This window comes from Tauraco erythrolophus, chromosome 5, assembly GCF_009769465.1.
Source record: "Tauraco erythrolophus isolate bTauEry1 chromosome 5, bTauEry1.pri, whole genome shotgun sequence".
NCBI classification, from domain to species: domain Eukaryota; kingdom Metazoa; phylum Chordata; class Aves; order Musophagiformes; family Musophagidae; genus Tauraco; species Tauraco erythrolophus.
The window spans coordinates 80,886,534-81,008,429 of NC_141469.1; the positions used below are offsets into that span (position 1 = coordinate 80,886,534).

A 121,896-nucleotide genomic window follows, 5' to 3' on the forward strand; every position below is an offset into this window, starting at 1 on the left:
ATTCAGCTCTGGAGTCCTCAGCATAAGAAGGACATGGACCTGTTGGAGCAAGTCCAGAGGAGGCCACGAAAATGATCCAAGGGCTGGAGCAAATCTCTCTCCGATGGAGACAGGCTAAAACTGTTGGGGCTGTTCAGCCTGGAGAAGAGAAGGCTCCGGGGTGATCTTATTGCAGCCTTCCAGTACTTAAAGGGGGCCTACAGGAAAGCTGGAGAGGGACTTTTTACAAGGGCATGGAGTGACAGGACATGGGGTAACAGCTTTTAACTGAAAGAGGGAAGATTTGGATTAGATCCAAGGAGGAAATTCTTTACTCAGGTGGTGATGAGGCACTGGAACAGGTTGCCCAGAGAAGTTGTAGATGCCCCATCCCTGGAAGTGTTCAAGGCCAGGTTGGATGAGGCTTTGAGCAGCCTGATCTAGCAGAAGGTGTCCCTGCCCATGGCAGGGGGATTGGAACTAGATGATCTTTAAGGTCACTCCTAATCAAAATCATTTCATGATTTTTATGAAACTGTCAGCATTACATTACAGCAATAATAAAATGACTTATTGCTGGTCTGTTATCTTTGAAGTTCCAGAATGATACAGAAGAGCTGAAAAACGGATGTTACATCCAATTCTCTTCTGTGAGAACAGATCAGGCTTCTATGAGTTACCAATTCTTTTTTTTTTTAAACAAACCAATCATCATCTAACTTATCTGCTTATAAATCAGTTCATGATTTTCATATTAGTATGCATATATGAGGAAAAACTCTATTAAGAGATAATAAGAAAAGTCATTTAAAATGTGCATCGCATAAGGCACAAAACCATTTAGCTGAAGAAGATATGTAGAAACTGGGTAGGAATAGAATAAAAAATAAACCCAGGAATTAATCTAAATATTCAAAAGGCAGAAAAACAGATTTCAGCTCCAGATCAAAATTACAAGTCTGTGTTATCTCTACGTTGATATAAACCTTGACTATTACATCTTAACTGTTTAAATGGCAGCTTAATACAAGGTAACTTCATCCATGCCTTGCTGCTGTTGGGAATGCACAGTTCCATCTGTGCAGCAGCATCATGAACACCACACAACTTCAGTTTGCAAGGGTTTCCCTAGGTGGCTAGTTACAGATCATCCATCTTTCGGGCATGTAATTCTTTGTAAGTTACCTGCAGTGCGTTTAAAAAAAAGTTAGGTGACATAGGTTCACATGGTTTAAAAACCTAAAGTTATAGTAGGAAAAGATCTAAATTAAAACACCGTTTTTTGTTTCATTTTTTCTGCTCTCTTGAGACCCCACCTGGAATACTGCATTCAGCTCTGGAGTCCCCAACACAAGAAGGACATGGAGCTGCTGGAGTGGGTCCAGAGGAGGCCACGAAGATGATCCGAGGGCTGGAGCACCTCTGCTATGGAGACAGGCTGAGAGAGTTGGGACTGTTCAGGCTGGAGAAGAGAAGGCTCTGGGGTGATCTCATTGCAGCCTTCCAGTACTTAAAGGGGGCCTACAGGAAAGCTGGAGAGGGACTTTTTACAAGGGCGTGGAGTGACAGGACAAGGGGCAATGGCTTTAAACAGAAAGAGGGCAGATTTAGATTAGGTACAAGGAAGAAATTTTTCACTCTGAGGGTGGTGAGGCACTGGCACAGGTTGCCCAGAGAAGTTGTAGATGCCCCATCCCTGGAAGTGTTCAAGGCCAGGTTGGATGAGCCTTTGGGCAACCTGGTGTAGTGGAGGATTTCCCTGCCCATGGCAGGGGGGTTGGAACAAGATGATTTTTGAGGTTTCTTTCAACCCTAACCATTGTATGATTCTGTGATTCTACGATTCAGTTTTCATACATGCATTCATCTGATAACTTTCCCAAATGCTCATTACGTAGCTCAAAGAAATTCCTTTTGTGTCTACTCTCATAAAGGGCTTCACTTCGCCAACTTTGCATATGACAGCAGGGTTCCCTGTATGATTATATTTGCCAGAATATTCATTTCCTGGTTACCAAGCTGGACATTTTGGATGGTAGAACTTTATGGTTTGCCCAAAGTTTTAATTACTGTGGCACTGCCAATTGAATTACTGGATCCCTAAGCATCCCACAAAACCAGGCTCAGTTTTCACCGCTGTATTCCAGTAACCCTCTAATAATCTCTTCCACCTGGATTATTATTTCCATTTTGCCATTCCCTCTGTTATCTTACTTTACCCTCACATTGCAGTAATTTTTCACCCTGTAATCAGTACTGGTACTACTACTCTAATTTATAAATACAACGGAAATAAAAATTACTCCTTAGTCTCCCACTGAGACCACTGTTTATTTTCCAGTGTTAATTACCAATATGGTATTTCAAAGACATCTTTAGGAGATGACAGTCATAATTAGGCCTTACTATAAAAATGAGTTGTCTAGAAATTTATCAGAACTGAATTTTGCAGTGTACGCAAGCATAATCAGTTGAAATGGATAATTAGCTCATCATACACAGAAACATGGTCAGCAAAGTTCAAGAGAAGGAAAAGCCAAGAAAGCAAGCCTCAGCTGCCACCACAAACCATGAAATGTAACATTATACATCATGCTTCTGACTTTTCTTGGCCGCTAAGTGAAGATTCCTTTTGTATACTATTATCCCATTCCTGTATTAATGAATTTCTGTTCTTTCTTTTGAATGGGCATCAGTATCCTATTACACTAGTGCTTCCAGGCTACCTATTACACTACTACTTTGAAGTAGCTCCTTCATTCTTTGAAAATGAAGGATTCCAACCCTTAAGCACCAGGTCAAATTGCAATATCACGCTGCATGAGTCTCCAAACTAAAGTTCGCATGGAACATAAGTTGTGCTTGAGTCTCTTGTCCACTTTCTTCTCCAGGGCAGTGTTCATGCTGATATTACATATAAAACTTGTGTTCTGACTTTTCTGTTAGAATAAAATTCACAAAAGATAATACCCTCTCTACCAAATAATTTGCAATTAGACCAAACACAATCAATGTCTCTGCTAAAAGATTATAACAAAATATACCAGATATTGCTTCATTGCATTTCATTAGAACATTATTTCCATTGAGATATTTACTTATACTCAACATGTGGAAATAAAAATAGGCCAAGCTTCTTGAAGATATCATTGACAGAATGATTGCTTCAATCATCAGTTTAGTTCACAGACCTCATATCTTCTGGCTAAAAGTTCCTTTTCACTACTTCTGTGTCCATAATTTAATTCAGTCAATATTTATTGCTCCACTTTCACGGGGGAAATTAGTTTCAACAAAATTTGTAGCAAGTAAGTTTATTAACATAGATTGGGACTGGAGTTAGTAAATTGTCTTGCAACATTTCCCACTGTGTTGGGTTTGTGTGGTGGGGTTTTGGTAGCTGATGGCTCCTGTGAGAAGCTGCTAGAAGCTTCCCCGGCTCCAAGTCAGACTTGCCTCTGGCCAAGGCCAAGGCAGTCAAGTACCTCTGTGATAACATATTTAAGAAGGGAAATCTTCCCATATTTAACTGCTGGGAAATCTGCAGCGGAAAGAGAAGGGGGAGGCGGGGGCCTCACCCCAGCCTCCTGTGTGGGCAGCTGCCTGCAGGGGCGGCCAGTCGCGCCCAGCACGGCTGCAGTGGAGACGAGCAGAATGTGAGAGAAACGACTCTGCAGACACTAAGGTTGGTGAAGAAGGAGGAGGAGATGTGTCAGAGGTGAGATTCCCCTGCAGCCTGCAGGTGAAGCGGCAGGCTGTCCCACTGCAGTCCATGGAGGTTAACAGTGGAACAGAGATTCATCTGCAGCCCATGGAGGATCCCACACCAGAGCAGGTGGCTGTGCCTGAAGCAAGCCGTGATTCCATGGGAAGCCTGCGCTGGAGCAGTCTGTTCCTGAAGGATTGCAGCCTGTGGAGGGGACCCACACTGGAGCAGCTCATGAAGAGCTGCAGCCTGTGGGAAGGACTCACGTTGGAGAAGTTCGTGGAGGACTGTCTCCCATGGGAGGGACCCCACGCCAGAGCAGGGGAAGAGTGTGAGGAGTCCTCACCCTGGGGAGGAAGGAGCAGCAGAAACAGCATGTGACACACTGACTGCAACCCCCATTCCCCATCCCCCTGCGCTGCTGTGGGAGGAGGAGGTAGAGAAATTGGGACGAAAGATGAGCCCAGGAAGAAGAGAGAGGTGGGGGAAAGGTGTTTTTAAGATTTGGTTTTATTTCTTCTCCTACTCTGATTTGATTGGTAACAAATTAAATTGATTTTTTCCCCAAGTTGAGTCTGGTTTGCCCATGACCATAAATGCTGGGTGATCCCTCCCTGTCCTTGTCTCAACACACAAGCCTGTTGTTATATTTTCTCCTCCTCATCCCACCAATGGTGAAAAAGTGAGCAAGCAGCCATATGGTGCTCTTTTGCCAGCTGGGCCTAACCACAACACCTACAAAATAATATTCTGCAACGCAGCAGAAAAATGTTCTTAATTTTTAATTACTAGTTCATGGGTTTAATTGCTACCTGCTTTTTCTGTAGGCCTATCCATGGAAAAAAAAAACAGAAAAAAGAGACAAAAAAACACCTTCTTCGCTTAAACGAAGTCACACAACGTATCTGTCATCATATGGAGTGCTGTGTTCAACTCTAGGGCCCCCAACATAAGAAGGACATGGACCTGTTGAAGTGGGTCCAGAGGAGGGCCACAAAGATGATGAAAGGACTGGAGCATCACTCTCTCCTATGGAGACAGACAGAGTTGGGGCTGTTCAGCCTGGAGAAGAGAAGGCTCCAGGGAGACCTTACAGCAACCTTCCAGCCCTTAAAAGGGGCCTACAAGAAAGTTTCAGAGGGAGATTTTATAAGGGCATGTACATGGTTTATGTAAATGATTTACTGGAAGGTGTCCCTGGCCATGGCAGGGGGATTGGAACTAGATGATCTTTAGAGTCACTTCCAACCCAAACCATTTATGACTGATTCACAACACTGCCATATAGTTAGTGTGCAGCAGCAGCCCATTATGCTTCAGAATAATTTCTCATAAGCATTTGGGAAGTCTTCAAGGAACATGAACATGTTGGCACTTCAGAAACTGATATGTTTGAGCTTTCTCACTACATACAGCTTTACACATATTGACACCAAGTATCCATTCCCTTTAACGCAGGACAAGACCATTGCAATATAGCTATCATCTGTCAACTTTGGCAACCAACTGACAACACTTCGTATAAATTCAGTTTTATCCTTTCCAGTGTGTTGGTCAGTGAAGGAAAAACTAATTACCTGAACTGTGATTTAAAAGTTTCACCTATACTTTTCAGTTGAACTCTGACTATTCATCTTCAATTGCTGCTTCATGTTATGGCTGGTTTTCAACTGAATGTTTTCATACTGGTAATTTGTGAGGCACATACAAAGAGCTGACAACACTAAGTGCTGAAGAAACAGCAAGCCTTCCCCTCTAAAGCCAGGCACCATGCTTCATCTGTAAGATCATACGCATGATCTTTAGCAACAGAATTTGAGAAGGGACACTCAACCCACCGCACAAAAGCAGAGGATAGAAATAGTTTCGTTTAAAGGAAGCAGGGCTTGTGGGAACTAGTCTATCCCTTTATCTTCCCAACAAATAGTCAAGGGGTGAAAGGGAGGTTAGGGAAAAAGATTAATTCTCCTTTTGCTCACTTGGTCTTCTGCAGCCCTGCAGCCTACTGGCCAGCTTTTGTGTACTCTTCACAAAGAGCTTGCATCTACTAAAGGTCAAAAGAGACTAAAAACATATGATGTGAACACAAATCAGATTATTTCATGCAGATCCAACCAAAGGAAAAGAAAAATTAAAAGCCTTGGAACATTCTGATAATTATCTAATAAGCACTTAGCTTCGGTTTTAATAATTTAGTGTATCTGCATCAAGACAGGCTGTCATCTACACAGAAGCTAACAGGACCTTGAGAAAAGTGAATTGATTGGCTAGGTGGGATCCAAGCCTGTGACTTAAACTTCTACTACTTCATATTATTTTCTGTCTTTGAGCAAGTCACTTCAGATTTTACCCAGGATTCACTGCAATATTTAAAAGCTAAAATTCAAACATAAAATTGAAATGCTTCATAGGACTAAAGATAGCTGAGACAAATAGAAATCATTCCATACAGACTTTTGTCACATTGACATTAATTCACCCCATGCACGGTAAGCAGAAGATCTTACTCTGCAACAAAAGACAGCTTCATGTGATCAGTCAGGTTTACATTAAAGAAACCCGTTCTCCTTCTCCTCAGCCTTGTCACACACTCAGGAATCCTGAATGACCCTTATCCAAGAGAGGAAGAGTCTCCCTCTTGTCTTTCAGAATCTAGTTCAAACATGCCTCAAGGAATAGTTTATTAGCACTAATATAGTTGTCCATAGAGAACACACAATAATTTAAAACCTACCCTCATGCATGTGCATTCTCAAAAATAGGTCAGTATCATACAGTAATTCCTCCTTCTCTTGCAGCTTATTCCAGTATCAAATTCTCTTGGGCAACCATGAGATTTGCAAACCTCTTGTTAACTGTGAATATTTGTGAGCCTCTCTCCTTTCTACCTCACTTTACAATGATTTTAACTAAGATTAAACTTTTAGGGGCTGCAAAAGTTACTCTCTCTTGAAGAATAATAAGCATCTAGATGGCATGGGGTGTCTGGCTAGGTTCAGGGAAATTATCAGACTTTAGAGTTCAGAGAAGTGCGGCAACATAACTGGAGCAGGGCTCTAAAAGGACTGCAAAGGGGCTGCCAAGTACTGACAAGTCAGTAACCCTCAGGGTTAGAATTACAAATAAAGAGTACTCAGCTAGATTTAGAAGGTTGCTGGAAAAGTGCTGTCAAAGGAAACTGCAGCTGGAAAGTTTTCCTCTGTGGATTACTGGCTCAGTAAATGGAGTGGGGTCCCTAGTCTATGGATTCCAGCTCAGTTTAGGGCTGAAACAAAGTGCAGAATTACCAGCTGAAGGTAACTCTGAAAGAAGATTAAAAGATACTTCTTTGACCTTAGTGGATTATTTCAATAAAAACAGTAAAAATATGTAATGTCTTCTCGATCTCTTCTTGGAGAACCAGGATTGTACAGAGAGCACAATTTCAATTTGCTAAAACTAATGGGCTAATACAGTTGATACAACATATTATGGCAGGGTCAGAGGAAGCAAGGAAGGAATATTGGAAGACGACTAATACCTTCCACTTCTAAATAAAATGGCTGTAACAAGAGAATATACAACTAAAAAATATTACAAGGAATTTAAAATATTACTCTTTTGGGCCTGTAAAATAACACCTGCCCAGCCTCACTAGCTAGCGTGCTTGCTAACCACACTTCTCAGCCAATGCTCAAATGACAATGTTGTCTTTGCCATTTGTGAACAGAGAAGCACAGAATTTGCCTACTGTGTGACTCAAATGTCATGTCAGGTCTTCTTCCAGCACTACATGGCTTGGTGCAATCTCTTCAGAGCACTCAGTTTTGGGTTAGATAAGAAAAAACAACGACTGAGAATTAAAAGACTGAATCTTATTCTGTGTTCCCTAACTGTACTAAGAAAGATCCTCATCTGTCATTATTATAGGGAGTATATATCTAAATTTCCTGTACATTATTGTAAAAGAAATAATTTCTTCAAGAAAAAGAAAAAAACAAACACTTTGGGGAGGAAGAGAAGCTACAGGTGCTATATAGAAAATCATGAAGCAGTTTTTCTTTAAGACTTCTAAAATTCTACATTTATATATGTGCAAGTTTGGAAATGATAGCATTCAACAGAACACAATTAATTTAGGAAATGACTTCTTTAAATAAGTGTGCAGAAATAAGATTGTTGCAGCTATTTGGAGGAATAGTCATCTAAATACTAGCGTGCCTTCGGACTCAGGAGATCTTGGTACAATTCCCTCTTCAGTTAGGGGCTTTCTGTATCCAGATACACAAAATTATTAGGTAATCAAAATTAATGGAAGAAAGATATTTTGAAGAGAATGAGAGTCTGCGCTTCAGTGTCTCATTTCCTCAGCAATTTGTCTGTTATATAAGCATTCTCCTACATCACCAGTGCTGGGAGAGAATAAATACATCAGGGAGCAAAAAGCGTTAATGTATAAATGGAGAATGCATATGATTTTTATTTTTATTTAGAATAAAAAGCATAATAAACATAGAATTCTGAGTCTTAGATGCATTCTAGCACAAACATGGGAAATAGCGATTAGAGCCTTACTGTGAAAAACCAACTGTCGTGGTTTTATAATAAAAGGGCTGAGGGTAGAGACAAAACCAGAGGGAGCACCCACCAACCATGGTCCCGGGCAAAACATGACTCAGTTTTTTTTTTCCCTTAAAACAAAACAATTTATTAACAGTTGTTTAAACAAGGACAAAAGGAAACAAAACCAGTTACTTAAGAGGATAAAGAGTAAACAAGGCCAGATCTTAAAACACCTCCCCACCCCGTTTTTTCCTTTCATTCCTGGCTCTACCTCCCCCCCAGCGGCAGGGGGACAGGGAATGGGGGAGTGCAGGTCAGTTCATCCATGTTGTTCCTGCTGCTCCTTTCTTAAAGGAGGAGGAGTCCTTACACCATTTTTCCCTTGCTCCAGTGGATCCCCTACTCACGAGAAAAATCCACAAACTTCTCTCAGGTTGAGTCCTACCCGCAGGACGCAATCCTTCCCCATCGGATTGCTCCAGTGCGGGCTTCACTACAGTCTCGGATTCTCAGGGAGCTGCTGCCACTCGCTTCGGCATGGATCGTCCCATGGACTCCAGATGCCTCACGACCTCGTCGTGCATCCCATGCCCCATTATTAACAGTACCTCGTCGTGCATCCCCTGCTCCACAACCTCTCCCGGGCTCAGGCATCTCTTTCCCCGACGTGGCTTCTCCACGGGCCACGAGTGGGTCTCTGCTCCGCCGAGTCTATCTTGGCTGCAGGGGGCCGCCTGCCGGCTCACCACGGATTGCAAGGGAAACCTCAGCTCCAGCACACCTCCTCCCGCTCCATCTTCACTGCCCTGGTGTCGGTGTGGCCGTTTCTCTTAGATATTAGTTCTCTCTGGGTGAACTCGGCCCAGCAGGCACCCCGGGAGCGAGGTGCTTCCCAAATTCCCCATGCAGCTCTGCCAGCGCCATCTTGAGCACGTGGCGCCAGCGCAACCCGTGCAGCCGCCCGGCCGGGAGACGGGAGGAGGGCAGCGCCCTCCTGCCCTCTCCTCCTCCTGGGCAAAAGCCCTTTCCCGCCCCTTTGTCCCAACTTAAATAGGGCAATTCGCAGAGGCGCCGATTTGGCTCAACCCCCCAAGGGGGATGGGACTCAGATCTGGTGGCACAGGGAGCAAATCCCCTCTCCTGCCACCAGAACACCCCCCCCCCCGATCAAACTATCACACCGACGAACAACAACATGGTTCTGTATTAAAGAATTAACAACGCTAGGTGCTGATCCTGCAATTATTTATGCACAACAAGAACTCTAAGAACATAAATAGTCCACTGACTGAATTACGATTCCAACAAGTGTTTCCACAATCAAACCCAAATTACTTGATGACAGACAACAAGTGGATGCACCACCCAGACAGGGAAAAATAATGTCTGACTCATTTCTGAACCGACGTGTACTAATAAAATCCTCTTTAAAACACATTCATGATTACTTCCCAAGAGTCTACAAAGTATTTATGCACTCAGAGTTTGATTTAAAAGGATTCAACTAGCTAACACTCTTCCAAATGCAATCACAGAATTCTCTAGCATAGAAGATAATTATCCGAAATACTGCTAATTGCAACTCTTCCTTATGCTACTGCTAGTCAAAAGGAGTTCTGCTTAATTCTTGTTTCACTGGAACCTGTCTGCACACAAGCAATGAAGGAACAAAGAAGACTTGTTGCATCAATGAGTATGAAAGGAAAACCAGAGCACCCTGTTATTCCTCTGAAGACAAGCTCTGCTTTCCAGGACATGCTTCATGAGTATGTCATATATGCAAGGTCCTACATCTGGGTCGTGGCAATCCCAGGCATAAATACAGACTGGGTGGTGAATGGATCGACAGCAGCCCTGAGGAGAAGGACTTGGGAGTACTGGTGGACGAGAAGCTCAATATGAGCCGGCAATGTGCTCTTGCGGCCCAGAAGGCCAACCGCGTCCTGGGCTGCATCAAGAGGAGCGTGGCCAGCAGGCCGAGGGAGGTGATTCTCCCCCTCTACTCTGCCCTCGTGAGACCTCACTTGGAGTACTGCGTCCAGTTCTGGAGTCCCCAACATAAGAAGGACATGGACCAGTTGGAGAGGGTCCAGAGGAGGGCCACGAAGATGATAAGAGGGCTGGAGCACCTTTCCTATGAGGACAGGCTGAAAGAGTTGGGGCTGTTCAGCCTGGAGAAGAGGAGGCTCCGGGGTGACCTTATAGCGGTCTTCCAGTACCTCAAGGGGGCCTACAGGAAAGATGGGGAGAGGCTGTTCAGGAGGGCCAGTTATGATAGGACAAGGGGTAACGGTTTTAAAATAGAGGGAGGTAGGTTCAGGTTGGATATTAGGAAAAAATTTTTTACCATGAGAGTGGTAGAACACTGGAACAGGTTGCCCAGAGAGGTGGTGGATGCTCCATCCCTGGAGACGTTCAAGGCCAGGTTGGACAAGGCCCTGAGCAACCTGATCTAGTTGGAGATATCCCTGTTCCTTGCAGGGGGGTTGGACTAGATGACCTTTGAAGGTCCCTTCCAGCCCTAACCATTCTATGATTCTATGATTCTATGAGTATTTGTCTGCTGACGCTTTGTTGACACCAGTCAAGTCCTTCCACTACTATAACCTTTATGCTCCACAACTGACATTCTGATGTCAAAGCCTACCAAATCTCATAATGAAGAGACTTTCCAGAGGTAATCTTTTTGGTTTTCATTTTTTGTATGCATTCTTTGATTTGTCAACTTCTTTGGCCAGATGTCTATGATAACACTATAATTAACTCAGTAGTATAAGTTCTTACCAGGAAGAAAAGAATTATTCACTGTGTGATCTCTCTTGATTAAATGAACCACCTAAAGAGAAAGATTCTCCTTTTCTCTAGTGACTTCCATTAAGAAATTCCAGCCTTGTAATGACATACAAGATTTGTGTCATAACATAAAGATTCTCTGCAGCTGCTGGACTTCAGCAACTTCAAAAAGGAGCTTCATTAATAAGACTATTGCTCTATTTATAGAGCATCACAAAACAATGTAATCATTAATTTGCAGAGCAGGCTTTTTCAGTAAGGCTATTTTAACACTAAGATAGGTTCACATCATCCAAACTATGGTCAGTCAATTTTCGTAACTTTTAAACGCACACTTGCCTTAGCACTTGTCATGGGGAATTCTATTAGTGGATTAGTTCTATGCCTGATGCTCAAGAAATTCTATAGTATGCAAATATCTGGTAGCATGCACGAACACAAACTGCATGCTTATTTCTGTCCTACAGGTTGGTTTATATCATTAGGCACAAGGTTTTGAATTTAAGCTAATTCACCTGTTCTTCCTCCAGCCTTTCATCACCTACATCATACCCTCACCTCTTCTCTACCCTTTCAAAATACAGTTTACACAACACCCTAACTCAACCTATCTCTTTCAGGCATTTCCTTACTTTTCTTCCTCCCTCTCTTCCACGTCAGGATCCTCAATTGTGCAAATTGCTTTGCTATGATTTTATCCTAATTCGAAACACTTTTTTTTTTGGTCCCAGTGAACACATAACAACAGAACTACCCAAAAAAATAAGACTTCCAGACTTCCATCTTCAAGGGTGATACTTTTGAAATACAAGCTAACTCAACTTCTGTTGCAAGATGAAGCTGGTTTGTGTATACGAGGACCCATTGAAGATTTTTTTCCTTTATCTTTTTTATACTGTTGCTGCTTTTTCTGTACATAATAAATCATTAGTCTGCTACTCTTATTTACTGTCCAAAGTACATAAAAAAATTGAAAGAAAGATATGGAATCAGGGATGAAGCACTATCATACATCTGAAGACACTATTTTAAGGGCACATTTTGGTACAAAACAAGAGAACAATTAAACACGAATAGCTTACTTTAGAGTTGTTAAGTGCCTTAACAACACAAACACACCAGGTCTTACCCTTGCTACTTTCTCCAGCCGCCTGCTTAGCAACACTAATCTACAGACTGCTACAGAAACACATCAATGTGCAGTGTGGTCACTGTAGTGGCTGCTTAGGTCAGCAGAGAGGACTCCAGATCCATGACTTTGACTCTGGGACACTTCTGAACTCCAGGGACCTTCCTCCTTTCTCATGGCTTCTCCTGTGCCACGATTTACAGCTGAGCGAATCCAGTCTATGCATTACTGGGAAGCCAATTAAGCACAACTCTATGCTTATCTAAACCTTGCTGAGACTGGTAGGCTTGTCTTCTTATATACCTCAGACACAGGGCTGAGATCTTTGAGTGCCTGTGGCTAACAGCCTCCAAATCTATTAGCAGCATTGCCATGTACAGAACATGGAGTTCTAGGACTCTCAGTGTAGCAGAGGGACTGTAGTTAGGATTGGGCTCTACAGATCTGAAAGAAATGTAGTGTGGAAAACTGCAGCTGACTAAGGATCTGTTGATAAAAGACTAGAAAGTCATGGAGAGACCATTCTCATACATTTTTCAACCTCAAGTTAAAAAAAAAATCTTTGTGTATTTAAGTAGCAACAATGTCTTTATCTCAACATGCCAAAATACACTGAGGAGAAAGGAAAGAAAAACCAGAATATGATCTATGTTAAAGTAATTACAAAAGAGCATCAATAGTGTCTTGATAATACAGCAAAAGTTTATCACATCAAAAAATATTGCAGTTTTTCCAAGGAATATTCTTGAAAGCTTTATGAATTCAATATGTTTACAGACAACAAGCATCAGAAAGCAAAACAGAGCAGAAAGGTTATAAAAGACCAGCAAAGTAAAGCTATATATATATATGCCACAGCATAAAGTTTTACCAAGTACAACTAATGGAATCTCATTAATTTATTTCACAATTTTTATCACATTTCTGAGCTTTCTAGTAGGGAAACATAAACCACTACTAGATCTGGTTGTTTCAGAGAGCTCCTTGTTTAGTTCAGAACAGATTTCTACTCCTAGTAACTCCTCCATCCAAAAATCTCAGTAAGATGTACATTTTCTGAAAATGTTCAATCCTCAAGATACCTCCCTCTCTTCCAGGCAGACACAAAAGCAAGAGCTGAGGTAATTAGTTATCTTTTATGATCTTGCTGCACTTAAAATTAAATCCTTGCAACTCTTCTTAAAATACCTTACCTACCAGTAAAATCAAACCATAGTCAGCTCCAATTTTTGCCTGCTATCCAGCCTCTCCTAGAGTGAGCATACGGGAACATTTAGAATTCTATACTTTCTCACTAACCTAGTGAGAAAGAGACCATACAAAGCCACAAAAACTCTAGCTGAAAAATACTTAAGTACTAACATTGCTACTTAATCACTGACAAAGACCTACATAAACATTTCACATTGTTTCGTCCATGGACAAATACAAATAAATACAACAAATATATAGCCATATAGCTGCCTGCTGGTACACCACAGTCCCTAATATACCACTACGCACAACATTCAACACACACTCTGGAACAATCAACACAAAGTTCCAACCAAGTATCTGGCAAAATCTGATCGCTGTATCCATCAGGCTAAATTGAGGCTTGAAAACGGGAGGGAAAAGCCTAACTGCTAGTTTTCAAACACTTCAGGTTCTTTGCATATTTATTGAAGTCAAGATGCGTTAGGTAGTCACTGAAACATGAAATGAAATATGCAAAAAACCTGAGCAGCAGAGTAGGTGCACCCTGCTTTGACATGCCAAGAGTCAAGCAGCTGGCTCTGGCTTAGGAGCCATCCTGTTGAGCAATACGTTTTGCTTTTATCTAGTTCAAAGCCTGATAAGTCTGATAAACAGATGATGCAATTTCCATCTCTAACACAAAAGTAAAACTAGATTGGAAAAATCAGCAGCCAAATTTGTGTATTAACTTTATGTCCATGCTCCAAAGCATAACACAATCTGAAGCTGACAGCGCTTATCTGACATACTTTTAATGCGTTGAGGGGATCACAGAAAGATAAAAAACAGTATATTGATTTTCCAAAATGTGTTAGATATGTGTCTGCTCTTAATAACTTAGTTTTATATGGCATTTTAGCTGCTGGAAAAGTGTTCTGCTCTCCTATCCATCTGTACCCTAGAGAACCTCACAAAGACAACATGCAGTAAAAGATTACTAACTTTCATGAGTCAGGATCAAAGCTTACAAAACTTCCACAATATCTTGACACAGACTCCACAGAGATAACTCTAGAAAGCCAAGAAACAGCAGTAGAAGAGTTTTCCTAGGTCCCTGATAGCCAAGCACAGCAGTGCACGAGGAACAGAGACAGCAGTAAATGAGGCTCAGTAGGTGAGGAGAAACACCTGAGTGAGTTTAACACAGGTACTGGCAGCCCCTGCTCTTTGCTTTCAGTGGTGTGCAACAACATCCAGAACCAGAGCTAGGGATGATGGCAAAATGCTGTCATGCCAATCAGATTTTGGCAAAAGGCGTTCATAGCTCTTTTCTTTACAGGCTTAGCCCAAGCTTCTTGAGACCCTTTCTCACAGGCTCTTTTACATATGCTTTCCAGTTTACCTACTCATCATAGCTACATGCTCCAGCTGAAGCTCTCATTGAGATCCATATGCTTAACACCATCATTGGACATGAAGACATTGATAGCAGGGATGAGAAAGCAGCTAGTATGTGATCACCAGCACTGTGTCTTGCGACATGACCGTGTTTCAAGGCGACCCAACACCACTAACACAACTTAGTAACACTTTTTGCCTTGTGCAGAGTCCAAAAACCACACAGCTGTGTGAAAGCAGCAAGCAATGGAATACAGCTTTTTGCTCAGCTGTACAGATAAACAGGAGTAATACAAAGTACTAACAAATTAAAAAGGCTCTAGTCTATAGACAAAAGACACCTTTTGGGTTTGTATCTGCTCTTTTGCTAAATTACATATCTATATTTGCAGATTTGTGATCAAACACCCTGCCAGCTTTACACAAGGTGATTTGGCAAGTACAGAACTTGAAAGCTGACAGCAGATAAAAGTACATTAGCATTATTTGGCATTTTACTGCTTTAGTGAGAAAACTCATTTATATCTTCCTTGCCTCTCAGTAACATCCCAATTTATCCTGTGCCTGCAAACTACCAAAAACCATCAGGTCACTTCAGGAGACTCATCCTGGAAAACAAAACATTTCAGAGTATTTTTAAGAGGGTATGGAGCAGAGAAACCGGATAATAGGCATGTTACTTATCAAGGTTTTATGTTTACACTCCTACCTAAGGTCCAGTCAAAATCAGATCTCAAGTTATTAGCGATTAGGAAATCAAGGATACCTTTTCCTTCTCTTGCTCCTTCCCAGGATGCTATGTGGTTAATCTTCCTGCTTCCAGTTCTTCAACCAAGTGGCTATTCTACACTAAGTAAACTGCACACATGCATCGTATGCAACTCAAGAGCAGGAAGGTGACGTATCTTTCCTGATCTGTAGGAAAAGATGAAGTATAATGTATAATGTATAGTGTATAATGGATCACAAGTACAATTTCCCTACAGCATTTCTAACAACATAAGAAACACAAAAACAATGATCAAGGACTGAGCAAGATTCCTGGCAACACAGGAAATACGGGGCTTTATTTGGATATGAAGACTAGCAATCAAGTATTGATAAAATTTTTACCTCACCTGTCCTTTTGATGAATAACCACTTTCTGCAAAAAGTCTAACTGGTTTATTTACAAAAGGGAAGGAAGGAGGGAGCAAAACCCAGGCAAACAAAATGAGGCAGTCACTGGAGAACGACCCTATTGGGTTCGGTGTTCTTGATGACCACTCTAGCAAAACACAAAACCTATATTCATGGTGGTGCATTATGCATTCATTGCAGTACGCTGCTTCAGAGGAATTATTGTTATGCTTAAATTTAAGTGAGTGAGGGGGTGTCTAACTGATCTCTCACAGGCTGCCATTCTACCTGCTCTCTGGGTAGTTCTGCTTACGTGCAGCCAATTGCAATATATGTAGCTGCGTGGGTGCAGCTTTTAACTATAGGCAGCATACTCCTGAACGAGGGTTATTGGTTCAGGCTCAGAGGCACAATCATTGAAGTATATTGTTTTGGACAGCTTGAAGTGCATGTGGGGTGAGATTATACCTCAAGGCAAATGATGCCATGGACAGAGTATAGTATTAGATTAAGACCAAAACATTTAGCATCTTGCAGATCTGAACTTTAGCTTTCATACATCTTGCTCCACAGCCAGAATCGTACATACATCTAGACCTTACAGATGCAAAGCCTTCATTAAAAGTCTTGAAGAGTTATCTGTCTGTCACTCCTGGGGCAGAATTCACGATGCTCTTAGCTTTCTTGCTAGAAGTACTAATCATTCATTTGGCTATAAACTACATTTTTCAAATTGCTACCTATCAAAAACGTTCAATGCTCTTCTGTGTTACTAGAAATTACATGCTGCACTGCCCTATAAGGAGCATTAAAACAGTATATCTCTCATATTCAAGGAAAGCAGTCAGAGGGTTGAAAAGATTATCTATCAGCTGTTTGTCTGAAGAGTCACCATGATCTACCATCACTAAAAATCTGCTTGTGTAGTTTAGGGTAAATTTGAACTGTGGAAAAATCCATTACTACAATAATTTCCCTAAACTAAGGGGACAACATTAACAGACACAAGGTAAGATTCCAGCATTTAAAAAAACAAAAAAAATCAATATATTTAAATTATTAAAAACTTTGAAGCCACACAACAAGTAATCAAAAGAATAAGGAACCTGAAAGATTGCATTAGTGAATCCCAGGAAAATTTAAGAACTGGTTTCTTCCAGTCAGCATTCTAACAAATTTAGCATGTTTGTGAAAGACATCAGGACCCATAACACCAAAAGAAGATATCTTAAAGGGCTCAGAACTAATGTGTGCACAGAAAGAATTTAAACTACAGGTGAAAAAATTCACAGCAGACACCCAACACTGCTAGTGCCATTTCTCAGTGTGACTTTCAGATTACTGCCCCATACCTGCAGAGAACTGAGCAAAGCAGTTCAAAGTGTACCTTATACCAAGCCCAACCAAAAACCGTACTTTTTCCCTCCCTCCACTGAAGTCCTCCATGAGGTCTCACTGGGAAAAGTACAAAAGAAAAAGGAACATATATACAATGGATTTTATTTTTTAAAAAAATTCTAAGAGGGTTCTTTCTTCAATATTCATCTTCTGTCAGTGTTCTTGTATTCCACACCAATTCAGAATCAGAATCTGTTCTTAGCTATGCCAGAGTTGACTATAATAGAGTTATATTAAACTCATTGCCAAAATTCACAGGCAAGTCTCTTCAAGCACAAAGGCTCAAGGACAGGCTTAGACTTCAGTCTGCACCCCAAACAGTCATAAAAGATAAAGAAAAACTCTGGGGAAGTACTTTTAATCCTAACTTCATGTGCATGTTAGAATATGGATTTAACTTTGTCATGAATTAACTTGATATGTGGCCAGAATCTTGATTTCTGAATGAAATGAGCCAATTGCTAAGAGACTTCTGAGTGAACTTCAAATCCTCTATCACTGAAAAAAAAAAAAAAAAAGGAAAAACATGGACAAATCTTATCCAGTATTTGACAGAAGGGGAAAAAAATGCTCCTTTGAAGTATCTGGAAAAAGAATAACAGGTTACATCCCCAGAGAAAGAATTAGAAGATACAGTTCCAGCCATATATGGGTTAACTTTGCAGTGGAAACACAGCTTGCATTCCTAGACAACTCTCAGGGTAAAGAACTGCCCTCCACTGTAGTGCACTGATGCAAGAGGAAAGGTAGTATGATGTCTAACAGATAGCCAGTTCTCTTCTTTCTTGCCCCACTTTCATACTTGCACCACTCCAGTGACTAGACTTTATTCAGCAGAATTACTCCAGGTTAATGTCTGGGCAGATGAGAGTAAAATTGGACTTTAATTTCAGGATCACCATATGGCTGACAACAGCTACTTTCAACTCATCCTCAGGTACATGAATATTAAGTTATTAAATTAGGTGGGGGGTTCAGTAATTTCTTAACTACTTAGTTGGCCTCCTGAATCCGTTTAGGGGCTTTGTTCTTGTGTCACAATTTTAGCTAACAAACCTTAAAGTTTTCCCATTATTTCTTCTAACATAAGCAGAGCAGAGAAGCAGAGTTTGCGTTAGGATAAAAACGTGAAAACATTTTTCCCACGAGTTGATCTTTCAACCTCAACAAAATTTCTCTCCTTGTCCTTCTTCTCTCCTCTCTCAGCCTCAGCTCCTGTGCAGAATTAGGGCTCTAAATTACGTTGAAACAAACAAAATGGGTAAGAACAGGAAATAATTAGATCATTCAAACTCAAAACTCTAATGAATTGTAAATGTTAGAAGACAGATGTTATCTAACCAGAGGACAACTGTGGGCCAAAAAAAGGAAGACTAGGATGGAATCATCAAATAAATTCTCATACCATAATGATACAAATAAATACCATCTGGCAACTCACACCTCTAATTTTTGTGGAAAAAAATGTTTCTTTCCCAATCTCCTCAGAAAGAACAGTGCTCATATCTCTTTTAATGCTGAACTGCTTCTTTTATGTTCTTGGACAGTACTCAATATTTGTACAAACCCAGGATCCTTAATATTGGATTAAGGGATTATGTGCAGTGAGTTTTGCAGCCTTTTTCATTTTCTCACTCCTATCACACCAGTATTTACTGAGTTGAAGTGTGCTGGAGGCAAGTTCAATTTCCATCTCTGCCCAGGGGAGTGATTAAGTTTAGCTGATGCCGAGAAAAAGAAATTCAGTGTGATGAACATAGCAAGACTTGACTGCCAAGCCTACGAGAAAGGATTAGTACCACAAGCAAAGCAGAGCTACTAAAACACCTGCAAAAAAACCCCTTACATATAGAAAAATAAAAAGTCAGAAGGGAATGGAAATTTAATCCTTTTGTAAAAACCCCAAACCAAAACACCATAAGCCCAGAACTTAAGCACATTAAACTCAATTGTATATTTCAATACCAAAGAGCATTCTAATTGTACAGTTTCAGCTGCATTAGAATAATCCTTAATTTTGAGAGAACTTGGAACATAATTTGAGATTTGGATTTTGTGGCTACTATGCATCTTTTAACAGAACTGAAATGAAATCCTAAATGTGAGTTTCACTGAAGTCTGGAGTTGATTCAAATTTTGCAACATTTACTTATTCCTTACAATAAGACATGGAATGGCTCCCTCTGTTAGGGAGACCTACTCAAACACTTGCTTCTGGCAAACTGGAGTAACCTTTCCTATAACCTGAAACTTTCCCACAAACTGAAACAGTAGTCATCTCTTCACTCAAGGAGATCAATGAACACTTCAAAATTAACCCTTACATGTAAAGGACAACTTCTACTCATACAGCAGATCGAATACCTTATTTTGGAGTTACGACTTAGTCCAATTCTTTTTTCTGTGACATAATTAGGTTTAACTGACAGCACTGCCTTTTCAAGACCTGGAAAGAAACGTATGGACCCAGCACAACCACGTTCCAGAATTTTCTACATTTTTACCATTTAGAAAGAGCACAGTGTCATCTCAAAGGCATAGTGTCATCACTTTTCTCAGTATGAAGGATTAGAATGTGTTTTCCAAGACTGAGGGAAACATATGACAAGAAGGGACTTTTTTTAAAACTCTGCTTTTCCTCAAGAAGGAAAACACAAAGGTGTTTGGGTGTTTTGGTTTTGTTTGGCTTTTCTGTTTTGGTTTGGTTTTTTTTAAGCAAGCAAGGAGCCTCTCTAGAAGTGACATCTGCTAACCTTAGTAAAACTTCAGGAATAAAACAGGCTCAAGATTATCTAATCTAATTTTCGTTACATGGTGATTTTGAAAGCACTTCCATCTTGAATTAGTAAAAAAAAATATCTTCTAATTAAGTTGAATTACTTGTAACAACTACATCAGATCCAAGCATACCAATGGCAACAAAAAAACCCTATCCATCACAAATTGCACAGAACCATTTTTAGTTAAAAGCAGCTCAGTTTGATAAATTACCACCCACAATATGTATGTGATTTAATGTCTGGTGCAAAGAATAATTGCATACACAATTAATTTACCAAGAACACCCTGCTAGAGGAAATCAGTGCAGCTCTTGCCTGACATTTATGCAAGCTTTTCTATACATATGAAGTAATTATCAACAAGAGTTTTTACTAGTAAAACTACTATTGCCTGACTCATCTGCCTAAAGCAGTACCATGGTTTGTCTTTATTTGTTCATTTAAGTAAATTCATATGGTATGGGAAAAAAACAGTTAGCAGAGAGTAAAGTCTAGTTGTCCCTTCCAGAGGGTCAATGCTAATATCAGCATATGAATACAAAGATCTAAGAGGCCTCCAAATATTGTAGCACTTCATTTTTCTCCATTAATATTCCCTTCAGTTAATCTGCGTACACTATCATGACCCCAATAGCATTGCCACATCACTGTTTTAATACGTTTAAGCATCTTTGTATTAGTATAGCTGTGCAGGTAACTGCTTAAATAGTTCCACTGATCCAAAATAGTTCCCAGTATTGGAAGTCAATGATTCAGTTTTATTATCCCTTGGATGATTGCCACGAGTAAGACTTCATGCTTACTTTGTGAGTTTTAAAAGACAAAAAAGTTTTAAAGTTGGAAAGAAAAGTCTTGACTCTTTCCCTTAAAAAAAGAGTCGGGGACATGCTTGGACACTGTTAGGGAATGCTGCTATTACATCCTTGGCAGGAAGACTAAGAATCCAGGATCTGACAACCAAAAGACACTTCCTTCACCTGTGAAAGCCCAGCATGAGATCTACGCTCTTTATTACCACGTAAGAAGTGAAGAGTGGGAGATGTACTCCTCCTCCTTCCTGGCATGAGTCCCTCCTAAAAGACCAATCCCTGGAGCCAGTGGAACAGCTTTCAATGCAGAACTAGCTTTTGCAATCTTTGATCCAGTTCAATAGGAATTATAATGCAGCTTGCTTTGGTAAAATAAACAAAAAATATTTTAAAAGCTTCTAATTTCAGAAGTTCAGCATGTCAATGAATGGAAATTTGTGCCTAGCAGATGAGTAACAATCTACTCTTCACATTAGGCTACAGCACCTCTCAACAATTAAACTTGAAGACACTTGAAATACTGGCCATCAAACTTATAAGTCAATTCTTGCTCCTCTTGTGATAATATTCCACTCTCAAGATTGAAGTCATTTCACTTGAAGTATTCAGACAAGTGACAAATTATATATTTAAAATAAAAAAATCTCTTCTGCACAGAAGTTGAGTTTATGATAATATTTATGCTCTAAGCCATATAAAACTTTTCCTGCCATAACCACTCAACTCGGTTACTTGTAATGCAAGAAAACCCCACAAACTAACAAAGATGCCAGTCACCACAGCAGGATGATGTTGTAAGGATGAACTTCTGCCCTCTACAAGACAGACATGGGCTGGTGTTCCCATTTGCTTGCGCATTAGCATCAAAAAATACATCAAATATACCTGTAACTGCAAGACACGATTACCTAATGACAGAACAGAAAGAGCTCCTTGATTTTGCACAGTCATCTGAGAAAGCATGTTTGTTCTTGTAGCTCCCCAAGAGCTAGAGAGTTTTTCTACCTGCTCTCTATATGAAGTTCAGAAGTACATCTTTAAAGAAATGTTACTAACTTCTGCAACTCAGCTTGTTGGAAAAAAACAAAATATTTAAAAAGTGAATTCTTCAATTACAAACACCACCACTCCAATCCTCTCCTCATTTTGTTTCTCACCTGTGTCTTATCAGACAGGATATAGATTATATGCCATAAATATGTAACCATCAAGCCATTTGAGGAAATCTTATCTACTCTTTTTAGGAGGTTAATTGAACTGTCCACTGATGAGGCTTCTACGGCATCAACGTTTGTGACATACAATCAGCTAGTGAGCAAATGCTGCCACTAATGTATGTTATTTACAAGTTGGTGACAGATAGAGCTTACAACATTCATTTAGTTTTAGATTTGTTTTCAAGTTACAGAACTCATTCAGACATAGCAGAATCAGCCCACATTTTTAAATCTAGAACTAGAGTTAACCATAAAAATCACAGAATCATAGAATGGTTTGAGTTGGAAGGGACTTCAAAGATTGCAACCCCCCTGCCGCAGGCAGGGACACCTCCCACTAGATCAGGTTGCTCAAAGCCTCATCCAACCTGGCCTTGAACAATTCCAGGGATGGGGCATCCATAACTTCACTGGGAAACCTCTTTCAGTGTTTCACCCTTCTCATTGTAAAAAAATTTCCTCCTTATCTCTAATCTAAATCTCCCCTCTTTCACTTTAAAGCCGTTGCCCCTTATCCTATCCCTACACACTCTTGCAAAAAGTCCCTCTCCAGCTTCCCTGTAGGCCCCCTTTAGATAACTGGAGGGCTCCAGGGCTCCACCATGCTTAGGGATTAAAATCTCCCGTGTAAATAAAGCATGAGAGTTGCTACCCTAGATACAACTCCTTCATAAAAAGCCAACGAGCAGTGCCCAATGCTGGAGAACACAAAATAGTGAATACAATGAAGTCATGGACAGACAGTGTGGGCAAACACTCTAATTGGCTAAAAAGCTAGACTTAATTAAAACAGTGTATAAAAACTAAAATAAAGGCTGCTATATAATCCATAACAAGCTAAGCATTCTCTCATGGAACTAATTCCTGTTATATTTATTGTTGAGTATATTAACTGAAAATTGAATACTTCTGACAAGTTGATTTTTGGGATTTGAATTTTGGGAGTCATATGATTTATTTACTATGCATTTGTTAAAGTATTTTTTATTCTATCCCCTAAAGGTATTAGCAGAAAAATCTTTCAAGAAAAAAATTAAAAGGCCTTTATAGATGAAATGAAAAAGCTCCATCAACACAAGTATTTGATAAATAGAAACTAATGAACTATTATTTAACTGCATCACAAGTGTCAGAGGCCTAAAACAACAATGCTTAATTAAGATGATGTGTGCCCCGAGACTTCTCCTAGGAAACTAGTGAATCACAGCAAATTCCCTTCATTGCCAAATATATTCACAGAATTATCTGAACACAGCTGTTAAAAATATATGAATGGCATGAAGCCTCCTGCTGTTAATTCAGATTGATTACTTGTTAAACATAATTAAATGAGGCAGGAGGGAGATTAACTGATGTTTACATTAGGATATATAAAACAATGGAGAAAAAGTTGTGGCATTTAAAGAGAGGTTGAGGTACTGTTTGAACAGCAAAGTTTATACATTTCAGATAAAACACATGAAATAACTGTAAGAAAACTGACTTTTCTTTTTCATTTTTTACTCTTGTGCACCTACTGATTTAACAGACCTCAGTGCCTGAATAATATAAACCCGGCATAGTGGACTCTGTATTATTTCTGACAACAGATAAATTATATTCCCCCATCATCAAGCAGTGACTGCATCTAAACCCTATTACTTCCCTTCACTGCCTGTTTAGAGAAGCAAGTGCATTACTAGACAAAGCTCACACTCCTGAAAGTACATTGCATCTAACTAGAAAAATGTTTTCTACAAATTCTGCCTCCTGTATACATTGCCTTTCCTTTGAATCCGAGCCCCAGAAGGAATTTAGCCAGCTGAAATCAAAAGAGTGCAAACCTGAAACAATAAAGTCAGACCAGGTCTTTTTCAATTTTTTAAACTCACCACGATTTTGCCTGTTAAACGACTGTACATCTTTCTGGGCTACATCTCAGAAGCCTACCAGGAAAATCTCAGCTTCCTCTCTTGTAATTGCTGTTTATCCAGAAAACTCTGATTCAGGAAATCCATTTTAGGAACATACCTATTGTTACTGCACCTCCAACCTCTTTCAAGAGTGGTATCTCCACAAATGAAATAATTATTATTATCTTTAACTGTTGAATTTTAGGCATGGTGTTTTCCTGTATTCTGGCATGTTATTAGCCAAACCCATTTGCCTTTCCTGAGAGTTAATCAACTTGTTGATTAGTAAAGGGTCTATTAGGTTGACACTGTAATCTTATCTGCTCATCTCAAAACACCCTTGTTCCTTCACTTCGGAATTTAAACAGGTAGGGGAAGTCACAAGGGAAGAAGATAGCAAGATAGCATCAAGAAATATCAAGAGACAGACACCATAAGATAGATTCTCAGCTAGCAAAAGCATGCAGTTTCATGGATTTCAATAGAACTGTTCTGTCTAAAACCCGTTGAGAATAATTACAATAGTATCCATAGAAAGTCAGTATTATGACTATTTTTCTTCCTCTCACCATTTTTGTCCAAAATAAAAAATAAACATTCTTTACAGTTACAAATGGGGTTCACTTAAACACAGTATCTTCAGTGACACATTTAGAAATGTTTTTGGCTAAAACGTGCTCTTCTCTTTGTCCCGTAATTCACACGGTATCTTTTGAATAATTAAACTAGGATGAAAACTGGCAAGCTATCAGAATGACTTTTCTGTCAACACTGGACCAAACCATCAAAAATCTCAAATCAAGGCAAAAGCTAATTTGTGACCTTGTTGTACTTGTTGCAGGAAGGAAAAAGAGAGGAGAGACTCAAAAACTCAGTAACTGAGCTCTCCCTAGCAGGAAATTTATTAATCTTTCATTCCTCTCCCCACCCAACCCCAGTGAATGCGTTAATTTACTCAGAGCTCATAGACTTTAAGTTATGAAACTCTCCGAGGCACTGAAGGACAAGTTCCACGTTCAGGAAGAAGTGGAATGAAAGATAGATGGTAAGTAAATTAATTTATAGCACATGCTTAGAGGAAATGAACAGTATATCTGTTGCATATGCAAGATACACCTATGTCAACAGTGACAACTTTCAAAAAAAAAACTACCACTGCAATTGAAAAAAAGGGAACAGATACGGCTTAGGGAAGAAACGCAACTTCTGGAAGAGATCCAAAGTTTCGAGAACTACACCATTTCCCAAAAGTAACTCAAACATCTGCATTTTTTTAGTACTTGGCAAGTTTTACCATTATTGTTTCTTGATTCATATTATATTCGGATTTCTGTGTTTTCATAATACAGACTGAAACCCTGTAAAAATTCTAAGATTAAGAGATTTAAAACTCAAAGAATTCATACTACAATCTAGAAACCTTTTCTTCCCCTCCATTTTTGTTGTACTTCAGTATTAAGCAAATGAAGAGAAAGGCAACAAACTATATGATTTAAATCTGGACGTGATTTTTTTGAGAGCAAGCTCACAATAATCCAGTAGTTTGAATAATTAAATCCAGTAATAAAACTTAACTTTCTGAGCACAAAACTATTGAATAAATATGCACAGTGAAACGTTGATTAAGAATACACGGCAAGAATTGTTCAATTAGTCATTACAGATCAATACAAGGTCTACAGAAAGTTCAAAATCTGGGTTATGTATTTGAAGTTTTGAGTCAGAGCTACTCTAAGATCTCAGGCTGAGGAAGTGCCTCTTTTTTAACAGGTACAGCATTCACAGACCTGGAAAGTAAACCAACTGGATGATATTTTAATCTCCACAGAAAGAAGAATGCTAACAAGACTTGTTTTCGGGCTCAGGGGAAGAAAATCCGAAGTCAAAAGGTACATAAATTAAACCTGTTAGCTCAGAATTCCACATGTGGGATATTCTGAATATCAATAACCAAATAACTAAACTTACTCACTCAAGTCTTTGATCTTTGTTTCAAAGCAATAGTTAAAGCAGTAACTTGCAACACTGAGTAGTAATTATTAAATCTCAACATAAAATACCAATTACCATGACTTTTCAAGGAGTGTGGAGATACAACACAGGTAGGCATATTAAGCCTGCTGAAATTTTTCCTGTTACAATTTATTTTCGATCTGTAAATACACCACCTTGTAAGTAAAAGACTTAAGTGGGTTTTTTTTGTTCTTTAAAAATTGAAGCATTATTTTTATGGCTTCACATTTATTTAGATCTGTGCAAAAAGATGTACACTTAATGTGCAATTATGTCCTCCTGTGGAATATCATTAATGAAAAATCAGACAGGAGTTTGAGCCATAACTCTCTCACTGAAGTACAGGGAATTTCTCTAATTAACTCCACAGTGGAATTTGGCCCTCTGAATAAAGTCATGGTCACTTCAGGAAGCAAGCCACTACCTAATTAACAGATGGTGTTTGGACCTAGATTCTTTAAAGAGAAGTCTCAAGCTCTATTGTGAATTATTTAATATTTTGGCCTTTTGCTCCCCATGTTTTCTTCTTACAGTTATTACTGTATCCTGGAAAACTACTGTTGGCTATGAAGTATTAGCTCCAGTTGTTTTACTGACTGTACTGGAGCTCTTAAGAAATCACTCATGATTGTGCTTCAAGATCATGGTTTTGCTTTATAAAAGATGAAAAAAATATCTGAATATTAAGCTAGGAAAAGGATAGTAGAATTTTGTAGGGTACCTAAGTCTCCCCAGACACAGTTCTCTTATTCAAGATACAGGGAATATGATTGGAGTCTTAGCCCAAAGGGAACTGAATTCAGGTCTCTCCTCCTGAGCTCTACCTATGCTGCTCTAAAGGGTGTATGCTCCCAGCAGCTGCTTTTTAGAAAACAAGTCCTACTTATTTCTTTGGGCAGTGAAGGAAAAGGGAGAAAGTTACTTTTGCCTTCAGTGGAAGATCTACAAACTGGGAGTCTGAAATAGATAATTGTGATCCCTTTCAGTTCTGAGAAGGATGACTAAAGCCTGAAGAGATGCATAATTTATAGCACATCACGACAGAATTTCCACATCACTCAGTTAAGCAATCCCTGCTTAATGCATAGATTGTTGTGTCTTTTTAACTTCCAAACATTTTACCCTATGTATATTAACTCAAAGTATCAAAGACTTCTCAATCTCACTCCAAAGAGCTAAAAGTAAAATGTTATAGCCCCTAAGTCTTACATACTTAAAGATACCTTTTAAGATGCTCTTACAGCTTCTTACATGGACACGATATTTTTTCATGTTTTGACAAAAGAATACAAATAAATTTACAGGTTTATATGGATGCTTTGAACACTTACTGATGGCTAAAGAAGCAGTTTTCATCAACAAAAGAGGGAAGCAAGTTTCAAATGCAGGTGAGCAAGACTGTTTACAATGGTCATATAAATATTTTGCAAGAAAAACAAACTAATAGAATCTATTCTACTATTTAAATTCATAGTATATTTTCTATGGAAAACTTATTTATATGTAAAATAGGATGGAAATTGTTGCACCGAAAATCTAGTGATATTGCTAAGTTACTAATATAAAATACAGGGAAACGTATCTCAGAGACAATTCATAGATACTCCTGTTACTTCACCTAAACACAGCTTTTTGATTGCTGATGCAAATTTTTGCCTTGTTTTTGTCATGCTTTTCATAGATAGAGAAAAGACGTGGAGAATAAACGAAAACAGAAGCCCTATCCAAAATAATAAAGGGGAAAACAAAGAAGAAAAAAATTAATTTTCAAATGAAAATTAATTTTTTGGTGCTAGAATAAGATTGTTTACAGGAAGTTCTACATCTCTGGAAAGAGAAAATGGGATGGTTATCTTCAACAATGGAGACTGAATCTATGTGCCCAATTTAGAATGAAGAGTATTTGAATTTACAGAAATTATTTCCAGATAAAATGGTTGCTCTAATGATATTTCATGAAATAACAATGATAGAGATGGATTTCTTTTTATTGGAAATCATCACAAAGTGAACTTCATAGGCTTGCTTCCCCATTACGCTTTGAGTATTGTTTCAAATGAAGAATGCAATTGCATTATGAACTCAGTAGAAACAAATGAAACACACTGTTTCTGAGCATACTGCTATCCTCAAACAAGTCAATTATTACATACTACACAGTCAAAATAGCATAATATAGGACAACTTACTTGGACATTCTTGAAAAATCATGGCTTGAAAAGTTGTATGTTTTAAAAGTGATATTCAGTAGCGTGACTTTTCTGGCAGGACTGCAACATAAAGACAGATTTTGGAGCAGAATCTCGTATTTATTGAGTCTAACATGGCAAGCTCCTCCTGTAAAGAATTTAAGTGTGAACTTACATGTATGACTAACCCTAGTGAAATACTGAAACTTCTTCTGTATATCCTTAAGTTTCATAAAACCTTCTAGCCATTTCCAGGGTCCCTAACTAAAACAATGCCATCTACACTTCTGAAGGATTTTTATTTTAGAATATTTATTTTCGAAGTATTCAATAAACATCAGAGAATATGCTCAGATAGTCCTTCTCCTAATTATTTGAAAGGGCAAAATATCAGGCCTGGTTGTCTTTCCTCATATTGTGTAAAATACTGCTGAATCATTATACCATGTTTTACACCGCTGTTGCAGACTAGAGGATTTACCACAGGAGGGGTAAAAATGATTGAATCCATTTTCTCTACAATGAGGATTGCTATAAACACACACAGCTTGGGAAAAGCAAACTAGGAGTCGACAGAAATTTATAATCCTCTTGAAGTGATTGCACTTGCTCAGCTTCACACAAGAATAAAATCATTACATATAATCACTGTAAATTGAATGCAGTATCTAATAAATATCAAAGTTTGGTTTATCACTCAAATACAGTAAACATTTCAGATGTGCAAAGTGAAAAAAGAGCCTCCCTTTATTAATGACAATAAATCCTTTCTCCATTTTAACTGTCACTTAATCAAATATTAACAGAAACAAAATCCCTGAGAATTTCTACTGTGAACAAAACCTCCCCTCCCTTTCACCCTCTTATCCCCCAAGAAAGGGGAACTTTAGATGCACAACAAGGAGGAACAAGCCTGTTAAATTTCACAAGCCTGCAACAAGCCGGAGCAGAGGAGGGTATTTGAAGCTCATTTAATCACACTACTTGCACCTGGTAACACTGCTGCAAGCAATCAAGGATCCTAAACTCCCAACAGCCTATTTTTCCACTATTGCAACACCACAGTCATCAGGATCTATGCACCTCTGAGACACAAATTTGGGTATCTTCAACATGAACCACTGAAACAGGTTCGGTTGACGAGAATAGTACAGAAACACAAATATGCATAGTTACACTTTTTAAAGAGAAAGGACTATCCTACACAGACATTCAGATTTCTCTGCTAAACAGTCAACAAAAACACGGAGCAGAAGCCAAGCCGGCCCCACACAGGTCCAGGCTAGGCTTACTTGAACTCCATATCAGAGCTTTAACGTGCTAGCAAGGGTCACCACTGCTTTTCATCTCACCCTAGCAAGTATCACACCACACAGCCTCCAAAATCTACAGCCGTGATCTAACAGACTCGTAGGAAATGGACAGTTCCAAGCACCAGCACAAGTACCTTAGGCTGACACTGGTTAAACCCAGCACGTATTTCAAAGAGGCACAACTGCCACAAACCTCTGCCAGAAAACCAAGCTTTCTCCTCCTAAATAGCAATCAGAAACCGTCGCTCCCTGGTGGTACTGACAAGTAAGAAACGGTATACCAACATCAGTGAAAAATAAATAAATTAGAGATACAGCACCCAGAAAGCACTAATCACAGCATCCACTGCATTTTTAGTCAGTCACACAGTATTCAAAATGAGAGAAATAACATTACCTTCAGGAACAGAAATCATAATCACAAAGGCATTACATTTCAGCATCTGAAAAAAATTTCAACTTCAATTTCCTGCACTTCTCCTAACAAAATCTTCACCACGTCACTGTAATAACATAATTTGAACAAAATCTTTGTTTACAACATGGATTGAGCACTTAGATTACTGGGTGATATAAAATTTTTTACCCCCTTGAAATTTTGCTGGTCCATCCACACTAACACTGCTGCCACTGCACAGTTACAGTTAAATGTCTGCTAACCATTATCCTGTAACTCACACTGATTTTTAGAACTCAGAGGATGTAAAATACAGAATTTATATCTCAGGATGCAAACTCATGCTCAGCCTTAACCACAGCAACTCTCCACTGTAAGCCAGAACTAAAATCAGTTTGTCTCCCAGCATATAACCTGGTCTATGTCAAAAAATGATAGCAAAATGACGAAAGATCTAATTGTACTTGCACTGAAGTCAGTAGCAAAACTCCCACTGACTTCAATAAGAGCAAAAGCCAGCACTAGATCTCCAAAAATTATTATTATTCTCTTCAGAGCACCGTATGTATTTCCTATCAGCCCCCTGCAGAAGGGTGACAGTCTCTCAGCTTTCCAATAGTATTGCCTCATAGAAAAGCATCTCAGACTGCCAGCACTAATCTAACATCTATGACCACCTGCGGAGTACTGTTTGACTGCAGCATATAACCCGAAGAAAAGAATCAAGCCCTATGGATGAAGAGACATATCAGTAGTAACAACTCAATGATAACCTTCTAACAAAAAAAAAAAAGTCACTGCCATATTTTAAGGAGATCTTGTATAAGCATCTATTCCTTTCTCCACAATAAACATCTAAGATTCACAGTATAATATTTGCTTTTATATATATACAAGCACTTACTTAGATACTTAGCAGGAAATTGCTACTAGAAGTGACATAAAAAGAAGAATTTCAATCAATGGAAAAATATGTTCTGAAAGAGATGCAGAAATACATTTTGATCCTCTCTAGGTTAAAAAAAAAGAAGAGTAAAAGAGAAAACACAATTAAAACCATTTGATATATATTTAACTAAAATTAAAAACTGCATGTGGCTTTTTTGGAACTGCAGGTAAAATGAATGTCACCTGCTTCTGAATAGGAAAAAAAAAGAGATTAAAAAGTAGTTATGTAGTTAATAGTCTTTTCATGAGAATTAACAAAGGTAACAAGACAGAACTTGCACTTTTCAAGTACCTTTCCTCTTGAAGTCAATTAGAAGCAGACGGAGAGAGCCCAAGTATTTCATTAATGAACATAGCATAAAGGAAAAGCTAAAGATCAACTTCACATGCTCCGGCACTTTAGTGTTGACCATGGCATGCAGTTTGAAACTCATACCACACCAAATCCAGTAAGAATCTACTGATGATGCCTTCCTCAAGTGAGCTAATAGCACACCTGGCAGCCACTTGCCAGAACAAGCTTTGCACAGAAATCAATAGCACCCGATTCCAAGTGTACAGGCTGGAATTCATCTAAAGTTGCCTTGCCTGCTACACAGTAAAGAGCACCCTCACCTCAGTAGTTACAGGTGCTACTTATTGGTCTGGTGATGAAGGCGTTCTTCTAGGAAGACACACATGGGACCTGAATCTGGGCTTTCCATTTCAATAATTGTTTGCAGAGAAATCAACCGAGCACGGAAGGATTACCACTTGAAATGGGAAACTCTGTTCAAATGGCCTGTCGTTCCCTTCCCAGTGCAAGCATGTTCAAAATTCTCCAATGAAACTGTATGGAAATGCAACAGATGTCCAGTTCTACGTGCAACGTCTCATACCATCTTCAGATCTCCACTTGGAAATCAGCAACAGGCAAGAGTTCAGTTTAAAAAAAAAAAAGGCTACTGAAAAAGAGATTTGAATCGCAGGTAGAAAGATAACTTACTTCCATATATTTTTAATAAAAGTGAATTACTTAAAAAAAAAAAAAATCAAGTTTTTACTCCAAATATGGATACCAAATAAAAAGGAATTCACAAGTAATTCGCAAGTACTGCGCCGCCCTCTGCAGTCGATGTGTAAGTTCTGCAAATACTTCTGCGAAGTGACCTTGTGCACATTCCTTGCAAAGATCAGCAGGTTATGAACAAAACCTCTACAAGCTGAAACCCAGCAGCAGTAACAGTTTTATGACACTGTCTTACTTGTTAGGATCACAGGAACACAATGCAGAATTTTTTTTCATTCTTCATAGAAATGGTCTGCCTATTAAAGCATGCAGAAATGTGTATTTCGGTGCTGTATCGGAAGGGGTCAGATTCCTCAATGATACTTCTGGCATTTACTCTCTTGGAACATGACAAAAATTTGCAATGCCTCATGTGAGAATTTTTTCTAGTTATTTCTAATAAATATCCAAAACAAACTGCATTTTTTAAGTTACATTAACTAATCCATCAATGACAGAAAAGTGTATTTTACAGTTCAGGTATCACACTACTCTAACAAAACTTATAATCTTAATAGGGCCTTTTGCTTGGATTTGTGCAGCACCAACTTCTTCACCTGGATACCCTAAAACAGCATTATTTTCCCTGTTGAATTGTTAGAGAACACTTGACTGTTACCCTTGCTCCAGCTGTAGATGTTTGCTAAAATGCAACTCGTTAAAAGGCTTTAAAAAAAAAAAAACCACACAAGCAAACCTTCACCTGCTTTATATATTTGTTTCATAACTTCCTTGCTGAATACTAGATATGTGTTTAACTTTACTCAAACAATAAAAGTTCTTCACTAACTTAATTTTGAGCAATTAAGGAGACAATTCATGTGAGCAAACTTTACACACATGATGAGGGCTCTGGATATTAACAAAGCTTTGAATATTGATTCCAGTAGATGTAGCACTGTAGCCCATAATACCTGGTGGGACTCCAAAAGCATACAGCACTGCACTACCATATTTCTGTAAAACAAATCTCAAGCAACTAAATAGAAATCAGCAGGTTCTCCGTCTGTGATGTGACATTTGTCCTTCACACTTTAGTGTTTGAATACTGTTGAAATCAGAAGTTACTCACGTTTTAGTGTTGGAATACTGTTGAAATCAGAAGCTTAACGCTAACGTCACATGACAAAACTGTTTTCTATCAGAACACCTTCAATGCCAACTTAGTTTACATCTGCTTTTTCCCTTGGATCTGCGAATACACTTTTTTTTTAAGTAACTATCAGATTTTAGCAGTATTTTTCCCCTCCTAAAAGAAAAAGCTCTGTACCTGACGGCAACAGCATGATATATCACCACTAAAACGTAGAAGATTAAATTGTATTTTCTACCGCACACAATAAAAGCAAACGAACGTCACTTATTTCGGTTTAAATCGAAACTGAGCTGTTAAGATCCGCTCTTCCGCACTCAGCAGACACCTGAAAGATGCTCCACGCCGCTCCGCCCGCCGGGAAACAGCGGGAAGCACCGGGGCGCGGCGGGAGCAACAGCCCCGACGGCCGCCCCGCCACCCGGGGGGCCGCCCCCGCCGACCGAGCGGCGCCTTCAGCGGTTTCAACCGCCGGCCCCGACGCTCGAGGCTCCACCGACGGTTTCAATGACCTCCCCCCGGAGCCCCAGCGGCGGGAGACGCTCCTTCCCCCCGCCGAGCGCGGCGTTCAACGGGGCAGCAGTGCCGAGTCCCGACGGAAAACCCGCCGCGGGCCCGCCCCTTCCGCCACCGCCCCGCCGGGCGTCCCGAGCAACGGCGGCCGGTTTCCCTCGGCGACGCGCTGCCCCGGGAGCGGCCGGCGTTGCTGCGCGACGGGCGGAGCCGGCGGCGGCTGAGGGACGGCCGCAGCAACCGGCCCGGCCCGCGGGGCGCTCCCGAGGAGCCCCCGCGCCAGGCCGTCCCGCGGGAAGCGCAGGAGCCAGGACTCGAGGAGCGTTTGTGGCCCCGGACACAGCGCCGAGCGGCCCGAGCCGTGCGCTTCCCACCCGCCTCACCGGGGCCCCGGGCCGCCGACCTCTGAGGACTTGGAGCCTGAACGAGACTCTCTTCAGCCTGAGCAGTCAGAAGCGGGACCGGCTTCCCAGGGGGTGAGGCAAGGGTCTGGTGAGCCTCAGGGGCTGAGAAGGAGCGTTCATCAGCCGCGCGCACCTGAGCGAGACCCCACCAAGCACCAGACCAAGGAGGAAGCGTTGGCCAGACTCGTGCACCAGGACAAGCACCGTATCAATCACAGACCCTGATTCGACACCTCTGTCATCCACGAGGAGCAGAACAAGCCTCTCACAAGCTCCAGGTGCCAGAAATAAATATCAGCCAGCGGTACGCGCTGGGACAAGGCTCTGGCCAGGCACCGGAGGCACGGCAAAGCATGTATCAGCCATACGCACTAGGACTAGACCCATCCCAGGCACAAGAACAAAAAAGTGCCCATCAGACTCACGCAGCAGGACAAGATTCCTATCAAGCCTACGAACATGGCCCCTATCAGCCACACGAACCAGGTTATGGTCTCTATCAGCCAGGAGGATACAGTCCATATGATGATCAGATGCCAGATCCCAAATCCAGAATGCTGGCAATTCAGAATGCAAAAGCCTATTTACTGAAGAGCAGCACAACATCTGGCCTGAACTTGTAAGTCTGGAAAAGGGACATAATTGAAAGGGGTAGGAAGTATGAGTGGAGAGAAAAGTAGCATCAGTAAAAGGGTAAAAAGTTATGTTAAGCAGTGGAAAGATACCAGGGGGTATATATATATAATGGAAGAATATGTTATAAATGCGATAATTCAATGCTGTGTGATACTTGCATGTGTCCAACATCTTTCAGAATCAAAATTCCTAAGGGAATTATAGAGTTCAAAGGGAAATTGAGTTGATTAAGAGCAACTTTAAATTCAGCTTCAGCTCCTGAGGCAGGTGTGGTATTGTTGTGGTTTAGACTGGCCAGCAACTAAACACCACACAGCCGCTCGCTCACCCTCCCTCACCCCCCTGGGGATGGGGAAGGGAATTAAAGAGGAAAAGGGAAAGAGACCTGTGGGTTGAGATAAGAACAATTTAATACTACTACTACTAATATATGAATATGTACATATGTATAATGATAATAATATGTACAAACAAATGATGCACAGTGTAATTGCTCACCACTCGATGACCAATGCCCGGCCCGGCCCAGACTAACAACCCTGAAACAAGTAACTCCTGACACCGCAATCCCAGACGAGTGAGGGGCCCCAAAAGAGAGCAAGACAGAGATAGTACTCCAAGAGTCTGAGAGTGAGAGCCTCTGGAAAAGCAAAAGCCCTTCTTTCCCTCGCTTTTATACTGGGCATGACATTGCATGATATGAAATACTTCGTTGGCCAATTTGGCCCTTAATCCTAAGCCTAAGTACAAATCATAAGGGGAGTTGTGGACTCCCTGTCCCGGCCATGCTCCCCCCTATCCTGTTGTGCTCCTGCACATTGGCAAAAACACGGGAAGCTTGAAAAGTCCTTGAGGTCTCAGTGCCAACTATAAACATCAGTGCGCTATCAACATTCTTCTCATAACGAGTCCCAGACTAAAACTAAAACACAGAGCTCTTCTGGCTCCTAAAAAGAGCTAACTCTGTCCCAGCTGAAACCAGGACAGGTATATTCCAAAAATGAAAGGTGGGACTACTCCAAAGTATGTTATAATCAGGCTAGTTTCAAGTCTAATTTCCCGTAATACTCCATGATCCCCTTTCACCTAACTATTCCAACAATTTCTCCAAAGCTCCAGGTGATTAGCTTCTACTTTTGATACTAAAAACATAATTCTAAGACTTTTGTATAGTAGGCCAATAATATTTACATTTATATGACAGATACGATCATCTTGCTAATATGCTAACAAAGATCTTGGATGAACAGCCCCCAAATGCAGTAGACATAATTGAGAATATCAGCAAGGATGTGAAGTGGGCTCAGTTTCAGAAAAAAATGGACACTCTTCGAGATGAACATGAGATTCTTCCAACATTTGAAGCTGCAGAAAAGCGTAAAGCTTTGTTCCTCAAGACAAATGAAGAAGGAGATGAAGAACTGGAAGCAGAGATAGTGAGTTATTATCAGAGAAAAATAGATATCATATGTACCAGGGGATGGGTGGGAGGATGGCGGCAAGGGAAAGGAGGAATTTGTGATCTCCCTTGTAGTGTTGCCTCTCACGATTGTATAAATAATTGCAGCCACAGTACCATGTACCCTCTTCATAGCTGAGTTGGTGCCATGCCTAGTTATGAAGAAGAAAACCCACCTGGCTACTTAGATGGGATTTTTTTCCTGTAGTAAATCTAATATCCCAAGCCTTTAAAATTGTAGATGTTCTAGAGATAAGGAACAGAAAGTAAAGTTTACAATATCTCCCATATGCCAGTTCACCAAGAAATATTGCATCCAAATTTCTTTATTTAAAAGTGACGTTTCTTTATCTAAAGCAACCATAATTCTGGACACCAGTTCCAGAATATTGTGCACAGCTGCTACTGTAAAATAGAGAGTGAAGAATTTTGTGATCTTTCCAGTTCCAGCTGTGGTTTCAATCTGTCCTTCTCCAACTAAAAAAAATACAGTTATAATGAAGAACTACTAGAATTGAAAAGCCACTTATTAAAACAGGAGATTTTTTCAGTATTCAGCTGCTTATATGCAGAAGCATTTGGACCCAACGAGAAATTAAGAGAATCCTTATAATAACCAAGGGAAACTTATCAACAAGATGTTGATTTTCAGATAAAGCTACCAGTATATATTAAAAAGAATTGCCATTGCAGAATACAAATACTAACAACAGAGGAATCTTTCATCTTTTCCATAGCCTATTACTTATCTTACAGTAAAAGATGGTAAAAATGGAAAGAAGTAGGGTATTTCAGAAAGGAATTCTGAATTTTTCATACTCCTGTCTATCTTGCTTTGATGTAAGAAACCTGGCAGGGCCAAAGAAATTCCATACAAAACCAGAACCACTTCTTCCAAATTCTCTACGGTGCCATATACAACTTCTGATATCTTTGTCTGTGTGATATAATCCCTTACCCTCATGAAATGAGAGAAGGGTGATAAAGCCAATGGAAATGCTTAATGAGATCTTCGTTACTGGCCTAGTTCTGCTTCCAGTGAAGCCAGCTGGAGTCTTATTGTGGACTTTCATTTCATAGATTTCATAGATTTCTAGGTTGGAAAAGACCTTAGAGATCATCCAGTCCAACCGTCCCTAATCCCCATTAAACCATATCCCTAAGTAGATCATCCACCCTATTCTTAAACACATCCAGGGATGGGGACTCAACCACCTCCCTGGGCAGCCTATTCCAGTGGCTGACAACCCTTTCAGAGAAGAAATACTTCCTAACATCCAACCTGAATCTCCCCTGACTAAGCTTATACCCATTTCCTCTTGTTCTGTCACCCATCACTAATGTAAAGAGCCCTTCCCCCACCTCCCCACCATCCCTTCTCAAGTATTTGTAGGCTGTAATCAGGTCTCCCCTCAGCCTCCTCTTCTCCAGGCTAAACAGCCCCAATTCCCTCAGCCGCTCCTCATAAGTTTTATTTTCCAGCCCCTTGACCAGTTTAGTCACCCTTCTTTGGACTCGCTCCAGGAGCTCAATATCTCTCTTAAAGCGAGGGGCCCAAAACTGGACACAATATTCCAGGTGCGGCCTCACCAGTGCCGAGTACAGGGGCAGGATCACTTCCCTGCTCCTGCTGGTCACACTGTTCTTGATACACGCCAGTATCCCATTGGCTTTTTTGGCCACCTGGGCACACTGCTGGCTCATATCAAGCCGGTAGTCAACCAACACCCCCAGGTCCTTCTCCGCCAGGCAGCTCTCCAGCCACTCTTCCCCGAGCCTATAGCGATGCTTGGGGTTTTTATACCCCAAGTGAAGGACTCTGCACTTGGCCTTATTAAAGCTCATGCCATTGGCCTCAGCCCAACGATCCAGTCTGTTCAAATCCCTCTGAAGGGCCTCCCTACCCTCGAGCAGATCGACACAGCCTCCCAGCTTGGTGTCGTCCGCAAATTTACTGAGGGTACATTCAATCCCCTCATCCAGGTCATTCATAAAGATGTTAAACAGAACCGGACCCAGCACTGAGCCCTGGGGAACCCCACTGGTGACCGGCCTCCAGCTGTATTTAGCCCCATTTACCACCACTCTTTGGGCCCGGCCATCCAGCCAGTTTTTAACCCAAAGGAGGGTGTGCCTATCCAGGCCAGCAGTTACCAGTTTCTCAACCAGAACACTATGAGAGACTGTATCTGACTTCAGTCAGAGCAGGGGCCCGTATTTTAAAAAATCTAGGGAGCTTTATGCCAAGGTGTTCAAGAGAACAACATTCACTCCAGAGAAATATTGCTGATGTCTAAATACGTAAAATATGTGTTATATTTTCCCCAAACGTGTCTGCCACAAACACAAGGAAACAGAGCGACGCTGCTTGTGGGCATCAGGGCCTCTTGTATCGCTGACATGCCCTAGCACTGAAGTCCTTTGTAGATCCTGTGTAAGAATTCTGGCTTTCCTTATTTTACAGTAGTGAAGAGTGAGTTTGAATTTTGAAATCCTGTGTTCTAAAAGCTGCAGCTCATCTCTGTTCCCTTCTTTACCCATAAAATGGCATTTTTAATTTTTCTAACTGGTAGTGGAAGATAGAGTGAATGAATGTCTGCAGAGCGCTCTGAGAGAACGAGTGGTACTACAGTGAAGTGAAGTATCCTGTTCAGTGGATAACATGTTTAATTTTTCAAATTATACTACTCTTCAGCTCTAACTCCAGATCTTCTTTCCTAGGAAGAGACCCCTCTACCTAATGTGATGGAAACAGCCTTTTATTTTGAACAGGCTGGAATTGGCTTGAGCAAAGATGAATCCTATCACATATTCCTTGCCCTTAAAAAACTAGTTAGTGTTCAGCCAATCCAGACCTGTCGCTTCTGGGGTAAAATTTTGGGCCTGGAGAAAAACTATATTGTAGCTGAAGTACAGTACCATGAGGGGGAAGAGGAGGAAGAAATGGAAGAGGAAGTTATTGAGGAAGGAGAGAAAGAGACGGCTGAGGTCGAAGATGAAGATGAGGAGAAAGAAAAAGAAGATGAACCACCAAAGTCCACCTATAAGCCCCAGCCTGTTATCCCAAAAGAGGCAAATGGGACTGGGGCTAATAAATATGCCTACTTTGTCTGCAATGAACCAGGCAAACCGTGGGTGAAGTTGCCTCCAGTGACGCCAGCCCAGATTGTCTGTGCCAGGAAAATCAAGAAGTTCTTCACTGGTAGGCTGGATGCTCCTGTTGTGAGCTTCCCTCCCTTTCCTGGAAATGAGGCCAATTATCTGCGTGCACAGATAGCTCGGATCTCAGCAGGAACCCAGATCTCCCCCATTGGATTTTACCAGCTTGCAGAGGAAGAAAGAGATGATGAGGAAGAGCAAGGAGGAGGAGGAGATGCATGTGAAGAAAACCCTGATTTTCAGCCTCTTTCTGTGGCTGAAATGTTGGATTCTCTCTCCACATGGGTGCACCATAGACAGAGTATTCTAAAGCAGGTACGTTCTGGCACAGTTCACATGGACCTTGGATACCACTCACACTGTAGGACTTGTAGAGTTTCAGAATGAACATGAAACTCCTCACCTGCACATTTGAACTCTTCACCAGAAATGGTATTGGACTCAAATGTTTTTCTACAGAAAATATATTTGATACAGTATGTAATATGTAAATATGTTGCATATATTTACATATAGCATATATTTTTAATATATATATTTAGGAATCTTCTAGGTTTAGTACTTTTTTTCAGTGGTATGTTCTTTAGATAGCTGTATGGACTTAGGCCTTGATATGTAACAACAATTTCTGCCCATCATCTATATTAGGTTTTCTCTTTTGAAGTCTTTACTTGACAAAAATGTTTTAAATTCTCTTTTCTTCAGTAGGATGCGAAAATGTAGATAACTTATGATTAAATGCTAAATAGAATTTACTTGGTGTTTTCTTCTGCTTTACTTTTTGTTGCATACTTTCTGCTATCAACCATGAAAATGAAAAAGCTTAGAAGCTTGTGATACCAGGCTAGTCCTGGAAAGATGTAGGACTAATTTGGTGATCATTGCTGGATGACTTGCTGGCCAGTCTACCAATTCAAGAATGCTAGTGTAAAGTAACAGCAAATGGTAGAAAATAAGGTTTAAAATTATGACTAACAAAACAATAGTTGTAAAAATAAAATCTATATGCATTAGAATCTTAATTTGTTATGTTCCTCTGGTAGCTAAATAACAAGGCAGACTTTGAAGGGAAGGGGCAAAATCCATAAGTTAGGCCTCTCAGTTTGCAGGAACTGGTAATCTAGCAAGGATGTAAACCAAATTGGCAAGGAAATGAAGACTACAAAATAACAAAAAGCTGATGACAGAGGTACAAGGTTACTCTGAAACAGTAAACAGGGATGAGGGAGGAATGAGAGACATACGGAACACTCTGCCAAGAGGATACAATATTCTGCCAACAATATACCAATTATGGAATGTATATGCTTCTTTTCTTCCCATCCTCCCCTTAACTGTGTGTGTGTGCCTGAGCCAATTGTTCCAACTGCTTACATTCTTTCAGTGATTGTTACATGTATTTATTATTTTTCCATATCAATCATAGGGTCGCTGTGTTTGGCTTAATCCTTTTCAAAACTCAGAGGAAGAAGAAAATGAAGAGGAGGAGAAAGTAGAGGACTCAGATGAACTACAGCAAGAAATAGGACCTCCTATTCTCACTCCACTCTCAGAAGATGAAGGTATTCTTCATGGAATATGAAGCCTTTGATAGAGACCCACTAGGAATGTTGGCATTTAGGCAGTAAATATTTGAAGTTATAGGACTCTTGACTCTTCATGGAGCACTGTAGTTTGCCCCTGTAGGGTAAGCACATTCTTCTACAAAATTGATCAAAAGCAAAATGGTTAACAGTACTGACATTAAAACTGAAATAATTGGCTTTACTAGTTAACAGTCTTGTTGAGAATAAAGCAAAAAAATACCTCAGACTTGTCAGGCTCCTGCAAGTTCAAGACAGCTCACTACATTAAATACATTCAGCTATTTTTCCGTCATCTTTTTAGACAAAAAAAAAGTGTTTGTGCACAGGTAAATAAGTCAATATATATATATATGCACACATGTATAGATATACAAATAAGAATTTAGATCCTGTAGCATATTACTTCAGCAAAGCATGGGAATATGGGAACCTGAGTATTAGATTACATCAACAGTAAATTATTTTCCTACTCTCCATTCTTTGATCGAGGTGAAATATAACTATATAATATATTCATAAGTGATAAACTGTCCTTGACTAAAGAAACAGCAGTGAGTGCTACTGCATTTCAGGAGCATGATCTTTTCTGAACATGGCTCTGTTAGCATTCCTGTGCTCCCTACCCATACATCCAAACCCTCTGTTTAAATACAGCACTTACATTTATTGTTTCTGACTTCTGGCTTTTCTAACGTGCAACTTAATATAACCATTGCTTGAATTCTGTGAACGTCTTGTAGCTCAGTCTTAAATCTTTTGTAGAGGCTCGTAAGTCAATTTATTCATAGATTGTGTGTGTTTGGCTGCCTCTAGGAATTCAAAACATCCCTGCTTGGACAGCTCAGCCTTCTACAAACCTGATCCCACAATACGCTGTTGCAATCCTCCAGTCTAACCGATGGCCTGGAGCATATGCCTTTGCATCTGGCATGTGAGTAGCGAGCTGATGTGGTTACAACACAGACCGTGTATGTTAAACATCAATACCTGGCTAGTGAAGTCTAAGTTGCTTTATTATTAATTCATTGGCTGAATTCTAACTATTCCAGAGACTGGTGGAGAAAACCACTTAAATGTTCATAGCAACAGGAAATATGTATTCAAGACTGAAAATTAATAATCATTGGAAATACTAGTATAAAGTTAATGGATGTAAATGTCCAGTTAATATTTGGACCCAGTCATAGAATCGTAGAATCATAGAATGGTTTGGGTTGGAAGGAACCTCAAAGATCATCTAGTTCCAACCCCCCTGCCGTGGGCAGGGAAACCCTTGATTTGAAACCTATATTCTTCAGTCTGTCGTACTTTTTACAAAAACAGCTCCATTCTGTGGTTCTCATGTTCGTTTGTTTCCACTACACATGGTACAGTCGTTACTTCTCTGTGCTTTTAAAAGGGCACTGGAGTTGGTGTAGGAAACGGCCCTATGTTACCACTGTGGAGTTGGAGTTGTATTGCAATATGGTGCAGTGGCAGAGTACAGCCTGCATCATTTGAGCATTTGGAGAATTTTAAGTGGAAGATACATTAATCAACAGTTACAGCAGTTGAAAAGAGGTGCCGTCTTTTAAATACTTCTGTTATAGGATATCTGCGCCACCGGGACTTTTTGCACAGCAGAGTAAGGAAGCCTGACAATATCTCTACTGATGTTTTGTCGGGAGGAGAATGTGTGATCTTTCACTTTTTTTTCTCAGGAAATTTGATAACATCTACTTTGGCTGGGGTCACAAATACAGTCCTGAGAACCACACTCCTGCACTGCCTCCGCCAGTGCAAGCAGAATATCCCAGTGGGCCAGAAATCACTGAGACAAGAGACCCCACTCTGGAAGAGGAACTGGCTTTCAAGGCTGCAAGGGAAGAAGCGTTAGATGCAGCTGAGGAAGAGGAAGGGGAGGAAGATGTTGAGGGTGATGAAGAGGACGAGGATGATTAAAATGTGGAGGAAAACATTTTTATTTTGAAAGTTAAAACATGAATAGTATTTTCATAACTTAGGCACTAATTGGCTGATCTTAGAATAAATGCATTTGGAGCACGCCCTCTTTTCTGATTTCTGTAGGCTCTTCTTTGCAGCTACCTCCCGTGCCCCAAAAGCCGACCCGTGCCACCACTGGAAGCCAACACTATAAAGTAGCCTTTTTTTACAAGGGTGGGCAAAGAGTCTGCTTCTGTTTCCTAAAATAATACTGCTTTCAACTAAGAGGCTACCATCCACCAAATGTTTGCATTGTTTTTCTAACCCCCACTTCAATGCCTACATGAATTATACTTAAACAAAAAAAAAAAACCTTAATCACATAGCAAGGTCGCTTTTATGTGTGAAAGCATACTATTTATTATTTATTTAGCTTATTAAGCTACTGGCCGAGGGCACCATGACGGTGAATAGAAGCAGAGAATGGTTCGGGTTGGAAGGGACCTCAAAGATCATCTAGTTCCAACCCCCCTGCCATGGGCAGGGAAACCCTCCACTACACCAGGCTGCCCAAAGCCTCATCCAACCTGGCCTTGAACACTTCCAGGGATGGGGCATCCACAACTTCTCTGGGCAACCTGTTCCAGTGCCTCACCACCCTCAGAGGGAAAAGTTTCTTCCTTATATCTAACCTAAATCTCCCCTCTTTCAGTTTAAAGCCATTGCCCCTTGTCCTGTCACTACACACCCTTGTAAAAAGTCCCTCTCCAGCTTTCCTGTAGGCCCCCTTTAAGTACTGGAAGGCTGCTATAAGATCACCCCGGAGCCTTCTCTTCAGACTGAACAGCCCCAACTCTCTCAGCCTGTCTTCATAGCAGAGGTGCTCCAGCCCTCGGATCATCTTCGTGGCCTCCTCTGGACTCGCTCCAGCAGCTCCATGTCTTTTTTGTGTTGGGGACTCCAGAGCTGAACGCAGTATTCCAGGTGGGGTCTCAGGAGAGCAGAGCAGAGGGGCAGAATCACCTCCCTCGACCTGCTGCCCACGCTGCTTTGGATGCAGCCCAGGACACGGTTGGCTTTCTGGGCTGCCAGCGCACAGTGCCGGCTCATGTTGAGCTTCTCATCCACCAGCACTCCAGGAAAAGGAAAAGCCCTTTTCCTCAGGGCTGCTCTCCATCCATTCTCCGCCCAGCCCGTACTCGTGCTCGGATCGATGCACCCCACCGCGGACCGCTGCCGCTCGCAGGGTTCCCCCCCTCACGGCCCCGCAGCGCTGGCCGGCACCATCGCAGCAGGCGGGGGGGTGTCGCGGGAGCGCTCAGCCGCTGTTCAGCCGTCTCTCCCGGACTCCTTCCCTGCTCCCCCCCGCCAGCTTTTGGCGCGTGGTACGCTCCCCGCGCGCGGGCCAATGGCGAGCGGCGCCGGGCGAAGTTCAAACTGCGGTGGCGGTTGAGCCGGATCGCTGCTCGCTCGGGGGCGAGCGGGCGAGGAGGGGGCGAGCGGGTTTCCTGTCGCAGGCGGTGCCCGCCCGGAGCCCAGCGGCCGCGGGGATGGCGGACGAGGGAGCCGTGACGGTCTGCGTGCGTGTGCGGCCGCTCATCGCCAGGTGAGGCCCCGTCCGGGCGGGGGGGGCCGCGCTTGAGCCCCGGCCGGAGCGGAGGCGGCCGCTCTGCCCGCCGCTCGGGGTCCCTGGGCTCGCCGCGGTGCCCCCCGGCCTTGGCCGCCCCGCGAGGAGGGAACGGTGCGAGCACAAAAGCTGCGTTCGTGCCCGTGGAGGAAGGGGAGAGCCGGGCAGGGCTGGCGGGGCCCGGGGGACAGAGGTGCTCGCGGAAAGGGGCATGGAGCTGACTCGCGTCCTCGCCCAGTAAAGCTGACGGAGTATCTCTTCTCTTAGAGAGAATGCTCTAGAAGATAAAGTGTCGCTCCACTGGAAAAGTGAAAATAATACGATTTCCGAAGTGAATGGCACAAAAGTATTCAGTTATGGTAAGAATATGAAAGCGGTTATCTTATTTACATGGACCTTTGTTACTGTAGTACTTGAATGTATGCTAACATCAATGACCTTGGCTTTTTGCAAGGTCCCTGAACGTTTTTTCCAGCTTTATAACTTTGAAAGCTGGAGAGGGATTTTTTACAAGGCCATGTAGTGACAGGACAAGGGGCAATGGCTTTAAACTGAAAGAGGGGAGATTTAGGTTAGATATAAGGAAGAAATTTTTCACTCTGAGGGTGGTGAGGCACTGGAACAGGTTGCCCAGAGAAGTTGTGACTGCCCCATCCCTGGAAGTGTTCAAAACCAGGTTGGATGAGGCTTTGAGTAACCTGGTGTAGTGGAAGGTGTCCCTGCCCATGGCAGGGGGGTTGGAATTAGATGATCCTTAAGGTTGCTTTCAACCCAAGCCATTCTATGAAGGAGTGCCATTGGGGCACACAAGATTTCCATTTTAGTCGTTACCAAGAATGTGCTTTTCAAGTCAACTTCCTGATGGACATTGTTTTCTCTCTTCTGGCTCGTGCTGTAGAGTGGTTTTGGAACACATCAACTGGATTCTTGTCATACGAATTCTGGTTACAAATGGATTAGACTAGGGCTAGTCCAGAGCATTTAGAGAGAAGGGAGTGGGAGAACCCAAAACTGAAAAGTGCCTGGTGTGGATGTTAGAAACTCGTAACTAACTGCTTCACTTCCTGCTGATCCACTCTACTTGTTAACATGAATGTAACCACTACAAAGATTTTTTCCCAAATTATAGGTTCAATAAAAGCATGCTCCAAGCTAGGAGTTTAACAAGTAGCCTGTCTTGTCAGGCTTATAGTCCTCATACATAAACTGACTGTAATGTTTTTTTGGATTAAATGGGATGACTCTCTAACTATGTCTATCATTCTGAGGGTTTTTTTTTTTAACTTATCTGTTCATTGTATCTTTTTTGGTTCTGGGCTTGATACTTTTTTTTTTTACTGCTTTAGTAGTGTCATAATTATATTTTATATTTGATTTGTCCTACAAACAATCTGATGACCATTTATTGAATTTGAAGTCAGCAATGCTGAGTAAGATGATAGCTTGTTTTTTGACTTGCAAAACAATGGATTTAAATGCTTTATTTTATTTTTTTTCAAGATCGTGTCTTTCACTCAAGTGACAACACTCAGCAGTTATACGAAGGTGTAGCTGTTCCAATTATACAGTCAGCTGTGCAAGGATATAATGGTAAGTTTTAAAACTGTATTTAAATCCTGTCTGCAAAGTATTTGATAAGTAATGACTGAAATTTAACCATCTTTCTAGGCACAATTTTTGCTTATGGACAGACTGCTTCAGGGAAGACATACACAATGATGGGAAATGAAGATTCTGTGGGCATTATTCCTAAGGCAATTCAACATGTTTTCAAAATTATTTGTGAGGTGAGCAATTACATTAAATTGAAGTGACTGGAAGGACTAGTAATATTTGTGATTGTTATGGAAAAAGTAATTTTAGTATTGAGATTATAAAGGCAATTATTTTGTATTGGACCGTATGTTGCAGTTGCTTTGCAAACACGAGTGGTTTAAAGGAAAGATCATGGGATTATTAGTTGGAATCAAATCAGATCAAAACTAAGGGGGGCGTTAAATTTGCAAATATACAGAACCTTGATTAAAAGTATAAATAGATGCTCATTCATTAATGTGGTAGGTAAGGTAATGTGAAGTTTTGTGTTCTTTGTTCTGCTATTTTAAAACTTTAAAAAATAAACAGTATCGAAGACCTTTTTTAGTGGGAAGTATATGACACTAAATTTACTTATTTCAGGCTTTCAAAAGAATCATAGGCTGATTGCTCAATGATAATAGGAAGTAAGGAGAAGGTGTAAGTTAACAGTGATTTCCAAAACATCATCTGCAGAGCATTTGCTTCTGCCTTGAGTATTTCAGGTAATTGTTAGCAGTTATGTGAAGTGCTTTCACCTTTGAGGAGGTGCAGAGTACCTCAGGGAATCTATAAAAGTAACTAAAGCCAAGAAAACTTTCCATGGTGTTGTAGTCCTTGAGTTCATTGTGCAGCCTTTCCTCACCCCAGTAATCTTTACCAGAGAGGCAGCACAAGAAGCAGCAGCAAAGTATATCTAAGCAAGCAGAGAGAGAAGACTAGGTACATGGAGAGGACAGAGCCTAAGCAGGAGGAAATTGGATATGGAAAGGGCGTTTAAGTGGGAAGTCTATTGTCATGCTTCTGTAGAGCAGTTATCTTACCTTTATAACCTACTAAAAATGATATACCATTAATGCAGCTGGAAGGAGGTTGGATAGAAGAAAAATGATACTGTATTGGTAGATGCTAACATGCAAAGAGGGTGGGAGGGGAAGAAATATGTGGAACAATGTCCAAACATATACCTTTGAGTTCAGAATGCTTGCATTAAAAGATGTTCATTGATTAGTTTGGCTTTTCTTTTTTTTTTTTCTTTTCTTTTCCCCTTTTGAACATTAGATTCCAGATAGAGAATTCTTGCTAAGGGTTTCTTACATGGAAATCTACAATGAAACCATTACGGATTTGCTTTGTGACATCAGGAAAAAGAAGCCTCTGGGAATTCGTGAGGATGTTAATGTAAGTGGGTGTTAGGTAGTGTAAGTTTTGTATCTGCTTGGAGTAAAAGAAGTTGTAAAAAAAACCACCACAAAACTAACAAACAAACAAACCAACAAACTAACAACTTTAAAGGCATCTAGTTCAAAACTTTTCTGGGTCAAATTGTGTAACTGTTACCTTCAAAATTAACAGAAGGACACTTGATGTAGTAGAATAACAACAGTGAAGTTGGGCTTACTGTTGCTGGTTTATCTTTATGAGCATTAGTAAATGTAGACTTAATTCCTTAAGTTTTCCAGGATAGTATACTTTATTTAATTTTGACAGGGAGTGCTTGGGAGCTGTCTAGCTAAAAACTTCTACAAACATGATATTAAGCCTCTAGCTCAATGTGTTAGAAGTTGTCAACAGATATAGAGACTTAATTTAATACCATCTTCAAAGTAGAGACACTTTTCTTCTACTGTAGTCATAGAACAACCATCAGACTAGAACTGTTCAGTAAGATGAACAGTAAGGAGAAATAAATCCATCTTAACGCCATCTTCACTTTCTTTATATCAAGTTTTGTGGCAAATTATAAAAATCAGTGATTTGGTTTTTTTTTTCTTTTCTTTCAATGCCCTAAATGATCAATGCTTTTGGGACTTGGGAAGAAGAGAGACTTATCAGCTGTATGATTATGGCCTTATAGCATTTACTCAGAAATATACTTCCAGATTTCCTCAGAAAACATCCAGAGGGATATTTCCCTTACCAGTTTTTTTAGGAAACCTTCTAGGTCTCTGTTGTATGATTCTTGTGCCTTTATGCTACAGTTCTGATAAAGGTCTAAACTTTCCCCGTTCTTTGTGTTCAGAGTAAAAAGACATTCAACTGATGTTGCTTCCTTTTAAGAAGAAAGCAAACTGGAATAAATTTCATAATAGCTGGTAATGTTTTAACTTAATGTATTAAGGTGAGTTTTTAGAGTTCAGTAAAATTTGTTACTCTTTTTGTTCTTAAGAGAAATACATATGTAGAAGATCTGATTGAAGAGGTGGTGGTTGCCCCAGAACAAGTTATGGAATGGATCAGAAAAGGAGAAAGTAAGTTGTTTAGCCAATGTCAGCTGCTATTTTAGGAACGCATTGATGAATCGGCTGTATCTGGAATCATGGGTTATCTCTTTGAGATTATATTCAGAAATCAATTTTTTTCAGATAGTTTTTGAAATTGTACTTTTTTTGTCTGTTATCTCCAGTTTATCAGAATATAAACAGAAGTACTCTAACATTGCTTTTTGACAGAAAATCGCCATTATGGAGAAACAAAAATGAACGAACACAGCAGCCGTTCTCACACTATCTTCAGAATGGTAAAAAACAGTTCACCATTAGGAGGGCTTTTATTATTTTCAAGGTGACCAAAAACTTTATTGCACCCTCTTCTTCTAGATCATTGAAAGCAGAGAACGGAGTGACCTTGCAAATGCAAACTGTGACGGAGCAGTGATGGTATCCCACTTGGTAAGCTGTGCTCCAAGAAGTTATTAAATAGGCATTTAAGGAGAGAATTTACTGTTACCACTCATATGAGAGAAGAATGTTATTTTTTTAATGACATCACAAGCATGCTTTGTTGTTAACTTCTATCAGACATTTCTTAAGCAGAAATGATGTTTCTGATCATCTGTACAGAGGGAGACTCCTAGGGTGTTATCTGAAAGACGTCTTCCCACCAAAGGGAATTCTGACATGGGAATAGTTCCTAGACAATTCATGCTGGATGGGGAGTGCTATGCCCTTCCCAGGAGCATAAGGACTGTTGTCAGAGTGCTCTTGCATTTTTGTTAAGCACAGCGTTCCCTACTGATGAGTTCCTGACCACTGACAAGCCCCGTGAAATAACTTCTGAAGTGGGTAACATTAAGAGTTCTCTTCTCCTCAGATTTAGTTGCAGTTAAAAGAACATGTGGGCTACAGCTGCAATGGCCAGATTTGTTTTTTCAAAGGTAACCCCATTTAGCCTGTCTTTAGTGGATTGCTAGTATGCGAAATATCCTAAGCTGAGGGGAATACACTACTGATCTCTAGGGCAGCATTTTTGTTTCTGAAGCCTTCTCTGTACAGCCTTTCCTTGATTCTCATAGTAGAATCCAAATCAACTGGAGGAATGAAATCAATATGAAAGTATTTGAGCTTGCTAAAATCTGCATGAGCACTCTTATCCAGAATTGGGAATAGCCTTAAGTCAATCGCTTTGGGGAAAGAGCTTTCCGTTCTGGCTTCGTGTGAAGAAAGCTCTGAGATCTGAATGTGAACACTGCTCATGCAGTATCTGAGCAAACTGCTGCTCACTTTTTTTTTTCCTTCATCATAACTTATGAGACTTATTCTTTTTATACCACCCCCGACCCTCTGCCCTGTCTCTCTGTTCCAACTGTCTTCATAGTAACTCCTACTAATAGGAGGGAGATAGAGAGGGTTTCAGCCTTTTTGGTCTGTTGCTGCTTGGTGGAGTTAGTAAAGGATTTTACCCTTCTGAAGCAGATACCAGTTAAAGCGAGGGCTCCTTGCTCAGGCAAATCATTATGGGATGCTATGAAGTTCTAGCTGACTTCTGAACCAGATTGAGGGAGGTGAGGCTTTTCCTCTGCTATTTAATTTCTTCCTTTCCTTATCCTCACAATGGCAGGCAAGGAGAGACACAGCTGATTGAGGACAGGGTGCTAGATAATCTCATCTAGGCTCTCTTTCCCATGAAAGACTGGACCAGATGATCCGTGATTCCATGAAGCTTCCTACAGCTTGAATCTGTAGTTAATACTTCTGTATTGAGAAACTATGTTTGTTTATTTTGTTACTGAGGGTAGGGGGAATTGCACTGCAAGCTTGAAATGCTGTTTGAGGTGGTATTAATGAGTTCATACAAAACTATTCCATGTCCTTATGTACCTTGAAGCTATTGGTTGGTATGTTTGTAGTGGTTATGGATTACTTCCAATAATGACAGATCTCTTGCTTTTTTCCAAGTATAAGTTTAGTTTATAAAATTCTTAACAGACTTAGAATTAAGAAGATCTAAAACTAAATTGCCTCAGAACTAACTGTGAAATATTAATGAATTTGTAGAACTTGGTAGATCTGGCCGGCAGTGAAAGAGCTAGTCAAACAGGATCTGAAGGTGAGTGTTACATGAAGCTCTCCTGATAACCACTTCTGTTAATTAACCCTTGTGAGAGACTATGGTAGAAATAAAATTATTTGATCTATGTGCTATTGTATTACTTATTGTTAATAAATAATCTCTTTTCCCCTTGGTAGGGCAAGATCTACTCAGGAAAATCCTGTAAACTGTGAACAGCTAGGTAGTAATATGACTTTTCTAGAATAGTAGGTTCAGTAACAGTCATGTGCTGAACTAAAAGAACGGAGGTGAATTGACAAAAAGTCACTTGTAGTAAAGAAATAATTAGAAGCTTGTAGGGACTCATATGTAAAGGTGAACAGTGCATAGATGGCTCACTCTTTAGCTAAGAGGAAGATTGATTGTTAACAATGACAGAGTGAAGTCACACAAAAAATGCCTTTATCATTAAAAAGTGATCTGAGAGGAACACAAGTTAATGTTGCCTCTTCCAAGGAGTAACTGACCTGAAAGTTGTATCTAAGACTGGTTTGGTATCCTTACACAGGTAAATATGGGCATTTGCAAAATTTAGATGGGAAACAAAATTGAAGTTCTTATGGCCCCAACTACTTATTATGTAAAGATTATTTATGTTTATTTATGATAGATTTCTGTCTTGTTTCGATCCGTTTCAACTATTATAAAGGACTTGATACTGGCTGCTGATGGGTCATAGTGCATTGTGCCACTTGAGATTTAACTCCTGGGTAATCCTTCCGAGCATAAAAGTTTGACAGGTTGAAAATGTATTTTAATGTGGTTTTAAATTGAAAAAAAAAAAAAAAAATTTACTGTGTGATACTTAGGTGTCCGACTGAAAGAAGGCTGCAATATAAACCGGAGCTTGTTCATTCTGGGTCAAGTTATCAAAAAACTTTGTGATGACCCTTCTGGGTAAGAACTTGTGTTTTTATACCTGTTGTAAGAGAAGTCACTAATAAACTAAGAAATAAAAATCCTTTATATATAATCCTATTTTATGTAGGCAAGTATTTAAAATAATGTATTACCTCTAGAAAAGATATTTACTGTGTTTTTTCTATACAAAAATATGAATTCTTTATTCAATTATTTTACTTACCTCTTTTTCATAAATTACAGCTTCATAAATTACAGAGACAGCAAGCTGACTCGAATTCTGCAGAATTCCCTCGGAGGAAATGCTAAGACAGTTATTATTTGTACAATTACTCCTGTTTCTTTTGATGAAACGCTCAGTACTCTTCAGGTAAAACTTCTGACCTGTTTTCAAGCATTATTCTGACTCAAGGCTTCATTGTAGACAGGTGGGAGGAGTGGAAAACGTAATCTACTGGATCTGTAGTCACTCGAATCTTTTAAAGGTCCTCTGTTGACATGGAACTTGAAATATTTGTGTTGTATAGTGCATCTTTTCCCAGTCCTCAGCTTGTATTAGGTTGTCTAACTAGAATTTTCTGGCAGTTGGAACAAAGCTCCTTCTCTCACCTTGCAGGCAGTAGATAACATCTATTTCTCATTAGCCTTTTCTAAACACAGTTAGAACTACGAGTCTTTGCTAACACAAGATGTTAGACAGGTCCTATAGGAAAGGAAGGTAATTGAACTATTCATGAACTGTATTCTTTAGGTAGGATCATCTTTTTTTTTAGTTCTCTTGAGTTTTTTATTAAGTAAAAAATAACTTGGCATATTTTTGCTTAAATGTTAGACTTTGCTGCTTTGATATTAATATCAAGCAAAGAAAACTTACCTTTTCAAAGCTTATAATATATGAAAAATAAGCAAATATAAATATTTGTGTCCTTCGTTATGCTGCTCTTTATCTAATAAACTGTCCCTTTAATTCTGTTGGGAAATATGAGACAGAATAAGTCTTTAGATCTGTTTTTTCTCTAACTATTGCCCTTCTTCCAGTTTGCCAATACAGCCAAAAGAATGAAGAACACTCCAAAAGTCAATGAAGTACTTGATGATGATGCCCTGCTGAAGAGATATCGCAAAGAAATTCTGGATTTGAAAAAACAGCTGGAGGAAGTATGAAATTAACCTATCCTTAGTACTGATAGCTATCTGGAAATAATCTTTTTTTAAACCAAAACTAGTTAAATTTGGAGGGGTAGGTAAACTGTGTAAAGTGATATCTGTCATTTCAATTGAGAGAACAGAAATTGAAAAAGTGATGTGAAGTTTAGAAGTGATGATAGTCAACATATCTGTGTGAAAGCTAACACTCAATGAGATCAACTCACTGAATTGCTTTCTTTCTGTAAGTTCATGTACTTAAGAAATGGAAATTTTTCATGACTTATAGTGCATTTTAATATTGCCACAGATCAAAAGGAATAATTAACTGACATTCAATAACTTCTTATATTGCAATTAAAGATTCCAACTTAATTCGTATTTTTTTTCCCGCTTACTAATGTTTAACTTCAGTTTGAGTTGCAAGAATTTGCAACTGTGTAAGATCACTGGCCAGACCTATGTCATGTATAGGCCAAACATACATTTAGGAAATAATTACAATAGTAACTTCCTACCGAACAGTATGTTCTCTTATGTGTTCATCTTTCTTCAAAAATCAATGGACTTGAGGAGCAATCTTGCAAGTCTTGTTAGAGCATGGATCATAAAAGATAAAGCACAGGAAAAATCACAATTCTGAACATACTGTTTTGGTGAATTACATCATCAAAAGATGAATTCTTTTTTTTTTGCAAATAAAAAAAATAGTCATAGGAAAATTTTAAGGAAATATAACTGACCTTTTATTTTTAAACAGAATTAATTTGCAGTATAAACTTTTGCCTAGAAGCGTTTGCTATCTTCTGAGATATCAGGTAGTGAGGAGAGTACTTAAGTACAGACATGTTTGTTGGTAAACCCCATGTGAACTTTGAATTACTCTATTGTAAGCTTATGATAAAGTTGTCAAAAAAAACTAGCTACTGTAATGCAGTTGCTTTACAGCAGAATAAATTTTCAGTACTTCACATTTTAAGGGACTATGCACTAGAGTAGCTTGCTGTTATTTGATAACTGAATTGTTGTTCTCAAAGAGCTTCAGACTCCTGGCACTGTGGGAAGGTCATCTTAAACTGTTACACTTGAAAGAATGCGCTTTTTTCCCCTCCTGTCCTAGTTTTGCTGGGATAGAATCATAGAATCAATTTTCTGCTCAGAAAAGGTACGTTTCTAAATTAAGCTGCGTTTTTTTTAAGACGACTGCAGCACCTGATTTGGTGAGAACAAAGTTGGTAAGACACTTTGTTTTAGTTTGTAGCCAGCATGGTATGCAGGTATCCATCCTGATGAAGGACTTTCCAATTTTATTTTTTTTACTAATGACCCAGATGTCCAATAACCTAGGGGGAGCATGGCCAGGGACATTGACACCTGTATTGGCAAATGGGTATTCCGTACCATGTAACGTCATGCTCACTATAAGTTGGGAAGTTTGTTGGAGACAGGCTCTCTTTCTCAATGGTCGCCATCCCTGGAGGGTCTCGCCTGTCATTCTTCTCCTGAGGCCTGCACTCTCTCTTCTGGGATTGCGGTTTCGGAATTTTCCTGCTCTGGGATTGCTAGCCAGGAATGGGCTGGATATTGGTCAAGGGGTGGTCAGCAATTACACAACACATCACTTGTCTGTATGTATTATTATCATTATTATTTTCTGATTTATTTCAATTATTAATAGTTTTTCCCTTGAGTGGGAAGGAGTCATTGGGTCATAGAACAGCTGGCTATTCTTTAGCCCTGGTTACAGGCTAAATGCAGACAGTCCCTAGAAAAACCTGACTCTGTATTGTTTGGGTGAGTTTTGACCACTTTAAATACTAAATCTACAGGTGAATTTCATTGTTAAAGACAGCTCTTCCAGACTTAAAAGAATGTATGTCTGTAGTTGTTACCCAATTTTATTATTAAATAATATTTAATATCTTCCTTAGGAGTAGCTTGTGCTTCTGAAGTGCCAGTTTGATTAATATTCTTTATATGGCAGGTGTCTTCGAAGACTCAAATTCACGCAATGGAAAAAGACCAATTGGCCCAGTTGTTGGAAGAAAAAAATTCTCTTCAAAAAGTACAGGAGGATAGGATACGAAACTTAACTGAGATGCTGGTGACTTCTGCTTCCTTTTCCTCAAAACAGAACGCTAAAGTAAGGACCTGTTCTACCTCTTGTCACCTCCAATACATTGCAAAACGTAGTATTAAATACATAGGATTATATTGACAATGAAGAATAAGTTTGATAAGCAGTTTTCACATAATTTTTCTCATTTTTAAAGGGGTAACTTTTAAAATAACTTCAGAGTGAGTATCAATTCAGTGTTGCCTTGCAGTGAACAGACCGCAGAGACTTTTGCTTTAAAACTGTTATTCTGTAGTTTAATCCTGAAGAAAGTGCAGAAAACCATCTAGTTAGCTGTTGGCACTGTTAAAGAACTAGCCTAATGCAACGCCTACTCTCCACTTAGTGTTTTGGTTGTATCACTTCTTCTGTAAATACTTTTTTTAAAGGCCAAGAGGAGAAGAAGAGTTACTTGGGCTCCTGGTAAAATAAACCAGGCGAATGTGAGCTATTTTGAAGACTTGGAAAAACCAAGGCTGACTGAAATAAAAAAAATGAAAATGTCCCTGTCGGCACTACCAGACGTAGAGGATTGTAAGTATCGTCAGGAAAAAATAAGGAAACTCTGCAAAGCAGCTTTGAAATGAGAAATAATCCCTTTTTTAATAAATCTAAGTCAAAAAGCAAATTAATTTGCCAACAATACGAAAGCTATATTTAGCTGGCACTATACTACTCGCATTATGTTCCATAAATCCAGTTTTGAAAGAGTTACCTGAAGCCCATAAGGAAATTACGTTTGTCTGCCAGTAAAGAATGCTGCCTGGAAGGGAAGTGGGTTTAGCACAATAATTACTAGTGATTCTAGTGCTGGAAATAAGGTTAATTTTATCTAAGAAGTGGAAGCATTTCCAGGTGAAATAATATGTAGCAAATTCCTATTGGATAACTTTGCAAGCATTACTTAGTTTCCCAAAGGAACTAAGTCGACACTGTGACAGCGCAAGTTGAAAAACATTAAAAAATCTGTAGATACTTTCCAAGAAAATTACTCCTCCCTGCCTCGAAATATTGAGTTTTTAATTTGTTCAAACCAAAAGTAAGAGCTGGACTATCTATCCAAACCATGTTGTCTCCCCAAAAGGAGGGAGAGTTAAAAAAAAAAAGGACGTGTGCGTGAAATTCCAAAATCCTCAACAAGAATAGAGAAGTCATTGCTCAAAGATCAGACTGAGATACAGAGAAATTCAAGGACTTATTAGAGGACTGAGGGACAAGGAAAGCTGAACTGAAGACAAAAGAATAATTGGATTATTGTTGCTGAACTGCATCTTCTTACAGGCTCATTACCTGTCCTTCTGTCAAGGAAGAAAGGTTTTTTTTTTAATGTGGTAGGGTGATGATTTTTTCTTTAAATCTTACAGGTATTGTTCTTTCCTTGGCACTTAAACACTTTTTCTAGTCTATAATTAAGTATATATTCTGGATCTGGTTTAGTATTCATTAACTTGCAGTAAGGTGGTCAGCATAAGCGTAGGGACTGGACTTCAGTGTTGGTCCCTTTCATAAGAGAAAATCATGAGATACAGAATTCCTACTCAACGTGCTACATCTTTGACATTGAATGATTGTTTCCAGTGTGATAAAATTCTTTGATATGAAAGTAATTCTTCATGTCCAGTTTAAAATCTACTGCTATTCTGTATTTTTTAATACATCTTTCTTTTCAGCTATGCTAGAGAATTCTGAACATGACAACCAGTGTCTGATGGTTCCTGATCAAATTTCGGATGTAGAATGGACTTCTGGACCTGACATGAATTGGGTAACGTAATCTATTTTGGCTGTCTAATATAGTGCATATATGTTACATGCTTCTTGGTAAGACCAGCCTTGCTCTTCTGTAGAGCACCAATGTTCTTCTTTATGTCTGAAGAATTATTATAACTGGTTAGAAAGCAAGACTCTTGGCCATCTCTGAAGTTGTGGGATGCTTCTATGATTTTGTGGTGAATGATCCAGTAAGCTTTAATGTTTAAACAGGACTAGCCATGAAAAGACAAGCAACAAGAAATATATTACTAAACTTGCTTGATCTTGTAGATCAGTTAACCGAGAGTGATTCTTTTTCTAGATTCAGAGAGATTTTGAAGAATCTGTGCAGCTCTGTGAAGCGTTAGCACTAGAAAAGGTAAGTCTATTCTGTATCGTCTAGAAACAGGACTGACATTCCAACAACAACTTCTAAAGTTTCTTGTGCTGCTTCTTCAGGACATTGCTGTAAATGAGATCAACGTCCTGCAGGCTAACTTTAATAACCTAGTATTGGAAAATGAACAGTTGAAACTAGAATTAAATGAAATGAAGGAGAAACTGAAGGAAAAAAAAGAAATGGATGAATTTGAAGCACTGGAAAAACAAACACAAAAAGATCATGAGGTAAGGTGCATTGAAATAAATAGAGAGATAAGAATTCTCTATGCTCAAATGTTTTCTAGAGTTTATTCGAATGAATGAACCCAGGATTTAAACTGAATTTACTCAGTGTAAAATTCAGACTTAAATTTTGAATCGCATACTGAAGCCTGGTTAAACATATATTTGTGTGTGTCTCTCTAAATATATTTCCATATATTATTTTTATATGTACATGATCTGAATTTCACTTTAGATCTCTACAAAAGACAGTTGTTTTTGCTGCATAAATAAGTTTTAGAACTGTTTTTAAGTTAAAGCATGGTTGCTAAACCACAGTTCGTGTATTTCTTGTGCAAAACATCTTAGATTACGATCCACAATAGCTCTGGCTTTTGGTAATGCATTGAACTGTGTGAGCATTACCTTGTAACATATCAAACTTAGTAATAAAATATTTAAAATTTTCCTGAATAATGATGTCTGGAAAATCGAAACATTATATTTTGTGCCAGGAAGTCAAAAAAAGTAAACCTACCTATTAGATAACTTGCTATATAGGAAATGCTGACTTTGTTATCTTCACCTCCTTGTACATCTTGTGGAGATGTACCTTGTTTGTTCAAACATTCTGTGCTCTGGTTCTGTAACCTATAGTATGTATTACTTGTATGAGGTTCTAGCCCCCCAAGTGCTAGATGGTGAAATAAGTCACTGCACACAAAAACAACCAAAAAACCCAAACAAACAAAACCCCAAAGCCAACAACTTGGGATATTGAGACATGGACATATTCTTTCCTGATACCTTCTCTGCAGATTACTTGTGCACCCAAGTCTGTTTAATATTCTCTGACCATGAAACTAAGGTTGAAGCTGAAGTTGCATCCTTTTGCGTTGTTTGAGGTTACAATTTAACAAGATCACTTCTCATTTCCATGTATTCCCTACAAAGTTTTATGGAACTTAAACAAAACAGATCCATAATAGATTATGATTTAGCTTGTATTTTAAGATTCTTTTTAGAAGACCCTTTGTATGCTAGACTAAGCGTGCTATCTTCCTTATCAGCCAACATTTAATAAATCCTCAGTTAGTTTTCCCTGCAAAGCTTTTGTGTATCCAATAATAGATGCAATGTTCTAAAGTAGCTTCTATTACAAGAATTACTTTTTGAATGATTCATGTTTTCAGACATGTATACGAAGCCCATCCATAAAACGTAAGCATTTGTTGATAACCGTGTAGCAGATTAATTACAGCAATACTGAAAGGTCACACGCTTCCTGAAATACATTAGTTGAAATCTAACAACTTAAATCACCACAGACATTAAATAACTTCTGACAATAGTATTGTACCATAACTTCTACAACCATCTTCTGATTTTAGGATTAAAAATTGGATTTTCTTGTCACTATATTCCTAACTATATAGAAGTATTTACAGCAGAGTGCTTGTTTTAAAACTTTTCACTGATCTTAAAATTAGAGATTGGATTTTTCTCTTTATCTACGCTTGTGATGATACAGAAGCACTTGTAAATGAGTGCTTATTGCAAAGCTTTTCTAACACAGACCAAAAGAGAAGAATTCTTCAATTTTATAAATTATTTTCTCTCTAGTCTTCTACTTGTGCTTCCCTTCAGAGGATGCCACTGAATGTGTTCCTGGGTTTTTATCTCAATTTTGGCACCTTTTCATTCTTGTGAGCGAGTAGATTACATCATAAATACCTGCACTGTGTCATAAAAAGCTGCTTATGCTTAACCTGACTAGAATTTCAAGTGTCATATCTGTACAATTTCTGCATTAATTGCTTTGATCACATTACTTTTGCTTCTCAAGCTGTTGCAGATTAAATTGTACTTGAATCCTTTCTAATTACTGGGAAGCTAAAACAAAGCTTTGCTTCTCATCTATCCTTTTTAAAAAAATACGTAGCAACTTGGTTTGTAGCTGCTTAAGTAGGTGTATATGTGACTGTATACGTGGTTTGCCCACTAATAGAAAATAAACCACGAGACAGACCTTTATTATTCCACGGTGCTGGCAACTAAAACTACTGGTGTGGGTGCTTTCTAACATCATCTGCAATTTTGCTTCAATTTGCTCCACAGATACAGCTAATGCATGAAATTACCAACTTAAAGAATCTAGTTTCAAATGCTGAAGTGTACAATGAGGAACTTGAGGTGAGCCTGTCCATGAATTTACATGCAGTAAGACTTGTATGAAACGTGCTTGGTTTGTTTATCTTGAAATACTGTATCTGTTGAGGACAACCTAGATGTCACTGGGCTGTGGTTAGTCTTACCAGCTATAAGGAGGATATGTCTAAAACCCATGAATTCCTATTACCTACAAAGCATATTTTTGTTAAATTCTTGCCTGAAAAACCAAACTGAGCATTAAAATCTTCCTTCTCTTTTTCCCCCAACTTGTAGGCAGAAATAACCTCCAAATTGGAACAGCTGAAAGAGAAAGAGAACAAAATAAAGATATTACAGACTCGTGTGGAAGAATTACAGAAAGCAGGAGAGGAAAAAAAGGACGTGGTTTTTTCAACGGTAAATTTGAGTTTTCTACTGGGTTGAGGTAGTTTTGCTTTATTGGAGGTGGGTTAAAATTAAGTACAACCTTGGTATAATTGAACTCTGCTTTCCTACAGACGTTAGGAAAATTTTTTACAAAGCTTAAAAAGCTAATTACTACATTGCTTCACCAGAGTACTGCTGCATGATAAAGCTATGGGAAATGCTGTTCTTTATCCCATCTCTCAAATGAGCCTGCTCCTGTTCCTTTTAGAGTAAACTTAGAAAGTTTTCTGAGCCTATATTTACATTCTAACCACATTACAATGAACACACTTGCTTTATTATGGCTACATGTTTTTTGATTTCTTTGAGTATTTATCTGTCTTTTTCAGGGAGATTCTGATAAGCTAATTGAGGAAATTCAGCAGCTGAATAAATCCCTCTTAGATAGTGAAACCATAGCCTTGGATGCCAAAAAAGAATCTGCCTTTCTCAGAACTGAAAATTTGGAGCTGAAGGAGAAGATGGCAAGTACTTGTTAAACTGCATTTCTAGCTGTACAGACTGCTGTTGAGGGCCTGTCTCATCCCAGAGTAGTGAAAAAGGCAATCAATAAAGACAAGGTGTGGCAAAGTATTTGGAGAAAGATAATGGCTCATGCTTCATGTGTTGTTTTTATTATGGAATTCTTGGAAAATGATTCTTCAGGACAAAAATAAAAAGATAATAGAGGCTTATTCCACAGAAGTGAGTGGTTAGGTTTAGGTTTACTAGTAGAGAGAGAAAGCAAATGAACAGCCCTTAGGGAGTTACTAGGACAGAAGACTCCAAACCTGATTTTACCAGTGAACCAAAGAGAATAGCAGATGCAAACTTAGAAGTGGGATGGAGCTTACTTTGAGCTTTGAAGAAGTAAAGACAAAATAGTAGAAGCTGTTGTGGTCCTGACCTCTAATGTAAGGTATGTTTTCTTATAAGACTAAGGCAGGATAAGCCACAACTTATCAAGACCAAAGTTGTTCAGAGTGAACAACAGGAAATGTGACAGATGCAATATTTAAATGTTAAGCAAGTAGACTTTTATTTTGTGAGTGAATGGCATGTTGTTTTGTTTTCCTGAAGAATGAACTCTTAAATAATTACAAGCAAATGCAAAAGGATGTTCAACTCTATCAAAGCCAAATAGAAGCAGGAAAAGCCAGTTACAAAAAAATGCAAGCTGACTTGCAGAAAGAGTTACAGTCCGTTTTTCAAGAAAACACAAGGCTAACTTCAATGTTGGAGGGTAAAGTTCCAAAAGGTACTGTTTTTCTCGGGTGATGTTTTCTTCCCCTCTCCTTATCCTCTGTTTTCTCCATGTAGTGGGGGGATAGGGAGGACTTTGGCTCTCCTTTTCTCAAACACTCAAAGATTCTGTCAATATAAGAGTATCTGGTGGTGCTGGCATGTAGTAACTGCTTTAGCACTTTCTTCAACTGTTAAGAAAGCTGCCATTTATGGAATGTTTTGTATTTTGCACAAAGACAGTCAAGTTAATGAAGACTGTCGGGAAGAATCTAAGACAAACTGGATGTCAACCTAACAAGTGATGACTGAATTCAGACCAGTAGTTTCATCTTTTAATTGTTGGCCATTGTAAAATACATTTTTCTAGAATTATGCTGATACAACATCCAGAATGTGTTATTAATCTTCTGCTTAATTTAAAACATTTTTTTTTTTCTCTCACACTGTTACTAATCTAAACTTGTTAATTCTCTAGATCTGCTGTCTCTTGTGGAGCTGGAAAAAAGGGCAGCTGACTTAAAAGGAGAACTAGAAAAAACACTGAAAGAGAACGCACTTCTACAAAAACAAGTAAATGAGTTATCAGAATTTCAGTCTCTACGAAATACCGTTGAGTTACAGCAGAAAGAGGTAAACAAAATCTTTTTCTTGTTTTTATGTTGTACTTGCCTGGTAACATACTAATAGATACGAGATTTTAAAGCTCAAAGTTGTCTTGAATCAATTAACCCGAGTTATTTCTAGTCCAACATTTGCCTGCCTATTTGCCATGGTCACCATTGAGAACTGGTGATTAATGGTATTTGATCCTGGTTTACTGTTCTAAAACTGAATTTTTGTCCAATTGAGCAAAGAGAAAATTTGAAGACCTCTTAGCAGAAATGCTGCTTGAAAAGTGAGAGATTTAACTTACAAATTCTGGAAAACTTGTAAGGAAACTTTTCTGTTTCCTGGCAGATCAGGGCTTAGTAGACTAAGTTTGCTATAAATGTGTCTTAAGAGTTTGTTTGCCAACACTTTTTAGGTTTCTTTATCTTTTAAATATCTGCTACTAAGTACGTGCAGTGAAAATTATCCATGGCAAGAAATCTCTCAAACTCATAAATGCTTTGCAAAAAGTTCCAAACACTTCCAGTGGTCCGCTTCACTAATAAACAAAACTTAATCAGATGTTAACATCTGTATAAACTCTGTATCATGTGAAAAGGACTGATACATCTAAATATTCAGTTTAGGAATTATAGCTAGGAGTATCAGTCCAGTCCTAGCTCAAGCCTAGAAAAAGGAAATAGTTAAAGGATATCTAGAGTTAGAGGGGAGGTTTCAAGGTTTTGGAAGGGGCTTGTCTGTCTTGCTTCTCTTCCAAGGACTGTTTGCTAGACAGCTCCCTCCTAAAAAAAGCAAAACCCGATGTACTGTGCTGTGTGTTTGCCTGTACTTTATTTCCTATTTTTGCATATGAACACACTTTTTATTATGCAGCTGTGACAAATATTGATTTAGAAAATGCTCTTAATGTTACTTCTATGTTGGCAGATTCTTGAAAAATGTGAGGAGCTACACTTATTAAAATTGGATAGAGAAAAGCTGCTTTCTGAAGTAGCTGATAATGAAATTAGACTTAAACATATGACTGAAGAAATCGGAAAATCAAAAGAAGATCTAGCAAGCGCACAACTTAAATCTGTAAAGACTGTTGAAGAATGTGAAGCACTTAAGCAACTCCATAAAGAATTAGAGCAAAAATATGTAGCTGTATCAGAAAACAACAAACAAATGAAACTCCAAGTAGATATTTTATCTACAGAAGCACAAGAGTCTAAAACAACTTTGGATGAAGTGAAATTAGAGGTCAGTGTCAGCTTACTCCTTTTTTACTATAAGACACTAGAAATTCATTCACAGTATTAAAAAGAAAAAAACTTTTTTTGAAAAGTAATCTTAAAGGTATAAGCAAAACTGTCATGGGAGTTCCTCTAGCATGAGTGGATATTACTTACTCTATGCCAGGTGTGTAACGTTGCAGGATTATACAGCCCAATGGTCTCTTTCTTGATATGCAAAGAAATGTCTGTTGCACCAGGTTATGTGTTCTCCTTCTGTACTTGACCTTTTGATTCTTCTTTTCCTGTTCTTGAGTTGTATCTTTATTATGCAAATATCTTTTTAGATATGCTGCTATGACCTACTCTATCTAAAGTCATAGAAACAAAGTTTCCTCACTGAGAACTGGAAACTCCATTCAGAACAGAAGACTTCACAAACCAAAGCGAATCACTGCATAAATTGACCATTAAAAAGGCAAAAAACCTTTAAGAAAAGGGTACCCAAGATGCATATTTGACAAGGCTTTTGGCACTGATATGGCTATTATTTCTACAGTTTCATGTGTGGTGTTACGTTTTAGCAAGACTTTTGCTGCTAAGGAGAAACCGTAGGAAGGTCCTATAAACAAATGCTTGTTTAAGTCACTGGTCTTGCCCACATTAAAGTAAAATGATGAACTTCCTATGCTCTTGTTCAAAGCTAGCATCTCCCACGCTTTCTAGGCTAATAAAAGATTCTGTAAGAACATGTACACATTATGCAGTTTTGCATTACAATGGAAGTGTCTGGCTTTTTCCTTTACAAACTAAAGCTCTCTAGCAAACTGAAAGAACTGGAAGAAAAGACAGCAGAGCACAAACAACTTCTTGAGGTAAGAGAAGATTTTATTCGGACTCAGCAGAAGTTAAACGAAATGGAGCAATTGAAAGAACAAGAAAAGGTTATGGAGTTGAGACTGGAGGCCAAGGATTCAGAGATCCAGTCAGTTCTTCAGCAGCTTACTGAATGTCAGGAAGAAATAAAAACTCTATCCCAGGAAAGAGATTACCTGAAGCAAAAAGAGGAGTCTCTCCAAGCTGAGACAGACCAACTGAAAGAGGATATAAAGGACACCGTTTCAATGGTAGGAATTCTGCCTTTATAGAAAGGGACCATTCATGTTATGGGGAAGAGAGTAAGAATACTTCAACTATATTGAAATATGTAGAGACATGGGGGTTTGCATGTTTTTTTTAATCAAGGAGTGCTTACTGATGTTGTAAAATACTTAAATTTTCTTTTGTTTATTCCAAAGAATATTTTGGCACATGAAGAACTGAGAAATGCACAGATTTCTCTCAAGCAATCCCAAGACACTGTCAAGAAGTTGGAGAAGCATGTTTCTGAAAAAGAATCTCAGATTCTGAGTGTTGAAGAGGCACTAGGCAAAACCATTAAAGAACTCAAAATACAGGTAAAGCGTTATGTAATAATTCAAAATAAAAATGCTTTTAATGTGTTTTTTGACACTGTGAAAACAAACCTAGTTAGTCTACTTCTAGTATCTTCTGGTTGTCCTTAAATTTCTAGGCCTTTGGTAGAAGGTGGACAAGAAAGTAGTACTGCTTGATCCAAGTCTTTACCAGTTGCTGATCTATTTCTGTAGAGCTTCAAGCTGTAATGTACACTTTAATAAACCTTTGCTTAACTAGTGTGCCATTAGTTGGCAAATGAGTGTGGCATTAGTTGGCAAATGGAACAAGAGTTAAGGGTTACCTAGGGGCAGAAATGAGGCTAATGGTTTATAACACTCAGTCCCAATGAGAGGCATAGCACATAGTTGTAAACGGCAGCTCAGTCCCCAGCACACAGCAGAAGGCTGATCCACTGGTTTTTGTGCCTGTTTGTTCAACAACTGATGAAGAAGGGTACTGAGAATATTGTATAATACACATATGCTTCAGTAGGACAGTTTCTCTGGAGGGAGACTCCATAGTATGTGAGACTGGATTTTTCTTGAAGTGTATATATAATGACTTTAAATTGAAAGAGGGCAGATTTAGATTAGATCTAAGGAAGAAATTTCTCGCTCAGAGGGTGGTGAGGCACTGGAACAGGTTGCCCAGAGAAGTTGTAGATGCCACATCCCTGGCAGTGTTCAAGGCCAGGTTGGATGAGGCTTTGGGCAACCTGGTATAGTGGAGAGTGTCCCTGCCCATGGCAGGGGGGTTGGAACTGGATGATCTTTGAGGTCCCTTCCAACCCAAACCATTCTGTGATTCTATGATTCTATATCAGCTGCCAGACCCAGTAAGTCACTAGCTGTCAATTCAGCATTTACTTGTTTTGGGACATGTGTGGAAAAAAAAAAAAAAAAAAAAATCCAACAGATGTTTCTTACTTGGCTTTTTCCTCTCAGACTTTTTCCAGATAAAAATCTGGCCAATATTGCAAAAGAGACTGCTAGAAGGCTAGCATTTAGAACAGAACAGGTGACAAAGGCCAAAGACTCAGTTCTGGAGTTTTTAAAGTTCGGTTCCAGAGGTTTGATGTTAAAAGTGCCGTAGCAGAATGAATCAAACAAAACCTTTCTCTGAGCAACCTGATCTAGTTGAAGATGCCCCTGCTCATTGCAAGGCGGGGCTGGACTAGATGACCTTTAAAGGCCACTTCCAACCCAAACTATCCTGTGATGTGATTTTTGTTTTGAATTGATGGAAATACTGTCTTTACACTTTTTTTTTTATAGATATCACAAATGACTGAAGAAATAAAAATCATCACATCAGAGAGAGACCAGCTTGCTGAAGAAAAATCAGAAAATAATAACTGTAGAGAAAGTGATCAGGTTCAGGCACTAAAGGAACAAATCTTTTTCCTTACACAAGAGAACAATTCATTGCAGGATAAGCTGGACAATTTACACTCAAAAAAAGAAGAGCATGGGGAAGAAACTTTGGTAATTATGCAAAGACTGTAATGGAAAGCATACTTATTTAAACTTTAACTTGAATGGAAATAATTTGCAAAACAAAGTAGGAAAAAGAGTCTTGCTACTGGAGTGCAGATCATTAAATACCAGGATGTTATTCTTGAACTGTATCCACCCATATTGTTGTATAAGGACAACTATTAGTGGGTTATGACACTTTTTTCTGTAAATAGAGTTTTAATTTGATACAGGATGGTGATGTTTTGAGTTGATCTGGACAGAGGCATGGTTCTATAAGGAGTTGAAGCTAAAAATTGCTTATTTAGAAAGGATGGTTCTGCTTTTTCAAAGCATAGATGTAACTGACTTTTTTCCCTGGTGGTATATGTTATGGGGCATTGCAGTCAACATTTTCCATAACTGGACATGCTGATTGCACATGTGTGTTAAACATATATGTATATGTATACACTTTGGAAAAAGTAAAGTATATGCATATATTTTGATGTTTATGGAGGGAGTGGACAAATTTCAAGGGAGTGATTGTCTTGACATCATTATTATCAGCTGTTGAGACTAGAAATATGGATAAGGTTTCTAGTTTGGTTTGTGGGTGGTTTTTGTTGGGTGTTTTGTGCGTTTTTTTCCTTGCTCGGGCTTAAACTATGGCCATGAAGTTCTACTCCTGGTAACTTGTTTCAGAAGTCCTCACTTCAAATTTTACATGTCTTTTATTTCAAGAAACTTGAATTACATTTTGAGTTCAGTCAAATCTTATTATTCTGAAAAAAAGCCCCACAAATCTCTAAAACATTGCTTCTGTTTGTTTTACACAATCAACCTGTCAAAGGTCAGATATGTTTCTCTTAAAGCTGCTTCCCCAAATGTGTTAACTTCTATCTCCATATAAAATAGGTACCACAGATTCAAGAAAAATCTATTGAGCAAGAATTATTTCTTCTAAGAGAAGAGCTGAGCCAGGCACAAAGGAAACTACATGAAATGGAGGAAATGAAGGCCAATGAATGTCAAAGAGAATTGCAAAAAATTGAGAGAACAGATTTTGTTCCAAAATTGTATGACTGTCAGGAAGCGAGTACTATGACAGAAAGAGATGATGATCTTAAAATGCAACTGGAGAATCTCCAAAATGAGAGAGACCAGCTAAGAGAAACTATACAAGAGACAATTACCATGGTAAGAAAAATAGTCCTATTCCTTTAGGATAATATCTTTAGTAAACTTCTATCTTAAATTTTGGAAGTGTTGTCTGGGCTTTAATGTACTTTAACTGTGTTTGCATCCAAAGAATTCAGAGATGCAGGAAGAGTTGAGATGTGCTCATAACTCTCTCAGACAACATCAGGAGACTATTGTGGAGCTGAAAGAAGGTATTTCAGAGAAAGAAAATCAACTCTTGAAAGCACAAGAGGCATTGAAGGAAACAACTGATGGACTGCAGCAGAAGGTCAGATGCAGTTTTGTCAAGTAAACGAAAAATTATGTCAGAATTGGCAACCTGTGTCCTCTGCAGACTTCAGTTTGTAAGGGTTCAGTAAATGTAACAATGAAACTTTTAATTAAAAGTTTCTCCCTTCTTCCCCTCAACCTCACCCCGTACTGCTTCTTGAAAGAATTACATGGAAACAGAGGCAGTGAAAAGATGATCACATGTAATTTGACCTGCGAGCTTACAACCCTTACTTACCTATTCAGCACTAAGGCATGTTACGATGGAACGTTATTTGACATCAGTACTGCTCTTGGGCCTTAATGTATTTTCCAAGTCTTAAAACCTTTTAAATTCTGATAATGTCTTTTAGTTATGCAACTCTGACGATCCTTGAGCAACTAAAAGGCAGTTTAGCTCATTCTTTAACTTGCTGCACTATTACAAATTTCTTATCTAATTATTATTTTCATGTTTGAAGCTATTGTGGCTTTTAGAAGACTTTAACAGTTGTTAGAATCAAGCCTATCTGCTGCGGATACAGCAATGGGGTAATTTTTATACGATTACAATGGCCTGTGGGTTTTTACGCATTCGCTTTTGTCTACCAATGAGACAGAAGCACTGAAATTTGATTGACTTTTAATCAAAGTTGTTACATCTTTCTTTTCCTTACTACAGCAGTAAATAATCCAATTATAACAACCCATTTGTACAGAAAGTGCTCTGTGAAATATGATCCAATAAGTCGTCTTAAATCAGGACGTGATTACTGGGACAACAAAATTTAATAGATTAGAATGTTACTGGGCTTTTTCTAAATTAACTATCAAATTACTTCTAGTCATTCTAGAGATGATTAGAAATATTAACAGTAGTTCTTACTTTTTCTTGCAGCTCACTGAAGTAACTGAAAACCTGACTCATGTCTCTTCTGAATTTGACAAGCTACTGGCAGAAAAAGAAGAACTTGAAAGAACAACGAATGAGCATATCTGTCAGCAGCTTGAGAAAATCACTTTGCTTAATCAGGAGAAAGACGGGCTACAGCAAATGGTAGAGACTTGTAAGGCAGAAAGAGACCAGTTAGAGGCTGACTGTCAGGAAAGCAAGAAGAAGGTACGTATAAAATCTCTTAAATAATTGTTTTAAAGGCAGGTTGTACCACTCCGAATTATTTCAGTCATGAAGCCTTCTGCTATTCAGTATCTTTTCTTCTCCCTTCACTTGTTCACAGCAGCAGTAAACTGAAAATTTAGTTTACTAATCCAATGTGGATTTTGGAATCTGTCTCTTTTTTTCTTTCCCCTCTCCCCTTCCTGCCCTTTTGGCCACTTAGGCACAGTTATCTGCCACCTGCTGGACAAACGCTCCACGAGTTCCTGTTGTATCTTTCATCTACAGTTTAGCACGGGACAGTAGAAGTCATCCAGGTTTACTGATACCTAAGACCTTAATTCTCCTACTGCTTCAGCTCATCCTAAGAGAAAGCGAAACCCAGAAAAGAAACTGATTAGCTGTCCTGTTTCTCCTTCCTGGTGTCATATCTCCTGGCAGATTAGTGACTTCAATATTCCAAGTGTTTCCATTAAAAATATGCTTATGTTGTGTCGTGGTTTAGGCACTATTTAATGCATTCTGATATGTAATTAACAAAAATCAAGCCAATAATTTCTAAAGTTAAAAGGAAGTCTGGTAGGGTATTTTTTGCCTAAGAGAAGCTTTGCAAATTATTTTATTTCGTATTAATTTTAGTAGACCTCAGTTAGAAACACTGGTCTCTTTTAACTATGTACAGACCAACTAACTTAAAACTAAAATCAGCAAACTAGGATTATCAAATCTTTAATTTTAGATTTACATCTTGCCACTAAACAATTAGACTAATTCTTCATGTAACTGGTGGTAGTTGCCACAAGAATAAGGGTATCTTTCATGGTGGGATGGTTTGTTAAATAGTCACCTACATAAACTGTTTCACAACATTTTTCCCTTTCCTCTTTACTTATACTTTTTTTAACTAATAAAGACTAGATCTAAAGACTGTCTTCCTTTGAAGTTCTTAAATTAGACATGGGAGAATGACAACTGAGGTTTTTTTCTAAAGTAAAAGACTGATAGTTCTCTCCTAGAAATTCAAATGCTTTGACTTAATGCTCTTAACTCCTGATAAGCAATACTTAGTCATACTGAGTGAACACTCATGTAATACCTTATTCTGCAGTCCTTAAAAGTTTTGACAGAAATGGAAAATCTACGGGAGGAACTAAAGCTTCAGAAAGAGCAAGTTGATATCCAGAAGAACATGCTAGCAAGCGCAGAAGAGAGATTTCAAAACACTGAAGAAAAACTAAATGAAGAAATAAGCATACTGAAAGAAAAGGCAAGTACAGTAAACAGAAACTCTTAGAAATGATGTAGAGGTTGTCCCCTCAAGAGCTTCTTAGAATAACATCCTAATTAGAATATGTACCCATGATAATTTGTTCTGGTTTATTGGTTCAACAGATGATCTCATGGTAAAGCAATTTAGCAACAGAAGAGGAGTTTTTGCTAATAGCTATGTATTTATTTTATACTTATTTTAAAAATATTTTTTTAATAGGTAGTCAAGTTGAGTGAGGACTTAAATTTGGTGTCTAAGGAAAAGCACCAGCTGCTGGGAGAACTGAAAGAAAACACTGAGAGCGACAGCAGTAAACTTCAACAGCTGGAGAAACAGTGTGATTTGTTAGCACAGGAGAGAGATCGCCTCCAGGACATGCTGAAGGGTATTCAAGCAGAGAAGAACAAACTGGAGATGAACCTACAGGAGAGTGCTGATAAGGTGCTTTGTCTCTGAGTAAAGTATAACAACTATAAACACTTGGTAGAGGAAGGTGGTTAATTCTTGTAAGATAATTTTTCAAGACAGCTTCAAGAATTAATGTTATATACCCAGATGGAAGAATATTGGCATGCTTTAACTTCTGTCCTGTGGAATGGTATTTGTAGATGTATGTAAACTCTTTTGAAAATGTTATCCACGGCTGCTTTATTTTAGGAATAAATGAGGAACCAGCAAATACATGAGTTTCATTACCAAAACACTTAACAGGTGTGTTTTAATGAATTTGATGAAATGGTATGTTTCATAGTTGAGATCCAAAGTTCTGAAACTAAAGTTGAGAAATCCTGACACTTCTGTTTTTCTTTCTGGGTGAAGCATGTCTTCGCTGTTGTGAATTGAGTGATATTCACTGAGCAGCAGTCCTTGTTCAGATGTTGAGTAATCACTTCAACTATCAAGGTTAATTCAAAGCTATGGTGGAAGGAGAATCTTCTTGCTCTTGCTACTGCCGTCTTCCAGTTCACCTGTTTCTGGAACCAATTGTCGTGTTGTAGAACTTCAGCTTCACTGGGAATTCAGAGGTTTAGTGAAAGGAATGCTAATTCTATAATAAATTACCAAAGATAACTTAACAGCACTTTGACAACAGTCCAACTCATAAAATTGTGTTAAGTAATAATTTCTAGATAGTTCTTGATGTGAGCTCTACTCAAATTACATCTCTGCTTTGTGTTACTCATCTGTAAATATGTCCAAATGTTGTAGCATACTTGGTCTAATTCTTTATGTTACTAAGGATTTATCAGTATGCTAGTTGGCAGGCTTTGCTTAGTGAAAGGAGAAACTTTCAAAGACAAAACTTGAAATTTCTTGTACTCAAACTAAAGCAGTTTCCTCTGTTAGGTATTTTGACTCCTATGAAACATTGACTGGTGTGTGTGAGAGGTAGATTCACACGGTATCTCAGAGCTTAATTTCATATTTGTTACTCTATTTTTATTCCAGATTCTTGAAACCGAAAAGGAATTGAAATGGCAACAAGAACTACTCAGCAATGAGAAGATCAAAGCTCAAGAAAGGGAAGAACATTTGTTAAAAGTTCAGAGGCGGTCAGAGATTATGGAGGACAGCCTAACAAACAAGGTGTGGAGTTCTTCAGTAACTCTTCTGTCTTACGATGTTTTATCACTGATGTGCTAAACTTTCGCTCAAGACAAATCCTATTTAATTTTTAATTCTCAGTGTGTCACTTTATGGGTGCTAAACAACCATGAACATGGGCAAAGGACTTTGTACAAGTTTCTTCAGTGATGTTCAGAGGTAGCATCCTCAATTTTTCAGCCTCATAACCAGTTGGGTTCGTGACTCCATTAGACTGGACACCAATTTCTCCAATGTGATAATTAGTCTGAATAAATACATGTACAATTATGACTTTGAAAGACACTGTGTAGACAGTATGAACCTAAGTGGGTTTGGAATCCTTGGTGCTTTGCACGCTTTCAAGCTATATCTGTTATTCAGAAAGTCTTGAACATAGCTCTTGCCAACTTGGCATTTTGTAGGATTGCTTCAGATTAGCAAATGTGTTACTGTTGATTGATCAGAGCAGATATAAAGACAATTCCATTGCCCATCTCTTATGCTAATCTTCTATTTATTTTCTTGTGATGTGGACATATGTTAACTGCCTTTTTGCTTGTTTCCTCTTGCTTTACTTAAGACCAAAGTTGACTAAAGTAGAGTCCTCTGGGTGTCATGCTATTTCTTTTCCTTTTAATTTCTTTTTCTGTAAACAAAATACTGAAATTATTTTTGAGCTTCTTTTGCTGTTAGTGTGAATTTTAGAGTTCTTGAAAATGGTGTTCTTTGTATTTGACACAACTGATTTGAGTACTTCATAGGGGAGTATACAGACCAGGACCAAATCATAATTTTTATTTTTTCTCCACTATTTATTATAGATTCAACAGTTAACTGAGACTGTAAATAGCATATCATGTGAAAAAGACCAGTTATTGGCTGAAAGAACTAGTCACTCTTTCCAACTTAAAGAACAAATCTTATCAATTAATCAAGAAAAAGATGAGCTACAGAAACTTCTCCAGGATGTCAGATCTGAGCGGGACCAGCTCAAGACAGAATTGCACAAAAATTCTGAGATGGTTGGTGTTGCAAGTTTTATACCTAAGTTATGAATAACTTCTCTTCTTGAATGGTACTTAAACATGTATGCTTTTATTTTAGTATGTTGAAACAAATGCAAAACTGGAATGTGCTCTAAACCAACTGAAGCAGAGAAGCCTGAATGATATGTCCATTCAGGTGAACTCTCTGGATAATGCAGAACAAATGCCTGATGACAGCCTGAAGGAAAAAAACTTGAAAATTAAGGTAAACGTACTTGTCTCCTTATTTTAAGGATGCATGTAAAATCTTAGTACTGTTTGTTCTGGAGCATAAACCTTGCTTCTGTGTACAATGTACAAAATTGTTTGTATACCTTGCTAAGGTGCTGCAAGCCATGGGATCAGTTGATTTGCTGTTGCTGTTCAGTGGCCGTGCATTTTACTCTGAGAAGGTTAAACTGAACTTCTCAGTTGAGACATCTCACTTGATTTTTTTACTGTCCAGCCACTCCAATGAAAATAACTAGTCATGTAGAAGCACTCCACTATTTTACTTTTGCAAAAACAATTTCATTTCAGGCCTGATCTACAGGTCTTGATATGTGGCCAAGCAATTTAAATCATGAAAATCATTTGGGCTTGTGAAATAATGATTTTCTGGAAAACTAAGAAATTCTCTGCTTTCGTGTCTGACTTAGCAGTGTTGTCGTATTCCCGTGGCAAGCCAAAACTGAAGTCTTAAGTCCCATTACATTTCTGTTGTAAAACAAATGCATGCTGTAGGGGTTAGTCCTGGAATCTGGTGGCTTATTTTAAGCTTCTGTTTATAGATAATCACTCTTTTCCTTATTGTGACTGAATTAGCTTGTTTCACTTTCATTTAGGAGCTTCTTGAGAAATTCTCAAATATTGGGAAGAGATACGAATGTCTCTCTACCATGTCTCTTAATCTAAAGAATCAACTGAATAGTCAGAAGGAACTGATAGTTGTACTACTGACTCAGTTTTCATCGGAACAGAGTAAACAAGTCAAAAGACTTCAAACTGAAAACGAGAAAATAAACAGTCATCTCCAGAGTTTATTGAACAAACTGAAGGTACAAACTTAATGCTGAATATGTCGATGCTTCATATTGCTTTGGTTTGTTTTTTTTTTAATGAGCTCTCAATATTAACAGTTAGGATTCTATATACTCTAGCTTTGATTTTTGTAACTGCATATCTTGTGGAAAATAAATTGATAGTAAATGCTCTACAATCCGGGTAAACTGGATCTATTTAGTTCTATTTAGTTAAGTTAACCAACCTTAAGGTTTTTACTGTACTTCAGCAGCTTTGCACAGAATTATTTCATTAGTATTAATCCATTTTAATTGAGGAAAATAAACTTTCTTTCTGTACTCCATAAATCAAATTATGGACCCCTAAGTTTGTATTTTATTGTGGGGAAAAGAGACATGCAAGATGCCTTAGAGATGCATATTCACTCTGCAAAACTACCTGAGTATTTTGATAACATCTATAGCTTTTCAGGCCTTTCCCAATTTGTAGTTGAGTGGAGAAACTGATTCTGATTATCTGAAAAAAAGTTAAGAGGAATTGGGAAAGGATTCTTGTTATCATATGCAGAAGTATAGTAAATGGAATGCTTAGGGTGAAATGTTAAGGGTTTGGGTTTTTTTGGTGGGTGGGGAGGTTGGGACAGACAGGTCTGGGGAGAGGGTGAGGTTCATGTGCAATATACAAAAATACTGGACAGGATCTTGAGAGTCAGTAGGCTCTATAAATATCCATTAGCTAAAAAGTTTAAGGCTCTTTCGAATACTTGTTATTTTGAAACTTCACGTAAGGTCTTTAGATTTTGATTTTTTTAGTTTTTTTCCATAGATGCTTTTCAACTTTCATAGTTAGAGATGCTAAAGATGTAAGTCATGATCTTGACTAGAATAAAGCTTTAGATCAGCACAGTGGTATTATTCTTGTAGATCATTTGCACCTTTCACGACTCTAAGAAAATAAGTGCAACAAAGAATACTTTTCAAAGTCTAGATTCATGGAAAGCTGTCTAGAGCTTTTTGGCCTTTTTAGGAGTCTACGAAAAACAGCATACTTCAGAAATGCTGAACCAGCTAAAAGTCTTGTATATAGGCCATTGCTATACAACACATGTGAACATAATTTTCTTGGTCATGTTTTAGTTGTCCTGGACACTTATGGACTAGGAGAGTAAATAAACTGAATTATAAAACATGGAACTTTAGCTGGATGCAGGGTACCATTTTAAAGCATACTCACTGGTATTTCCTGTGCTTCTACAACAGTTTCTGTTCAGTCGTGTTTGCCTGAAGAAAAGAGAATATCATACTGCTGTTAACAAGTATGAAATGGAATTGCTTGAGGAAAAGAGAAGACAAGATCAACTACGAGCTCAGATTCAGTGTCTCAGGAAGATTTATTTGAACCAGAACAAAATATCTTCTCAAGAGTTAAACATCAGTGAAGTGCTGCAGAGTTTGCACTTGGATGCAGAGGTAGCAATTGAAACAATTTTCAGACAGGAAGACTTGCATATTTCAAGGTGTAGAGTAATGCAGTGGTGCTAACCTGATGGCACTGCTTTGATCTGCTAAGACTTCACTTAAGAGGGGGAATAGAACTCATATTTTATTTATGCTGCTAATTCTATAATATGAAGGTTCTATTTTATAAAGTGACTCAAAGTGAAATTACTAGGTTATAAAATAGTGGGAATGTTATGTATTTCTTTGCCCTTTAAAATGTATACTACCCAATACTAAGATTTTAAAACAAGGAGATGAACTTATACTAACATGCTTTTTTTTTTTCCCCCCTTTCCCACCTGCCCCAGAAAGGTAGATTGTCTTCTCATTTTCCCAGTAGGGTGTAATTTAAGTACAATAAAAGTTGCTTTATATGATAGTTCGATGCTAAAACAGACTTCCTGCAAATATTGATAGCTAAGAAGGGCAAAATGTGTATTTAGATATGTAGTTATCAAAGGAATATTTAAACTTGAATTCCCTCTTTTTGAAGAGCATTCTCAAAGATATATCGGAAATGGAAAGTGAACTTCTCTGTATAGAGGCAGAGTTACAGCAGGAAGAAAGTGCTAGAAAAGAAACAACACAGTTCTGGACAGCTTGTTCAGAAACTCCATGTGATGCAGAAGAACTTAAAGAAGAGTTAAAAAAAGATAACGAAAGGCTTTTACAAGTCATTAACTTCTGGACTCCAAAAGTAAAGGTAAAGTTAAATCTTTAATCAGAAACGTATTTTGCGTAAGCACTCTGTAAATGCCTCTAATCTAGTGGAAAACAAAACACACAAAAGGCTATTTAAAGATTATTCGTTATTATCAGCACTTACTGTGTTCATACTCAACTGTAAGATGTAAGAATACTTGAAAAATATTTTTAAAGACTTCTTTTCTCATGCGTCTAAACTTGAACTTGCTTTGTAAAAGACTTTCTAGGCCATAAACGTAGCAGGGGATGGTTTTGATTGTGGTTTTATTAGACTGAATTCTGGAAACTATGGATTCAAAATTGTTATATAGATTTTCTTGCATAACTTGGCAGCCTGATACAATCACTCTCTACACTTTATGCTCACAAGATTGCCTGCTCTCTTCAAGGCAACTTTATCAAAACTGTTTCAGCCATTTTTAAAACTTAATTGTAATTTATATTCTCACACCTTTTCTAACTTCAGAAAGACAAGTTATTCTAGAGGTGTGGTTCAGCTTTCCTTTCTCTTTTCTTTCCTTCTTACCTATTGCTCCCTTTGGACAAAAAAAACCCAAGTGTTTTACAGCATTAAGTGCATCATGAACAGAATTTCATGAGACATCATCTCTAAGTAAATGTATTGAACACTTCTCAAAAAAACAGGTTACGGGAGGGAATCCACTATCTTCTGTTTAGTTGTTAGGAATGGTCTTTCTAACAAGTATCCTGGAAGCTCCTGGTCCGTTCATGCTATATTCCTTCCACTAGTACTGATCCGAACTAGGAAAAGCTCATCGCTCTCTTTCTCCCAGTGTTGAGACTCAGTTCTGTCCCATTAAGTCTCTAGCCTATTTTTAAAAGTTTCTCCTGTGGAGTTAATAGCCAGTCTTGACTTATTCAGGATTTCCCAATGTTGGCAGGCTTTTTGGAAGAATTCCCTGATGGACATATGTGGGTCAAAGCTTTTACCAAATAAACAAAAAAAATCTAGTGTAACTTTGTCATTTCCTGAGAAGTGTCAAGTTTTTCTTCATCTGACACGTTAAGTGTATGGGTTTCTAAAATAGTCCAATGTGTCTGTTCTCTCTTCACTCAATGAATACACTCTAGCAAAAACTTCTGTGAATAATTGTTTCTTTCTGTTATTGACATAAATCTTTCCAATATAGTTCCTTCATTTCTATAATGTCAGTGTTTGAGATAATGCAGTAATACCGGTAAATTTGCAGTGTGTTATCTTTTTCTCTTGTGCCCCTTCCTGCCTTCCCCTCTTTTGAAAATGAAACCAGACATTGGAGTGTTAGTGATTCCATTTCTGATACCAAGCATCTTCAAATGGGACACTGAAACAAGAATATGAAATTAGTATGGGCCAAGCAAGATACTTCCTGTCCCTTCACTTACCTTATTTCTATTTCTGATTCAAAAACTACTTGATTTATCTGTATGGCACTACTTATTTTCAGATACTCCTTCAGCTCTCTTCAGAGCTGGATGCCAGAACTGCCAATTATTGTAAAAACGCCGACGTTGAATCGAAACAGAGAAAAGAGAAAAGTGGAGAGTTGCTTCAGGAACTGAACGCTCTTAGAGATCAACTGGCCCCTGGTGGCTCTGCCAGTCTGGCGTTAGAAGAAGAAAACTACAGGCTTCATAACAAATTAAAGGCTGCAGAACAAGATATAAAGGTACCAATATTTGTTTCTAAGGAAAACTTCTTTAATGCTTGTTTTCTAAGTGAGAGTATGTCAAACAGAAAATGCAACTGACAACTGTGAATCTGTGCACACAACACATTGGCCCAGAGTGCACTTGAGTTTTGTAGGGGTTTTTTATTCCTGAATTAAAAGTTTGAGCCCTTACCGTAATGTGATTATTTTAATTTCCTGTTTTCTGTACACAGATAGATGTCAGTTTAGAAATCCATATGAAATATTCCCATTTGGTTTTGAAGTATTGATTTTAATAGTGTGATACTCTTGATATGTCCTTCAAGTATATGGTATTCACTATGTCAAACTGGAAGGTGGAGAAGAATTCTGTCTTTATTCCTAGGAATTGAGGACTCTTTCTCTGTCCTATTTTTGTTTATGTTGCTTATCTTTGTTCGATGCACTCTTTTTTTTTTTTGTAGACCTGAGTGTTTCAGAGTACTAAAACATGACACAACACAGTGAGGTAGACAGCAGGAGATGTGTTAGAGCCTGTAGTGTTGGATTTTTTGTGTGGTTTGAGTTTTTCGTTTGTTTTTATTAAGAATACAACCATGTGCTGTTACTGTTATATCTCTTGGCATAACTACTCGTAACTGATTGATATATCTCAATAGGCTATGGAAGTAAAAATTCACAAGTTGGAAAATGTAATAAATGAAGTAGGAAAAAACGTCAAAGAGAAAGATGACAGGATAAACCAGTTACAAGCACAGATAAGAATAAAAACGGCAACAAGTGAGCTCACCCAACTGCAAGCCAAACTGAATGAGACAGAGAAGTGCCTCAGAACTACCTTAACAGAGAATCAGAGCCTCCAGGTATGAGCAAAATGAGAAGAGTGAAGTGTGATTCTTCTGTGATCTCGGAGAGTGAGAGCATGCTTGAGAACAGCTGTAAATGAAATGCAGCTCTCTAAAGTGAATTTATTGTTCTGTATGGCATTCTTGGAGTAAAACACTCCGCTCGCCTATTTAGCATGCAGTTTCACCTTCTACCAATGCAACTTTCAGAGATAAAATTTAGAACCCACATGACAATATTAACAGCTACATTTGTCACTCGTATGTGATGGTTTCTGAAACATTCTAAAAAAAAAAAGTAAATTTTTAAACTGAAGAATGAGCTGTTTTTTCTGTGTAATATATTTGCATACTAGTTGAAAATTCCCAGACTTATATCTGCAAACAAGTCAGCAAAACTTGCTAAAATGTGATTGCATGTAATACACCAGAGTTAGGACACCAACTAGTACTATAGTGCTCGTTGGTAACGTGGGCATTCTTACTCCCAGTCTCGTCCTGCAAGATCTAGCAGATCATAGTAAAGATACAAAGTAAACAAGCCTTAATTCATTGCTAAGTGACAAGCCTTTCCTCATATTAAGTCTTTTGTTTTCTTTTCAGGCAAAATTAGATAAAGGTGCTGAGTTGTACAAAGAGGAAATTGATAATCTCAAAACACAATTGGTAAAATACGATATGGAAAGAATGAAACAATCCAACTCTTTTGATATGAAGTAAGTTCAAATTTTACCTTCTTACTATTCTCAGCTACTTGGTTCTTAGCTTCCCTTTTTCTGTTTATTTTTTTTCCACAGATTAAGTGAGTGTTCAGCTTTACATGTCCGAGATTTTTATTGTAGCTAGATTCCAGAGAAGTAAAAACCATATGCATCTCAGGTTGATTACAAAACTCCTTCCCTATACACTCACCAAAACTTCTCAACCAACCCATGTTCAGCCATAAATGAAATAACCCTTCTGACAAAAGAAGATGAGGGGAAAGCAGTAACTGAAATCACTCTCTAGTTCACTGGGGAGAAGGGATACACAGAATAATTCTAGTCCAACTTTTGGGTTTCTGCACTTTACCTAAAATCTAACTGACAACCAGGTTTGTATAGTTTTACCTATATAACTTGGGTATGTTTTGTATTTGATAGCTTATTTGGAAATCAAACTAGCTCTCCTGCAACTGTAAAAATTAACAAACTGAGGATTTCTTTTTCTTTTTTCTTCCTGCCCCATATAGACTTGCAAATTATAAAGCTCTTGTAGAACACCAGGAACAACAGTTAAGAAAGCTAAAAGAAGAACTTAGAAGAGCACAGCAACAGCAAGATGATACTGGTAAGCTCAAGATAAATATAAGGAACTCTTTCATGTTAAACATTCAGTTTTAATGTTATATGGCTAAAGTTCAGATTGAGATGCAGGGCTTTTGCCTCAAAGGGTATGAGGAGGATTGAGTGCTTCGGAAGGTGTGATGGAAAGTCAAATGTTAGCTGCATGTACGCTGCATTCAAATCACAGTTCTTGTGTTTATTTTCCCAGCTATGTTTGCATTTGTAGTGGGATGAGCTGCAGCTGCAGTACCTCATGTTGCTGTATTTAACTTGACTGACTTCACATATGAATAGCTAGTTCTAATCATAATTATGACATACTTGAAACTATAACTATTTTAACCGTAAATGGCTCAATGAAGAATCTTTTAAGCTTTGTAATATCTCCCTGGCAGTGTGAATACTGGGAAGTGTGTTTATGTATAAAAAAAAAAAATAGCTGTTGGAATGGCACTTGGAACCTAGTGAGGTTTTACATATAAGACCACAGGAAGGAATAGGTTAAAAAATGTTGATTTTGAGAACTGTCCAAATAATACACACCTCTGTATAAAACTGTTTTTCAGTGATGCTGGAAAAAGCAGCTCCTCAGCAATCCCAAATACCCCTTACTTGTGGTGGTGGCAGTGGTATTGTGCAAAGCACACAAATACTTGTTCTAAAATCTGAACAAGCTAAGCTACAGAAAGAGAACTTGCACCTGAAGAAACAAAATGATCTTCTGCTAAGGTAAACATAAAGCTGATCAGCAACATGTCAAATCATTTATTGCTATTTAACTAGGCAAGTCATTAGTGGCTTTTTTCTGGGAGACCTATAGCAGTGAGTAATTATTAATTTTGATTTTCTAGATTTTCTAGATTCTTTCACATCATAAACTTTTTATTTAAATCTTATATTTATTGCTTATATATTTCTTTATGGCTTTTGAACTTTAAATTGCTTTCTTTCCTAAAAATCACTTAAACGCTAGAAGATATATTGTATGTTGGAAGGAATTTTAGCTTAAAAAATAAAAAATTGTGCCTCTGAAACCAAGATACACAGATATGGTCTTGCATCGCCATGTCTGTGGTATGTTGTATGAAGATACAGGAACTGTCTGTCAGGAATTTTTCCTTACTTCAAGAAAAATTCGAAGTAGTTCCTTTATTAAATACTGGGTTGTTGGGTTTTTTTTTCTTTTCAGTAACGAGCTTCAACTGAAAGAAGAACTTAGAAAATGGAAAGAGCGAGCACTAAAATGGAAAGAACGATCCTCAAGAGAAACCACTCAAGAGGCAATACCAAGGTCTCCAAGAAAGACAGTGTCATATTCCCTTAAAGAGGAAATGCCTTCACCTTCCAAAGAACCTATTTCTCAGGGAATTGTGGCTCAGAACATATCAAAGCCTCTGCCACTGACTTGTCCAACAAATTTCTTTGATAATTCCAGCTTGGGTACACTAACAGGTGTGTAACGCAGTGGTGGTGTCCTATAAAGATTTGGAGAGGTAAAATATATGGGGTGGTCTGTGAGTTGAGGGTAAACGCCCTGTGCTTTCTATACTCAGACCTGAAACTTGCATGATAACACAGTTTTCTTGAATGGTTAGTAAGCTGACTGTCGAAAGGCTGACCAGCTGGAGCTGTGAAGTTTATATCTGCTTTAAGTATTTAGGTTCTGTAAAGGAGTCCTTCACCCCTTGAAGATTATACAATTTATTTTTTTTCTTTTCCTGCATTGGAAGTGTTGACCAACTTTAAAAAGTGAATTAGCAGAATATCATTACCAGATAGCTGATGCTCTGAAATGTTTAGCTTTTTAACTTTACATTGGTTAAGCACAGACTTCTGGCAAAACTATTCAAAGTTAACTGCTGGTTAACTTTTCTCTAAAATTCTTTAAGATGGTAGACTTAGTCCTTGATGTTGAATCTGCCAGTTTGCCTGGCTCCAGCTGCAGTAATAGCTGTTTTGATAACTTCTGTTCCTGAGCCCTACTCAGCATATCTGGCCTGGTGACTTCTGGGGAAGTCTCCTAGTGATCTACACTAGCATATTAAAATGCTACTGATCTCATCATTACACTTCTTTCTAAAAACTTTCCAGAAGGCTGCAGCAGACATGTTGAGGAGTTAAGCAGCTTTCAAGGTATTAATAGCAGGCTTCCAGAAAGAATATGCTGTTTCTTGTGATGATCAGCTTGGTAATAGTACAGACTTCTACACAACACAAAGCTCCTCAGAAGCAAGCTTTGATAGTTGATATTTAAAACACTAGTCAAGATTAAATTGCTGTATTCCTACTGCTTGTCTAACTGGGAAAGTTTAAGTGTTACTTTAATGTTCTTGTCTTCTGTATAGATACACGACCTGCAGGCATAGAGCCCACAGAAGAACATCTTAAGCACTGGTTTGGAACTTCAGAGAAAGATAAAGCCCCTGATTGCACAACCCAATAAAGATGCCCTGTGGTAAGCTGCCTTTGCGGTGGCTACAGCCAGAATCTGCATATATTGAAGATAATTGCTTCAGGTCAGAAACCATCAGCCTCTTCTACGAATTATGGGAAGAGCTCTGGTGGCACACAAATCCCTTGCTGTCTTGGAGCTGCTACTTCCCACAATTGGAAAAGCTGGAATACAAGTACAAAAATAGAAAAGCAGTCATGTTGCCCACAACCTGCTGATCTGATGATGTTCTACTTCGGTGGGTTGTTTTTTTTTTTGAGGATGGCAAAGGAAGAAAAGCCAATGTATTAAAGAAAAAATGGAAAAGGATCACGAACTAATCTACTGTGAAACTTCTCAATCTTAAACTTTTCATTCTGTCATTCCTAAAACAGCCGCCCTCTGGGTGGTCAATATTCGTATCTTCGGAGTGCTGTTGCGTTGGAACTAACTGTAGTTCTCATTTCTCAGCATAATGGTTTTTATACCGCACTCTAGTCTGCAGAAACTGCATTTTCACCACAATTTTAGCCTCTCTATCTGGACATTGCAACTGAAGTTACTAATTTGCTGTTTGTAGGACACACAATAAAGGGTTCCTCTTGAAGTCCTTACAGTATTTCTGCAGCTCAGTCAATTATGGTGCCAAGAGTAACTTTGTATTTTGCATCATCTTTCAATAGTTCTTGTCTGAAGTAAGGTATTGGATTTTTTTAATGGTAAGCAACGGACCTGACACTTCTGCTTCTCTAGTGAATGGAAAATAAACTGGATGATCAGGGCTGCAAGATGGACTATTTTACTGGCCTGTTTATCTGCATTGTGAAACCTGCTTTGTATAAGAAGGTTTTGTTTTGACAATAAACTTTAATGTGTTAAATATTTAAAAATTTAATACTTCTGGTAATTTAAAAATTTTTGCTGGTCACTTCACTTGTGCCATGATCTAAGCATGTTGATTACCATATTCAGTGTCTAAAGACTATCTTTTATAGTAACTTCACCCCTTCCATCATTATTATGCTTCTTTTCTGTGTACTCTATAGCTTTCTGCAATAATTACTTTCTGCAGAAGTTTACTGTTGCACAAGTCTGTGTCACTGGTGTTTTGTTTAATTCTTCTTTCTAATTGAGTCTGTTGGGAAATATTTGTTTAAAAGATAGATCCTCTTCCCTTTCCTCCCCACACGCCCACCACTGTCAACTAAAGAATTTGGCACTCAAAACCTGAGACCAACTCTGAGAATTAAATCATGGTGAGATGAGAAAGTCATAGCTACCAAAGATACCTGCATGAAAAGTTTCTTCCTTATTTTATAGGAATAATGCTTTAAGTGATGCTAGGTCTCTTGAGTACTCCATTTTGGGTTACCCAAACTGATAAGCAAATGGTTACATTGGCATGTTCCTGGGCATTCGGCAGTTACTGGAATTGGATGAGTCGCACAAGGATTGTTTACCTGATGGAGTTGGATGAGACCTTGAGGAACATCATCTAGTGGAAGGTGTCCTGCCCATGGTAGAGGGCTTGGAACTAGATGATCTTTAAGGTCCCTTCCAACCCAAACCATTCTATGGAGGTACTTCACAGAAGCTTATTAAAGAGCCAGCTATATATTTACCTTGAAGAGCAGAAAACTGCCAACTACTGTAACTACTAAGAAACGATAAGTATTTATCTCTAAATCTCTGTCCTGTAATGTATTTTGGGGAGCTTTTAAAGATATTGCTAGCCAAAAATACACAGGTTGTAAATACCATGACTGAGTTTAGCACTGCGTTGTCTTTCCTACCACAGCCATAGGTATGTAGGAGCAACTAAGTTCCTGACAATAAGTGCAAAGTGCTGCTGTTTGTGTGGTGGTTGTTTTTTTTTTTTTTAATTTTGTCTTTGGGAGTTCATTGGGGTTTTATTTTATTTCATGGGTTTGGGTTGGTTGTTTTGTTGGGTAGTAGTGTGATTTTTTTGTTTGTTTTTAAAACTTCTCACTATGGTTGATCAATATTTCCTTTGCCTATCAGCTTTTTTTTTTTCCCAGAAGGGGAAATTCTGAATTCAGGAGGCAAAGGGTGTTAGGGACAGAAGGATAAATGCTTTTAGAAAACCTAGTCATCAAAGGTTGTGTTTACCAGGAGCCGATTTACAAAGCCTTAGAAAGCTATTGTAGTTTAGCAGAAAGACAAGTTAATGAACTTTGTGTATGTGTATCCCAGTTTACCCACAGAAATGGCTTTTCTGAGGAAAACGTGCCCAAATGAAGTCCAGGGCAGGATTCCAAATTCTCTTAAGAATGCTATCAGGATAGCTTTAGGTCTTAGCTTTAGTGAGCTTATAACTAAATTAGTTTGTCCTAGAATTTCTAGTGTGATGATATTAACTCTGACTTCACAAATGTATGTTAAACCACTTGATAAAAAAGAAAACATAAGTTCGTAAATCACCTGTTTAAAAAAAAAAAAAAATCATGCAAGTATTGTCCTAGTTTGATAGCTGATATTGCTGAAGAGAGATTGCTTGGGAAAAATATGTTTGTGGCCTCTTTTGGTGAGAATCCTGTTGATTTCTTGAATTCCTTAGGGAGAAAGGGCAGCTAGTGCTAACGATCCTATCTTGTCCTTGCCTGTGCGGAAGAAAATCACGCTTTTAAAATCTTGACTTTCACTAGATGGCAGCATCTCAATGTTTCAACAGGAAATTACGTTCATATAGAGAAACTTGCCAGTTAGACTACAAATCCCAACAAACGCAGCAAAAAGTATAAAACTTCCGTTTGTACAAAGGTCAGGAAACATAACAAGCTGCTCGAGATCTCTTGGTAAGTGACTATATTAATTTTTATTTTTAAATGCTTCATAGAATTGGTGTGGCAACTATTCATAAAAACTGATTTTTCGATTGAAAAATGTATTTATAGTGCATGTTGCTTCCAAAGTATTAAGGTGTTTGGGGAAGTACTTGGGCTGGTCAGGTTTTGGTGGGCTTTTTTCCACGGAAAAGATGTATGTGACAACAGAGAATTAAGACAGACCTTCCTGTGCCTTGAGTGAGCACTTTGAGCTCAATGTTGACATACTCAGGACTTACTACAATTAATAAAACCTTTCCCTGAATTTTGTGTTTGAGGAGTTGCATTTTGGAAAGCTTGGTACATTAGAGAGACAGTGCAACATTAGTTGTGTGTGTGTAATTTTAATTTGCTGTTAACTTGGTATTTTTCACCTGTCAACACAAAAAGGTTGTGCTAAGACCGTGAAGTGCTCTATGATGAGTTCAGCTATATGTATTCAAAGACTTCAGGTTCTTGGGACACCTTTCTATACTCATAGTAACATAAACAAATTTTGCTTTATGGATAAAAGTGCAGAAGGTTTTGCTTGTTGGGAACCCAGATAAACACCAGATACCACGTTCTGACTGGAACACAGTGAACTTCCTTTTTAGGCAGTTCTGTGAAACATCCTATTAGGTAGCTTACTCCTTAAATAATCAAAAATCCTAATGGAAACTTTTGAATCTATGGGAGTGGAAGAATGGCGTTTGCTCCTAGGTTTGTCTGCAACTTTACATACTGTATTTCTTTAAACGTGCAGCATTACAAAGCATGTGCTTAGGTGGAAGAGAAGGTGGCTGCACTTTGCCCTTTGGCTGCTACATGTTGAGGAAGGTGGAACCTCCTAGAAGTTGTCTGCTGCTTGCCCCAAGCATGCTCTGGAGTTCCCTGAGAGCGAGCAACGTGAGAGGGGTGACACAGGACAGAGCTTCCTTTCCTTTCCCTGCCCTGCTCCTGCCTTGTTGGAGCTGGAAATCTGCTTTGCAGGAAGATTCCTAAGACAATTCAGAGCAGATACCAAGGCCAGGGTATTGTGTGGAATTTATTGCGATCTAGGAAGCTGATGAGTTTGTAGTTTGAGAGGAATAGCACACACCTGCTTGCTAAGAACACAGTGGAAACACTAGTTTACAAACTATTGTATTTCTATATCATCTTGACTTTTTTTCTGTTTAAGGAAAAATAAAGTCCAGATTCTGTTATTATATAGCTTGGCTTTTGAGCTCAAATACTTTGTGATCTTTTTGAGGTCCTTACTTATTGGAGGGGGGGAAGAAGTTGAGGCAGTCCCCCCCTCAGAACCCTTGGTGCCTCAGACTCACACTGCAGCCACAGGACAATCTCTGATACGATTTGATGGCAGAAGTACTCTGAACCATGTCTGCTTTTTGGAATGCATTTACATCTGATTCCCAGGGAGTGTTGTTGGCTCATCTTTTTGTTAAAGATTCTCTGATGTCTTATGTCTACACAGGCCAGCAATATGGGTCGGCTGGATGGGAAGATCATACTGCTGTCTGCAGCAGCACAGGGAATTGGACGAGCAGCTGCTATAGTAAGTTGGAAAATGTTCTCCTGTATCTAAGCTAGGTCTCTAATGCTACCTTGTCCAATGACACCTGCACCAAACAAGTTGTTGAATTAATAAACCATACATGAAACTAGAACTACTTATTGAAAATTTCAGAGAATAATATAGTCACTATACTGTATCAAGCATGCTTTGTGCTGTTTGAATTTCTGAAAGTCTTTTGTTCTGAGCGGTGACATGAGGCAAGTGTAAGGGCAAGATTTGAGAACAGCTGTAACTGTTTTCTAACAGTATATGGTTGGTACTTCTGTACCTCTAATCCAGTATCTCTGCTGCTTTGTTCTGGGAGAAGATAAGGAGAATACAGGGAATACTTCCTGATATCCCCTACAGTAAAGCCAAGATATTCTATCTGCATTAATAGTTGACATGACCAAGTCTACATGATACTAACAGCACAGCTACAATGTTGCTCACAATGAGCAACTGTGAGAAATCCTTTACAAATTTTATTTAATTACTGTTAAACAGACTTAGAAATATGTATTAACTTTCTGGTTACCTTTTAATTCCTTTTGACCAGTTCTCCTGCTACTTCTGTCTTCCATAGCAGGTAAAGAAGCTAGTAGATTTATCTCAGTATCTCCACAATGTAACCAGTAAGCTGGGAAAAGCTCCTGTAAGTAGGATTTTTGCCAGACTAGTTAGTTTCTCATGCATGTAGTTAAGAATGAAGATGTCTGCTGGTCTTGGCGCTTACACTAAAACATATTCCAAGGAGTGTTTTAAGCTGCATTTGAGACACTTATTTTGAAGATGAGGGGCTACAGTCCGAGATGTCTCTTTTGACACAGAGGTTACTTTGTTAGCATAGCTGTTGATTTATCAATAATCACAATGCAGAGAAAGCAGATTTTGTGGAGAGCATCAAGAATGAAGAATTCTCTCTGGTTAGGTATCACAGAAAAGTCATGCTTCTTTTGCTATTGCTCTATTCTAATTATTTGAATGAGAAGGATTTCCTTAAAGTTTATATACCACTATTCCTTTTTTATGACTTGTGCCTTTACCTGTCACATCCCCTAACTTAATTTAAATCCAACAATACAGACAATTCTAGCCTTACGTGTTTGTAACGTGATTGTTAGTACACATGCAACTAATAGGGGCAATATTAATGAGTTGTCTTAGTCTGGTTACAGTTCTTATAATTTATGAATTCCTTACTTCAAGGAAAAACATCTTAAATCTGCCTTATCATGTGTAGTTACTTGGTTGTCCCCAGGGTGTGTGCTAGTTGATGTCCATTACTCCCTGGCATTCCCAGAATGAAAAGTGAAAGATGAGCTGCCTTCAGCCAACTTTTATTTCAAGCCAAAATGGAAATGAGAACAAAAAAGATTTTATTTCAGGAAGATGTGGAATATCTAAATGTAAACTGTTTCTCTTGTATTCTTCAGGCTTTTGCTAAAGAAGGAGCCAAAGTCATTGCTACAGACATCAATGAGTCTAAGCTGCGAGACCTGGAGAAATATCCAGGTAAATGACCTACAATAGGTGTTAGTTCAGCTCTTGGAAGTTTTGTTGTAGACTGGCCGACATATTAATTTGAGGATAGGGCAAACTTCAAAAGGTCAGAAAAAATGGGAAATAGCTGGAGTAATTCTTTAGATGTTGGCACTGCTTTATTCTGTGGTGTGGAACGACAGAGATTTAGAATGTAAAATACTGCAACATCAGCATATCAGAGTATTATTCCAGGCACGTGGAATAACTTTGGATTTCTTGCGTCACAGAAGCAGTTGGTTTCTGCTTCACAGAATGGCACCCATTTTGGTTAACTTTTGAGATCACTAGGCTAATTGTCAAACACATCACTCAAAAGGCATGGAATGCTTTCCTCTGATCACAAGAGCTAACATCCAGCTATACAAAATGTAGATTTAGTGTCCTGTATTTCCACGGTCCATACTTCCTAAGGAATGCATTAAAAAGATAGTGGTCTAGTAGAATTCCTAAGTCTTCGGAAATGAATTCCACCAACACTAAATAAGCCTGTTCTGTTTGTACAAATGTTCAGGTCTGAAGGTTGCTTTCCTACTCATATCCCAGGAACATACTTCGAGGAGCAGGTTTTGCATAGCCGTGTTTCTTAATGATAAGTGACACGAGTGTGGGACATGATATTAAAAAAATATTTTTTGAATCTTGAAGTAAAAAAATGAGACTTGGATATATTTCACAACTGAAAATGCTTCCGACTTAATTTGATGGAAGGAACTGGATTTAATGAATTACTGTTAAGGGTGACAGTCAAATAACAAAAACTACTTTTCTCTGGCACAGCTTTTCGAGTGAACATTGGTCTCCACTGACTGGAGTTCACCACAAGCAATCCCTTTGTAATTCTTCAGGGACTTCAGGACTTTCTAGGTTCATTCCGAGAGTGTTTAGGAAAGTGTTATGGCTTGAACTGTGCATTTTTTTCCCCTCTGCTAGTGTGTTTACAAGGAAAGAGGTAACTTTCCACATACTCAGAGCCATTTCCATCCTTTTGACACGATTAGTTAAGCTATAATTCTCAAGGCTTGGCACATTGTGTTCTTCTAATTTCATCCAGGAGAGGTAATTCTAGTGTTGATATTAATCACCAGCCTGTAGTCTGACCGCGTCATCATACACAAATCTCTTCAAAAGTGTCTACATCGTTTAACTAAGGCACATAAAGCCTGTTCATGGACTTGTTAGTTTGGCTTCAAAAGAAACGGGTTTTTATCCATTTCACATGAAATTCTCCCATAATTTAGACGTCACTCAGATGCTTTACAGACAGCTTTACAGTAGTTTATAGAATCATTTATGCTGGATGAGACCTCTGGAGGCCATTTAGTTCTGCCTACTGCTCAAAGTGGCTCTGCTTAGAGCAGATTGATCATGGATGGAATTTCCTCAACAACCTCTGTAGGCTCCTGTTCCAGTGCAACCACCCTCGTGGTTTTAAAATAATAATGATATTTAAAAAACTGACAAAAAGACTCTAAACAAATAACACAAAACCCAAACATACCTTATATTCAGTCAGGCTTTCCAATGCTCCAACTTCTCTCTGTTGCCTTTCATCTTTCCACTATAGGTCTCTGAGGAGTTTGACTCCACCTTCTCTACAGTCTCTCAACAGTCAGTTGTAGACGTTTATTAGATTGTGTGTCACTAGTTGCACATGACTAAATGATAAAAAAATATGGAGTTTAGGTGTTCTATACTAGATGTCCATTCATCCTAGATATAGGGTATGCCATGACCAGGCTGTGGCAAAAGGGTGATCAGCAGCAAGTCTTAGCAGGTACAATTAGGCTCCCAGGGCACTAAGGCAATTACTGGAGTACAGCCTGACTCCTCCTTTTCCACTTATCTAGATTTCCTTTGAATGAAAAGTTCATGTGTTTGAGAAGGGGGCACAGCTCAATCTTCACACGTGGTGTGGAGCGAGGGTGCAGGCAAAGCTTGTTATGAAGTATGCCTGTTCCATTGCAAGGATTCAGCCGTGACGTGGGTGAGAGAAATTGGTTGTGTTAGATTACAGGAAGCTACTTAAGTAAAATGAGATAAAATAACATGTAGATTATATCATATCATATATTACAGCTCATCTGGAAGAGTAGTTCTTTTATTTTGCTCTTTTCAGTTCTGGCCAGGGGATGGTATGGCTGTGGTTGGCCCCAAAGCAGTTCTGTCAAAGGGGTTGATTCTATTGAAAAGTGTTTGGAAGAGTTGAGCCTGACTCTGTTTTGCAGTAATTGTGTTTCTCAATCTTTCACAGACAACTTTTCTGAAAAAAATTGAAGGTTTTTTGGGTGGTGTTTTTTTGTTTTCTGTAGCTTTCTTGAAGGTATGGCACAGGTACAGCTGGTGCTATAAGTGCTGACAGTGACAGCTGTCAGAGGCTGAAATACACAGAAGCTTATAGTGAAAAGCAACACATTTCCGGCCCTCTTCTGTTTGATTATAAACAAATAATTGCAACAACATAAGCATCATATTTTTAAACTAGCCTTTGTGATAGAAGCCATCAATTTGTTACACTTCTTTTCTATTATCATGATTATGGCATCGTTCCAGGTTATGCAAGTTAATGGCATATGCAAAATCACTTTTTCTCATTAATTAAATGGTATACAGCTGATTTGTAATATCCTCCACTACACAGGGGTAGGTGGCATGTGATGTGATTATCAGCATATGTGACACATGTAACATTTAAAGTAATTTTTGTTTTATGACACTAGGCATGAAAACTTGTTATGATTATACAGGCTCTGTAATTCTTCATTTAAGAGCACAGTGAAACCCAAATTTATTGGAAATGTTTTTATGGTAAATGACGTTAGCTCATCTGCTTGTGTGATGATGTATGACAATTGGATCAGTTGATCTTTTTTTCATTCTCTTCTGAAATTTAAATAGCATGCCATGCTGTCCATTACTGTCTGGATTTAACTATTGCATTAATTTAATCAAGTGTAGCTCTCGCTCAATGAGTCTCCATGTCATGGTGAACCACTGAGAGAGGACTGTTCCTGGCAAGCCACTGACTTGAATCGTAGATGCAGTCCTCAGCACTTCAGAAAAATAAACTGCTGATCCTTAGTCAAATACATTGAAATTAATAACTATTTTTTTTTCCTAGGCATTCAAATACGGGTTCTGGATGTCACCAAAAAGGAGCAGATAGAAAATCTGGCCAAGGAGATTGAAAGGATTGATGTCCTCTGTAACATTGCAGGGTAACCAGCTTCTATTTGATCCTACTTCTTTTTCCAGTTTACCCTGTCTTCCAGAAGCAGTTTCTTTTACTTAAATGCATTTTATTTCTTTCGATTTAATGCATTTTATGTCTTTAATATAATTTTAATGTGTTTTCATCAGCACTGAACTACTTGTGCATAGCTGTGTTACCTAGGCCAAGATAGAATGGCTCTGGAATTTGTTTTCCTCGCTCTGTGGATGCCCTGTACTGATGACTCTTGCCCTCTTTACACAACAGTGAGAAAAGTTGATGGTCTGCCAGTGATCTATCTTTTTAACTTCCCTATTATCAAACACTTTTTGCACGTATCAGATCTGTCTTGTATCCCTGTTACTCATCAGAAGAAACATACTGTTGCTTTTTCTTCAAAAGAGCTCTTGTCCCTCCTTTTCAAGATTGGAAGGGTTAGCTATTACAAAATAGCAGTGGAAAAAATATGCATAAAAAGTCATAGAAACGTAAATCACAGGCAGTAATCACTTCACGCACTTATTCTAGGTTTGTTCATCACGGAACCATTCTGGAGTGTGAAGAGCAAGACTGGAACTTCACTATGAACCTCAATGTTCACAGCATGTATCTAATGATCAAGACATTCCTTCCTAAGGCAAGGCTTGGTTGCCCACGATTTTCAGTCTCTGCTGCATTGTGTTTAAAGTGTGAGAGGTCTGAGTTGTTGGCATTGTGACAACGTGGGGTTAGAGATAAAAAGGCAAGCATGCCGCGTGGTGTAGGTGAGATCCTTAGCGTTTTAGAGTAGATTGCTATAACCTATCTGCATTGTGTAATCCTTCAAGTAGACTATATAAAGGATATGGTGGGAAGATAAATTCAGGGGGTTTGCCCTATGTAATTTGTAACTAAAATCCATCAAACGCAGAGCAGCAAGGGAGCCATTGTAATACAGTACCATATTGTACTATATCACACAGCTACACAATACCACTGCTACAAAATAGTGATAAAATATGTATATTATGTATATTATATTTTATGTTATAAAATATGTATATGAATTTTATGCAAATCTGGAAACTATCTTCTGAAGCAATTCAGTGCCACTGATGCAAACACACTGGTTATACTACCCATTAAGGGGTAATGGTTTTAAAATAGAGGGAGGTAGATTCAGGTTGGATATTAGGAAAAAATTTTTTACCATGAGAGTTGTAGAACACTGGAACAGGTTGCCCATAGAGGTGGTGGATGCTCCATGCCTGGAGACGTTCAAGGCCAGGTTGGACGAGGCCCTGAGCAACCTGATCTAGTTGGAGATATCCCTGTTCCTTGCAGGGGGGTTGGACTAGATGACCTTTGAAGGTCCCTTCCAGCCCTAATGATTCTATGATTCTATGATATTAGAACAACATTCCAATTGGACAGTCTAGCAGGTTGAGGACATTTGTTGTGTTTGACGTAATAACTAGGTTGGGACCCATGAAAACTTGTGGACCAAATAAGATGTTTGTGTTCCTGTAAATGCAAGGGCCAGAAGTGGAAGCTGTGACCATGACTGGATAACAACTACTTTTACAGTGCTGTTCCAGTCCTCCTTGTTTGGTTCGTTTGATTTTTTTTTTTGTTTGAGTTAGTGGGGTTTTTTTGTTGGCTGATCTTAATTTTCAAAAGTTCTTTCTAATGACTTTAGGCATCTCAGGTCTTGGGATACATAAGAAGTTTATAACTTAAAGGAATTTAGCTACAATTCAAAGATACTAAAGAGTTGTGTATTAGTCTTCTCCAAGGTAAGAAGAGCTTGAATGGGGTCAGTGAATTACTGCATTGGTAGATGGCATGAGCAGATGTCTATGCAGGGTAACTTGCTGTGGTGACAAGAGGTCAGTGATTCGGAGGCGACTATCTAGGAGAAAAATCTTTTCCTCTCATAATCTTCACCCCTGTGATGACTTGAGAGAACTTAGTGAGAATTTCAGATTCTGCTTTACTAATTCAGTCAATAGATCAAAAAGAGATAACCACCTATTCATGACAATTAAGCTTTGTTACTCCATGTAGGGCTGTTCTGTGGGTTGTTACGGGCTATTTTGCTGGATCTGCAGATGAGAAAATAGTTTGCATTTGAATGACATAAAAATTCTTTTGCAGATGCTTAAACAAAAATCTGGAAATATTATAAATATGTCTTCTGTGGCATCCAGCATTAAAGGTCAGTAGCTTGCTAGAGAGTTCCTTATGTAAATCTATGAAATGATGGGAATGCAAAATAAATATTGTGCAATTCTGAATCTAGAGGACACTGCTAATCCTGTGAAGGGGTGCAGTTAAAAAAAGTGAACACATCAACTCGTACACACAGCAAGTACACAGGTGTAACATTGCAGAAACACTAAGATTCCTGCCTCTGAGCTTTTCATTCTGTCCTGAATGTTTTGTAGCATCCTTTTTACCAGTTAGTATTAACTAAACAGGAATTGCTTGCAGTGATACCTTGCTACATACATTCATCAGAGAAACTATGAAGAAATGACAATTGCATGAGCACTGTGGCTATGCTTCCCAAGGAAACCTGATAGTGACTAACGGATGGGTCTCTTCTGTTCCTAAATATTTGCTTTAACTTTTCTAGACTACTCCCCAAACTTATACTACTGAGAGATTGTGTGCTTTGCTGTGGTGTACACGTGCGTAGAATTGTGGCAGTCGGCCTTCTAGTTAGCCCGGCTGACGGAGAGACTGCAGGAGCTACGGGTAATCCTGGAGTCCGGAAGCAAATGCATATTGAATGCACGTGGCTCCTTTTTTTTATTGTTGTTTCTTTGTTTTATGTTTCTATGCTGCTTTCACACTGACCTTCTGTTAGGAGTCGTGAACAGATGTGTCTACAGTACTTCAAAGGCAGCGGTTATTGGCCTGACAAAGTCTGTGGCTGCTGATTTCATTGAACGAGGCATCAGATGCAACTGTGTATGTCCTGGTAAGTATTCTTACGTTGTTTTGTAAACTAGGAGCAGATGCTGATTTAGAAGCATCTAAGCAGCAGAAGGCCTAGTTTAGTTTGACATTATTAACAAAGAATAGACTTGCAAGTGGCAACTAAAGTTACCACCAATCAAAAAGAACAGAGTATGCGTGAAACACTTGTGAGATTTAAAACAGAAAAGTTGTGATTCTTATAGTAAAGCTGTATATTTAGTCTATTAACCCAGCACATGCACATAATATATGCATTACACAGTACTTTGATGATTATTTTCAAAGACATAGTCTGGAAGTTAGAAGCAGGCAAGGACTAGCTAAGAGGCTAGCCATTGTTTGACCATCTGGAGAGTATTGAATCTAGTTCTCAAAACACTTGTCTTTATTGAAATTTAGAGTTCTATGCTATGTTTACATAGGACAGGAAATTAATTTGGGATTATTACAATTATTTGGGATTATTACAATTATTTGGGATTATTACAATTATTTGGGATTATTACAATTATTTGGGATTTCCTATGCTATGTTTACATAGCATAGGAAAGACAGTTTTGCAGTCTTTCTCCTGAATCATATCATGAAGTTAAATATAAGCATTAACACATACAAACAGAACCAATGAACTGCATTGTTTTGTCATGATTGTTGATGCAGTTGATTTTTGACACTGAATTTAAAATTTTGCTTAGGAACTGTTGACACACCGTCTTTACAGGAAAGAATCCAAGCCCGGCCTAACCCAGAACAGGTGAGAAAGCAATTTATTAGTGCGACCATGTGCATACGTATATTTAACTCCCTCTTAAAAAAAAAAAAATAAAATAAGAAAAGCAGTATTTCTTGCCAGATTCAAGAATGTCCCTATTTCAGAGTACCAATGATGGCATAACAGTAGTGTTTCCTTTGAGAGTTGGGTCAGTTTGTACTCAAGACAGAATTCTTAAAATGCCTTAGAAGGACCCTATTGCTTAGTGAATAGGGAGGGTCTGTCATGTATGGAAGTACTTGCAGCCACTGGTTACAGTACCTAGTGCAAAAGTAAAAGGCATTTTCTGCTTTTTGGCGTGGATTTTCTGCTTTTTGGCGTGGATTTTCTGCTTTTTGGCGTGGATTTTCTGCTTTTTGGCGTGGATTTTCTGCTTTTTGGCGTGGATTTTCTGCTTTTTGGCGTGGATTTTCTGCTTTTTGGCGTGGATTTTCTGCTTTTTGGCGTGGATTTTCTGCTTTTTGGCGTGGATTTTCTGCTTTTTGGCGTGGATTTTCTGCTTTTTGGCGTGTGGCAGCTGCAAACTAGTGCAAAACCGTGACAGAAAGGGCATTCTGGCCTATGCATTTCAAAATTATTTGGGATCCTTAATCATGCTGACTAGATAACTGTGAGCCCTCATTTGAGGGGCCTGGGAATATCTACTACCAAAGGAAGAAGGACTTATGTTGGCTTTATTGTGGAACTGGAGATTTAGGTCCAGTCTCCTAAGTATTTTTCAACCTGCAATTCTTACCACTGTTAATCATTCCATTTCTTTTTCTAGCATGAATTCCCTACCCAGGGTACTAAAGGAAGTTACGACTTACAGTGTGTTTCTAGTGTTGCTTTGTACATGTCGGATTAATTGGATTAAACTAATTGTTTTATTTTTGTATATACATTGGATTAAACTAATTGTTTTATTTTTGTATATACCAAACGCTTTTGTATATCTAGGCATTGAACGACTTTCTAGCCAGACAGAAAACTGGCAGGATGGCTACTGCTGAAGAAGTGGCCCATCTCTTTGTGTACTTGGCCTCTGATGAAGTAAGTATGGAATGATAAAACTTCCTATCACAAAATCCCATGCTACTTTGCTGCATCACAATAGAGAGAATTTTTTAGGAGGATTTATATTGTCTTTGAGCTGGATTATTACAAAAATAAAAAACTGAGCATCTCTTACTGAGTTCAACCCACCAAATGGGAAGTACTCTGAAAGCTGACACTGATTGTTAAGGTGTTAGATATTTGGTACCATAGCCTGATGGTTTCATGTCACCTGAGCAAATTGACTGACCCTCAGATCATCCCGAACGACAGGAGAAGTGAGCTTGTCTGCTTTTCCAAGTTTGCACCATGGCCAGATCATGTTTTAAGGAGGCAGAATTAGTAGACATCAGCTACCTTCACTACTCAAGAGCAAATATTTGTGTGGAACTGCTGGAGATTCTAGCTAAAAGGGCTAATGCTCAGAGTGAATCTACCTTTTCAGCATAAGGAAAACAATAGACCCACTAAGATAGTTTTAGACCAAACTCTTAATGACCACTTCAAATATGGCCAACGCTAATGAGCACACATCAGTGTTATTTCAGATGCCATAAATTTACTGTGAATCTAAAATTGAACTGGATTCCTCTGGACTTGTCCAGCAGCCCTACTGAATGTAACAGAATACTTTAATGGAATTAATTCAGTCGTAATGTTGCTATCTATCAGTAACCTGTTTCACATTTTCATCTTAGTTCTAGTGTTTCTTTTTCCAGTCTAGTCACAGGGTTTTCAACCATGTGTAGACAGAATTCCAGTTTTCCAATATGTTCCAGGATGCTTCAGTACTGGCATACAGAGAATGTCAACAGCTCAGTTGCTTACCTCACTCTTCTGTACCATCTGAATTTTCAGTTAGGTCCCTTTATAATTATTGGCTGACCTGGTCAGATTCTTCTCAGGCGAACAGAGCCAAGAATATCATAGTATGAGGTATTATTCCTGCAGGTGATGTATCTGAAGTCTAGCTTATGTGGATTTGTTCACCAGGATGCATTCTCATCTTAATGCATCTAATAATGCTTTTCTACTCTCCTCTGAGCTAGCTGAAGGGCTTCCATTTCTAAGTTTGTTTATATTCTATTTATTCAGATAATTTTGTAAACCAAAAAAAAAAAAGTGTAAAAAGCAGTTTTTTGAATTTAAAGAAAAAGTGTTTCCCTCTAATAGCCAAGAAAAAATAAAGTCATTGTTATTTTTATTGTAATTTCAGTCTGCTTATGTGACTGGTAATGAACTAATCATCGATGGAGGATGGAGCTTGTGATTGACTCCACCTGCAAATGGAACTTCATACTATGAAAGGCAAAAAGTGAGAGTCGTGTTTCTCAGTTGAGATATAGCTTGCAAAGATTTAGATCACTCGCATGATGTCTTCCAACACAGATTTGGTCCATTTTTACTGCTATATGATCTCTTTCTAGATTGATCTTAACTGATTCACTTTTCCCTAAATAGTGAAATACTGGATTAAAACATACTTCATGTGGCTTTGTTTTATGGTAACTCCAAAACCGTGAAAGAATAGCAATTTAACCTTTAAGATTTCAGAGGGTAAAAATAATATCTAAGTTACAAAATCTGAGTAAAAGGAATTAAATACTGTATTTATTCTCATCCTGCAGAGTTTTTAGAAGTTAAACATTCACAATTAGGTTTCCTAGTAGCATTGTCAAGCTATCTAGAGAAAACGGAGTGACTGCTGTTAAACCAGCCAAATGGATCCTGAATTAAGTGTGATTTCAACAGAAGCAAGCAGAAATAATAGCAAATATAAAGATTTGGATGCCTGTATAATTTTGTTGCTTGTAATAGATGTTTCTGTATGTTCTGGTTTTGGCTTGGGTAGAGTTAGTTTTCTTCACAGTAGCCAGTATGGGGCTGTTCTGGATTTGTGCTGGAAACAGTGTTGATAGCACAGGAGTGTTCTGGTTACTGCTGAGCAGTGGTTGCACACTTCAAGGCCTCTTCTGCTTCTCACCCCACCCCACCAGTGAGTAGGCTGGGGGTGCACAAGGAGTTGGGAGGGGACACAGCTGGGACAGTTGACCCCAGCTGACCAAAGGGATATTCCAGACCATATGATGTCATGCTCAGCATATAAAGCTGGGAGGGGGGAAAAAGGAGGAGAGGAACATTCGGAGTGATGGTGGTTGTCTTCCCAAGTAAGTGTTATGCAAGGTGGAGCCCTGCTTTCCTGGAGATGGCTGAACACCTGCCTGCCCATGGGAAGCAGTGAATGAATTCTGTGTTTTGCTTTGCTGGTGTGCACAGCTTCTGCTTTACCTGTTATACTGTCTTCATCTCAACCCATGAGTTTTCTCACTTTTTACCCTTCCGATTTTCTCCCCCCTCCCACTGGGAAGGAGTAAGTGAGAGGCTGTGTGGTGCTTAGGTGCCGGCTGGAGTTAAACCACGACAGTGTATTAGAGAACATGCTAGTTGCACATTGTACCTGAAAGCACATTCTGCTTTGCAAAGTACTTTAAGTTTTTTCTGTTCTCTACTATCATTTGCAAAATGCTTTAGAACTGCAATAGCTGTAGAAAAAGAGTTTGAATTGTTGAAAAGAATCTGTTCCCAAGCCTGATAACACAGATCCAAAGTGGGCAGTGCGAGGCAGTCAAACACACTGTAGATACACAGTGTATGGGCACATGGAACTTCCTGTGTGTATAGTGAAGAGTCAGCATACATGTACAACTGGTTTTTGCATCTGCAATGTCCATTTTCCAGATTCTGGGCCAGGCAGGCTATGAGAATCTGGAAAAGCCGTAGATCATAGCACAAAAGGCAGGGCAACAGACTACCATTGGTAGTAGTAAGATTGGCCGCTTTGTGGAGTTTGGGAGGTTTTTTGTTTAAGCATATAATGATTATAGACACTGTCTTCATGAAGCAGAAATGATGGAGAGGAGCGTGCTCTAATGGTTAAAACTAAAGCTTATAGCATGTAAAGAACAAAGAGAATCACATGTTCTTTTACAATCAGATAGAAAATGAGTATGTTAACTAGTAGAGAAGAGGTCCTAGTGAAGAAATAGAGGCCAGAACTCATTCATTAATGTTATAGATAACTCCTAAAATGGTCTTGGAAGTATCATTGCTATATATATATTTTTTTTCTCCCCTTCCACGTACAGAAAGTATTATGCAAGGACATCACTCTGGTAGGCTGGATGGGGGTATAAGTGGGACAATATTCTCAAATACACGGGTGGATCTTGATGAATATACTTGACTTCTGGCACACAAGCAAAACGAGTGGATTTTACAGCTTTAGATAGAGCCAATATATTTGTCTTCAAAAGAGTCTACTAATATTGGACAAATATTGTCAAATCTATATGCTAGGTGTGAGGCTTTGGTATTCATAGAATCATAGAATGGTTAGGTTTGGAAGGGACCTCAAAGATCATCTAGTTCCAACCCCCCTGCCACGGGTAGGGACACCCTCCACTACACCAGGTTGCTCAAAGCCTCATCCAACCTGGCCTTGAACACTGCCAGGGATGGGGCATCTACAACTTCTCTAGGAAACCTGTTCCAGTGCCTCACCACGCTCACAGTGAAAAATTTCTTCCTTAGATCTAACCTAAATCTGCCCTTTTTCAGTTTAAATCCATTGCCCCTTGTCCTATCACTACATGCCCTTGTATAAAGTCCCTCTCCAGCTTTCCTGTAGGCCCCCTTTAAGTACTGGAAAGCTGCTATAAGATCACCCCGGAGCCTTCTCTTCTCCAGGCTGAACAGCCCCAACTCTCTCAGCCTGTCTCCATAGCGGAGGTGTTCCAGCCTTTGGATCATCTTTGTGGCCCCCTCTGGACCTGCTCAAGCAGCTCCATGTCCTTCCTGTGTTGGTGACTCCAGAGCTGAATGCAGTATTCCAGGTGGGGTCTCACGAGAGGGGCAGAATCACCTCCTTCAACCTGCTGGCCACAGTTCTTTGGATGCAGCCGAGGATATGGTTGGCTTTCTGGGCTGCCAGCACACATTGCCAGCTCATGTTGAGCTTCTCATCCACCAGCACTCCTAAGTCCTTTTCCTCAGGGCTGCTCTCAATCCATTCTCCGCCCAGCCTGTACTGGTGCTTGGGATTGCCCTGACCCACGTGCAGGACCTTGCACTTGGCCTTGTTGAACTTCATGAGGTTCTCACAGGCCCACCTCTCCAGCCTCTCAAGGTCCTTCTGGATGGCATCCCTTTCCTCCAGCGTGTCCACAACACCACACAACTTGGGTGTCATCTGCAAACTTGCTTGATTCTCAAATATTCTATTCCTTGATTCTCAAATGCCAGTACAGATTGTGCTAAAACACAAGGCTAAGTTTCTCTGAAAAGGACTGTCTCTACAAGAGTTTGTGCTGATGCTTTTATTGTGAAAGTCTCATACTCTGGAAAAAAACATCGATCCTGTCCCAGAGATATAAGGCAATGAATAACCTGAATTCTAAAACTATTTGTTTCGCTAACATACTGTTAAAATTGACATGAATGACATGGGCTGACTACCTATAAACACCGTTACCTGAAAAAATAAAGATTACACACAGCTCCATATATCTAGTTTGTGAATGAAGCTGTATGCGGTTTCATATATGTTCATATATTTTAAATACATATATATGTGGAGGAAAAAATTAAAGCATAAACACTACTGTGTGTGACTGATCAGTAACCAGAAAGCACGGGGGAAAAATGTACAGTATTTCATGCATGTTTCTGTAACAACTGCATGTTTTAAAAATCAGTCTAAGCTTTTCAATATTAGCTGAAGCATTTTTTTAATATATTTTTTCATTTCAAAGAATGTCTAGTTAAAATCAGGTTTCTTATTCATAAAAGTCACATTTATTTAAAATTTTACAAGGAGAAAGTATTGTGGATTTTGGCTTCCTCAGGCTCATTACAGGTTTAACTTTTACCTTTAATCATGGTTGGAGCATTCTGGTCTCGTGTAGGGTTTTTTTGTGCAGTTTTTGAGTATCTCATATTTCAGTCAAGTGACCCTGGCAGCCAAGCAGGATCAAGTTGAGGCAGAAGTCCAGTTATCCAAAACAGCTCCACCAGCGTTCACTGACATAAATTCAAATGTTGAAAGCTCAGCCTGGCAGAATACTCTTTCAATGCTTTCAGAGTTTAATATAAAGGCCAAAGTTGTTCTTCTGTGGCAGATGCTGAAGACTTAACCTTGAAAAGAGAATCTCCCCACTGCGGTAACGTGAGAAACTTTTTTATACTGTGTATTCTGAAAATATGATTAAGAGTCCGAGAGAAAATTCGTTCTACATATTGCATATTGAACTTTATTAGTTAACATTTCTAAGCTCACTGGTGATTGTAATATACAGATGCTACTCCAATTTTTTTTTGTCAAAGCACTCCTGCAAGAAAAGGGGATACTGTCTGCTTTTCATGTTGCGCTAAAAGCACAGAGATACAGATTTTTTGCAGTGGTATTTTGAGAAGCTGATGGACAAAAAACAACAACAAACCACAAAAACCAAAACCCCCAAAACATCAGAGATTGCTGTTTCTTGCCTTATCAGCAATGTTTTTTGCAGATGTGTCAACAGCTACAACTCTGAAATGTGTCCTAATGTCTAGAGGGTTTCCAGATGGAATTATTAAAGGAGAATGGCTTCTTAATGCTCTTGTGACCTCTTAATTCTCTGTTGTCGTGGAACTGGGTAATTCTGTATTACCACTGGAGTGGAAGGAAAAGAAACTAAGAGGGTTTTTTGACTTTTCGGATTCTAGGTCAAACTTTTGTGGGGGGCAGGGAAAGAGACTTCTCTGCTTCAGCGTCTTTCTGGAAAATCTAATCTGATCACAAACCAGTGCTTTTTTTTCCACTCAGATATTGAGTCAGCTTAATTCTGTGAGATGCTACTGGGAGCAAGCAGCAACATGTTGCCTTTGAATCTGCTTCCATGCAGATTGTGCTACACCATTCCAGTGTAGCTTGCCAGGTGAGGGTGAGAAGGGTCTGTCTCGTTCCCTCCCGGGTGCTTAGAGACGGGGTGGACACACGGGATTCTTCTTTCAACAGTAGAAATGTCGTGATGGGAACACCACAAACATTCAAATATCTTTTTTTTTTTTTCCATTATTATTCTCCTGCCTGCCCCAATGCAATTCTTTTGCAAGCACCTAGAGGAGCGTCACCTAGAGATCCTCCTCCTTCCTCTGCCCTTACCCTGTCCCCGAGGAGGAGGATGATTGTGTGCATTCCCCGCGTCCCCTCCCGCACCCGCGGGAGAGGCGGCGCAGCAAAAAACCTTAACGCGTACAGGTTGCAACAAAACGACACGGTTAGAGGAGGGCTGGTTCTGGGGGACACAGATCCGCTTCCTTCTCCGCTCCCGTCCTCCCGGATGCTGCGGGTCAGGTACCGCCATCCCTCACCCGCCACCGTCCCGCCGCCCGCCCGGCAGCGACCTGTTGGCAGTGCCGAGAGACGGGAAAAGGCATCCGGGAAGCCTTTTGGGTCTTCCCAAGCTCCAGGCTGAGGTTTTCGCTGCCGGTTTAGCGAAACTGCGGCTTCGGAGGAGGGAGCGTGGCACCAGCAGCCGCGGCGGGGGAGGAGGAGCCAGAGCTGGCGCGGAGCTGCTGCCGCTGGCTGGGCGGGGATGGGATGGCCGCCTCGCCGTCCCGGCGCTGAGAGAGGCTGCACGGCGAGCCGTTCCGTCCCGCCGGTCCCTGCCGTTCCCGAGGTGAGTGTTCTGCCCCTCCGTCTCGTCGCACCGCCATCCCCCGCGGCGGGGGAGGTGAGGCGGGCACCGCGGCGGGAAGCCGCTGGGGGAGGCGGGCAGGAGGGCGCCTCTTCTTGTCGAGGAGGATGCGGCGTTCGCGGTTTGGGTTTTTTTTCCTTTTTTTTTTTTTCTTTTTTCCCTCCTTTTCTCCCCTCCCCCTTTTTCCTCCTTTTCCCCCCTCCTTTTTTTTCCTCCTTTAGTTCTCCTTTTTTTCCCCTCCTTTTTTTTTTTCTCCTTTTTTTTTTTCCTCCCTTTTTTCCCCCCCCCCCCCGAATGTTAGTTGCTGCGGCGGCAGCCGTGGTGTTTCGTTTGTGTTCCTTTCTGCACTGTGCGTGCACAAAGCAGGTCGCGGGCAGTCGCCAGGGCAGCAGAGCTAATAATATCCGCCTGCACAGGCTGCTCCGTCAGTCATCTCTGCAGCTCTCCCTCCCTGGCCGCCTCCTCGCCGGTTGAAAACAAGTAAAATGAGAGGATCTATAATGAAAACCGATTATAGAAACCTTTCTTGTTTCAAAATAAGGAAAGTATGTTTTACAGGGAGGTACTGGAATAAGCTTCTTACTGGCTGGTTTCCATGGCACAGGCCTTAGCCCTGTGGTATGAATTCTACGCCATGATTTCTCAATCACTAATTTTATTTTTTTTTTGTATAGGGATTGAAGTTTAAAAAATAAAACACCCCCCCTAAAAAAAAAAAATACCATGAACCCCCCAAAAACACCTATTCTGATCTAAGTGAACTAACTACTCACCTCGGTCCCATCAATCCAACTGGCCGTGGCTTGAAAGTTGCAGTATGAAGAACCTAACAGGGTGAAGACCTGTCAGAAAACAGGTAAAGACCTGTTTTCAACCATTCCTCCTAAGCAGAACATGCCATCTCTTTGCTCAGTCAGTCTCTCAATTTCTGTATGCCAGCGGTGAACGGTGCATTCAGGAGCTGAAGCTGTTGTGAGGTGGATTCGGTTTTCTTGGAAGTATTAATGTTTTTTGTGTCATCAACTACATGACCCCAAGAACTGGGATGTTGCAAAGCTGGATGGAGAGCAATATCTTTCTGTCCCTTACCCACATGCACCCCTTTCAGAATTACAAAATTAAGTATTTATAGTCTGGGGAAGGGATCAGCGAAGGGAAGGAGAGAGGCACTGGTAGGTTGCTGATACTTTCTGTTTCAGGTAGTAGACTGGCATTTGTGGATTCCCAGCCGCAGTGAAAGGACGAACAGTCCTTACCAATGAAATTATCGCTAATTTCATTAAAAAACTTTGAGACCATATCTATTTGGTTCCACAAGTACTAATTAAAAATATAGAAAAGTACTGGAATTTGAGTAATTTAACACTTCACATTTAAAAAGGAAAGAAAGCAGAACTATTACCTCGGAACACATTGAAAGTGTTTTCCTATGACTCTCTATTCTTCCTCTACGCCTTGGCCGTGTCTCAATCCAGTTTCGTATCAGAACAGCTCAAACAAAACCACCCAGATATAACAATAGCCCCTATCTTTGTTCATGGCATCAATCCTTCCCAAATATCAAACATATTGTTATAAACTAAAGGCTCGATAATTGTGAGAATCAGCTCTCTGACTTGCTTCCAGCAATTGAGCAAGGAAGGAATTTTTTGGCTCAAAAGTACTGTCTTGGCTTAAGTGGCATTTTGTATGGCCAGAGCAATGTAAAAGACTTCAAGAAAACACCATTAGCACTGAAATGTGGTTGGTGGGGAGTACGTGCACTCCGTTGCTGTAACAGAGAAGAACACTAGCAAGCGTGGTCCTCAGACACATGTGTGTGACTTGCTGGCTCAGACATGTGAAACTACAGTAAATATTCATACACAAAAAATTCTGACACACAGAACAGTATATGGCCATATCTCTTGTCAACATCTATGGGACAAGAAGTGGAGCAGTCAGACTGAGTAAATACAACGACAATTACCCACAAGCAACTTGGACCTTATTTCCCACCCGGAGAAGTAGCTACATGGGATACAAACAGTAAAAAAGAGACATGTTTTATCAGCTTCCCCCACACAAGAAGGACATGGAGCTGCTGGAGCAGGTCCAGAGGAGGCCACGAAGATGATCCAAGGGCTGGAGCACCTCTGCTATGGAGACAGGCTGAGAGAGTTGGGGCTGTTCAGCCTGGAGAAGAGAAGGCTCCGGGGTGATCTTATAGCAGCCTTCCAGTACCTAAAGGGGCTACAGGAAAGCTGGGGAGGGACTTTTTACAAGGGCGTGTAGAGATAGGACAAGGGGCAATGGCTTTAAACTGAAAGAGGGCAGATTTAGATTAGATATAAGGAAGAAATTAATTTTTCCCTCTGAGGGTGGTGAGACAGTGGAACAGGTTGCCCAGAGAAGTTGTAGATGCCCCATCCCTGGAAGTGTTCAAGGCCAGGTTGGATGAGGCTTTGGGCAACCTGGTGTAGTGGAGGGATTCCCTACCCATGGCAGGGGGCTTGGAACTAGATGATCTTTGAGGTCCCTTCCAACCTTGACCATTCTATGATTCTATAATATAGAGTGCAAATTGTGCATAGTCCTGATCTTTATTCAAACAGGCATCTTCTGTTTCTTAGCTATTCAGGAAGTGTGTTTGTGAATAGTGGCATCTAACAGTACCACGTTCTTGGAAAGTTCCCCTGAAAAGCTGGATCTGGTCAGATTTAAGTTAGGGAAGAGGTGTCCCCTCACGTGTTTGCTTTAGAAACTACAGTTGTTTCTTAGCTTTATGAAATGATTGCTTGCACTGCCATGCACACAGGTCGGTCCTGTGACACTTTTAGAACTAATGTTCTTGGTAAGTGATAGTGACAGTGAACAAACTCTATCTTGTGCTGATAGGAGGCACAAATATATATATGTATACGTACATACATATATATATATGTATAACAGCCATACTTTTAAGGAGGAAATAAGAAGTTAGCACAGATCACAGTGATTCTAAAACTTAGATTTTTTTTAAAAAATTTGTTTTTTTTAGTGCTTGACTTTGTAAGCTTAATACTGTTCTTCTGTTAGTTTCTGTCTTTTGTACAGCTGGAGAGGGACTTTTTACAAGGGCGTGTAGTGACAGGACAAGGGGCAATGGATTTAAATTGAAAGAGGGAAGATTTAGATTAGATATAAGGAAGAAATTTTTCACTGTGAGGGTGGTGAGGCACTGGAACAGGTTGCCTAGAGAAGTTGTGGATGCCCCATCCCTGGCAGTGTTCAAGGCCAGGTTGGATGAGGCTTTGAGCAACCTGGTGTAGTGGAGAGTGTCCCTACCCGTGGCAGGGGGGTTGGAACTAGATGATCTTTGAGGTCCCTTCCAGCCCAAACCATTCTATGATTCTACAGCATTTGCAAGCATGCAAAAACCATTTACTTCCAAATCAGGCTGTGAGATTTTTTCCGCCTGATCTATGGGGAAGGAAATAACATCACTGAGAAATCCTGCATCAGGAAGATAATATTATTTGCTCCTCTCTAACTTTTCTACCTTTATTGCTTTCTTTAGATTTGCAACGATGATAAAGGACAATATTGTAAATGACAATGAAGATTCTGAGCCATCAGTATGCGAAAGTAATGGCATGATTCCCATGCATAAGAAAAACGAGGTAATGAATTAGGATCCCAAAGTACAGTTTTAATCAGAGGAATCCTCCTTTTCCTTTCCTTTTTCTTCCGACGTCTGTTAAAATCCCTGCATCTGAAGGGAATATAAGGAGAAATCTCCTCAGTGGAAATTTCTTACAATTAACGTATGTTCAGTTTTTAAAAGTCTGTGGTATGTTGGATTGCTGGAAAACAGTGGTTGAAATTCACCTTGAAGTGGAAAATGCATCAGCATAAGTTTTACAGTCAGCCATGGAAGAGAATTAAATGGACTGTAAGATTGCTACTTTGCTTTCAAATTATGCCTATCCATTCACTTGCTGAAAGTTTTCACGGATGTCTTCCTTCTTTTACCTAATAGAAATAAAAACCCCACAGTTTTAAATTTCTGTATGCATATTTCCAGTGTTCTTGGAAACTTCTATGGCCTTAAAAAAGATATGCAGTAATTGCAAGTAAGGATAAAATTCTTAACATAAAAGGCACTTCAGAGTAAGCATATAGCATGGACTGTAAAGATAAGTGCCCTGTGGTGTATCTTTATACACATGGGCAGCTGGTGATCACAGAATCACAGGGCAAGTAAGTAACTCCATGCTAAAAGCTCCCAAGATTTGTGTTCCGACTGTGACAGTAACTCCATGCTAAAAGCTCACAAGATTTGTGTTCCAGCTGTGATTCTGAGTAAGGGAGATACATATATATATATATCTCGAGAGAGAGATGAGACAGAAAAATAATAGGAAATGTGGAACTATTACTGGAGGAGGGCCAAACCACAGTATAGGCAAAAATTCCATGTCCATGCTGTGACAATGAGCTAATGTGAAGGTGAATAATCATAAGGGAAGGTAGGTGATTAACTTGTTAAAATAAGGACCCTAAAGTGAAGTGAGACATACCCAAAAATGGTCAAAGAACACTTCAGCTATGAATATGGGTAAGTAGATGAATCGGTATAAGAGAACAGCTTCAAGGAAAGAAGTCCCAGGGTAGTATTTCTCCATCTCTACCTTGACTTACCAGCTTGAGCCTTCCAGCAATGGATCATGTGAGTAATGCTTGCACTGGCCAGCTGTTCTGTTTCTTTCATCCTTGTCTAATCACAAGTAGGTTTTGTTATTGTGTTATATAGGAGTTACATCGCAGACCCTGTCTCACTGGAACGATGCTACTTGTTAACTGTGTTGTGAAATCCACTCTGGAAGCTTGAACCTTATCAAACTGTAGAAACTATTAATAAATATTTAGCTTGTATACAAAACAAGCTGAACCTGGCCTGTTAATATCGTTTCTTCATCAAATATGCTGATATTGTTGCTGAACAAGTGCTATTTGTATTGGGACAGGAGCCCTGTCAGTTGCAGACAAAAAGGCAAATGTCCCACAGTATCTCATATTCCGTTCTCTGTGCCATGCAAAAACAAACACAGAACCAAAAATCCCAAATATACTACAAAGCTGGACCATTCCTACAGGAGTTGTGTAGTTAATGTAGTCATCTGTGGACAGGGTGGATGTAGTGCATCACAGCTGATTTCAAGTCTTGTACACTACTTCAAATGTATTCAGTGCCACTTCTGAGAGAGTCTCGTTGTTTTCGTTCAGGAGGGACCACCAGTAGATGCCAAAGGTACTGATGGGAATATTCAAACAGAAGAAACTGCTCTCTTGAATCATTGTGCTCAGCAACCTGCGGAACCGACAGCAGGGTCTTCAACACCTGCAAGAACATGGAGGCAAATATTCGCTTGTCCTCCTCAGGGTTTGCTGGCCCAAACAGTGACAAACGGTATGTGAGAAAGATAGAGTTTAATTAAACTGAGAAATGGCAAATGAAGTACTCGTTTCTCTGGGTGTGATGATATCTGTCCGTTGTCCTTTAAAACAATGAAGGGAAGTAGCTGTGTTTTACACATCACGCTTTTGTTTCAATGTTTTAGCAGGAAAAAAAAAAAAAAAAAGAAGTGAAACAAAGATTTGAATGTGTAATTTTGGTTTCTCCGTCCTCTCTTCTGTGTTTAACATGGTAGGTGTGTTTTTTGCATTGCAAATTGTTTTCATCAGAAGAAAGACCTCCAAATTCTCATCTTGATAGTTCGTTTTCGAGCAAGAGCATTGAGATGGTTATAAGCACGGAGGCATTTTTGGCACACTGGATGGCTTTTTGTTGAATTAAGGCAACAAACACGAGACTTTGCAGTGCTACCTTCCTTTGTGTTTTAATACCCCAGTCTTGCAAATTCAAGAATCCTGACTAGAAAGCAAACTGACCTGTTCTGTTTAAGATTTGCCCTGCACTGAAGGCTCACAGAAGAGAATGCCTGGCTAACCAGTTATTTCAGATTTTTCCTAACAAAAGCCAGTTCCTGTGGCTTCGACTGCTTCCACAGCGTCCATTCTCTCTCACTTGGCATTCTTAGGCTTTTATGTTTGGAAATCTACTGGTCTTCCCTTTGCCACCTGTCACCCTCAATAAGATTAAGAAAAATCCATCCTACAAATGCAGTACGTTTTCTTGTGACCATGAGAAGAGGGATTTATTCAATACGTTTTTTTCTCTCCTTCAATCTTCTGCTTTTATATCTATGCATGCCTGTTCTTGTTGGATAACTGTAGGAACAGATTTGGGAACATTTTAAGAGCATAATATTTTCCCATATTTTATAATATTTTCACTTAATGTTCTCACAATATTTTTCAGGAAATTTTTTTTCCCTCTGTATTATTCCTCTTTGATTGCGGTATTAAGGGAAGTATCTCAACTACTTCAGGCTGCCCAGAGACATTACCTTCTTCAGATATTTTTTTTTTCCCCCAGGGATAGCAATGTATTGCACAAACACATCCAGCTAAAAAATGGTACCTAAATTCTTTTAAAAATTAGACTGGAGCTGTAGTCCTTAGCTCAAAGATATGCCAGGCTGTATAGCAGCAGGTTCTTACTGCAGTTCTGAAGCAGCTGAAGGAAGATAAGCAAATGCAAGTTAAGGTAGTGAAAGTCTTTGCTTTAAGTTTGGGACCTGTTAAGTGCTTTCCGCAGTGGGCCAAGGCTCACTCAGTACTTTTTGGTCCCTAATGATATTCCTGTTACCAGTTTTTAAAGTGTCTTAGCATCTGTAAAATCAGAACACCAGTTTAGGGAGCATCAAAGATTAAACATGTTGTTACGATTAAACTATTTTTTAAGGTAAGTGATTTTATTTCTGAAAGTCATTGTATCTTTTTCACTAGTAGAAAAACAGATGTCATCTAATAGCAAACACAATTGTCCCTGAGAGATGATTAAATATGAATATTTCTTGCTTTGTTCCAGTTGCAGTCGTGGTCCTGGTTTGGGCTGTGGTTTGGTCCATCACTGGGAGCGAGTGTCTCCCAGGTGGAAATCTGTTTGGAATTCTGTTTCTTTATTTTTTTGCTGTCATTGGAGGTAAATTTTTGGATTCATTAAAATACGAACGCTGCCCCCTCTCCCTGCTCTTCTGGGTAAGATATCTTTCCTTCTTTTCTTCCTGCATATTGTGTTGTTTAAACCATCAAGTAGTATCTGCATGCTAGATATGTTTGGATTGGGAACAAACAAATGGCATCACGCTCAAAATCTGTAGCTTTTCCAAGTGGCTTTTATCTGGTGGTCCTCTCCAAGAAGGTGCAAATTCTCCAAACTGCACCGACTGAAGTTGGCTGTATGTTACTAAGGCTCTCCTCTTAACTCTTTGGGGGCCAGAGAACTGTATACCTACAGATTCAAAGATTATGGTCCTTCAGTCCCCTCCGTCACAGTTACTTAAAATTTGGGTTTAATATCACCCAGCAGGAGTCTTAATCTAGACCTCTTGTTATAGTAGAATAATTAATTCATGAGGAAATTATTGTTGAGCTGTTTCCTATGTATCTCACACAATGAAAATATTTTCCAAAGAAAACACCACAGGGATTCCCTCTACTGGTAATCCAAAGCAATTTATTTCTTCTCCTTTTATCTCAAGATAACTGAAACCTGATAAAATAAATTCACTACAAGGAATACTTCTCTGAAGAGAGGTATTTTGAGTCAGTCATAACATTGTTTTTCATATCAACATAGAATCATAGTATGGTTAGGGTTGGAAGGGACCTTAAAGATCATGTAGTTCCAACCCCCCTGCCACAGGCAGGGACATGTCTTATTTTACATAAAAACGCAAAATAGAAGTGGGAGGTAAAAATGACGTTAATTTTTACGTAATCAGAACTTTTCAGACTTCTTTCCTAGAGGAGATTTTGGTTAGATCAGTACAATATTGTGATGTAAATGAACTGAAAAATGAATCTTCAAGTTCTCCTCACTAGCTGTATTCTGCCCTCTTACTGTGCTTGGTGCATAAACCAGTAAAGCCGGTGACAGACAGCAAAGTTTCATGGCAGAGCGGGCTGCCAGTATCTGCTTGTAGTGCACAGATGCAGTTTGGTAACGTGCATAACTGGTGGTGTCCAGGCAGCACGTGTGGTCTTGCACCGCTTAGTTTCGCAAGCAGGAAAAAATTCGTGAGAGGGAGGGAAGTTTTGCATGTACCACGCGTGCCCGCAATAATGTGAGCACAGAATGTAACAGGCAGGGAGTCTGCCCTTTCTAAGTAAACACCTCCCTTAAAAAAAAAAAAAAAAAAAGTTTCTGACCATTTGGATTCTGCTTTTTTTAATTGCTTCTGTATCTAAAAGTTACGAGTTGAGCATGAAACTGCTCGTCAGACAGGGAATACTGAAAACCAGAAACTTAAGCATGACAGCACGCGTCTGTAGAGTTGCTTAGGACAGAGTTTATTGTTCACATCCCCAGTCTTTGAGGAAAATTGGAGAAATCTGAGTCAGAAGAGACAGACAATGCTTTTGAATATTCCTTTTTCCACTAAAAATACAAAACTTGTACTCTTACCTGCCTTTAATCCAGTTGTGCTTGGTGCAGTTGACTGTAATGTGGCTGGCTGAGCACTTACATACCTTATAGCGAGCCCCTGTCTGAGATAAAAAGGAGTGAAATTGCTGCTGAAACAGTCACGTAGTATATTTTAGTTATACATTGCAGAGAGGTTTCCGCAGCAGGTGACATGGACCTGAACAGTGAAGATATCCTTTGAGGTGGAGTTTTTTGCTTTGAGTAGATTTCTAGATCAGGATAGCTCTAGTGCCTATGGACCTCAAGCAAACATTGCAAAGAGCAGTGTGATCATTATCCTAGCCTGATATAATTGTCATGAGGTACTGCAGATTAATTAGGCCACTGTTTGGTTTTTTTTCTGGGAGGTGGTAGGAAGAACAATGACCAAAAGTTTAGCATGTTCCAGGACAAACTGAGTCCACAGTCAAGGCTCACACCAAGCTGAGACCAACCTAAGCACGGCGCTCGTTTACTTTTTGTGTTTTTTGGTTTCCGTTTCTTAAGGTGGCTGATACAATATTACACCACAAAAATGTATCTTTGAATCTATCGGGACCTACAATGAACCTCTGCAGATCTATAATTAAAGTCACGTTTTCCTGTGCTTTTCTGTATCCTTCCAGAACTACTGTTCTGACAGCTTTGCAGGAGGTCTCTGATTAGCTGTTCTGCTAATATTTACAAAAGGTTGGATCTTGCAAGTAGCTCAAATAGAGGATAAGAGCAAATAGCTGAATTTTCCCCTTTTTCCCCTCTTTGCATAAAAGTCATATTGCCAGAGCATTTAAAAATATCTAAGCTAGTCCACGATTACCTGTTTTAGGTTATATTTCCTAATTAACTCAGCATTATGGTTCCTGTGATACCTACATTTCTTACACCTAAGAGGATTTTTAACCGTTTCCAACTTCTGAGGTAGATATGCTATATTAGACCATCGTCCTCTTTTCATGTTAGAACAAGCTAACAAGAAAAATATCCTTAAGGATGCAGAGGTGTCCTTGCTTGTGGTAAGTATGATCTGCACCTGGTGAACAAAGCTGAATTCTGTTGCCTTGCACTAAAGCTATGTGTCATCATCCTACGGATTTATTTGTTGGTGACCTGGTGTGTTAGTCCTATTTCATTGCTTTAAACATGTCTCTCTCTTTCCACACCTCAGTCCCCATTGGTAAAACATGGCTAATAATTCAGAACATGAATTGTTTTTTTTGTCTCTCATAAATACATAATATGGCATCTATTTTTAAGAATTCTATGCAGGCTTTTAGTGCAGTGCGAGCAAATCATTTGACAGGAGCTTATTTGTTTTCATTTAAGGGATGCTACTTGCTGGTTTCCTAATCCGAAATACCCCATTCATTAGTGACATTGTCCAGATAAACCTACACTGGTCTGCAGCACTGAGGAATATCGCTCTTTCAGTTATCTTGACCCGAGCAGGACTTGGCCTGGATCCAAAGGTATGGCACCAACCATTTGTGTGAGGCAAAGTATACAACAGCCCTCAAAAAGGTTCAATAATTGGTTCTGTTAAAAATGTTGAACTGTTTAGTCTTAGAAGATCTACAAATGAGAGCATTACAGAAAGCACAGTTTCTATTGTATAGTAGATATGTTAATATTGGCAGTTGGATTTGTAGAGTAGGCAAGCAATTGAAAAATTACCTGAAGAAAACTGATTTTATGACTATTTTCTCCCTTGCCTTGAAGAAATTTCCTGAATTTTGTGAGCAGAACATCTTGATGATATGTGCTCCATCGTGGTCTGTCAGGAAGAGTTTACGTTCTCTGACAAACTCCCCATCGATTTACACCAGTGAATTTACACTGGTTACAAGTAATGGAAGGGACCCCCAATCCTTGAAATAGAACGTTCCTTGTGTTGACACCAATCAAAAAAAACCCAACTAACCAAAAAATCCAAACCTGTGTGTCTGTCTTACTTTTTTTCTTTTTTTTTTTGTAGAATTATTGCCATTTTTATGCAAATATATTAATCGCAAAGCTGAATCCTGCTCCACTACAAAAACAATGCTTCACATCATAATAAAGCCCACTTTGAACAAAAAAAAATAGTCTTCCTCCACACACTATGCAATGTGATGTTCCATAAATCAATGAAGGCAAGGTGTTTCTTGATCAAAATCAGCTGGCTGAAGTAAAGCTGTACTATATTGGCCCTCATCTATTTAAGGGGCTGCTTAAAGTTTATATAAAACTTAGGTCAAGTATAGCTAGTTCAGAACAACTGAACTGATTTTTCTTAACCAAGATGAAATCCAGAGAGTTGCCAAGGCTTCAGATATTTAGGAAAATAGGGTTTTGTCATTCTTGAGAAATGCCTAGTTTCCTAGATTACTATCACCCATTTTTCCAAGATGTTGAAGCTTGTATGAACATGGACTGTGTGTTGTTACAAACGGTCTGGATGCCCAGTTCTGTGAGATTGCTTTTCTATTTCGTGACAACTTTTTTGCCAAAAGAATTTAATTTTTGACTCATTTTTCTCCCATGTGGCAATCGAAACTGTCATTCGGACTCAGTACGTAGCAATGCTTTGACACAGTTCCAATTGTTCCTCATGCAACTGAAGCTGTGAAGACAAAGATGTCAGTTGCTCTGGTGACTTCTCGGCCCTAATTATTACGCTGGGATAAACTGCGCTGGTAAAAAGTGCAAATCATTGATTTTTTTTTTTTTTCCCCCACGTCAAAATTAGTGACCTGTCCTTGCAAAGTCATGTTTGTGACTGACTATTAAAGGCAGCTGTTACAAGTAAATACTCCGTTTTAGAGAAGCTTTTGAATAGAAGTTGCTGAGCCCAATGGACCTTAATCTGCTCCGGATATCAAGGGAGAGACAGCGGAAAGAAAAGCTTGGCTCCTTGCACCAAGTTTATGTAGTTGTACAACTCTTCATGATTTGTTCATGGATTTGGGGATAATCTTTTGGAGGTGCTCATGCAACTTGTGGGTTTATAGCAAAATCTTTTGTCGATGGAGCGAATGACCTCAGGTAACTGTGGGTAAGTCAGCTGTGCTAGGGGTGTGCTTTCCCAATGGATCCCAGCTAGTGAGGCCTCTCACGTTTAGTTTGCTCTGCACGAGAAGCCAGGCTTCTCTACCACTCCTTCCTGTGATGTGCAGGAACCTTGCTGAACCCAGATTCAGTGGGTTTCACTGCCACGCTTGGAATTTTCTATCCAAATCCGGTTGTGCTTGAGTCTGTCTCTGGCTTAGGCCATGTAAAGCTGTCATATCCTCTACGGCAGCACCAAAGGGATTCTTTTAATAAACCATATCAGACCGTAAATGTGTTTCCTCTCGATAAAGCCAAGGGTGCTGATACTGATGTCTGATTGCCCTTTTCTATTGCAGGCCCTTAAGAAACTCAAAGCAGTCTGTTTACGGCTTTCTTTTGGACCGTGCATCACAGAAACATGCACAGCTGCTGTTCTTGCCTACTTGTTCATGCATTTGCCATGGCCATGGGGATTTATGTTAGGGTAATGTACTGTCTTTTCTCCTGTGTGACAAAGGTGCCTGTTTTCATGCTGCAGTGAAATGATCCAAGTGTAGCTAGTTCTCTGTGCCAAGCAGAGACCTCAGTTTAATGCCAGTTAGGAAGGTGTGCTTAGCTCCTGTGGTTTTTTGCTTACCATTCATGTCTGGCTCTGTGGCTAATATAAAGGTCACATTTCCAGGCTGTGGAGGAGTACTTGCATCATTGCTCTTCTGTGTTTGTGATCTGGGCACTTGAAGAAAGAACAAGGATGGTGCAATTCCTGAGTCTTTAACCACAACACAGAGGGCGTTTAGGGGCAGAAAATGATACCACAGTTCAGAGAATCTCCATGCTGGAATGCTGAATTTCCCCACAGAGAGATGCACGTAGGACAGTCTTTCTGTCACAAGTCAAGAATAAGGGTATGACTTGTTATATTCTGGAGTAATATCCTTGAAGAGGAAACATTTTCCATCTAGTTCTATCTAAAATGGAGGACTTGGTCTGGACCCGTATGCTGGAGCAAGCTCCTCCTCTGCCACACACTGGTTTTTATGAGAAGGAACTGGGCTACTGAGTCATAAGCAGGTCTAGACCAGGTTCCTAAATTGGACAATCAAGGCATAACTGGCCTGCAGTGAGACTCAAGTCTTAGTCTGTGGAGCCTTTTACTTTTAATATCATTGAATTGGGCAGGAAGTAAAAGCTGATTGCAAATCCATATAGAAATATCCCTGCTTGTACTTAGGTAAGGAAGATACCTTATGTAAAGGTCTGTTTATTTATACTTTTAAAATAATTGGGGTCAGAACATTTTGAAGTTTTTTAGTTCAGTGCTTTCTTTTTTAAGAGAGGCTGAACTTGTGTGTTTTCAGTTTTGTTCTAGGTGCAGTCTCCCCTGCTGTGGTGGTTCCCTCAATGCTGATTTTACAAGCCGGGGGATACGGGGTGGAGAAAGGTGTCCCAACTTTGCTAATGGCAGCTGGCAGCATTGATGACATCCTGGCTATCACAGGCTTCAATACTTGCCTTGGGATGGCTTTCTCTTCCGGTACGCTGGTTAATCTGTACGTGGTGAAATCCAGAACAAACAGTGATATTTTGAGGAATGTGTGCTCTGTGGCGACTGACTGATTTGTAGCTTACCGACATCTCCTTATAAAGTTCATGTATGGACTTGACTATTGAGAGGGAAATTACCCATGATGAAAAGTCTTGGTGTAACATTGTGTGCTCTGAGTTGTGGGTCACATCAGCTTTCAGAGAACACTTTTCCCTGTCTGCTCCCTCAGCTGCGAAGTCTGGTCCCTGCATGCCCAATCTAAGTGCTTTCAAATTTCTGTGGGTTTGGCAATTTTCTCGCAGTGGCTCTTTCTCTGGCTTCTCTGGCACGCTTTCTTGGCATGAGCTTGCACTATCCAGTTGTTTCAGAGTCATAGATTCCCTCCTTAACCCCAAGTAATTTAAAGCGGACGTTGTCCTGGAATTGCCCTTGTAGGTCTACAGCATGGTTTGTGCGTGAAGGGTCTGTGTATGACTTACTGAACCCACTTTTCTTTTCCCAAATAGGTTCTACTCTGTACAATGTGCTCCGAGGAGTGCTGGAGGTTGCTGTTGGCATAGCAGCTGGGGGGATGCTGGGAATGTTTGTTCGATATTTCCCAAGCCACGATCAGGTGAAAACCCAGTTTAAAAAGTTTTTATAAAATAATTTTTATAAAATAATTTTATAAATTCTTTGCTAAGGGATGATATTCCGAAGTTATTCATTTCCAAGCTTCGTATGAAGCTGCTTTTGGGAAAAGCTGCGTACAGTGCTAAGAGCTTCCAGGTTGCAAAGCCTGTCAAGTGAAAATATGTTTTATAGGTGATTACTCGTTTACTGCAACAGCAACAGTGTATGATCTCGTAGTCCTTCCTGATGCAGAGTTGGGAATCCAGCTTGCCATCCTGCTGTATTTGAAGGCGGTGGAAGTGTCCACATATAAAGGAGAAAGGGTCTGATACCTATTTCAGGCAGTAAAATAATCATCGATTAGACTGATGTGCAACACATTTACTTCTATAAGATGTTTCCAGTAGGCCTAAGATTAAAAACGAGTAAAGTGGACAGATTGTGGGCTTTAAGTGATTGGGCATATCATCAATGCTGATTAGAATGCGTTACTTTCAATAAAAATTAAACTTACATAAAATGGTGGATGAATTTACTAACAAGCAGCAATTAAGTAAACAGAAAATTGTGGAAGAAAGTCGATATGTTCCAGACTACTTCTATTGCCCTCAGTAGGATGAACTTTTCCTCTTATTAAATAACATAAGAAGTGTGGTACAGGAGCCAAAGAGATAAATAGAAATAGGGAACAATGGCAGAGCTATGACTCTGCTGTGCAACCAAATAAAACTAGACTGTGCCCATCAAACATTTGTTTGACTTGTCCTTAAAAACATCTGCTGGCAAGGATTTCACCTCTCCTTGGACAAACTGTTCCAGTACGTAACTGTACAGGTAGAAAATCCTGTCATCACAGAGTTAAAGCAGGGCTGTTAGAATAGAGCATCGTGTTCCTTGTGATACAAAAAGTCTTTTGACAAGGAGATTTTGGATGGGCAGAAGAAAGAAAATATTATATTTCCAAAATTTTAATTTCTTAGGAACTAATGTCCAAAAAAAACATCAGCTTGACTGAATAGTTTAAGTCTCACTTGAAAGCTTTGATTCTTTCACAATGGTTAATGGTAATTCTTATTTTCAAATTGCAGTTTTCAAAATTAACGGAAGTAACCTTTTTCCTCTATTTCTAAAAGAAATTTACTCTTTTTTTTTTGTCTATTTCCCTGGCTGCAGGCATCTCTGGCATGGAAGAGGTCATATTTTGTACTCGGGCTGTCCATGTTTGCTGTTTTTGGCAGCATCTACTTCGGCTTCCCTGGATCAGGAGGCCTCTGCACATTAGTCTTATCTTTTGTGGCAGGTGTGGGATGGTCTGAGGAAAAGGTGAATGTTTGTGGAAGCAGCATACCATACCGAAACTCCTCTGAATGTACAGCTTGTCACGAGTGGTAATGGTGCATTTATGAAGCTTTAGAGGTTGTAGGGGTTAAAAAAAACATTCCATGTTTATTTTGGAAGTCTTTAACGTTTAGCACAACAGCAAGTTACCTTGTATGTGACCATATATCAATACAGAGCCTAACATACTGACAGAGAAATGCTCACAAGCTTTTCTTAGACATCTTAAGCCATGTAAAGGAGATTTAGTTGTCAAGGCACTTGAATCCAGAGCTTTATGTCCCAGCTCTGTGTGTCTGTAACCTTACACAGCCACTTTATGGTAAGATTTACAAGCAGGTGTCCAAATGTAGTTGTGCACATGGCCTGAATACCCTGAGCTTTTGTCCCCTGTGGTTTTGAAGGGTGAAATGGAAAACAGTAATTAACCATCCTCTCTCATCTTTCCCAAATCGCAGCCAGCGTATTCTGGATAAATTAGAGAGCAGAGTGTCCGTAATAAGTGGTGATGTAAGGCCATACAAAACCCACCCAAAAGACTGCTTTTTAGTCACTTTCTCTTAGCTACTTAGCCTGCTTCCTCTTACTGTTGCTGCCCCGCTGCATTGCTGTACCTTGGCATGTCTCTTTTGCTTGATATCATCTACCCTCAATGTTTTGAGGGGATCTTCCTCTCCACAGCTGTAGCCTTGAGACATGCAGTAGGAGAAAGGGAGAAGAAGAGAAAGGAAAGGGGATCAGATAGAGCAGAGTCCAACTAGATCCTGACTTCAGTAAGATCTCAAGGTTTGTTAAAACAACAGAAGAGAAACCATGGTTTTTATTTAAAAGTATTACGTTGTCCAGTTTTAAAAGAAGAAACACTCTTATTGGGACTTAACCACTTAAGGACATTACAACTGATAAAGCTCTCTACTGAAAAGCTTTTAAACCATTTCAGAAGGAAGGACCTTAAAAGAGTATATGCAGTCTATAAATGCTTAGTTTAAATTCTCTTGATGACTGGATGAAGCTTCTTGGCCTTAAGGATGTTGCTTTCAGTTTTTATCAGATACAGTCAGAGGTGTCTGCATACTGTATGTTCAATATATTACCAAGGTTTTCCTGCTGAGTTTCTCAAAGGCCACTGCCTCATGCTGTGCCTGGTGGAAGTCACTTGGCAAATACTGTCGGCAGAGAACAAGGAACAGTGTACCTATTGCTGGAACAGTTAAATGCACGATAAACAGACTGAAATAATGCTAGCATTGGTAAAGAGGATTTGGTTTTTTTTTTTTCCAAAAAAAAAAAAGGGCAAGATAACAAGAAGAAATGAGGCAAATAAAGAAAAATGTTTAGAAGTCTGTATATTTCCACCTCATTCTCTCTAAGGTCACACAAGTTTTTGTATTCCGGTCATCTATTCAGTCAATTCCATTGACTGAAGAGCAAGAACAGGGTCAGTCCCAGAGAGAACACCAAGGACAGGACACGTCTAGGCCCTGGATTGATTATTAGGTGACAGAGCACTGCACTGATATTTTCCACACACTTCAGTCTGAAGATTCCTGTGTTATTGTAGAACCCACTTAATTAAAGAAGAAGTGCTGTTAGATACACTATGTGTACCTTTTCGCCTAAGTGGAAGATTCCTGTTTATCCTGGCAGCAGTTGTTTTAGGAAGATTGTTAGGTGTAAAGTTCAAACAAAAGGAGGAAAGATGGCTTTGCCCTTTTGCAGTACATCATACTGGAAAGTTCAGCACTTTTTACTAGTATGGGATTTCAGACTTGCTCAGTCTAACTTTGCTCCTGCTCACGTGGAGACAATGAGCAGTGTCTCCTGAGTGAGCGCAGCGTGAGTGGAGTTAGGTCATGACTGAAACTTTTGAGGGTCTGACTCTGCCCAGACACCAATGGAAGAACACGTTGAAGCAGGTAGCTCCCAAAGGCTCAGAAACTTAATGGCAAAGCTGTTGAAATTCTGTCTTCCTAAATACTGAAAATCAGCTGTGCTTTATTTTCCTCCTTGTCTGCAAACTGCTGTGTTACTGTTCAAACATCCGTGATTTTTATTTCTCTTCTTGAGATAGCAAGTATTTGTTTACTAGCAGAGCTAGACACACTCTGGCCTTCAAAAGATGTGCAACTGATTTTGAATCTTTTAGGTCAAAGAAGGGGGAGCAATTCTGGACAATCTTTATGATACATTTTCACTTTGTCCTTTGATTAATTCAATGTTGTGTCTACTTGGCCATATTTTTGTGAATTTACAATTATTTTTGGTTTTGTTGCAGAAAGAAGTAGAAAAAATTGTTGCAGTTGCATGGAATATCTTTCAACCTTTTCTTTTTGGTTTAATTGGAGCAGAAGTATCTGTTACATCTCTTAGGCCTGAAACTGTTGGTAAGATCATCCGCTAATTATCCAGCTTTCATTACTGGCTTCCAAAGAATGTCTATAAAGCAATCTAAAGCAAAGCAAACTATGGCTGACCCAGAAAAACACCCCCAAAAAAACCAAAACCCAACCTCACTGTAAAGATACAGTTTTAGGAGGCTTATTCCCCTCAGGCACCTTGGCACAAAAGTACTGAGAAGTGTTTGTCTTTGTTGCAGGGCTCTGTGTTGCTACATTAGGCATTGCCCTAGTTGTGCGAATCATAGCCACGTTCCTGATGGTGTGTTTTGCTGGGTTTAATTTCAAGGAGAAAGTATTTGTCTCACTGGCATGGATTCCCAAAGCCACTGTCCAGGTAAACAGTCTAACATCACTTGCATTCCAGGCTACATCTCTGGTCCTTAGCAAAGCTCCTCGTAACTAGCACAGCAATAAACAGAGACAGAATCGGGCTCCATAACGGCCGAGTGTAGTATGTGCACAGTTCAGATGCTAAACTGCCCCAAGTCTGCTTGAAAAGTGCATGGAGAGCCTTCTAAGTGAAGGTGTTTTGCTTGCATCCTGAGTTGTACTCTTAATAATGACAGAGGACAGTACGTGTATCATAGGAAGTTTAACTATTTCTCAGCTATTGCAGGTTATTATGCCTTTACAAACAGATTCAGAGAACTCTCAGAACAAAGGTAAAATCGTTTCCCTCTTACACCATAGGAAGTGTCTGCAGGGACAGTCACACCAGAGGCTCAGAATGGTGTCGTCATTTGTGGTCATTTTGGTAAGAGATAGTCTGACAGCCATATTGCTGGAGAAGGCTCAGGCTGGCTGCATTCCTGCTCCTTTATTTCAGTGATCGTAAGGTCATTTAGACTTCGCCTCAATAGCGTGATTACTTGCAAGCAAAACTTAGTACATTGTCCGAACAGGCAAGGGTTATTGCACGATTTGTGAGCCGATTTTTCAGAAGCTGCTACTAATCAACTGCTCTTGGGATGCATTCTCAAGGTGTGGCATTTTAACAGCTGCAATATGCAATATACTGGCCCATTTCATTAATCACACATTCTCCAGAAATGTGGATAAGATGGCAGCTAAGCAATGTTCTTCACAGGAGGGAACCACTCAGATAAAGTCTCTAGCTAAGGAAATTCAAAGTGTAGCCAAGTGAAAATTGTTCTCATAGGTGTAATACAATATTTACTTTTCTATGTACTGCCTAGAAATGAATGCATTGAATGTACTAAAAATGTCAAATCTATGTTAAACGTTGACTGATGATTAGTCCCTTTTTTTCCTCTTTCAATGTTTAAGGTTACTTGCTCTATCTCAGCAATGTTTCCTTTCCTGCAGGCTGCAATAGGTTCCCTTGCCCTGGATACAGCAAGAAGTCATCAGGATAAGCAACTGGAAAAGTATGGAATGGATGTACTGACAGTAGCTTTCTTGGCTATCTTGATCACAGCTCCGATTGGAGCCCTGGTTATTGGCTTGGCAGGGCCCAGACTTTTGCAGAAGGCTCAGACAAGTAGCAAGGACGATGAGGAAGGTGCTGAGGTTGGAGAAGAGGCAGCGGCCTGTGAGCCTTCGTGAGACAGACATCTACAGGAATATGGTCCTTCAGCCCTTACACTTCTGTTGAGTAAAGACAGCCATGTCTGCAATCTTTCTGGAGGAAATCAAAACAAGTATCAATTATGTCTGCTATTTTAAAAGCAGCCCTGGTGATGGAGTTTTATAAAATATTTTTATGTGTCAATGGTGCTTTAAGAGATGAAATAGCCAAACATACAGTGAATAGGCTGGCCAGGCAGTGAGTCACTGAGGAGTCAGCAGTCAACAGTTACTTGAAATGTGTGGGCGTGAGGCCAGGGAGAGGATCAGAATCGTTCAGGCACGGAGCAGAGTCATGAGGTGGGATATAAACAGAAGAAAACAGAAACTAATGTGAATAACTTCTTGATTCTTGAAACTGGGCTGAAAGATGAGAAGTTCAACAACTCAAAGAATGCATCTTCTGAGTAAGAGACTGCTGACACATAGTGAATAAGTTCTTCCAGGGCTTGGTGATTCCCTGCCCTTCCTCATTCGGGTTCCAAAACTTGCCTTTTCCTATCGCTGTTCTTTCTCACAGCTCATGGATTCCTTTGTCCCTTCAAGGGATTGTCAGCTCCGGTTGTAGCAAGAAACAGCAAGTGGCACTTATGTGCTAAAAGAGACGGTTGGGTCCATCATGAACTGGGGTAATACAGGTGCTGCTGGTGCTGGTAGAAAAAAGCACTGAGCTTGAAAACGGGATGAGGGTTGTGGGGAGGCTGTAAGGACCGGGAGAGGGTTGTATGGGATTGAGATGGCTGCTTCTTCAGCCTTCGCACAACATGATGTCAAGGGAGGGAAAGCCATCTCTTTGGCCACTGAGAGTGGTTCTGGTGCTGGCCACCGTAGGACAGAGGGGAGAGCTC

At 39.3% G+C, this 121,896-nt stretch overlaps 4 protein-coding genes across 5 annotated transcripts; all 4 read left to right on the forward strand.

Moving 5' to 3' along the window:
• The first annotated feature begins 34,209 nt into the window (after nt 1–34,209).
• Nucleotides 34,210–42,637, forward strand: LOC104376940 (radial spoke head protein 4 homolog A). The gene is made up of 6 exons (XM_086612180.1): nt 34,210–34,475; nt 35,697–35,928; nt 38,673–39,425; nt 40,537–40,672; nt 41,510–41,627; nt 42,397–42,637. Exons 1-6 carry the CDS (start codon nt 34,210–34,212, stop codon nt 42,635–42,637), a joined length of 1,746 nt encoding a protein of 581 aa, XP_086468306.1.
• Nucleotides 42,638–44,169: 1,532 nt separating this feature from the next.
• On the forward strand, nt 44,170–81,350 carry CENPE (centromere protein E). 2 transcript variants are annotated; one of them, XM_086611730.1, is made up of 44 exons: nt 44,170–44,225; nt 44,514–44,605; nt 45,747–45,836; nt 45,915–46,033; nt 47,103–47,222; nt 48,211–48,292; nt 48,494–48,561; nt 48,641–48,712; nt 50,318–50,369; nt 51,182–51,269; nt 51,477–51,603; nt 52,272–52,391; nt 54,364–54,522; nt 54,885–55,029; nt 56,166–56,260; nt 56,570–56,626; nt 56,707–56,874; nt 58,969–59,043; nt 59,296–59,418; nt 59,778–59,912; nt 60,508–60,685; nt 61,148–61,302; nt 62,209–62,523; nt 63,311–63,622; nt 63,794–63,952; nt 65,228–65,437; nt 66,335–66,607; nt 66,720–66,878; nt 67,758–67,979; nt 69,085–69,247; nt 69,470–69,687; nt 70,696–70,833; nt 71,655–71,855; nt 71,938–72,084; nt 72,704–72,916; nt 74,141–74,350; nt 74,874–75,083; nt 76,534–76,755; nt 77,397–77,600; nt 78,186–78,298; nt 78,814–78,911; nt 79,474–79,636; nt 80,097–80,359; nt 81,253–81,350. In XM_086611730.1, exons 1-44 carry the CDS (start codon nt 44,170–44,172, stop codon nt 81,348–81,350), a joined length of 6,687 nt encoding a protein of 2,228 aa, XP_086467856.1. The 2 variants fall into 2 exon arrangements, with proteins under 2 accessions (XP_086467856.1, XP_086467857.1); XM_086611731.1 differs by lacking the exons at nt 65,228–65,437; nt 66,335–66,607; nt 66,720–66,878; nt 69,085–69,247 and having other exon boundaries at nt 69,466–69,687.
• Nucleotides 81,351–84,104: 2,754 nt separating this feature from the next.
• Nucleotides 84,105–97,372, forward strand: BDH2 (3-hydroxybutyrate dehydrogenase 2). The gene is made up of 10 exons (XM_009982402.2): nt 84,105–84,154; nt 85,644–85,724; nt 87,161–87,239; nt 90,388–90,484; nt 91,006–91,114; nt 92,614–92,674; nt 93,329–93,442; nt 94,137–94,195; nt 95,153–95,245; nt 96,465–97,372. The coding sequence occupies exons 2-10, from the start codon at nt 85,653–85,655 to the stop codon at nt 96,516–96,518; spliced, it is 738 nt and encodes a 245-aa protein (XP_009980704.1). The 5' UTR covers nt 84,105–84,154; nt 85,644–85,652; the 3' UTR covers nt 96,519–97,372.
• A 4,720-nt stretch (nt 97,373–102,092) lies between these two features.
• LOC104375933 (sodium/hydrogen exchanger 9B2) lies at nt 102,093–121,027 on the forward strand. Its single transcript, XM_086612512.1, is given in 13 exon segments — nt 102,093–102,106; nt 105,524–105,626; nt 107,233–107,416; nt 108,941–109,057; nt 109,060–109,110; nt 111,863–112,005; nt 113,923–114,050; nt 114,925–115,100; nt 115,619–115,725; nt 116,898–117,047; nt 119,338–119,446; nt 119,659–119,795; nt 120,788–121,027. Coding segments are annotated over 13 exon segments (1,659 nt in total).
• Nucleotides 121,028–121,896: the final 869 nt, after the last annotated feature.

Excerpts from the sequence above, each read along its gene's own strand:
- LOC104376940 (XM_086612180.1), top strand. The coding sequence starts at position 34,210 with ATGTATCAGCCATACGCACTAGGACTAGACCCATCCCAGGCACAAGAA. Across the intron at positions 34,476-35,696 it reads ACAACATCTGGCCTGAACTT|ATACGATCATCTTGCTAATA; the intron begins GTAAGTCTGGAA and ends TTTATATGACAG. Across the intron at positions 40,673-41,509 it reads TCCACTCTCAGAAGATGAAG|GAATTCAAAACATCCCTGCT; the intron begins GTATTCTTCATG and ends GGCTGCCTCTAG.
- CENPE (XM_086611730.1), top strand. The coding sequence starts at position 44,170 with ATGGCGGACGAGGGAGCCGTGACGGTCTGCGTGCGTGTGCGGCCGCTC. Across the intron at positions 46,034-47,102 it reads TTTTCAAAATTATTTGTGAG|ATTCCAGATAGAGAATTCTT; the intron begins GTGAGCAATTAC and ends TTTGAACATTAG. Across the intron at positions 65,438-66,334 it reads AGCATGGGGAAGAAACTTTG|ATTCAAGAAAAATCTATTGA; the intron begins GTAATTATGCAA and ends TAGGTACCACAG.
- BDH2 (XM_009982402.2), top strand. The coding sequence starts at position 85,653 with ATGGGTCGGCTGGATGGGAAGATCATACTGCTGTCTGCAGCAGCACAG. Across the intron at positions 85,725-87,160 it reads TTGGACGAGCAGCTGCTATA|GCTTTTGCTAAAGAAGGAGC; the intron begins GTAAGTTGGAAA and ends TGTATTCTTCAG. Across the intron at positions 91,115-92,613 it reads TCAAGACATTCCTTCCTAAG|ATGCTTAAACAAAAATCTGG; the intron begins GCAAGGCTTGGT and ends ATTCTTTTGCAG.